This window comes from Mesoplodon bidens (assembly GCF_964165515.1).
Source record: "Mesoplodon bidens genome assembly, chromosome: 4".
NCBI classification, from domain to species: Eukaryota; Metazoa; Chordata; class Mammalia; order Artiodactyla; family Ziphiidae; genus Mesoplodon; species Mesoplodon bidens.
In genome coordinates this window covers 102,716,865-102,837,111 of record NC_138160.1, presented here as the reverse complement: position 1 = coordinate 102,837,111, position 120,247 = coordinate 102,716,865, and the positions used below count along the sequence as shown (strand labels likewise).

Sequence of the window (120,247 nt, the reverse complement as noted above, 5' to 3'; positions counted from 1 at the left end):
CACTGCAGTGACAGCACCGAGTCCTAACCACTGGACCGCCAGGTAATTCCTGAAAAAGTTACTTTTTAAGAAAAATACAAAATTGAGTTTAGGTGAAAATCTAAATAGATAAATTAATACAGAAAAAATAGAAAAATACACCAGGCAGAAATGGTTTTTTTAGAATTATTCCACTAAATCTTTAAAGGACAAAAGAGAAAAATCACATAGTAATTTTCAAAAATGCTTAAAAGGCATGTGTTAAAACTCAACATCCATTCTTGATTTTAAAGAAGTATGTTTTAATAAGAGGAATAGATCATAACTTCATAAAACATATCTTTCTAAATCTAAAAGTCAACTTCATGCTTAAGTGAAAGCACTAAAAGCATTTTCATTAATGTCAGGAATAGACAAAGAGGTCCACTTTCAGTGTTATTATTTTATGTTGTATTGGAGGTACTAGCCATTCTACTTAGGTAAGAGAAATAGAGTTACAAAAATTAGGAGCAAGTAAAATGATCATTATCTGAAGAAGGTATAATTCTGAACCTGGGAAGATGGAGGAAAAACAGTGGAGTAACTATTAAAAAAACAGTGAGAGTTTTGTAAGGTAGCTGAGAAAGTTTTAGCCTTCATATATACCAACAATAACCAGTTAGGAAGTTAAAAATTAGATATCATTTATAACATGAACAAAATCAAATACCTTATTTGGAAAAAAAATCAAAGTCAAAAGACAAATGACAAAATGGAAATTCTTTGCAAATCATGGTAGGCACAGGGCTTACTTCACTAACATATGAAGAACTCCTACAAACCAGTAGCAAAAAGACTAAGAACTCCAAATAAATATGGTCAAAAAATAGGTCATAGAAAATGAAAATACAAATAGCTGTGCTAATTGTTCTCATTTTAAATTAATTACAGTAAACTTCAAATGAGCTTCTAATGCTGCCTAGTAATCATACTGTTTCTTATTTCAATTATTCTCATACTTTTTCTCCAGCATTAATTCATACTTTCTCCTCTATAATCAAACATTACCTTCTCTCCCATTCTCATTCTCCACTGCTACCATCCAAGTCCAAGCCATTCTCTCTTACCTGGATTATTCTAATAGCCTCCTAACTGGCAGCTTCAGGTATTCAACTATATGAGTCATAGATATGCTGAAAAAACTTGTATATATCCATGATTAGTTACTCAATAATAATATGTATTCAAATGTTTATAGAATATGTATTTTAAAAGTAAATATTTAACTGAGCACTACCATGCACTTCTATGAATGTCACAGAAGAAAAACCAAGCAAAGAGGAAGGAATAATCAGTAGGTTTCTAAGGGAAATCAGACAAGCTCTCCCTAATAAGCTGACATTTGAACAGAGACCTGCAAAACTGAGGGAGGGAGATTTGCAGATATCAAAGTGGAGATTATAAATTCAAGCACTAAAGTAAGAAAATTCTAAGCATTAGTAATGCAATTATAGAACTCACTAAAGTATGAAAATTCTAAGCATTGATAAGGCAATTATAGCATTACAGGCCTTAAAAATTTGATAGGGCTTGCAAACCTCTCCTTTATCACAGGTGGTACCTATGATTAAAAAAAAACCACAAAAACAAAATCAGACCTAGTTCACACCTTTTTTAGACCTGAGTTAAACTGGCTGTTGTTGGTATATGTGAAGACTATGAACTCCAGTCCATAATAGAGAGAGCTAAGCTAAACACTGAATATTCATACCATGTTTAGTTTAAAAATAAACACAAATAATCCTCCTCCATTCATTGACCCTCTTAGTTTTGGTTGTCTTTACTGAAAAACATCCTTTCAATTATATTCTGAAAACAGCATGGAGAATGACTTTCTTTCAAAACAAGTTTCCCCTTGAGGAGAAACACATGTTCAAAGTACAAACAACATTCCAGTATTCAACTTAAGGCTACTTAATTTCTGCACAATGATGTCATACTTAGAATACTGAACTTGCTCCTGTTCATATCATTTCTTCTACAGTTCTATATTTTAGGCCCATCCATGGAAGCAGACCCATCATTTTATACAACTAGAGAACAATAATAAGAACATGTTTGAAACACAAATACCTCCCAGGTTACAAAAAAATTCTAAGAGTAATCAAAATTAATATCCCAAGACAATTTTTTAAAATAAAACTTAGATACTGATTTTAAAACTTGTTTCTAAAAAAAGACAAAAGACTTGCCAAGAAAATTCTGAGCAAAACAATTATGAGTAAACAGGGCTACTGGGTATCTAAGGAAAATACAAAGCTATAATAATTTAAAATGTAATTATCTGATCAGAGAAACAGATGAGCAGAAAAGAGAGAAATCCTAGGAACAATGCTGTGCTTATATGGTGACATTTCAAATCAGTAGAGAAGGGATGATCCAACTACTCAAAAACAGCATGAAAACCATATTCATTTCAGAAAAACTAGAAGTTAGATCCCAACAACATATCATATACTTATTAGAATAATTCTTAGCTGCAGTAACAGATAACACCCTAAATCTCAGTGACATGACCAAATACTTATTTCTTACTCATGTGAAGTTCAATAGGTGGCTGGGTAGGGTTGTGGGGATCTGTTCCATGCCACCATGCAGGAACCCTGGCTGATAGGAATTTCACCATCTTCAAAATCTATCTTGCAAGGTTGCCCAAGATGTTAACATCTAGCTGGAAAACAAAGAAAGAAATGTGGATATTGCCTGGAAAGTTCTATGGGGCATGTGAAAATCATGTAATCATTTTTACCCATATTCGGTTACCTAAGTAAAAGAAGAAATAGATTAAGCGAACACTTTTTAGCCAATTTCTAACATAGTATGTCCTTCTGGTTACCAGGTGCCCTACCACATAGAGCACGTTCCCTCCTTCCCTAAGTGAGACAAGCCAAAATTCCATCCAGTTATTGCAAACAGCTCAATGTCCAGGATCTCTGAATAATGCATGGTTCTTTCCACCAGTTCTGGATATGGCCACTTGAGGTTCCAGTGACACTTGCACCAGCAACAGATGTTATAGAAATCTCTCTACTGCCAGCAGGCCCAATTTATCGTGGTGAAGCATGGATAGGACATTTGTAATAAAAACTGCCATCTGGTAAAGGGAACATGGGAGACACACAGAAGGCGATGGTCTACGGTAGTTATGACATCCTCTGGCAGGTGTTTTGAGGTCCCTCTTATCTGGCAGTGAGACATTTTCCTGATTTCAGTTTTTCTATCTGGAAGGAACTACTTATTCAATGTTCTTGGGAGACACACAGAAGGCAATGGTCTAGAGTAGTTACGACATCCTTCTGGCAGGTGTTTTGAGGTCCCTCTTATCTGGCAGTGGGACATTTTCCTGATTTCAGTTCTTCTATCTGGAAGGAACTACTTATTCAATGTTCTTCAAAGCTCTGGATCTACCTTTTTGGAAGTTTTTTGGTCCATTATTACATTTGATACAAATGATGGGGATCTTGCCCTCACTGGGGGCCTTCACAGGTTTTGCAACCCATCTCTTTCCTGAGCAAGTTTGGGAGCCCCAAAATACTAGTAATGATAGAACATTTGAAGGCTATTGAAATCCAGTCTTGCAATTTCTTCGGCATTACAAAAAAGCAGATTATTGTTTTTGAGGGAAAGGAATCTATTCAGTCACATATGCTGATAGCACCCCCAAAGTTCTTTCCTAAATATAATTCTCAAGCCTGCCTTATTTTTTCCCACATTTGCCAACATGGCTTAAAGTCATTATGTTTAGGAGGAAATGCCACATCCTTACTTAGAACTGTGTGGAGCCAAAAGTCTTAGTGGGCATTTGTCCATAATCTCTTATTATTTGGGGCTAGAAGCCATGGCTTTTCCATCCTTTTAACTTTTTTTTTTCCTGCTTTCAAACTAACAAGTTTTTGCTACATCCCATTTCTTATTTTTTGTATCACCTTGATAAATGCAGATAGTAACAATCAACATTCACTACCAACATTCCATTCTCCAGCCTCTCTCCGTACTACGATGTCAGTAAGCATGTGGTCCACCTTCAAAGTAACTGTAAATGACCATTTAAAAAATTGTTTTGTTACTGCATGCAGAAATCTCCAGTTTTATAGCTCTGGATATTAGTTTCCATCTTGACTCTATGGTGGACCAATGCCAAGAATTTTGGATTTTTGTTACAGTAGCATCCTTCTTCTAGCAACAATTTCTGCATCAGAGTAATACCTTGTACTATCAAAAAACAAACAAACAAAAAGCCCAAATTCTCAGTGGTTTTACACAATAGATGCTTGTTTGATGATAACAAGTCCAGTTGGCTTAAGTGGAGGAAAAGGTGGATAACTATGGTTTTCACAGTTACTGATGTTCCCACATTGATGGTTCTTTCTTCATCTTGAAAACGGGGTCCTCTACTGTCTCCCTGGGAATTGACACCCAGCTGAGGGACAAAAGAAGGGTGGAGAGAAGAGGATTTCATGGGCCAGACCTGGAAGTGGTTTACATAATTTTCACCCATATTCCAATAAGTAATTCTTGTCACATGACCCCAACCTAACTTCAGGAGAGGCTGAGAAATGCAGATTCATTATAATTAACTGGTTTGATTAAGCAGTTTGCCAACTGGGGTAAATTCCAGAAAGATTAAGGCCTAAAGGTAAACATAAACCTATACAAGTACTAGAGGAAAATATAGTAGAATTATTTAGGGATGTCAAGTACTCAAAAGGGTATGGGAGTTCCATGGGCCTACACTGGGCACTCAGGAGAAAGATGGGGGACAGAGCAAAGATAAGAGAAAACTTTCCTTGATGGTGCAGGCCTGAAAGAGGAGAGGTTACTGTTACAGGAAGGACACAAATACCCACCGGGATCCTTCTTTCCTATTAAGAAAAAAGCCTTAAGCCAGGGTAAGGTCATCAAACAATTAGCCAGGACACAGGTATAAAGACTCACTGTGGCTTGGAAGTGTAAAAAGGAAAACAAAAAACAAAAACAACTCTGTATCCCTGGGAAAGGTCAAGAAGCTATCCTTCACCAAGATCTCCTAACTTGGGAAGGAGCAAGAAACTCTCTCAAACAAGATTCACCACGGATGCAATGAAAGTTTAGCTGCCACAAGGAAGAGGGGCAGGATCTTTGTTCAGAAAGCCACAATACCAAGATCCAGTCGTAGTGTTTAAGTATGAAAACCACAGAAAAAATTTTAAAGTATGAAAACTACAGAAAAAATATTTAAATATCAAGAGCTCAAATAATTCCTTCCATGAGTCCTTTTTTGAGGAATGTACTAGAAAATAAACTTCATCCAAACAAAGCTGGGAAAACTTCAGCAATTTAGCTTTAATATACTTAACTGCAAATCTAAGGCTAAAACTAAGGTGGGGATAAGAGTAGAATAATATGTTATATGATAATGTTCAATGTTACATGTTGTATGTTCCAATGAAGTTAAATTAATGCAATTAAAAATTGGAAGGGAATGCAGATGGAAGGAGGAAAGTAGAATAAACCCATTAGCTGTGATTTAGGCAACAAGTGATACTTAAGGGATGTCATTAAAAATGGACAATACAGGGCTTCCCTGGTGGCGCAGTGGTTGAGAGTCTGCCTGCCGATGCAGGGGACACGGGTTCGTGCCCCGGTCCGGGAAGATCCCACGTGCCGCGGAGCGGCTGGGCCCGTGAGCCACGGCTGCGGAGCCTGTGCTCCGCAACGGGAGAGGCCGCAGCAGTGAGAAGCCCAGGTACCGCAAAAAAAAAAAAAAAAAAAAAAAAAAGGACAATACAGATTGTGAATAAAAGAATAAGGGACTAAAGGCATTAAATAAAGGTATAAGCACAAAGATAACCACCAGAACAGAAATACTAACCTTCCTAAGTGCCAAATTTAGGAATTTCTTTTTTAAAAAGAGAACACAGCAAACATGATGATGAGGAACAAAATAAATATAATAGTTACAGTATAAGATAATCTGACAGAATTGAAAGCAATCATAATCATCTTATCAACAAATGTGAAAAGGTTTATTATAAGGAAAGATTTTCAACCTGGCTCATAAAGACCCAACAAAATGCTCTATTCAAGAGACATATCTGAAACAGAAGGATTTAGAAAGACTAAAAATGAAAGGATAGTCAAAGGTATTCCAGACAAATGGAAACACAAAGAAAGCAGGGACAGTAATATTTGTATCCAAGTAGAAAACAAATAGTAGGGTAAGATTTTCTAACTATGATCCCAAATCTATATGCAAAAATGAAATAATAGGAAATAAAAAGAGAAACAAGTACATCTGATTACATATAATAAGTGGCAGACAAACAACATGATAGAAATGTAAATGACATAAATAAAATCAAAAGACAACTGACAATGGATGGACCTAGAGATTATCATACTAAGTGAAGTAAATCAGAGAGAAAAAGACAAATATCATATGATATCACTTATATGTGGAATCTAAAAAAATGATACAAATGAATTTATTTACAAAACAGAAACAAACTCACAGACTTTGAAAACAAACTTATGGTTACCAAGGGAGAAAAGGGGTGAGAGAGGGATAAATTAAAAGTTTGGGATTAGCAGATACAAACTTCTATATATAAAATAAATAACCAACAAGGGCCTACTGCTTAGCACAGGGAACTCTACTCGATATTCTGTAATAACCTAAATGGGAAAAGAATTTGAAAAAGAAGAGATATATGTATATGTATAGCTGAATCACTTAGCTGTACACCTGAAACTAACACAACATTGTAAATCAACTATACTCCAATATAAAATTTTAAAAAATCAATTAGAAAAAGGCAGACAAAATAAAAATAGCTTATAAGCAAATAAAAAGACAGTTGATAAAACAGGAAAAAATATTTGCAATATACATATAGCAGATAAAGGGCTAGTACCCCTAAAACATAAATAAATCTTAAAAATTGGGGGAAAAGGACAAAAAGAAAAACCAACTCCTCACCAATGGAAAAATGGGCAAGACAGAAAAAATTCACAAAAATTCATAAAAAATTGTCCCCCCAAATTTAAAAAAAGTACTCAACTATGCCCATAATCAGAGAAATGTACAGGAAAACTACACTGAAGTGACATTTTTCACCTATCCAATTGGCAAAATTAAAAATGTAAAACACCATACTCTACTGTAGAGGTGTTGGAAACGGAAGTCTGTCTTATATGCTGCTGGTGAAAATACAAATTGTTACAACCCTCATGGAAAAAAAATCTGGCAAGTTTAAACTACATATACATTTACCTTCTGACATAACAGTGTTACCTCTAGGAACTTAGCCCAAAGGCATACCTCCGACAATATGAAAATACACACTGCTGGTTCATATTTTGTTTGAAACACTGTTTGTAGCTGTAAAATACGAAAAATAATCTATAGGCTCTTACATAGATGAGTGGTTGAATAAATTGATAGACCTACCCAATGAAGTGCAATGTCATTTTTTATTTGTATTCTGTAATGGCTTAAGCAACAAAAATTTATTATCTAATAGTTCTGTAGTTTAGACCCATGTAGTTCTGACACGGGTCTCACTGGGTTAAAATCGGGGTGTCAGCAGGGCTGTGTTCCTCTCTAGAGGCTCTCAGGGAGGATCCTTTTTGTGGGTCTTTCAGGGTGTTGGCAGAATTCATTTTCTTGAAGGGGTAGGCCTGAGATACCCATTTTCTTACTGGATGTAAACTGAAGGCTTCTAAAGGCCACCTGCATTCCTTGGCTTGTGATCCTTTTTCTCTATCTTCAAAGCCAGCAATAGCGGGTGCAGTCCCTCTCACACATTTTTTTTTTTTTTAATTTAAGCATAGTTGACTTACAACATTAGTTTCAGGTGTACAACATAGTGAATTGGTATTTTTATAGATTATACTCCATATAAAGTTATAAAATTGGCTATATTCCTTGTGTTGTATATTACATCCTTATAACTTTTTTATACTAGTAGGTTGTACCTCTTAATTCCCTCCCCCCAAGCCTCTCCCTTCTGGTAACTACTAGTTTGTTCTCTGTATCTGTGTCTACTTCTGTTTTGTTATATTCATTCGTTTGTTTTATTTTAAACAAGAAAGATCTCTATTGACAGATTTGTAGTGATTTCCAGAATACATTTTTAAATGAAGAAAGCAAAGATCATAAAAGTATCTAGGAAATGTCAATTTTTATGTAAGAAAGAAGGGGAAATAAGAATATATACATGTTTGTTAATCTGTGCAAGTAGAAACACAGGAAGAATACACCAAGGGCCAACGAGATTGACTATCTACATGGGGTGGGTGGGATTAGGGTGGAAAGGAAAGAAACAATTGGAAGGGCAGAGTTGCCACTTCTCTGAGTATACTGTTTTGTGCAGCTCTACCATATGGAACAATGTCACATACATAAAGAAAAAAATAAATAAAATTACCAAGGATGGAGAAAAAATACTTCAAATTAAATACCATCATAAATATATGAACTAAAAGGCATTTCAACTGAAGTACTATATGGAAGGAAGGAGAGGGGAAAAAAAAGAAACACTAACCCAGGTAACTTTTTATTATTATTATTTAAAAAACTGAGATACAATTCACATACAATAATGTGCATCCTTATAAAGTGCACAATTCAGTGGATTTTTGTATTCACAAAGTTGTGCAACCAAACTACAATCCAATTCCAGAACACATTCAATCCTAAAAGAAATGCCACACCCATTAGCAGTCATTCACTATTCCTCCTTCTCCCAGCCCTTAGCAATCACTAATCTACTTTTGATCTCAATGGATTTACGTATTCTAGACATTTCACATAAATGGAACCCTGTTTTGTGTTTGGCTTCTTTCTTAGCATGTTTTCAAAGTTCATCCATATCACAATATGTATCAATACTTCATTCCTTTTTATGGCTGAATAATATTCCATTGCATGTACATACCACTTTTATTTATCTAGTCATCAGTTGATGGATATTTGGGTTCTTTCTTCTTTTTACCTATTATGAATAATGCTCCTATGAAATTCATATTCAGGTTTTTTTTTAACAAGCTTTCAATTCTCTTGCAGGTATACAGCTATGATTGGAAATGTGGGGGTCATATGAGACTCCCATTATGCCTATGTTGGTACATTTGATGGTATCCCCACAAGTCTTTGAAATTTTCGTTATTTTTTTTCCCTCTAACTGGATAATCTCAATTGATCATTTGTTAGGTTTACCCAATCGTTCTTCTGTCTGCTCAAATGTACTGTTGAACCCATCTGTTGAAAGTTTTGGTTCACAGTAATGTACTTTTCAACTCCTAAACTTTTTTCTTTCTTCTTTATAATTTTTATTTCATTACTGATGTTCTTTATTTGATGAGACATTGTTCTCAAACTTTCTCTTAGTTTTTTAGATATGGCTTCCTTCTGTTCTTTGAACACATTTAAAATAGCTTATTTAAAGTTTTTGTTAAATATATAAAAAGTTTGGACCTGCTTGGGGCAGTTTCTATTGATTGCTTCCCCACCCTGTATATGAGCCACAATTTATTTCTGTGCATGTCTTACAACATTGTTGAAAACTAGACATTTTAAAATAATATAATGTTGCAACTCCAAAATCAGATATTCTCTTCTCCTCAGGGCTTGTTGTTGTTGCTATTTTTTGTTGTTTGTCTAGTGACTTTTTTGAACTATTTTTGTGATGTCTGTATTCTTTGTTGTATATGGCTACTAAAGTCTCTGCTTCATTAACTTAGTGGTATACTAATAACTGGATAAAGATTTCCTTAATGCTTGCAATTGATATTTCTCTCATTTTGCTGAGAGTCTATATGTATGTTGGGGTACACCTTCAACACTTGGCCAGGAAGTTGACAATTCCACATCAGCCTTCACTTCCTGCTTATGCAGAGCTCCCAAAGTCAACCAGAAGTGAGGGTTTAGGGCCTTCTTGGCACTTTCCTGAACATGCACATAGCCCTGTCATTCATGTGACTTTCCCTTAATTCCAGGAAATTTGTCAAAACTTATCAAATTCCCTAAAGATACTGAATTTTCCAGATTTCCTTTTAATTTGATTAACTTCTTGTTTTCCCCAACTGTTATTCACTGCCTCAGGCAGCTGTGATGTTAACAATTGCCTCTAATTGATTTCAAAAAGTGATCTCAGGAAAAACGCTTTTCACACTGGGAAAGCTCTTAGTCAAGTTAGATAAAGACAGAATTGCCATGGGGTCTTCCAGTGAACTACCATACTGGCCAAATAATGATAATTCTTAGGGAATGTGTCTTTGAATAAGCTCCAACCCTGTTCTGGCCCCTCCAGTGTCTGCCAGGCTGCAGGTTTTCATCATGACTGTGGGTTGCTGATTTTCAAGACACCATGGATTTGGGGAGTGGGTGATGAAAATAGGGCAAGTTAGCAAGTGACAAAGATACTGTTCTTACCAAGATTCAGCCATTTTTAATAAATAGCATTCCCTGGGTTGCTGTAGGCGTTTGGTTAATTCCAGAGTTTGGAAAACACTGATTCTCACAATATGGACAGTTTTCTCATTGTTTTTAATGGAGAAAAAGAATTTCTGGATGTCCTTACTCAGCCATTTTTGCTGACATTATCCCAGGTAACTTGCAAACTTAGTTTTGAGACCGTATGCCCTCAGGCTAAAGAAAAAAGAACTCTAAACATAAATTAAAGTTTGGTTAGTGGACTTGTATTTTGCAAAGGTATCAGTCAGCATTCTGAAGTTAACTTCTGCATACTCTGGGGTTGAGAAAATAAGTAAATATATTGTGGAAAATAAGAAACCACTTTCCACTATTACAGAAAGGATTTACATGCCTAAAGGACAGAGGAGACAGCTTGAGGGGGCTTCCACTAACCAAATTAAGGATAATTTGAGCATCAAAATAAAGAACTTCTATTTCCCAGCACTATGAAATAACAGGGATTAGATTTGCTCTTCTATATTAAACAACTAGAAAACTGGACAAAGTGGATGAAACAAAGGTTTCAGACAATGGACAAAAAGCAGTACAGGATATTAATACCTGTGAGAAAGAACTCAAATGAGTTGAGTGGTATAAGTACACCAGCTCACTGTTTGAAGAGTTTCCAAACTACAGTGCAAGGGGAAGGAAATCCAAAATAGCCCAATGGCCTTTCTGAAGAGACAGTTCAAAGTTTAGATAGGTTAATGTGACTAGAATTTGTGAGGTAAAAAAATAGAGAGGAAGGAGATGCACAGAAGAGGTAAAAGTACTCTGGAGATCTGTACAATGGTCCCCTCAAGTCAACTGTATTATACTGACCTGTGCAATGTATATAAAGAATCTAACAAGGTCAGGGGGAAAAAGTCACTAGAAAAGAGTTAGTGGAAACATCCTAGGAGCTAACACAGGTCCAGGTATAGTTTGTGTTCTCACCAGACACCACAGAAAAATTTCCTAACAAAGAATTAGGCAGAATTCTTAGAATTGTAATGCCTCAGCAGTGGTGCAAAATGAGTCCTTGACCAAGATTTCATAACCTTAGTACTACTGAAATTCTGGGCACAATAATTCTTTGTTGTATATATTGTAGAATATTGAGCAGCATCTCTGGCCTATATCCACTAGATGCAACATCCTTCTCCCCAGCTGTGACACCGAAAATATCTCTAGACATTGACAAATATACCTGTGGGTAAAAACTGTCCCAAGTTGGGAATTGCTCCAGACAAGATCATTAAAACAGCTATGAATGTTCTGTATGTTCCAGGAAGCAGAGAAAAACATGGACATGATACAAAGACAAGTGGAATATTACAGCAAAATTAATAACAATGTACTGTACGGTTAAATGTAGAAGCAAAAAGTATATAAACAATAGTACAAAAGCTGGGGGAAAAACTGAAGTGTACTGTAGTAAGGTACTTGGACCATATATAAAGTGGTATAAATACTACCTGAGGTTAAGCTGTGATAAATTAAAGATGTATACTACAGTAAACCTCATAAGCCAATAATAGATAAAATGAATAAAAAATACCTTATAAATAAAAAATAGAAAAGTAGAAAAAAGGGGTCCCCATGAGATAATACTGAAATACATTTAAAAACTCAATAAACAGGAGGGCTTCCCTGGTGGCGCAGTGGTTGAGAGTCCGCCTGCCAATGCAGGGGACATGGGTTCGTGCCCCGGTCCGGGAAGATCCCACATGCTGCAGAGCGGCTAGGCCCGTGAGCCATGGCCGCTGAGCCTGCGCGTCCGGAGCCTGTGCTCTGCAATGGGAGAGGCCACAACACTGAGAGGCCCATGTACTGCAAAAAAAAAAACAAAAAAACCTCAAAAAACCCAACAATAAACAGGAGAAAATGGAAGACTCTTCCTTATTCTAAACAGCCATCTAAAAGTGTAGAAAAAAAATGAAATTAAAAAAAATCATTTACAGTTACTATAGCAATAGTTGTTTCAGGTAAGAATTATGAATGAATGTTAAAACTAGTGCATGCAAGTTTCAGGACAGAATTAAACATAGTCTCAAAGTATCTCCTCACAAGATATTAATTGTAAAGAGAAAAACAGTAACTTTGCAGTGGAGGAACCTTATAGATACCACTTGAAACAAGTAAGCAAAGTTAATACTACCAGTAATGGGCCAGCCATATCAACATCGTCACCTAACTCCAGATATGATGCACTAGGACAAATACAACATTCCTTCTCTAACATTCCTGCCAAAACTGCAGAGCTTGAATTTGATAATGGGAATATTAGACAAACCCAAATAAAGGGACACTGCAAAATAGATCTGTACTTTTGAAAAATGTCAATGTCATGAAATCCTCAGACTGAGGTACTGTTCTCAACCAGAGAGATGACAAGTGAATGTAAGGTGACAACTGTATGTAAGGCATGATGCTGCACTTTCTGTTGCTGTAAAAAGACACTGGGAAATTGGCAAAATCTGAATATTTGATAACTGGAGTGTGGTAATACAAAAGAATAGAGAATGACTTTGTTTTTAAAGAGAGAATATAAAGGGGAGAGAGAACAAAGATGAAAATGATAAAAGGGTGAGAGGTAGAGAGTTGTTTTTAAAGAGAGAATATAAAGGGGAGAGAGAAAAAGATGGAAATGATAAAAGGGTGAGAGGTAGAGAGTAGGGAGAGAGGGATGAAGTGAAGAAAAGAGAGAAGAGAGAAAGGGAGAAAGATAAGAAAGGGGAAAAGGAAGGAAAAAAGGAGAGAAGAGAAGGGAGGATGACAGCCAAGGATAAAGTAAATACAGGAAAATGTTAATATTTGGGAAATTTGGGTGAAGGATATTGTGTAGTAAAGGACCTGGCCTTGCCCAAATAAAGAAAGTGCCTTTGGCTTCAGCTTCGTGGATGCACTCTATGTCATACCTGATAGGAGTGTCTTTGTTTAGGGCAGGAGCTGGCTGCACTTAAAAAGACCTACCATGTAATTTAGGATGGGGACTTCGGTATTCTTAATCCATCTGCAACAATCATGCTGGCCATCAACTGATCACGTCTTCATACTGAAGCCACAATAAAAATTCAGGACACTAAAGCTCAAGTGAGTTTCTCTGATTGGCAATACTCTGTGCATATTGATGCCACGATGGTAATGCAACCTGAGGACAACAGAAACTTTGCTTTTAGAACCCTCACAGACTTTGCCCTAAGCATCCCCTTCCTTTGGCTGGTTATAATCTGTACCCTTTCCCTGTAATAAACTGTAATTGCGAATATAATAAGTTTCAGTGAGTTCTGCAAGCAAATTTTTGAACCTGAGTGTATTTGGCGAACCCTCCCCTGCAATCTCCGAACCTGCAGTTGGTGTCAGAAGTGAGCGTGGTCTTGTATGGGCTCTTTCCACTAACTTTGTAGGCAAACCCTAATTCCTCGAAGTTGGGGTTAGATGTCTTGGGCCAACAGACAGTGCTCTCAACCTCCCAGTTTGGCTAAATCTGGGTAGGGATAGAGACATTATTTTTTAACTTTTCCTGTAGTAATTCTTCATAATTAAAATTTCAATTTAAATTAATTTCAATTTGACATAATTGGAATTATGTAAAAATAAAAATTTAAAAAAGGAGAAAAAACCAAATTTTGCATTTAATACAGCAAAAATAATTTTCTTTCTGTATGATCTCTTGAATTCTATTGCTCTAGTTATCTAAATTCTTAAGCTCTTGAAAAAGATAAAAATGACTTTCCAGAGCTTCTGAATTCCTGTTAGCCAGAAGTTTTTTTCTGTCATTAACAGCACCAATGCATAGAAAACAGAGAATTTAGTTAGTGTTACTTAGTTAACCGAGAACCTTAATTTCTCAGAGCAACAAAAAGTGAAACATTTGAAGGGATTTTTAAAATCCTGTTTTCCTTTTAAATAACAGTACTATGAAGTATAAAACAGTACCTTCTTCAGTGAGTTATCTCATAACCTCTGCTCAGCTATCAGTACAAATGCTCCTTCAATCACATCTCCTTCAGAATTTGTTCTTATAAATTCCAATCTATGACTCCTCAAAAACTGTTTCTATAAGAACACATGGGAGAGAGCAAGCAAGGGAACCTGTTGTTGGTTCTCACTGCCCCCTGCTGCAGCAGGGACCCCAATAAAGCCCTGCCTGAAAAAAAAATAAGAATACATGGTCAAGATATTACACATTCTTGATTTGACAGAAATTTTATATGCAGTAAAATACAAAACACATTTTTGTTTGTGTTGCTACATTTAAACATGAATGTTGTCCAACTAAGTGAAGCATAATTCAGAAATCCAAAATTTTCCTGGGAACCTATTTTAAAACAGTTAAAAACTAAAAAATTACAAAAAATTAAAACTATAACAAAAGTTAATATTTACTTATATAATTTATTATCTGTATACCCATAATAAAAGTTACCATCTTAATTTTGCTAAGAATAATTTTCAGCAAAAATGATCTATTTTAGATAGCTACAATTTCCTCATATTTTTCCATTATTATTTTAAATATACCTCAACATTTATTTTCAAAGTAAAGAAACACAGAGCTAAACTAGTGAAATATACTTCATGATTAGCACAAATGAGAAAATCTGGGACAGCCAGTATCTCAATATTCTTTTATAGAGGGAATAGTCTTGACATATTTAAAATTAATTTAAGTATGCACTTTATTTGTGGAAGCTTAAATATAACTTGAACACACTTAAAAAAAAAAAGACAAAACCAAACATTTCTATAACCCGTTCAAAGAGACTTATTCAAATACGTATTTAAATACTGGGCTGGTTAAGAAAAAAAGAAAGGTTAAAAACAGAAAAATAAATTTTAGATAGAGAAGTTCACAAAAAAATAGTACTAATCAATCATCAAAGGTAATTTTTTTCCCCTGAAACACAGCAATTTTGGATTGCTGTTCTTTTCGCCTCCGGCTTGCTTCCCATGAAGGATGAAGAGGCAGCTGTGATTTCTGTTTTGTATTTTCAGGTCCTCTTCGTGCACTCTTATTAAACTGATTATTGATCTGAGGTTCAATTTGCTGAAAATCTGGAGGAGAAAGCAAAATTAATGAAAACTAAGTCTATACATAAATAGCATAGAAAACAAATATATTTTATCTTCTCATATCAGTGTTTAAGGAAGAAATTTAGTTTTACTTAAATGGAATACCTCACAGTGTAAAATCTAAGTCCTACAGGGAAGTTTGAAGTTGAAATACACATATGAGCAGTCAATTTTGGGAGACATGCTTTCTAATTGTTGTAAATAGATGTCTGTTGCATGCCTCCTAGTATATGCTGTGCTGTCTTATTTACACTGACATTAAGAAACACAGTCCAGACAACATATAAGGCAAAAAAATTTTAAAAGGAGGGGCATTTTGTATTTATAAAGGAATATGATTCATTATCATATGACACCTGTGTGCGGAGCAATGTAGCCAGAAAATTCACGTTTTAACTAAAATATTGAATCCAACAGTGTTGATGGGTGAGCTGTTTAAAGGGCTGTTAATTGATTCCACTCCCTTATGTTATTGAACAAAAAGTTGTGATTGCAAGGTAAACTGCTGTATCTGCTCAAATTTAAGACTAAGTTCTTTTTTAACCATAAAGTTATCCACCAGATATGAGGGTGGCTACTTGTATTCTAGTCCTTACAACCTCTTTTATTATGAGAAACTTCAATTATATTATTTTGAACAAAGTACTGGGAGACATGCTAGCCTGAAAAGACTGAATCAATGCATATTTATAGAATCATAAAGAAAAAGAGAGGCAAAAAATTTAATACAGATTTATTAATCAGTCCTAGGGATGTATAATTTCTCCACTGCAAGTTAGCCATCATTGTCAGAAGCCTTTTAAAGATCTTAAAAAGCAAATGTCATAATGTTATACAAGCAAGTGTACAGTTGGGATAACATTTCCAAAACATCACTGCACACAGATTCAAAACGTCCCATATCTTGTACAAATCACATGTGCTCTAGAAATCTATAATACTCAAAGAATGCCTCTAGTGATAGAGTGATGAATTTAAATGTTAAATGAAATTGTTTCATGTAAACTGAAATTTGAATAAGGCAATATTTCTAAACTGATATATAGTTTACATAATTATGTAAAGCATATTTGCATGAGCAAACAAATGGACAAATTAAGTATCATAAATTTATAAACTAAAAACAAAAACATGTTTTACTTGGGTTTCCTCATCGGGAAAATGTGGGAGTGTCTTAAATTTATAGTTATTCTGTATTTGTGAATATAAGGCCATGTATTTGCCAAACCTAGTATTTTAATACAGCCATTAAAATAACATAAAAATTTGGCACGGGCTTTGCAGTTCAGTGGTAGGTAGTAAGGAAATGGATACCTGAGGCTGAAAAGTGAGCATCCTATGTATATGTTAAGGAAAAGATAAAACTGTTGCCAGTGAAAACTTGGCAAGTAGGCTACATGCCTATGGAATTGCAGCACAAGGGTAAGTGGCTGGAAAGAATAAAAAGATTAGTGTATTGATGGCTCTTTGGCAAAGTATTACAAAAAAAAAAAGAGAAGAGTTCAGGAAAGAACCGGCCAGCTCACAAGCAGAATCAAAAGGGAAGAGAGGGTTCAGATATTTGGGACCTTAAGGTTTAGAAAAGCCTTTGGACTCCTAACGGTAAGAGGTAAGACTAAGAAAGATTTTAAGCAGTAAAGGTCCGAAGAGATTTAGCTCTGGAGCAGAGATAAGAGTAAAGGTATGGCCATCTCAAACAAACCTGAGAATCTGAATGCAACAGACACTAAATGATTGGGACAGTGGTGGAGGGCAGGGACAGGGAATGACCCACTAACATAAATAAGGCAAGTTTGAAAAATAGCTCTAGGAAAGAATTTTTGGTGTGGTGACTAGCTTATTGATGGACTGATTGGAAATAAAGAGATCAGAAATCCAGTAAGTTTTGGAGGGAATTTTTATTGTGAAAGAAATCACAAACCTAGGCTAGAAAAAACCTGACTGTTAAGACTTTAAACCATCTTCACGATCATATATTTTTACTAATCACTCGGGGCAACTCCCAAGAAGATCATACTAACTGTCTACTTCAGCTGTGGCCATGGAACAAAGACCCTCCCAAGAACACAGTCAGAGACCATGGAGAACAGTGGATAAGAAAATTCCTCATAGATTCTTCACAATCTTTGCTCAGGTAGTAGACATGTTGCACACCTCCCATGTTTCCCTTAACTGATTGAGAGTTTTTATTGTGGTTACCTTGTTCCTGCTCTGCCACTAAATATCTGGTCTGAGTTGTGGGCAGGCAGTGTGTCTTTTTAGTGCACAGGTCACCAAATTTTGAGCAGTCACATCATGAGATCTGATTGAAAGCACTGCACCATCACTCAGGGATTCTAGGCTTTGAACTGGATACAATGACTGGGTGGGACTTTGGGTTGGCTTCCTCAGGAAGGAAGCACACAGTGTGCTCTGTGTGTTGAGAAATTACCAGAGAAAATTACCAGTGAAATTACCATCTGATGATCAAAAGGATGGTCAGCAGCAGACAGACAGTTATGTGTTCAAGAAATTCCACTTTCTTTTTCCACCCAGCCGCATAGTTAGACTGCATTTCTTAGCTCCCTTTTGGCTAGGATGGGGTCATGTAACTAAATTCTGGCTAATAAAATGTGAGCAGAACTGATCCCTAACACTTTCAGGCTTGGCCCATGAAAACTTCTTACAAAATTCTCCATGTACTCTATTCCCTTTTGTTGGCCAAATGGAGAATACTTGGGAACAGGAGTAGAAAGGAGCCAAAAGATGGAAGGAGCCTGATCCTTGAATGACTATGTGAAACACAGCCCCTGTGCTGATTCATAATAGACTGTAATGTGAGAAATAAATTTTTATTATTTTAAATCAGTGAGAGTTTGGGATTATGTAGAGAAGTCAGACCACCCAAATATATTAAATTGATTTGTTATGAATTAATCTGAAAATCTGGTTTCACTCTTAACCCTGGAAGTAACATACTTATTACTGAATGTTTAATGGCATGGCATTGACTAAGATGGAACTTACATAGCAATTTACTTAAAGAATATGTTGATTAGTTCAAGATAAATTAAATAGACCTAATATTTCCTTGTAACATTTTTTTTTTTTTTTGGTACACGGGCCTCTCACTGTTGTGGCCTCTCCCATTGCGGAGCACAGGCTCCGGACGCGCAGGCTCAGCGGCCATGTCTCACAGGCCCAGCCGCTCCACGGCATGTGGGATCTTCCCGGACCGGAGAATGAACCCGTATCCCCTGCATTGGCAGGCGGACTCTCAACCACTGCGCCACCAGGGAAGCCCTCCTGATAACTTTTATCTAATATATTTCCTACTGGCAGGACATAGAGGGTAAAAAAAAACAATTAAAATTTAAAAATTATTCTGATAATTATAAGATGCTCTATTTCCATTTCTGTGGGTACATAATTGATTCAGGCTACTAAGCAACCAGAATTTTTCATCTTTCCTCTTTGGCAAAGCATTGCTCAACTGCATATGGAAGTCAGGCAGTCATTAATACATACCTGGGGTTTTGCTTCTTGGAGCCTGTTCTCTGTAATTTCTAAAAGAAGAAAAACACCATTAGGACATTTAAAAGATAAACAAATCCTCTGACTTTAAGAAGATAACATAATAAAAATGTTGATAAAACTCATTAAAAAAAACTATCATACTCCTTTACCCCCCCAGAAACGGATTAAAAAATTATGAAAAGCCCATGTTTTAGCTACATCAAAGGTTTGTTAGACCCCAATATTAGTATAGAAACATGTAGGAATTTTCCTCTCACCACCTGTACAGGGATTTCTGGCCATAAAATATCCTGTCTTGGTTACCTTGTACCTTTGAGAACCATCTAGACAAAGAATTTCAAAAATCTTACAGGGGGAATGAGCCACATATAACAAAAATTAAGATTAACATTTTTTTGGGAGAGGGAAGGGATAGTGGTGTTTAATTTTCAAGTGAGGGAAAAACTGTAGCTTTTTTAGGCACCGTTAGGAGATATATGAAATAATGTAATAATTTTCAAGGCACCAAAGATGGTTTGTGTGTCTTTTCCATACTCTGACTCTTTTGGAAAATTTCAACATCACATTTTTCTATTCTACTAAAAATTATGCCTGACCTATAAATTATAGAAAAAGTTTACTGAAGAAAATAGCTAACCATGATTTTTATTCTAAAACGTGAAGATATCCCCTACCTGATTAGAATTACAAATGAAATTAAACTTATTGATTTATAACAAAACAGCTGTGAAAAGTAGTGATTAACAGAAGGGGTAAGGATGACAGTATCACCAAATATAAAGCAGTCTGGAGAAACTCAGTGTTAGGGCAAGCAGCCTTATCTACTGAAACAGAAATACATAATAAAACAATTGAGTTTTACAATAATGCCCTGGGTCAACAAGAGAAAAACAAAAACAAACAAAAAAAATCACCACATTCTTTTCAGAAAGTTCTGTTTAAAAAGTGAGATATGTGAGAAATTTTCAGAAGTTTTCACCAAAAGCTAACTCAAAGTTTCAAAATTTTGATAATCAAAGGAATAAACTTAAATTAGCTAGACAATTAAATTAGACAAATTTATCTATATTGTCTCATTTTCTGATGAGGTTGGAAAAATGTGGCATTATCATACGTGTATTTGTATATATTATCCAATATAAAGTTGGAGAGGGCCAAGTCTAAACATAGGATGTATTGTACAAACTAGAATTATGTATGAGAGATAGTATCTCAATGTTAGGATGTGTGGTTATTTCATATCTTTCGAAAAATTAAGAACTAATAATTCTTTCAGGATGAAAAAATACCCTTACCTTCCAGAGCTTTTAGATCCAGATAAAGAATGGAAAAACACTGATTCAAACTTCCTTGCTTCTGTACGTGGCTTGTTTTTATCACTTCTCATATCCTGATGGGTTTCAAGTATATCTTCTTCAGGCAACAATTTTTTTGGGGGGGTTTGTTCCTTAACTGAAAAATGACACCTACTTTCCTTCTTCCGTGTCCGTTTGACTTTCCCAATGAAGAAGTCATCACCACTATCACTATCCTCAGACATGGAAGACTGTTTGTAAAACCTTTCTTCTGTGCTATCATCAAAATATTCCTTCTCTTCTTCATGTAATTCTTCTCCATCACTGTTAACACCAAGTGAGCTATTGGACTCTTTCTCTTTTTTGATTTGACTAAATGTTTTCATTTTGGGGTCAGTAGGTGTCTTCTGGGGTTCAGAGGGTACTGCAGAATCTTTTTCAGAAGGCTTTGATAGAGAATTTGGAATGTCCACTGTTTTGGATCCATGCTCCATCTTGGCTATTTTTTCTTTTGAATTATTTATTGGTTTCTTTGCCAATATTTTGGCTTCTTTCTCTTTTTGCTCACTGATAATAGTTCCTTCATGCTGTAACTTACTGGCATCGTCATTTGAACACAAAGTGTCCTTGGAATGATTTTCTCCTGAAGCATTCTTTGATGACTTAACTTCAACAACATTTTGTCTTGCATCTTTAAAGGCTTTGACAGCAGCTGCAAGAGAAACAGCATATGACTTGTTTCAGCATTGAAACAAATAATACAAAACATTACTGTTTTAGTAGAGTATTTCTTAAATTATTTGGAAATACTTAAGAGAATGATTGGAATTTATATTACATATATATAATGGGTATGAATTTACAAAGAAATCTATTGACTTTTACAAAACCAAACATATACAAAATGCTCAGAGGTATCCATTTTAAATCTCTAAAATTAAAAGAAAATTTATTCCTTCATGTATGGATGTTAAGAAGAACAGTAAAAACTTCACAACATACAAATAAATAGACTAAAATGGCAACTTTAATTTCTGTAATAATAATGTATTAATACAATTGTAAATACCGTAAATTGTGCTTTCAGACATAAAAATAAGTATCTTCTAATCTGTGCAGAAGCATTTAATTCTTTCAATACATTTTAAAATGTACATACATAAATAGAAATTATGTGACTAAGTGGCAACATCATAAGTAATAATATGAATTATACCAATATTTAGAAAATCAATTATATTCAATATTATCATGAATATATATTTTAGAAATTTAGGAAATAGGAATTTAGAAAAAATACAAAATTTTTTCAGACATCAGGTAACTTCCATATTTTCAGGTAGCTTTCCACATTTGGAAATATTTGAAAGAGACATTTATAATATAAAAGATCCTCAAAAGGAGAAAAGCACCCTAAAAGTAAATAAATGAATGGCCGTTTATTCAAATCATGTACCATAAATGGCTTAAAAGTCATTTAATTCATACCTTTTAGCACATCTATTTTTTTCTTCAGAAGAGGGTGCACTGCTAGTCTGGCAACTGCTCTTTCAGTTGCAGTAGAATCAGGCTGCAAATTGAAACAACAAGCACATGCAAATAAAAACTATGTAACACTACTAAGAAGTGAATAAAATGCAATCCATTATAATTTTTAAAAGTTAAGAGTTAGGGAACAGGAATCTGTTAATATTCTAATTAGACAACTCACCTGTAATCCATGCTAAAGATAACACAGTGACAAAAATACTACTGTTCTTAACAGTTAAAATTATCATGTAATCAATGAATAAATATTCTTTGGGTACTTAGTATCTTTCCAGAATTGTGGTAGGCACTGTGTGTGATACTAAAAAAAAAAAAGTAATATAGCTCCTGTATTCAAAGAGTTTAAAAGATCTAGTTAAGAAGACTAAAATAATATGAAAGAATCAAGTAACACATTAGTACTAAGCTGGGTGATATAACCCATGACTACTATAATGCTTGAAGTTCCATTTACTAGAGACCTAGAAATTATCAAATGCTATATATTTTTATTTTGAATGACTAGTACCATTACTGTATTCTCACAACCTTTCACCAGTGCCTGGCTTATAGCCAACACTTTATAGATGTTTGATGATGACTGAATGGGACTATATACATATATATATATATATATATATATATACATATATATATACACACATACATACATTAGTATTTATACATTTAGAAAATTCATAATTCAGACTGCTTTAAATATCACCTGTAGGCTGAAAACTTCCAAATTTCTACCTCAAGCTCTAAGTTGAGTTCCAGACTCACATATCCAACCACCTACCTGACATGTTAAAAGAGAATGCTGTGACTTTCTTCTTAAACCTACTTCTGCTATAGTCTTTCCCATCTTATTGTAGGTAATTTTAATTTTTCTGGTTGCTCAGGCCTAAAACTCAAATGATTCTTCCATTACATTTCTCCTTTCTTCACAGCTCACAATAAATCCTTCAGCAAATCCTGTGGTTTCATCTGCAAAATCTATCCAGAACCAGTCACTTACACCATTTCTACTTACTACCTTTGACCAAATCACCAATACCTCTCACCTGGACCAATGTAATAAGCTCACACCTGGTCATTCTCCATTGTGTCTTGTTCCCTCACAGTCAATTTCCATATAGCAGTCACAGCAAGCTTTTAAACAAAACCAGATCATGCTATTTCCCTATCTGTTCTTTTTAAAGCTTTACTGCCTTCTGATGCTTAGGCTCTTCGTTTGCAAGCTCTTCTCTACTTGGAATACTCCCAAATACACACGGGCTGATCATCTCATTATATTCAGGTCTCTGCTCAAAAGTTATCTGAACTAAAACACTTTCCATCACTATTTACTTCACATCACTCAACACAGCACACCAGTGCAGATATTTTCATATCTGTGAGGCAGGGACTTTTGTATTCCACATTCCTGTAGACCTAGTGCCTAGGACAATAACTGATAATAGTTGGCATTCAATAAATATTCCATGAAGCAAGTAAAAATTTCACTAGTGTGTGAAAGTAGAGCTATCAGCTTTACACATCTTTACTTTAAATTTACCCTTCATTGTTAACAGCCCAATAAGGCCTTTTCCTTTCCCGTAATAAACACTTATGCGTACCTAAGTAAAAGCAAGATGATAACAGTTTGAAATCTATTCTGTTGGAGAACTTATCTAGGTAGAGTCCCTCAGAGAATAACTCCTTTAAATTAGACCTGGTGCAAATCCTGTGCCAGGATGACTTGCTGCCTAATTACCTTCTGTCCTAGGTCAAATGGTATCCTCCCCGAATTTTATATCCAACTAGAAACTGAGAATGTGATCCTACTTGGAAACAAGGTCATTGCAGATATAATTAATTAAGAGGAGAGTATACTGGTTTAGGGTGGGCCCTAAATCTAATATGACTGGTGTCTCTATAAGGAGGACACTTGGATACAGAGGCACAGGGAGACAGAAAGGGAATAACAATGAGGCAAAGGCTGGAATTACCCCGCCACAAGCCAAGTTGGAAGAAGCAAGGAAGGGGTCTTCCCTAGAACCTTTTGAGGAAGTACAGCCCTACTGATGCCTTGATTTCAGATTTCTAGTCTCCTGAAACACAAGAAAATATTCTAAATTTCTGTTGTCATATAACATTTAACTTTTGGTATTTTGCTATAAATTTCTGTTGTTACATACCATCTAGTTTTTGGTACTTTGTTACAGCAGCCTTAGGGAAACTAATACACCTTGATTCTGACTCTTAGACACTGTCTCTGTTCAGCCTTCTCCAAGAAATATAGTCCATTTGGAGACTATTCATTAAGTACAGTGTTAAGCCAATCCTGTTTCTTCAACTGCTTGCTGGGTTTCCTTTTTTTTTTTTTCCCTCTTTGCTAACGATAAGTTTGTTTTCTATGTCTGTGAGTCTGTTTGTAAATAAGTTCATTTGTATCATTTTTTTAGATTCCACATATAAGTGATATCATTTGATATTTATCCTTCTCTGTCTGACTACTTTACTTAATACAATAATCTCTAGGTCCATCCATGTTACTGAAAATGTCATTATTTCATTCTCTTTATGGCTGAGTAATATTCCATTGTGTGTGTGTGTGTGTGTGTGTGTGTGTGTGTGTATCACATCTTCTTTACCCATTCATCTGTCAATGGACATTTAGGATGCTTCCATGTCTTGGCTATTGTAAATAGTGCTGTTAGGAACACTGGGGTGCATGTATCTTTTCAGATTAGAATTTTCCTTGGATATATGCCAAGGAGTGGGATTGCAGGCTCATATGATAACTCTGTTTCCAGTTTTTTTGTTTTGTTTGTTTTTTTACTTTGAAGAAACCTTTACTGCTTATTTAAATGATAAATAACAACTCAGTACTTTAAGTTGTCCAAGCAGTTTATTCCTCTATAAGATAATGAATGAGCAAAAAAGAGAATATTCAGAATGATATGCTCATTTCCCTAGAATGTTCAGTAAGCAACATACTGTGTTCTTTCAGCTTAAAAGGTTATAACTATATTGTATTCCACACAGCATAGGTCACCTATGCTGTGTGTTTTTAGTTTTTTAAGGAAGCTCTACACATTCTCCATAGTGGCTACAACAATTTACATTCCTACCAACAGTGTAGGAGGGTTCCTTTATCTCCACACCTCCCCAGCATTTATTATTTGTTGACTTTTTGATGATGGCCATTCTGACTGGTGTGAGGTGATACCCCACTGTAGTTTTGATTTCCATTTCTCTAATAATTAGCGATACTGAGCATCTTTTCATGTACTTGTTGGCGACCTGCCTGTCTTCTTTGGAGAAATGTCTACTTAGGTCTTCTGCCCATTTTTTAATTGGGTTATTTGGGTTTTTTTGACATTAAGCTGTAAGACCTATTTGTATATTTTGGAAATTAACCCCTTGTTAGTTAATTAACCACACTGTTTGCAAATATTTTCTCCCAGTCAGTAGGTTGTCTTTTAATTTTGTTTATGATTTCCTTTGCTGTGTAAAACCTTTTAAGTTTAATTAGGTCCCATTTGTTTATTTTCATTACTCTAGGAGGCAGATCCAAAAAAATTATTACTGTGATTTACATCAAAGAGTGTTCTGCCTATGTTTTCCTCTAGGAGTTTTATAGTATCTGGTCTTACATTTAGGTCTTTAATCCATTTTGAGTTTATTTTTGTATAGAGTGTTAGAGAATGATCTAATTTCAGTCTTTTACATGAGGCTGTCCAGTTTTCCCAACACCACTTACTGAAAGAGACTGTCTTTTCTCCATTGTATATTCCTGCCTCCTTTGTCACAGATTAATTGACCATAAGTGCATGGGTTTATTTCTGGGCTTTCTATACTGTTCCATTGATCTATATGTCTGTTTTGGTACCGGTACTACACTGTTTTGATTACTGTTGCTTTGTAGTATAGTCTGAAGTCAGGGAGCGTGATTCTTCCAGCTCCATTCTTCTTTCTCAAGATTGTTTTGGCTATTCAGGGTCTCTTGTGTTTCCAAACAAATTAAAAATTTTTTTGTTCTAGTTCTGTGAAAAAATGCCATTAGTAATTTGATAGGGATTGCACTGAATCTATAGATTGCCTTGGGTAGTACAGTCATTTTGACAATATTGATTATTCCAATCCAAAAACATGGTGTATCTCTGCTTCTTCAACTCCTTGCTGGGTTTCCTGAAGTAATACAGGGCTTCCTACTCATGTTATCTACCTAGGAGGGACATGAGAGAATCTGGCAAGAAAGCCTATTGCTGGTATCCTGTGTTACTCAGTGACCAGCTGGGCTGCTGAAAGTATGGGTCAAACACACTGGCTTGAGTTTTGTAAAAAAGCTATTAACACAGAAACCTCAATGAAGAACATGCTTTTTCAGGCTGAAAAGGCTCAACACAATATATGAAAATAGAATCACATGACAATGCTGGGGTCTACAACTTTCAGAAAGAAAAAATAAAACCACACACACAAAATTCAAGAATCAGAATTAGAGGTCAGGACAATAAATTTGTAGGAAAATGATTTCCAAACTAGAGAAGAATAAAAATACTTTCAGACATGAAAGTTTTTAAAAGTTTACATTCTTTGAACCTTTCTCCCTAGAAGCCAGTGGCTCCACTAAAATGAGGAAGGAAACAAAAAATGAGGTAGGCATGGGATAAAAGAAACAGGAGATCCAGGCAAAAGGAATGCCCAGTATGGTAGCAGGAGATTTAGATTTACATTTACAATACCTAGTGTTATTAACTATCTTGAGAGGAGATTTCAATAACTGATGAGGAGTTTGGTGTTACATAGAGAGTACACAGAAAACAACAAAATAAACATAATAATTACAAACTATAAGTAGAAATATACAGAAAAAGAAAAGTAATAATCACTCACTACATGACTCACAGCCAAAATAACATAATCACTAAATGTTCATCTCATCTAAATCTAACTCAAGTATATTAGGAAGATGGGGGGATAAGGAGGGTACATATACGACACAGGGGCTGAAGGAGGAAAGAGATCTAAATCCTTATAAACCACAGCAGGAAGTCGCTAATGCTTCAAATGTACAAATATAAACATACTTATGTGGGGGTAAATCCTGTCAGAATCAACTGAACTTGAAAGTGGGGAAAGACCAATAGAGAGAACTGTCATTTTCACAAAAAAATCTTGTAGAACTATTTGATTTTCAAACTGGCCCATGGGCCAGCTTCTCACCTGCTGTCTGTTTTTAAAAATAAAGCTTTATGGGAATACAGCCAAATTCATTCATTCACATACTATCTATGGCTGCACTATGTCACAATGGCATTGTTGAGTAGTTGTGACAAAGACTGTAAGGCCTAGAAAGCCTAAAATATTTACAATACTGTCCTTTACAGAAGGAGTGTAATGTTGCTCTACATCACATGCAAGTAGAATCCTCAGTGAAGGTAAACTAAAAACTGAGGAAATCAGAAAACAAATTTTTTTAGCAGGCTCATCATGTTTAAAAGTTGAATTTAAAACAAAAACACTGCCATGACAGACTTTTGTTGCCAAATCGAGGCAACAGGTTATAGCACTAAATGCAGTAAATGTGCTTCCTGAACGCTGACATAATAAGAGATTCCAGCTTAGTAGAAACAATTTGGTATTCAGTGCAGAAGCAGTATGTCTTAATCCTCAGGACTAATTCTAGAACATTTATATGCAAAAACAATAACAGTGACAACAAAAACAACTAGTCCTGACAAACGTTATACACACCCCAGGAATCTTTCCTCAGGTTACAAGGGAAAAAGACATTCCAATAGCATCTGTTTTTTCTTTAACTGTTTCTTTCAGTATATTTCCTGAGTAGCTACTAAAAATTCAATTCACTTCAAAGAAAATTCCTGATGTATGAACAACTGTATCTGTAAAGCAGATAAACTAGAAAGTAATTATTTTTATCAGGTGAGTTAATTTCACGTTTTAGATAAGAAGTTCTGGGAATACGAAATAGATTTTGACTAAATGTATTCATGTATAATTGTTCAAAACCATATTTACTACTGTTACCAAATCCCTGCTTTGACAACTTCCTAAAAGCTTTAATGAACTGGGTATTTTTCTTTCCAGAGCTAGTTATATCTTTCCATCTTAGTTATAAAGTTTTAGAAGAACAGTGGTAATACTTGGGTGTTGTGTCTAGTGTTGACTCAAAGTAATACTGCTTCGATAGGAATCATTTTTTCTTTGAATTTACTTAGCAATGCTGTTTCTCTGCCCTGGAAGATATCCCAGAGTTAACTGTGACTTAGTGATCTAATTTCAGTAAATTCTCTTAAAAAAAAAAGGTGGGGGGGGGCTCTAGAATAAGATTTAAAATTGTACAATTATGTATTAGGCTAATAAACGAAGATGTTATTCTTATATGTCATCCTCTATAACTGTGGCGAACTTATTTGGGGAGAATACAGGTTAATAAGAAGTGAGATTGGTTAAAAAAATAGCCATTGTGTTGCATAATCCCAGGGTTGACATTCACACTGTAGTTGTCACAACTGGAGTTGTACAGTATATTGCTTATGCACCCGTATGTATCAGCAGTGAGTTCAAAGAAGAACATGAAGGCTTGAGTCTACAAGCTATATAGCACTATAAAATTAAGTAGTTACTAATCAGGTATGATTATATAACAATTTAATAAGCAGAATTATGTATACCACAGCTTTAGGTTCCGTGATTGTACGTAATTTGTGTTTTTAAAGAAAACACTTAATGGTATCAGCAAATAGAAGTATTATTCTCTTGAAAGTACTTTGTTGATAAAAGTAGGTACTTTAACATAAGATATAAAACATATTCTCATTCTTTATGCTTCTCAGTTTGACAGCTAGTATGTGATGACAATGTGGCTTACTTAGGAAATCTAAGAGGTGTGGGCATTTAACTTCCTGTAATCACTCCATACCAGAGAACAATTTTGTATCTCTGGGTAAGTTTTGAATAGCTATAAATATAAAATCTAGTTTATACTATGAGGCAGTGTCCATGTCCTTAACAGTGGCTAGGATAAACACTACTCCATTGGTAGGAATACAATTGTTTAAAAGAACATAAGAAGAAGAATGGGTTGAAAATAAACGGCTTCTCTAATTAATGCCAATCCTTTTCAAACTCTTCCCAAAAAAAACGTAGAAGGGGGGAACATTACTAAACTCATTTTATGAGCCAGCATTGCCCTGACATCAAAGCCATATAAGGACACTACAGGAAAAGAAAACTACAGGCCAATGCCCCTGATAAATAAAGATGCAAAATTCTAGACAAAATTCTAGCAAATCAAATTCAACAGCACATTAAAAAGATAATACACCATAATCAAGTGGGATTTAACCATGGGATGCAAAGATGGTTCAATATCCACAAATTAATATACATGATGTACCACATTAATAGAATGAAGGCTGAAATATCACATGATCCTCTCAATAGATGGACAAAAAGACAAAATTCAACATCCTTTCATGATAAAAGCTCTCCACAAATTGGGTATAAAAGGAACATACCTCAGTTTAACAAAGATTATGTATAACAAACACAGAGCTAACATCATTCTCAACAATGAAAAGCTGAAATCTTTTCCTCTAAAGTCAGGAACAAGACAAGGGTGCCTACTCTCACCACTTTTATTCAACATGGTACTGGAAGTCTTAGCCAGAGCAGTTAGGAAAGAAAAAGAAATAAAAGGCATCCAAATTGGAAAGGAAGAAGTAAAATGGTCTCTGAATACAGACGACATGATCTTATACACAGCAAACCCTAAATACTCCACTAGAAAATTGTTAGAAATAATAAACAAATTCAGTGAAGTTACAAGATACAAAACCAACATACACAAATCAGTTGCACTTCTACACAGTAACAACAAAATATCTGAAAGAAAAATAAAGAAAACAATTCTATTTATACTACCATCAAAAACAGCAAAATACAAGGAGGTAAATGATCTGTACACTGAAAACTATAAGACTTTGATTAAAGAAATTGAGGAAGACACAAATAAATGCAAAGATACCCCATGTTCATGGAATGGAAGAATTAATATGGTTAAAATGTCTCTACTATCAAAAGCCATCTAGAGATTCAACTCAATCCCTATCAAAATTCCTCCAGAGTGCCAATTGAGGGATGAATGGATAAAGAAGGTATAGTATATATACAACGGAATATTATTCAGCCATGAGAAAGAAGAAAATCCTTCCATTTGTGACAACATGGATGGATCTGGCATTATGCTAAGTGAAATAAGTCAGATACAGAAAGACAAATCCAGCACAGTATCACTTATATGTGGAATCTACAAAAAGCCAAAATGACAGAAGCAGAGAGCAGAATAGTGGTTGTCAGGGACTGGGAGAAGTTAGTCAAAGGTACGAACTTTTAGTTACAAGATGATTAAGTTATGGGGATCTAATATTCAGCATGGTGACTATAGATAACAATACTTTATCAAATAGTTGAAAGTTGCTAAGAGTCAATCTTAAATGTTCTCACCACACACACACACAAATTACGTAAGGTGCTGGATGTATTAACTAACTTTATTATGGTAATCATTTCATACTATATATTTATATCAAACCATCACGTTGTTTACCTTAAACTTATACAATGTTATGTCAATTTATATCTCAATAAAGCTAGAAACAAAAACCAAAACTTTTATCAAAATATTTAAATATATTAGCATCTTTAGAATAAAAGAAAAAAGAAAAAGAAAAAGAAAAAAGAAATGGTTTCTCAAGTTTCACTTAGCTGGAATCTATTTAACAAAAATGTTGTCTTGTAGGTATGTGTCATACCCAATTTGTACCACAATGGTATTTGTGTATGAACATTTCAATATGTCCCTACTGCTTCTAATTTTTATAAACTGGAATTTTGATACAGCTAGGTATACAACATCACTGCTAAATATCTTAGGGAATGAACTATTCTTGTTATAATGAAATATGACAATGTCAGAGTTGTTTAAGAATATTAAAAAAATAATAATAATACAGTGCAGAAATACCATAAAAATCTTGCTGAGATTGTGTGAGGGGTACAAAATATTTATTTTATTTTTTTTTTGGCAAAACAAAACCATACATAGAGAGGACAGCCCTGTCATTTTCATATCTGATGAAGTAAGAATTTTGAAGGGGGACTGAAATGCATTACCAGAATGTTTGATCTGGAAGAGCTGCTTATTAGAGAAATGAGAAAAAAACAAAAGCCAGAGATGGTAAATGACCTGCCTGAAGTCATGCAGTTAGAGGCAGGCAATGATAGTTAGAATGCAAAAACGCCTAAAAATTTAAGCCTCTTCCCTTTGTAAAGGAATCTTTGCAAACAGAAGCATCGTAGACAAAAAATTCCTTTTATTTATTTGCTAGCTGTATTTAATTAATTCATATCTGTTCCTGATGGTCTGTTACTGATTTGCAAATCTGAGTAGCTCATGATTTGGGGAGTAGAAAAAATATTCTAATGGGGAAAAAACTGTGCAAATGGAAAAACTGTTGATGACATACACATTAGTAATATGCTTTATAAATACTCAGGGTTTAAGTTTTCATTCTTATAAGACGAATAAAAGATGTTATACATGTACATGCATACCTTGTTTTATTGCACTTCACAGATATTATGGTTTTTTTTACAAATTGAACGTTTGTAGCAACCCTGTGTCTATCAAGTCTATTGGCACCATTCTTCCAACAGCATTTGCTCACTTTGTGTCTCTGCATCACATTTTGGTAATTCCTGCAATATTTCAACTTTTTCATTATTATTATATTTGTTATGGCCATCTGTGACCACTGATCTTTGATGTTACTATTGTAACTGTTTGGGGTGCCAAAAACCATGCTCATATAAGAAAACAAACAACTGATGTTCTGACTGCTCCACTGAACACTGAGATGTTCCCCCGTCTCTCTCTCTGGTCCTCCCTATTCCCTGAGACAAAACAATACTGAAATTAGGCCAATTAATAACCCTACAATGGCCTGTAAGTATTCAAGTGAATGGAAGAGTCACGTCTCTAACTTTAAATCAAAAGCTAGAAAGGACTAAGCTTAGTGGGGAAGGTATGCTGAAAGCCAAGATAGGTTGAATGCTAGGCCTTTTGCCCCAGACAGTTAGCCAAGATGTAAATGCAAAGGAAAAGTTCTTGAAGGAAACTAAAAGGGCTACTCCAGTGAACACACAAATGATTAGAAAGCAAAACAGCCTCACTGCTGATAACACAGAAAGCTTTACTGGTCTAGATAGAAGATTAAACCAAAAGCCACAACATTTCCTTAAACCAAAGCCTAATCCAGAGCAAGATCCTAACTCTCTTCGGCTCTTTGAAGGCTGAGAGAGGTGAGGAAGCTGAAGAAGGAAAGCTAGGAGAGTTTGGTTCATGAGGTTTAAGGACAGAAGCTATCTCCACAACATCAAAGTGCAAGGTAAAGCAGCAAGTGCTGATGTAGAAGCTGTAGCATATTATCCAGAAGATTTGACTAAGATAAACAATGCAGGTGGCTACACTAAACAACAGACTTTCAACGTAGAAACAGCCTTTTTGGGAAGAAGATGCCTTTTATAGCTAGAAAGGAGAAGTTAATGCCTGGCTTCAAAGGACAGGCTGACAACTCTTGTTAGAAGCTAACGCAGCTGGTGACTGAAGCTGAAACCAGTGTTCATTTACCACTCCGAAAATCCTAGGGCCCTTGAGAATTATGCTAAATCTACTCTGCCCGGGCTCTCTAAATGGAATAGTAAAGTCTGGAGACAGCACATCTGTTTATAACAGGGCTTAATGAACTGAATATTTTAAGCGCACTGTTGAGACTTACTGCTCAGAGAATAAGATTCCTTTCAAAATATTACTGGTCATTGACAATGCACCTGGTCATCAGGGCTCTGATGGAGGGGTACAACGAGATTCATGTTGTTCTCATGCCTCCTAACACAACACACATTCTGCAACCCCATGGATTGATGAGTCATTTCAACTTTCAAGTCTTCTTTAAGAAATACACTTCATAAGGCTGTAGTTGCCATAGCTAGTGATTCCTCCGATGGAACTAGGCAAAGTAAGTTGAAAACCTTCTGGAAAGGATTCACCATTCTACATGCCATTAAAAACATTCATGATTCATGGGAAAAGGTCAAAATAGTAGCAGTAACAGGAGTTTGGAAGAAGTTGATTCTAACCCTCATGAATGACTTTGAGAGGTTCAAGACTTCAGTGAAGGAAGTAACTGCAGATGTGGTGAAACCAGCAAGAGAACTAGAATTGGAAGTGAAGATGTGACTGAATTGTTGCAATCTCATGATAAAAGTTGAATATATGGGGATTGCTTCTTATGGATGAGCAAAGAAAGTCATTTCCTGAGATGGAATCTACTCCTGGTGCAGATGCTGTGAAGATTGCTGAAATGACCACAAAGGACTTAGAATATAATATAAACTTAGTTGATAAAACAGCAGCAGTGTTTGAGAGGACTGACACCAATTTTGAAAGAAGTTCTATTGTGGGTAAAATGCTATCAAACAACACTGCCTGCTACAGAGAAATTGTTTCTGAAATGAAGAGGCAATCGATGCAGCACACTTCACTGTTGTCTTATGTTAGGAAATCACCACAGCCACCCAAACTTCAGCAACCAACCACCCTGATCAGTCAGCAGCCATCAACTTCAAGGCAAAACCCTCCACCAGCAAGAAGAATACAACTTGCTGAAGACTCATGACCGTTAGCACTTTTTGGCAATGAAGTATTTTTAAATTAAGGTACGTACATTGTTTTAGACATAATGCACACTTAATAGTCTACAGTACAGTGTAAACATAACTTTTATATGCATTGAGAAACCAAAAATTTGTCACTTGCTTTATTGCGGTTATTTGCTTTACTGAGGTGGTCTGAAATTGAGCCCCCATATCTCTGAGGTATGCCTGTAGTTCTTAAAATGTTTGGTTTGGAAAAAGTCTTAGTTAAAAATACCAAATTTTATAAATTACAGCAATCATTTAAATAAATGTTTAAATTTCTCTAATAAAAATTTGTCAAATTTAACACTTTATTTATTTATTTATTTTTTTTGCGGTACGCGGGCCTCTCACTGCTGTGGCCTCTCCCGTTGAGGAGCACAGGCCCCGGACGCGCAGGCTCAGCGGCCATGGCTCACGGGCCCAGCCGCTCCCCGGCATGTGGGATCTTCCCGGGCAGGGGCACGAACCCGTGTCCCCTGCATCGGCAGGCGGACTCTCAACCACTGCCCCACCAGGGAAGCCCCAAATTTAACACTTTAAACCTTTCTTTAATTTTATTCTTAAGAAAGCAATTAGAAATCATTCATTTAATTTTTTAAGTTCAAATTTTAACAAGGGGTTAAAGAGGTAAAGGGAATATAGACCAAAGATTTTATCTAACAATTAGCCTAACAGTATTGACTTGATTTCAAGACCACTTAGCCAGTTAGGAACAAGCTAGAATTCAAAGTCAGGTTTCTGAATTCAGTCTAGTATTCTCAAAAAGTTTTCTTCTAAACTATTCGAGATAACTTTCCCTCATTTTGTGACCCAACTCCAATCCTCCCTCAAATCTTTTTGTAAAGAAATTAAATATAAACATAAGAAAAGAGGCTTGTTAATCAAGAGGGCTCAGGTTCATACCTTTGGCAGTGTTTTGGGTCTCTGCTGCAATGTGAGATGTCTACATTTTGCTTAAGGCACTGAGCTTAAGTGTAGGAACTCACAAGAGTCAGTACAACAGTCCCTGTTATGAGGGACTTCATATTCTTTATCCCTCCTTACTTCTTTCCTGTCCATCCTCCTTCCTCACTTAGTTTCTCCCTCTTTATATTTACAGATATTTATATTTACATAAATATGCCTTATTATGTGAAGGCACAGTCTGACACATAAGGACACAAACACCATCTTTTGAGGTTCATGATCTTGCACTAATTTAAAAGGTTACAACAAATGCACAAATAACTAACCCAAGGTGGAATGTGATAAACTTCATAGGAGAGACTGAAAATGTGGAGGTTTATAAAAGAATTCAAATACTGCCATACTTCTTAAATTTAAATGAAATTATTTTGAAGCTTAAAAGGCTAAGTAATCGCTATTAACAAATAGTTTTTACACATGCATGAAACAATCTTCACAATATTGGGGGATATGAAGGAAACCACAGCTTTCATTACTTGAAGTTGACACAGTGTTTGCCTTGGAAAATTCTCAGGAAACTGTGGTTTTCATACACCTCCAGTTTCTTCCATTTCAAATAAATTAAATTAAAAAAGGAAAACACCTCACTTTTTAAAGGACACATTTTATTTTGGCATATGGGTATTTACTGTGAACACAAAGCATTTGGTGTTCAATTTTGAAAAGAATTTTGAGAACGTACACGTAAATATAAAGAGTCTAAAAATGAAAAAGCTCTCTTACACACCATGTTCATTCCTTGTTCATTTGTTTTAATGTTGCCTTAAAACAAACTGACGCTAAATGAACTAGTACAGGTAGAATGCTAGTAGCATACTTTTTAACATTAACTGGACTTAAATTCAATTCCAGGTTTTACCTAATGATATAAACCAACACATTCATATTTGTATTTATTAAAAACATTTAGAGATATAATAAGAAACAGTCTATTCAGCTGGATCAGAAGAACTGTGGCAAACAAAGCAAAATACAGTTTAGAGTCCACATTTAAAAGAATGGGAGACTTTTCTGTATTCAATGAACTCTTAAAATCCCTACAACACCATGATTTCCAAAATGCAGTCTTACATATGTGGGACTTATTCCATCCTTTTGTCCTAAACTTTCATTTTGTAGGCAGAGACCAGGGTTTAGAACTTGGATCTGACATTTCCTACTGGCTACCTATGACCATAGGTATATTTTACCTTTCTGGGCCCATTGTCTCATCTGTTAAATAAGATTATCGTCATCTTCCCTGAGAAAGCTAACGTATATAAAGCATCTAACGAATCAGGCAACTGGTAGATATTAACAAATATTAATTTGCTTCCTCTCATCCTGTAGCTGTTTAATATAACTGTGTTCTATTTCCTTCCTTTTTTCCATAGTGCTTAGCTGATTGCTCTGCATATAACAGATGTTTTGAATTGAGAAGCCCTTGAAATTCTGGCAATAATTGTCTGGAAATGTCACAGTTCTAGTCCCCAAACTCTCTAGCTTTAAAACTCTCGTACAAATATTAACTGGCTACTTAATCTTTCTAACCCCTTTCTGAATTTGGAAAATGAAGACACTACTAGTATTACTACACACATGCATGTGCACACATGAATGTTTTCCATATGAGATCATTGTTGTAAGATCAACTGAGGTAATAATGTATATGGAAGAATTGTGCAAGCTCTAAGAAGTTACACAAATTAGTTTGTTCTGCTCTATTCTGATGGTCAGACAGCTTCAAATGTACAGAGTTCTATGTAATAGCCTTATTTCCTCTTTGGTCACCTTTCACTAACCTCCCTTCCTATGGCAAACTAATCAGTCTTCTCTCCATGACACTGCTACTTGCCTCATTTTTATTCCAGAGGTTTAATTTATTAACATATTTTGATACAGAACATGAATCCAATCAAAGAATATCACAAATGACATAAAACAGTAGCAAAATAGTTGAAATCAAATAGCTTGGGAGGAATCTGAAATCATTTTAAACAAGGCAATTTCCCTTGGCTCTAAATCCTCAAGGGTTTCCATCAAGAACTCTGATGAAACAGAACTGTTTTCCTTTTCTCCTTCTCCACCTCCCTTTCCTTCCTTCTGTTTGGAGGAAGGGCAGAAATGCAATCAGGTTTTGCTTGACAATATTTCAGTTAGAAACTAAACTTTCTATGTGAATATTATAAGTCTCATGACTACAAATATAGTAATACGCAAATGAATTTACTATTACAAAATAAAAATGGATAAGCGAATATAGACACATTTCCCCATTTTTAGGATGACATTTCACACAATGGAAGCTTTAACAAAGGGCTGTAAGTGAAAGAAGATACCCTAAAAAAACCTGATACTACAAATATTACACATGCATCAACTAATAGTAACCTTCCAAAGTGAAAAAAATCTGCTGAAAAGTTAAAAAAAAAAAAGACAAAGGATATTTTATTTTGAATATTTCAAGTTAAAATTAAATAATATTGTCAAGTTTTAGTGTTGAAATTTAAATGGAAACATAGTATTAGCCAACTAAAAATAAATTGCTTTTTATTCTCATCACAAATTAAATATTATTGAAATACTTTTAGAATGCAGCAACCAGAAAATTCAAAAAATTTTTTCTGGTAAAAACCTTAAATTATTATTTTTTTAAACTCTCAAGAGAAAACAAATATGTTCTACCATATTTTTATACAATTACCACTATTCTTTTTAACATGTCATTATTTTGTCAGAAATATAGATAGACCAAGACACAAGTTAAAAACTATAACAGAACTAAATTTTTTTCCTCTCTATGAATGAATGCTATGAAATAAGAATATTTACTATAAAATCATGTTAGTATAAAATAAGGAAGCTGTTAGTAAAATTATGCTCATGACTTTGGGGTTGCCTTCATGACAAGGACTGTGACAACAACAAATCTTCCCTCCCCTCAAACATACAAAAACTTTCATGTTCTGGCCTTCTTAAAATAAAATGCTTTAAAATTTAACATGGCTAGAATCAGTGAATTGCAGAGAGGTGAGTGCTAGTGTACATAAATGTAGAATCAGAGTATTTTTTTCCTTAAGGCTGGAATAGGAAAATTGACATTTACAGTTGGAGATTCCAAAACACGTCTCTTAGTCAACAATAAAACAAGTAGGTAGAAAGTCAGTAAAGATGTAAATCACCTGAACAACACCATCAATCAGTTTGACCTAAATGACATTTATAGGACACTGATCTCAATATAATAATATTGTTTTCAGGTGCACATGAAATATTCACCAAGATAAGCCATACTCTGGACAAATAACACAAATAATAAAGTTAAAAGAATAAAAATCATAAAGAGTATGCACATGGATCATAAAGAAAACTAACGAAAAGATACCTGGAAACCCCCGACTGTTCAGAAATTAAACAATGTACTTCTAATTAAACCATAGGTTAAAGGTGAAATTTCAAGAGAAATTTAAAACATTTTAAACTCAAAGAAAATAAAATATAACATACCATATTTATAAGATGTAGCTAAAGCAATGCTTAGAGGGATATTTATAGCATTAAAATGCTTATATTAGGAAAAAAGAAAGGTCTAAATCAGTAATTTAAGCTTCCACGTTAAGAAACTAGAGAAAGAGCACAGTAAGCACAAATTCAAGAGGAAGAAATAATACAGATTAGAGCAAGTGTGAAGAAAAGTGAAAAAAGAAATGTAATAGAGTTATAAAAATCAATTAATCCAAAAATCTGTTCTCTGGTGAACTGTCACGTAGCCTTTAGCAAAGTGGATAGAAATGAAAAAGAGGAAATACAAAGGATGAAGCAAGTGACGCAAATGCAAGGAGCAGAAGATCTGGGTAAAAGTCCTAACTGTGCACCTAACAGTGGCATACCCTTAATTAGCTCACTTCATTCTTTCTGAGCTTCAGTTTCCTTACTTACAAAAAGGGGGTAAAAATAATTTTCATAGGGTAAATACAGGGATTAAATAAAATATTCATAAAAACTATTTGGAAAGAATAAAAATAAAGAGTCTTTATTCTAATTTGTAAGATTAACAGACCAACTGCTATCTAACACACAAATGCCACATTAACTTCAACATACCTTTAAGGTCCTTGAGGGTGTGGTATCACAGCAAAGCAAAATTCATAAATTACCATAAAAATATTTTTTGGTGGCAGCAGTAGAGCTCAAATGGGGAAAAATCACTGTACACTAATAGTAACTGGTTTTTTAAAAAAATAATCATACCAGGTGATTGACTGACTGACTGATTGATTTTTTAGTAACTGGCTTTTGGTAAGTTTTCTCTTCAAGGAAAAAAGTGAAAGGAAAAAAGTAGGTCAACAATACAAATAAGGAACTTTTCCTAAAAGAAATACAACCCCTTGCAGAAGTACCTTTTTGCAGGTTTTTTCAAAGTTGATATCATCACCAAGAGCAGATTTAGTTACTATATCAGGTTTCAACTCCTGTAAAAGAATAAAACAAACTAATTTTAGTTATGAGCCTTATTTTAAACTGTCATTATTATATGAGAAATTCCTTCCCATGTTTTGCTTTTAAGAAATCCATTATTTAAAGAAACTACTACTTATTTTAATGACATTTCAGGACATTGGCAATTCTATCAATTTATAAAGAAATGTAGAGATTTACAGAGAAACACTTAATTTTAATTCTTACTTTTAAATATTTATCTATCTATCTATCTATCTATTTATTTATGGCTGCATGTGGGCTTTCTCTAGTTGTGACGAGTGGGGGCCACTCTCCGTTGCAGTGTGTGGGCTTCTCGTTGTGGTGGCTTCTCTTGTTGCAGAGCATGGGCTCTAGGCACGCGGGCCTCAGCAGTTGTGGCACGTGGGCTCAGTAGTTGTGGCTTGCAGGCTCCAGAGCGCAGGCTCAGTAGTTGTGGCACACGGGCTTAGTTGCTCCGCGGCCTGTGGGATCTTCCCAGACCAGGGCTTGAACCCATGTTCCCTGCATTGGCAGGCGGACTCCTAACCACTGCGCCACCAGGGAAGTCCCTTAATTCTTGATTAAAAAAAAAAAAATCTAACCCACAAAACACTTTTCTATTATGGAAGGAATTAATCCAGATTTATTTTAGAAAATTAAAAAACACAGAAAAACAGAAAGAAAAATAAGTAAAATTACCAGCAATGTTTACATGGTTATAATTTTATTATACACCCTTCTACAAGCTTCTTTAAAAGAATTTAAGTTTGATATGCATTCCACTAAGGGAATGAAGGATGACTTTAGATCATATGAAAATGCAATTTTTCTACATTAATAGTTATCAAGTTATTGTAATATGCATAAAAAAATGAACATTTTTTAAATTATTGTCTAGAAGAAAGCTAAATAGAAAAATCAGTTGATTTTAAAACAACACTGAGTGACAGTGAGGTGGATAGTGATGTGACAAAAACTGTGCAAACATTAAGTGAAAATGATATTTAAATTATACTTTAAACAAAAACAGCACCATAGTATTTTGTAAACTAGCTTGATTTAATAACAGGGCAAATGTCTACTTTTGGTTTTTTTGCTCTTATTTATTTAACCAAATTCTTACTACTGGACATTAACACATTTTCTGATTTTTGATCTTTTTATAAATAGGAATGTGATGACTATCCTTGTACATACTGGTTTGTGTAACTCCTGAAAAATTACCACAAATTCTATATTAAAGAGCTATATTAGAGTTTTGGAAGAAGAGTAGAATGGAAAAAAAATATCAAATATTGATAATGATGATCTAATGTCAAAAAGATCAGAAAGCACTGTTTCTGAGAGTAAAAACTCAATTTCATTTTGTGTACACTAATATAAATGTGAAAAATGTGTACGTAAAACAAACCCATATAAAAAGTACATAAATAATGGACTCATTTTTAAATTGTATGTGTGTGTATATATAAAAAAATTCATTATGTGACATATTTTGGCTGAAAATGCCTTTAAGTTTGATGAGCTAATTTAGGAGATGGCCTCCCTTAAGCAGTTTCAAGTTAATAAAGCTATTTAAATTATAGCTAAAAATCCAGATTTTAAGACTTGCCCCACATTTGTCAATGGCTGGCTACAAGCACCTTTTTTTACTCTAAGACAAAAATCAGCCTAAAGAGTGAATTGGTTAAATTTTATTGCTAAAATGAACTTAAGTAAGTGCAGAAGGTAATGATACTACCTAACTCTCAACCCACCCACATATTCCCTCCAAAACAATAAATTCAACAAGTACAAATAAAACCAAACATGAACCGTGCCCTCAGCATTATTAGTAGATAAATACCTATAAGCAGAGAAACTAACACCAAATTCATCAGCTCTCACTGCTGCTATAAGCTTATGAATATACAGAGCCAGAGAATCAAAGACTAAGATACTAGGAGGAAAAGAAGAGAGTGGAGTGAAGGACATGCATAAATGACAGACAAAAAGCACCACAAGAAAGCAAAAAGTACTACAAAACCTCAAAGTATTGAACACAAGTCTCAGACTTGGTAATTCACAGCACTACAGAGAAGGAGGGGCTTGAAAGTGAGTGATTTTGAAGGCAACAGCCTCAAGAAGCACTGCTTTGAGGAGAATTAGATAAATAGGGGTTGTGCACTTCCCTTTAGTGATAACAGTGTAGGTAAAGGAAAGAAAGAGAAATTAAGGACCCTACAGAGACGAAAGAAAATACATGTAAACCAAGTCCTCCTTCTCATTATCCACTAAAAAAATGTCACTTTGCCATACTGACATAAGGTGGGCCCTGTATAAGAAACGTCTACAGTTCAGAAAAGAAAAAAAGTCAAATTCATATAAAATTAATTTAAGAAGAAAAAAGAAAATGTAAATCAAAACATTTTATCTGATTCTCTCCTAAAAACTAAACATCAAAAAGACAACTGGGGCTTCCCTGGTGGCGCAGTGGTTGGGAGTCCGCCTGCCGATGCAGGGGGCGTGGGTTCGTGCCCCGGTCCGGGAGGATCCCGCGTGCCGCGGAGCGGCTGGGCCTGTGCGCAGGGGCCGCTAGGCCTGCACGTCCGGAGCCTGTGCTCCGCGGCGGGAGAGGCCACAGCAGTGAGAGGCCCGAGTACTGCAAAAACAAACAAACAAACAAAAAAAGACAACTGTAACATAATCTTGCAAACTACATTAGGGAGCCTCAAACAAGTAGTTGGGGCCTATACTAAAAAATTTGCAAAATGAGAAATTAAAACACTGAAGAAGAGAAATAGGTAAAACACAGAAGTGCATCAAAGCTTAGGAAATAAAATGCAAGAAAAGAAAAACTATCTCAGAAAGAGAGAACAGATTTAAAGAAAAATTCAATAAGGAACAAAGTCAAGAAAACACTGAAGAAAGTCAAGAAAATGAAAAAAAGATAAAGAAAAAGGGACAGAAAGAAAGTGGCAAAGGATGATCCCACATACATGTAATCGGAGTCTCTGAAGAAGAAAAACAATAGACAAAAGCCAGTACTTAAAACTATAGTTCTAAAACAACTTTCTGCAAAAAAAAAACCAAATAATTTAACAAAAGGTTTACTATGTACTAGCTTAAAGAGACCTGGAACAATCAATAATGAAACCTATTCTGGTAAAACTATTAGACTTTATAAAGACAAAGGAAAAAAATCTTCAGAGCTTGTGGCCAAAAAGATCAATTTAGTTATAAGGGTGAAAAAACTGAGCTGGTATCAGATATCAAGAACGAAATAAAAATAAGTATGGAGCAGCATTTTCAATATAAGCAAGTGTAAGCCAAGAATTTTACAGTCAAATAGCTCTAAAGAATCAGGTCTAGAAAAAAGTTTTGAACTTGCAAGAATTCAGGAAATACAGTACACAGGTGTTTGTCCAGAGGAATCTTCTAGAGGAGGAGTTCAGCCAGCAAGAGATAATTTTGGTAAAAGAACTGATGATAAGTATGTATCTGCAGAGCTAGAGTTAAAAGAAATGTGGGGGCACAGGAGAAAGAATAACACATAAACTTTGTCCTCATGCTCAGAGCCTGTGAATAAGTTACCTTACATGGCCAAAGAGACTTTATTATGTATTTAAGTTAAGGATCCTAAAATGGGGATCCTGGATTACCCAGAGTGGGCCTAATGTAACCACAAGGCTCCTCCTAAGAGGGAAGCAGAAGGGTATGAGTTAGAGAAAGAGGAGAAAAAGGGAGAGATACTGAGGTACTGAGAACTAAAGATGCTGTGCTGTTGGCCTTGAAGACGGAGGAAGGGGCCATGAGTCAACGAACACAGGTGACCTCTAAAACTGAAAGAGTCTCCACAAGGGATACAATTCTGTCGACAACTTGGTTTAAAACTTCTGACTTCCAGAACTGTAAGATAATAAATCTGTGTTGCTTTTAGCCACTAAATTTGTGTTAACTTGTTACAACAGCACTAGAAAACGAATATACATACGTTTTATCTCCCACTAATCTTCATATTATAAAATAATTCATTACACCATATTATTTGGACAAGCACCATATACCATAAATAATGCCCAGAATTAAATACTTACCTTAAAACTATAAAAGTAAAATCTAGATGCATTTGGACGGCTTAAACTTTCCTTATCACCCTACTCATACTTCAGTATTTTGGGTCAATTCATTTTTACCTTAATTTTAAATATAAACATGTGTGTCATTAAAAGGGAATGCTATCTCCTATGACATAGTTCATATAAAATTTTTAAATGGTGCTTAAATAACAAAACTGTATGGACAGGAATGCTGTGCCATAACTAGAATTTTGGTTCAGAACTATCCTAATTAGACACTGAGGAATTTAATAAATCAAGCAGTTTACCAGACAATGCAAAAATTGCAAAAAAATATATATTATGAAGTTATTCTTCCCTCCCTACACTTTTATTCAGAAGAGATGAACTGCCTTTCAGAATAAGACTCTTTGATGTGTTATTCCAAATGGATAGACAGCACCTCAAATGTTAGTATTCCCTTCAGCATGTAAGACAAAATTTAATCCACAGCCTTTCTCAATCCTTCTAAGTCTGCTATGCAGTCTACTTGACAAGTTCATGGTAAATTGCGAGGACTTTCAAATCATCTCTTAATTGCTCCAAATTCTAAATTTATATACATTCTGACTCAGAATATCTAATACACGTTTAAATGAAGAAGTCTTAAACAACTATTTTCATTATTCTTGGATTGGATTTAGTAGTTCTAATGATAGGTTATAATTTAGCCACAAAATTTAATTTACTCATATTTTAAGAATAAATTACCCTTCAAACTGATTATGAAAGCCGGTTGCTACAGCAAAATTCACTAGGGTCTAATAGATCAGTAATATAAACTGCAGGGGATAGTGGGAATTCATTTTTTTTTTTTTTTTTGCGGTACGCGGGCCTCTCACTGCTGTGGCCTCTCCCGTTGCAGAGCACAGGCTCCGGACGCACAGGCCCAGCAGCCATGGCCCACGGGCCCAGCCGCTCCGCGGCATGTGGGATCTTCCCGGACCGGGGCACGAACCCGTGTCCCCTGCATCGGCAGGCGACTCCCAACCACTGCACCACCAGGGAAGCCCCTCATTTTTTTTTTTAAAGATCTGAAGGAATTCACAGTTTTCAAAGAATGCCTTGGATGATGGATGTTTTACTGGATTTGCGGCTGCGGTACCTTACCTGACAATACATCTACTCTCTTCATTATAAATGAATGGCTTCCCACAAGAGTTTGAAAAGCACATAAGATTGCAAGCTTTGTGGATAAAACTCCAAAAAGCCCTCATTTAGGTAAAATGTAGAGAACTCTAAAAGACAAATGGTATTTAGAGGCTTGGACATGAAAGAGTTGCAACAATGCCAGGTTTCTGGCTAACTACTCAGAAGAGGAAGTAGTTGGAACCAGCTTGTTGGGAACACTTCTGCTTAAGCTAGCTTGAACATGGTTAGGTAGTAAGCCATCTGGTCAAAAGGTCTGAGGAACTACATAAAACAGTCAGGGAATAATTTATGCTTATACTAAGCTTAATCTTTCATTTTCTTTATGGGAAAATGGAATGAAGAGCCCAGAGTGTAAGTTCTTCAAGGGTGAGAATGGTCTCTTATCCACCTTTGACTATTTGATCCTAGTATAATGATATCAATACATTTGTTCACCAGAAATGGAGCAGAGTGAAAAAATTTTAAATGCCTATTTCTTAGTGAGAGGTTAGTAAAGTCTCTTACCAATAGACAAGTCAAATTCAGAATTTCCAAAGAATTTTTAGTTGCCAATGTGGGTTTTTCCTTTAGAAAAGCAAAAATGAAGAGATAAAATACTAGAAAAAATAGCTAGGACTACTAGAGTGTTGCAAAACAGAAGACTTACTGCTCAAAAGTATTCTACATTACCATAATTTTTATTCATAGTGGGAGAAGGCCAAATACTACTTAAGAACTCACTGAAACGTAGATATTATATTGTGAATGGCTGGGAAACCACATTAGCTAATAAGCCAGGCAGGTGCCATAAAAGACAAGACTGCTCTTTCTGAGAAAAGATTTCATTACCAACTGGAAAACTAAGATCCATTTCTAGACCCAGCAAAAGACATTTTTACATAGCAGTTCTGTTCCTATTCTGAAGACATTAAACATACTCAATGCAGAAAGGTAGACTTAAACATGGTTAAGAAAATACCAATAAAAATGTGAAAGAAAAGATACCAGTTCAGTGCTTATATGATAATTTTACACTATGCCATTCCTAATATATGGGGTTAATTCTAAGTAAAATGACTAAGACAGGAACACTTGGCTTTCTTTTATACGAAACTAATTCCAATGCCTTTTTTCAGATAAAATATTTCTCTTAAATTTTAGAGTTTTCTGTACTTTAAATTGAATTTAACCATTTCAAATAATTCTGCAATTTCAAATGGAGAATAAGATGCATTATTCCATATGGTAATTTGCAAATTTTATACCAAAGTCATATGTTATGGACTTTGGAAAAAGATACCTACCTAGATTTCAACTTAAAAAAGAAAAGTTTAAACACTTTTAAAGTTTAACAGAAAGTAAAATGACAAAAGTAAAAACACAAAACCATTCTCAATTAGAAAACCATGGATCAAGAAAAAACAATGGGAAAATGAAGATACCTGAGTTATGTAACAAATGCTAATTATGGAATACTGCACTAAACAACTTTAAAATGAGTGTAAGAGAGACACATTAAACTGGACAAGTAAAACCTGAGCTATTTTACAAAAATGCTGCAAAGATTTTTCATAAAAAAAGATGTTTAGGGTTTCCCTGGTGGCGCAGTGGTTGAGAGTCCGCTTGCCGATGCAGCGGACACAGGTTCGTGCCCCTGTCCGGGAAGATCCCACATGCCACGGAGCGGCTGGGCCCGTGAGCCATGGCCGCTGAGCTTGCGCACCTGGAGCCTGTGCTCCGCAGCGGGAGAGGCCACAACAGTGAGAGGCCCGCGTACCGCAAAAAAAAAAAAAAAGTTTAAATTTATCATCAAAGGGAAATTAAAAATAACAGTAATTTGCCACCAATCAAATGCTAACTGAACTTAGTTTCTGAAGCTGAGCTTAAGTATTTTCCCTTAGATTTCCTTAAAATAACTCAAGTCTGAAAATCTTCATCTTCCCACTTACAAGTTTACTCATCAGTGAGCAGGGCTCCGTGTTGACTTGTATAAGACATACATTCTTTTATTTTAGACATTCAATCCAGCTTTATTTCTAGCATCAGTATAACTCGTTTCTTTTATTTAAGGTTTCAAATTTGTAACTATCCAATCCATCTTAAAGATGAAATAAAGCATTAACTTCTTTACAATATATATGCTAGGAGTTACTAATCCATTCATAAAACATCAGAATTATAAGGGACTTCAGCTCTCACATAATTCTACACCTGTGTAGGAAAGGGTTAACTCAGCAGGCCTGGGCTGCTCAAACTCTGCACATTCCTGAGAAGGCCTATCTTCAGGAGTGGCCTTTGGCCAGTTCCTAGGAAATAAGTTCTGAGCCCTTGGGCCACAGGCTTACCAATTTGATGAGGCAGTTTACCCTAACAATGTGATTTATGGTGATCATGTCTCTGCTCTGGGGAGCTGGAGTCTGAGTAGTTAAGGTGAGTCATGTAGATGATTCATGGCTATGTGACTGGCTCCCGATAAAACCTGACACCAAGGCTCAACTGAGCTTCCCTGGTAGGCAACACTCTGCAAGTGTTGTCACACATCACTGCTAGGAGTGTGTTCATGCGACTATACTGGGAGAGGGCATCTACAAGCTTATGCTTGATTTCTCCTGGACTTCCCTCCATGTGCCTTTTCCTTTTGCCGATTTTAATCTGCATCCTTGAACAGAAATAAACTGTTGCTCTGAGTATAAAAGCTTTTTTTTTCCCCTTGGGCCCTGTGAATCCTTCTAGTAAATCACTTAACCTTGGGGACCCTCAACCACTCAACTTTATAGAAGAGAAAATGATAACCTAATAAAGTTTAAGAGACTCATTCAAGGTTTTACAACAGGGCTCAAACTAGAATCCCCACATTTTGCTTTTTGCCATAACCTGTTGTCAGTGGTAATAAAGTAGAAATTTCTTCTTCATCACGTTAAATTAACATTGCTCACGTTTCCTGCATTAAAGATAGCCATTCACTAATAAACAGATCCATCAGAATATTTCAGTTCCTTTTTTTTTTTTTTTTTTTTTTTTTTTTTTTTGCGGTACGCGGGCTTCTCACTGTTGTGGCCTCTCCCGTTGCGGAGCACAGGCTCCGGACGCGCAGGCTCAGCGACCATGGCTCACGGGCCCAGCCGCTCCACGGCATGTGGGATCTTCCCAGACCAGGGCACGAACCCGTGTCCCCTGCATCAGCAGGCGGACTCTCAACCACTGCGCCACCAGGGAAGCCCTTCAGTTCCTTTATTTCACACTGTGCCAGATACTATTGCTTTGCTTATATTCAAAAGGGCAAATTTAATTGAAATTAGTTAATCCCAATTTTGATTATTTGGCTGTCTCCTTCTCTCCAGAGGCTTTCATTTGAACAAATGAATATACTGACTCATAACTATATAACCAGTGTAATGTTGTCTCTGGCTCAGTGGGGAAAGTATGTTTGCAACCAAACTACTCGATATCAGGCAGTGGGGAGGGACACTGGGTAAAGACAAAAAGTAACTTGGAGGCAGTAATCAAGCTGACATTAATTCCAATTGGCTCTAAGATTGGGCTTTTAATGCAGTAAAATATAAAACATGTTTGTAGTTTCCAAAATGTGATTAAAATTGGAACATGATATTTAGATTATGAGGGGTTAATCCCAATACCAGGGAATTACAAGGTGCCAAGAAAAGTCTGGATTCTTGGAGGTTTTTCTTGTCTATTTGGAAATGAGGCAAGAAATGCACTTCTCTAAAATAAAGAAACTGAAATAACTCATGAGAGACCTATTGACATCCAAATTCATGCGTTTCCACAGATGGGAATCTCATTATGGTTACCCTTCAGTGACAACAAAAACCTTATTTCCTAAATATTGTTCTACTGTCTCCTAAATACAGTACCAGATGGAACTTCAATAAGGTTATACTCTGTCATCATATTGCCAAGGGATTTTTCCAAATAAAATATCTTTGTCTCCCTCCTTCACCTATTCCTGTGTTATCTATGGTAATTAATGGCATCTCCAGCCTCTGTTACTCAGGTTAGACAGCTCAGAGTCATCTGACACTGTGAGCCTCTTCGTCATGCTTCTGCTATGCTCTCATCCCCCTTTCCACTTTCTCTGCTGTAGTGTCTGTTGAATTTAGTTCCCTCCTTTGGATCACCATTATCCTACCCACAGGCTCAGAACTTCATTATAGATTGTGTGGATTATAATAGCATAACTGGGTTTCCTGCTTCCAGAACCAGTTAACTCCAAGGCCCATTGTGTCACTGTCTTGAATACAGAATGAAGCCAAAGAACTTAAGTCTGGTCTTTCATTACCTGGTCTCAATGCCTCTTTCTAATATTACATAATACACTTTTTCTAGGAGTCTCATATGCCATTCATTCAGTTTTACACAGAATTCCCTGAGTAAATTTCCAGTTCTCCCACCTCAGCATCTTTGGCTGGCCGTCTGCTTTTAAAATTCTTATCGTGAAATGCCTTTCTGTAACTGGTCACCTACCTTTCTCACTCCCTTTCTCCCCAATCAAGATCTATTCAATTCTTGGTTTCTGAATGTCACTAAAATGAAACAAGCCTTCTTAGAGAAATGGCTGATTATGGATCTGAGGCAGAAAAAGTATAATCCCTGCAAAATTTTGTTATGCCAGAAAAGGAAGAACTAATTGAGTTCTCTCAAAAAGTCATAAAAGCTGGCTTAGAAAGGATACTACTGGTCAAATTTGGGTGTCCAACAGAGTAATGACAGCAAATTATAACCACACTGACCATATCATTTGTTGTTCAAACCAGGACCCATTTGAGAGTGAAATGAGGCTCTATTAAAAATAATGCTGGGACAAGTGATGATTACCAGAACACCAGGGAAATCTAGCCATATGGTCACCCTAATTATAACACTTGACAATTCTTGCTACCTCCAGATTCTCTTTATTTTCTCTTAAAGCCACTTCAAGCAGGCTTTTACCCCACCAATGCTATTCTTGTTAAACTGACCAATCTTCACGTTGCTAAATCTAATGAGCAGATATCTCAGTGCTCCTCTTACTCGACATATCCACAGCATTTGACTCTTACCTTCCTTGGCCTATTACCAACTTTCAGTAAGTTAATTGCTCCTTTTTCCTTGATATACTTTCTTTATTTGACTTACAGGACCTATGCTATTGGCTGTTCTTCCTTAGCTTTCTTTGCTAGTTCCTCCTCTAACTAAATACCTTAACAGTAGACCAAGATTCTGTCGTTGGTATCCTTCTCTTAACTATTATCTATGATTTAGTGATTTCATCCAGTTTCATGACTTTAAAGATCACATACATGTCAACAACTCCCAGAAGTCTCTTTCCAGCCGAAACCTCTCTTCTGCACTCCAGACTTATATATCAAACTACTTCATATCATCTCTCCTAATCCTTCATACCCTGCTCTATTTTTTCCACAGTATATCATCCACTAACATAATACATAATTAACCTATTTATAATGTCATCTTCCCCAATCCCCCAGAAAAATAAATTACAAAAGACCAGGAAATTCTATTTTTCCCCCCTCAGGTGTATCATAAGTGCCTAAAAAGAACATGTCATTTGGTAAATGTTCAAAAATACTTGTTAACAGAATAGATACTGAAGTTATTTTTACTTGTTAGACATTATAAATTGTTAAACTGAGTATCTCAGTTATCTCAGTATTGGGTATAGCATAAATCAGACCTGCCAGTAAACACTGCTCCTGTTCAGCAGCTGAATGAACTACAAGAGAGTACATTTAATAACTATGTCTTTCATCCAAGTTTATTATTTGACCAGGTTGATATGTGAATCTAAATTGCTATCACACCTAACACATAACTTCATTTAGGTAAACTAGTAAAATAATCTAAAAACTTTGTATCTCTTGATCCTGCAAGTATTTCCTTTACAAAACAAACACGATAAAGCGATATAAATTTAAGTCTCCATTCTTACCTTGTGAAGTTACAGTCAGTCACTTTTTAAGACTCAGCTTCATGCTATAGGAAGCTTTCCTTGAATCCTCAAAGCAGTACTAAGAGGTGCTCCTCCAATACATCTATCAGTGTTCTATACACTGTAGTGAAACTGTTTACATGTCCATGTCTCTCATTAGACTATAAGCTTCTCAAGGGCAAACGCCATATTAATTTCTATATATCTATAAACTAGCACAGTATTTGGCATACAAAGTACAGACCTAGTATATTTTTGTTGAGCTGAAATAAAGTACTTTGGTCATGAGGATGGTTCTGAAATGACGTTATAAAAATGTGCAAACTTTTCTGGCAAAGTACAGAACTAAACAATATCAGGTAAAACCTTCATTTTTTGGATCCTACAGTACAAACTAAAATAATAAGAATGATTTCAACACTGGTCTAAATTCACAATGCAACACGGACAATGATGATGGACTGCGTGGTATAGTACATCTCCAAAAGATCTCTGTTCAAGAACTCTGTCATTGAATAGTTTTGGCCTACCTTAAAAAAAATGGTATTGAAGGCAATGGCTATCTTGAATAATATTTCATCTATGCTATTTATATGAATGATGATGGACTGCGTGGTATAGTACATCTCCAAAAGATCTCTGTTCAAGAACTCTGTCATTGAATAGTTTTGGCCTACCTTAAAAAAAATGGTATTGAAGGCAATGGCTATCTTGAATAATATTTCATCTATGCTATTTATATGGAGTGAAAGACTACAGAGATTCAAAATCTTAAAAAGTTTATTAAAAGAGTACTACACTAGGAACACTGATATTGCATATTTTATTTAATCCCCACAGCAAAGAAGTCAGACAGGAATTATTTCCAGTTTTAAAATGAAGAAACAGACTCAACGACACACAATTAGTTAATGGTACAAAAACAATATCAACCCAACTTGTTAAAAATTTCAGGAAATAACACAAATGGCTTTATTCTTCTTTGCTGTTGTAATTATACCCTTCCTCATCTTAAAAGTTATCAACATACTGTTGATTTTAGTTCAAAAAACTCACTATTTGAAACTCAAATTCTTAAACCTGAAATTAAAAATGAACTAATAATAAAGTCTCTAGCATTAGTATTAGATGGAGTATAAGAAAAAGAAACAAAAAAATTACCAAACAACTTTGATAGAGATTTATCTTCATTTTGATTAGAAAAATTTAATGGTACTTTGCTATAACCTCTTTAAATATCTATTTGTAATAGATGTGCACATTAATATTTGAAATATGTTACTGAGAGTCTTCTATTGTGCAGAATATCAGGCATTGTTTAAAAATACAAATAACCAGAAAGAGTAGAGTTTAATTTTCAAAATAACATGCAAATGACCTGACATAACACAAAGGAGCAAGCACTGCAATAGACTGTTAAAAACTGATCACCCAAGTACTATACATATGAAGATGAAGTAGCAGGGCAATTTCTCCTCAGTGCTGTAGCTCTCAATGGCGGGAAAAATAAAACGACACCCAGAATCACTGCGGGACCTTTCTCAAATCGCACAAACATCCCATTCATTATGATGTATGTCCCCAGGCATGAATCTTCACGCATTTATCCTCTGCCTCCCCCAACAAAATCACTGTTTTAGAGGATGGTGAAGGATGTGAAAATGATTCACTCTGGTTTTGTTAAGAGCATGTACGAGGTGGTGAATTCTGCCTTGTTATCAGATAAAGCTACAGAAACTTAACAACAGGAATGCACAAAGTATGTGGAGGGGATATAATATTGATTGTAACATGTAGACAGAAATGGCCAGGAAGAGAGAGGCCAACTGATAAAAAAGCTTTTAATACCCACAAGGAATCAGAACTGGTCTGGTAGACAACAGGAAAAGCTAACTTAGGTTGCTGATTATGAAGATGATATAATAAAACAAAGTAGGTTTACTATTAGGAAATTTTACCAGTGTCAGGTTTTTGCTGGCAGCCAGTTAAAAGAATTATTAAATATCAACAAATAGTACAGTAGTCTCCCCTTATCTGCAGTTTTGCTTTCTGTGGTTTTAGTTACCCATGGTAAATGGCAGATCGAAAATAAAAAATTCCAGAAATAAACAATTCATAAGTTTTAAATTGTGCACCACCATTCTGGGTAGTGCGATGAAATCTTGTGCCATTTTGACCTGTCCTGCCTGGTACATCAATCATCCCTTTGTCCAGGTTTCTTGCCCGTTAGTCACTCAGAAGCCATCTCCTACCAAACTGACTGTTGAGGTATCACAGAGCCTTGGAGTCGTGACACTGGCAATTCGAATATGCCAAAAAGAAGGGATAAAGTGCTTTCTTTAAGTGAAAAGGTGGAAGTTCTCGACTTAGTACGAAAAAAAATCCTAAGCTGAGGGTGCTAAGATCCACAGTAAGAACAAATCTTCAATCCATGAAATGGTGAAGAAGAAAAAGAAATTCAGGCTAGTTTTGCTGCTGCACCTCAAACTGCAAAAATCACGGATAAGTGCTCAGTTAAAATGGAAAAGGCATTAAATCTGTGGATGGAAGACATGAACACAAAACGTGTTCCAACTGACAGCCATGTGCTGCACCAGAAAGCTCTGAGCCTATAGGAAGACTGCAGCCAGGGATCCACTGAAACAAGTGACACTAGCTTTACTGCAAGTAAGGGATGACTACACAGATTCAGTAATAGGTTTGGACTGAAAAATATAAAAATTACTGGAAAAGCTGCATTTGCCAATGATGAAGCCTCTGCCACATTTTTGGCAGAGTTAAAGGGGTTGATTAAACAGAGAGACCACATTCACATAACTTTTATTACAGTATATTGTTAAAATTGTTCTATTTTATTATTAATCTCTTATTGTGCCTAATTTATAAATTAAACTTTATCACAGGTATTTACGTTTAGGATAAAACATAGTACTTATAGGATTGAGTACTATCTGCCGTTTTATGCATCCACTGAGGGTCTTGGCATGCCTGCAGATAAGGGACTACTATACAGTCTCATTTTACTTCCAACTTGACTTTCATGTTTAAAGTTGAATGTTCATATTCTAAAAACTAAACAGAATTCATCTTTTAACTATAAATTATTTTCATCAAGATATGAAAATAATTACTGACACAAAAATAATTACAATTTCAGTGTGCTAAAAACAACTTGCATAATTCAATAGTCCAAAGATTTGCATTTTACTTAAAAAGAGATATTAACTAAGCATAAACGTCGTCAAATAATTTGGTCAAATGAAGCTCCAAAACCACCTTGTCACGATATACTCCTATCTCTCACAATAGAAATACTTTTTAGAAAACAGAACTTTTTTTTTTTTTTTTTTGCGGTACGCGGGCCTCTCACTGTTGTGGCCTCTCCTATTGCGGAGCACAGGCTCCGGACGCGCAGGCTCAGCGGCCATGGCTCACGGGCCCAGCCGCTTCGCGGCATGTGGGATCTTCCCGGACTGGGGCACGAACCCGTGTCCCCTGCATCGGCAAGCGGACTCTCAACCACTGCGCCACCAGGGAAGCCCGAACAAAACATTTTAATCCTCCCCTCCCCTGATCTTAAACTGTTCTTGACACATAAAATGACCCACTTCTGTCATGTTCAAAGAGGCAGGCAGAGAAAATGAGACAGAGCAATTATATCAAACCAAAGATTCTACACAGAACACTTCTGCACTCTAAGGAATAAGTCAGCGTGGACAGATTCTTTCATCATTCTAGAGATTCTCTTCTAACAAAATGGCTGACTTTGGGGATAAAAGTTAACCATTTCGAAGTGGAATCCAAACATTTGTTTAAAAGGGCATTATTTCGTGGCAAATTTATAAGGAGTAAATAAAATACTTAAAATCACTTTATTTAGAATAAAATGTTAAGAATAAGAATAATTAGAAAAGGTGAGATATATATAGGTATTCTTTTTTATTATTTAGTATATCAAATAAAAAAATGACAAAATTACAGCTTGGTATGAATATATTATATTCACTTTTTCACTCCTGAATTTTTAAAATCTACATACCCATGCAAGTTTAGGTTTCCTTAGCCAACCACAAAGAGTTATGGAAACAAAAAAAAAGAAACAAAATCTCAAATTTAATGAACAATTACATAAACTCATAGCACATTTTTCCCCCAAGAGTGTAGCACCTAGGAAACGCATCGAAAGGCCTTAGGAAAATTGTATTAGGTGACTGAGGCAGATTTTCCCTATAATTTTAGAATTATGACTAAGATATAGGGAGGTACTCTAAAGGGTATAGGTATGTGTTAAAAGAGAGCAGTCTTTAACTGAAAGGATAAGGAACAATCTTTCAAAGTCTCAAGAAAGTCAAACTATTTGTTATTATAAGTTCTAATTCCTTCAAAGTATTTTCTCTAGAACCTTCAAGTTTTCAGTAATCTTTTTCAAGGGTATATATGATAATAAAATACATACTTATTTCTTAAGTATATTTCTATGTGTTAATAATTTGAAGAACGTGCATCAAGTAATTCTAGAATGTTACATTCAAATGTTTTTAAAATATAGTGCCAAACTGAGTAAGGAACAAAAATGTTTTGAAATATAATCAGTTACCAATTCACAGTCCCAAGGGAATTGATTATTTTGGTATTTAGCTTCCAGATGTTATTTCTAAATGTTAAATGCACACACAAAATCCTTTATGGATAACAAGACACTCTGTATCTTTAGGGAGGCCCAACTATTCTAATTATATCAAATTAATAATAAATCCTATTTTTTTCCAAAACGGGCAATGATGATATATTATTTCACTATTATTTTCACTTTTCAATTAATAGTGATCATTAAAAGTACAATGCAAAAGCACATTGATCATACCTAATTATTCTTGCTAAAATTGTGCACTTAATTCTTAAGAGGGGTTAGGTTAGTAGAGTGTTAAGAACATGGGTTATTGATTCAGATAGATTTGGACTGAATCCTAGTTTTGCCACGCTCTAGTAGTGTAACTCTGAGCAAGGCAATTAACGCTTAAATCCCCAGTTTCCACTTCAGTAAAACGGGCCTAATTAGGAACTGTGAAGAGCTACTATGAAGATTAGAGATCATATATGCAGGCTGTAGCAAAGAACATGACATAGAGTAGGTGCTCAATAAAAACTAAAATTATTATTAAGTTATTTATGAGCAGTGTTCTTATATCTGAAATTGAGCTTCTTAGTGCTATAAATAATATTTAAGTCTGGGAAGTAAAGTTGTTACATGACACAGTATCCTTGCTATATAAATGGGATTCAATTAAATATTATCAAGGAAATCATATCAATTTGATAAATCAGTAACATTAAAATTTTTTATTAAACTTTTCCAAGAAACCTTCCCTAATTACTAGCTAGAAGCAACCTTTTGCTCTTTTAAGATTTTCAAAGACCCTATCATAACTTACCCAGTTTTTAAAACTGTGCATACTAGCTCCTTTCTCTGATAGTGTACTATTTTTGCAGAGCAGGATCAATGAATCACATAGCATATTAGCTTCCATAAAGATAACCTTCATAAATGTCTCCTTAATGAATGAAAAAATTAACCCAGTAATTGCTTTCTAATCAGGGATCTCACCTCCAATGTTGTTTCCTTTTAATCAATCTTCCACTCTCCTCCAAATTTCTCTTTCTAGAAAACACATATGATTATTCAAAAACCTCTGATTACCCATATTTCCCAAAAGGCTTTCAGTTGTAATCACATCTTCCATCTAGCCACTATCTTCAGCTATTTGTTCTTTCTCTCAATCTATATTCCAGCCACAAGATTAATTCATTAATGAAATACTTGCTGAATGTCTGTTTTATGTCAATTAGTGCACTAAGCACTGGAGACAGAAATATTCTATCTGTAAAAAAGGAGTCATATAAAGAAATAATTACAATGCAATGTGCTAAATGAACACTATAATAGCAAGAGTCCTAAGCAGCCCTTCCAAATCACACAATGTACTTGCAGACCTATATGCTTTGTTCTTGTGCTCTATTTACCTAGACTACCTTTTCTAAAACAGAATCATACTTATTCTTCAAGTTCCAACTCAGTGCCACACATTCTGTAAGATCTTCCCTAAATCCTGTAAGTAATGAAATAAATTGATCCCTTCTCTAGGTTCCTACAAATCTTTAATTGTAACATGGTATGGTATATATCATACAGAGACTCATACGCTTGTTTCCCACAGAACAGTATGTTTGTTCTCTGACAGCAGAAACCTATTAATCTACATACATAATAGGTTCTAATTTAAAATGTATTTAACTAACCTGAGTATATGATATGAATTTATAATAGCTGTACTGTAAATTCTTAATCATTTTTTTATTTGTACATTTTTCATTTCTGGTTGCAAATTTTATGGGTCTCAGAAGATATATGATCATTAATAAACTAGGAGGCTATCTTAGATTGTGATGAACAGAAGAATAACTGTAGTTATTGATTCACTACCACCAAAACTCATAAGTTCTACTTTAATATACTGAGTTTCAACAAAAATCAAGAATTAAAAAAGTGAGAATTTCTCTCCCTACCTCACCCATACATAAAATTAATATGCCTTGTAAAGAGTTTAGTTTTTATAGAAGGGGAGAATAAAAGAACTACACATTTTCAATGTAAATTGCTAAAAAAGCACTTTTAATTGGAGCAATCACTACTCTTGGGATTATTTTTATTTCTTAGAAGACTACATAGTTTATATAATTTAGTGGCAGGCAGAGAAAAAAATAAAATTCTTCACAGCCAAGAAAACAACAGAACATTTACTGAGTTTTTCTCGTCACAAAATACTAATTGAGTAGCAAAATACTAACATGAGTTACTCTAACATATAGGGGAAAAAAACATAAAGAATACAGAGTTTCCATTACAACACAAATCTAACAACATAAAACATATGTTCAAGTTAAGGAGTGTAAATGTTTAAAAATAATCTATCTCCATTTAACCCAAAATTCAGGTGATATTGCAGTTGAATAAAAAGAAAATCCCATTTAAAAAAAAGTTATTTACTGTTCTTATTGCTGCTTTTCTTTGGGGCCCTTTGTCTCCCACTGTGTTTTTCCAACAAAATATGTTGTAATATTTGCCCCTTTTCTTAATCACCACATTATTCCATATTGGAATTAGGATAGTAGTATTAGTTGTCCAAATTTTTTAAAATTAAAAGTTGAAAAGGGCTTTGGATACTTTCACAGTTAGTAGGAATGTCCTGCCAAGGTTGTAAGTTCAAATTTCCAAAATTACAAAACTCAAAAAATCAAATCAAAACAAAACAGAAAGCAATAAAAAAAATTTTTTTTTGAAAAAAGGCTCATGTGATACTCCTTCCTTCCTACCCCTAAATCCTGTTTACACACTCAGTAGCCTTTGAACTAGGTTTACCTGGACTGAAGCAATTCCAAAGTCAGTTTTTTATTTTAAAATTAAATGTATATAATGACTCAGTAAATGGTAATAGCACTTCATCACTTTTACCATCAAGGACCTGTACCTTTTCCTTTGTTTTCAAATAGAAGCAATAAGGTTAAAAAGCAAAGAATGGATACCACTTTTATTTGCTACCACTGCTCTTATTTAAAAGACAAAAATATTTTAAGGCCACCATAGACTTGATATAACATCTTTATATCAACACAGCTTACAGTGAAAATCATGACCCCTACACATTAAAAATGCAACACTGCTAAGGATTTTAGGATTATGAGCTATTCAAAATACTGGCTTAAAGCTGCAGAAACCACATGCCAGGAAAGCAAACTAGAATTCCAATGTGATGATCTGTTTCTAAACACTGTTGCGTGAGTGTGAAGAGAGCGGTATATACTGACCCCTTGCCCTTTTAAAACACCACTATGACTTCCTGTTTATCATTTCAAATGTCACAAGTTGAGTACAGAAGGATATTAAATCAGGGCATCTTGCTTTGCCTTCAGAGGCAATAAAAGTTCTCCCTTAAAGAAAATTGAATTAGAAGTTAACTGCTCTTAGAGCACCAGCTAAGCTAGCTATAAAATGGAGAGCCTATTCATTCTTCTGTTTCTGGTAATTAACATTAAAACCAGCAAACAAAACATATTACCCTAAGTTGAAAATTTTTATTGAGGGCCTTTAAAGTTACCTAAAGGTTTAAAGAAATTCTTTATTACTTGATTTCTATAATGCATTAGAGAAAAATAATCTAAATTAAAAGTGCAGATTTATAAAAGAGAATTATAGGTTATAGTGCTGATCTTGTAGCTACAAAAGACCATAATGTGGGTATGCTCAATGAGTATGGGGAAGCAAACAAGAAAGAGAAACATTATGCCTCTTCCATACTTGGAACAGTGTTTGCAGCTTTTAGGTTTCAGACGTAAAGAAAGAAAATATGAATGTGGAAACAATTTCAGACTTTTGAGATTTAAATATACTTTAACAGAAAGAAATAGGACAGGGAAGGGGAAGAAGGAGAGAAGGCATGCTTAGGATCACATGAGCAAGAACAAAACCCTTTCAAATTCTATCAGCACAGTTCTGCAAAGTATTCTAGACCACAGAAGCACGACAACTTGAAAAATTCATCAATAATTATGATCTAATAAATGAGTTTACACTTTAAAAATAATATTGCTAATTTTGAAAACAAGAACAACAATATCAACTTAAACACCTAGTTCATCATTCCGTTCTCTTGAAACAGTCTCTTCACTTGGTTTCCTAGATACCTTACTCTCTTGGTTCTCTTTGTCTGCCTACACTTTCTCAGTCTCTTTTACTTATTCCATCTCTCTAAGACCTAAATTTACAGTGTCAGTGTCATGGGTGCTCAGTCCTCTTTTTCAGCTATTTACAATTACTTTTAACTTTCGCTACTTCCATTTCAGGGTATAACAGACTAAGGTACTAACAGATAATATGATTAACCCTTCCTCCAAAAAACAAAATAAAGCAAAACATGAAACCTGGACACACTACAAAAAAACCTACCTGAAGGTAAAGCAGAGTAAATGAAAGAAGACAGACTCTGATGTAGAGTCTAAACAAACTAGGAGTAAAGATGGGAAGCTATACAAGTAAGACATCATCTCTTCAGAGTGCAACCTAAGACTAACTGCAGTCTGCATGGTTCCGGAGCAGTGGCTGAGGAACATATGGAACAGTGAAGCCTGGGTACATTATCCACTTGGAGAGAGGGGAAACCCAGAAGGGAAAGAACCACACAAGGAATCCCTAAACTTAAATAACTCATCCAAGGAACAGATTCAAAGCATCTCACTAAAAGGCAAAAGATCTGAACTCAGGCTAGAGGTGCTGTCTAAGAAACACTGTTTGAAATTAAAGCCTATTCCAAAAGTTAACTGATAAAGCCACCACTCACTGGAGAAAAATAACCAAACACAGAATCTCTGCTTAATCTTCATAATGTCCAGAGCACAATTCAAAATTACCCAGCATATGGGAATTCCCTGGCAGTCCAGTGGTTAGGATTCCGTGTTTCCACTGCAGGGGGCACAGGTTCGATCTCTGGTTGAGGAATAATTAAGATCCCGCATGCTGCACGGCATGGCCAAAAACAAAAAAACAAACAAAATTACCCAGCAGATGAAGAACCAAGAAAAAGAAGTATCTTTTCTTCTCCACAAGCACAAATGGCTATTACCACTATCCTCGATGATATTAAAAAAAAAAAAATTCTTCTCAATGGATTAAAATCTTATCAGAGAAATAAAAAATCCCAGCAGAGAAACAGAAACAATAAAAAACTGTTAACTGATTCAGCCAAAGAACATCAGTCACTGGGTGAAAAGACCACAGGATATTCACATAGTCTCAAAGTTATCATCTCACAGATTACTTAACAAATGCAAACAGAAAAAGGTACCTTTAAAAGGGAGGAATCTGGCAGACAACATCTAAACCAAGTGACTGGAACTCACCATTACCAGTAAAGGGACAAACATGTATGTGATACAATGTATTATTACTATACTGTAACATTACAATTTTTCTATAGGTTTGAAATATTTTCCAAAAAGTTAGAGGGAAATACAAACAGAAGGGAAAAATGCCAAAAGGCATACTATTATAAATCAGAGAGGGGAAGAATTAAAACAGCTGTCTTGGGATCTATTCACGTCCCTTACCAGGAAGAAACTCGGAAAAGTAGGTGATGGAGTTTAATCTACTTGTTAATATGCTGATAACTGGTTCTCCTGGTAAATATGCTAATGATTTTTGTTAGGAGGAAAGTCCTTATCTAATGAATGATCTCAGTGGGATGTCCTGTTGTTAAGGATGCTTACAGTAAACTAACCCAGAATCTATGAATTTATGAGGGATGGCACATTGGAGAATATCATGTAAGCTACACAACCTTGGGGTACAGAATGCATAAGTTTCAAAATCTAAATGCTTGTTGCTATTAGGTAATACCTAAACTTCCTCATTTAAAGATCTCATCTACTCTGTGCCAGAAAGTACATGTCTGATGCAGAAAGGAAGGACCGGGCTTCCCTGGTGGCGCAGTGGTTGAGAGTCCGCCTGCCGATGCAGGGACGCGGGTTTGTGCCCCGGTCCGGGAGGATCCCACATGCCGCGGAGCGACTGGGCCCGTGAGCCGTGGCCGCTGAGCCTGCGCATCCGGAGCCTGTGCTCCGCAACGGGAGAGGCCACGACAGTGAGAGGCCCGCGTACTGCAAAAAAAAAAAAAAAGAAAAAAAAAAAGAAAGGAAGGACCTATGGAATCATGGAGAGTCCTAAATCTCTCCTATGTTCACCTATGCCTTTTGATTGTATCTATCTTTGAAACTATTAGTAAAGCTGGATTCTAGGTAAGATCTCTAATATATGAGTCTGACTTGATGATATGATTCTTTGGATTGGCTTACAAATAAAAGATGAAACTATCAAAAATAATTACAATCTTAGAATAACAATAGTATTAATACTATTACTTTAGTAGAATAAGTGAATTAAATGTTAATTTGACACAAATAATTAACACAGTATACTTTCAGGACAAAAAAAGGCATCTTTTACCCTATGGCAAATTTCTTTTTAAGCATTCATAATGGAAAAAACTTAACAAAATCATAGTATGTGAAATTACAGAGAAAAATCTCAAAAAATTTTTAAAAAGCATATATAACCTGAAATGCCATAAAATTCTAATTAATATATGACTATATATGACAAACATGCAACCAAGGGGTGTGTGCAGTCTAGAACACGTCTAAATATGTCCTTTAAATTAAGATTTTGCCCACTTTAGAGTTGTTAAGTTCAAATGATATGATATATAGTCGACCCTTGAACAACATGGGTTTGAACTGCATGGGTCCACATACACGAGGATTTTTTTCCAAGAGTAAATATTATAGTACTATACAATCCAAGGTTGGTTGAATCTGCAGATGCAGAACCACAGATACTGAGGTCCCACACTAAGTTATACCCAACTATTACCCAGATTTTCAACTGTACAGAGGGTCAGAGCCCCAAACCCCATGTGTTCAAGGGTCAACTGTAGTTATTATATTATTTTGATAATGTATTACTTTACTTTATTTTATATAATGCTTCTAAAGATCAAATCTATACCATTTTCCTATCTGTGATCCACTAATGACAACCACTTAGAAACAGGTCATGATGGAGCATGAGACAAGGCAATCCTAACAGCTGATAAAGCTCAAAGGATGCTTTTAATAATAGAGAGTAGAACATGTAAAAATAGAAAAAAAAAATGCAACAAAAGGTGAAAGAGGTTTAAAATAGAGAAGTAAAAGGTAGCAGGCAGAGCAAGATCTCACATGATATACAAATTTTCACTGCATAGGAATATTCAGCATAAGGAAAATTAATGGCCTCAGAGAGGAGAAAGTAAAAAAAACAAAAAAGAGGTAACTGGGTATATTTAGCTGTGAGGAATTAAAGAATCTGAAAACTTGTTCAACATCTTTGGGCCTTTTTTTCCTAGAGGGCAAGTTTCACACTTATTATATTACTTCATCCAATCTTTAGGAGAGTAGAGACTAGATATATTTCAGAAGTTCTCATCTTAATGAAGCAGTACAGTGAAATGGCTAACAGTATCAGCTTTATAATTAGTTACAGTTAGTTCACCACCTAACAACTATTTGACTTTGAACAAGCTGCTGAACTTCTCTAAGCCTGTTTCCTATTCTGTAAGGTAGGGATAATAATATCTATTTCATGAGATAGTGAATATAAAACATACAATATAGTGCCTGGCACGTAGTAAATAATAAAAGCTAGTTATATTACCTTTATTGTTAAGAAAAAGATTTCTTGGACATTTTGATTAATTTCACTGTACACTTTAATTTTACCATCTCCTTCTCTAGCTAAATAACTTAGGGATCTGTAAAAGTCAATAAGCTACTTTAATATCCTTCAAAAGCCAGTGTATATACTAGTATCAAAGTTAAAAGTGTGAATACTATTAGAAAAGGTAACAAAGATTTCTTTCCTATTTATACATTACAATCTATAAAACTGGAATCTATCATTTTATAGTATCATAAAGATCAGGCCATTTTTTTTTCCCTTGGCCAGAAAAAACAAACTCCCATTTCTAAAAATATATCCGGTTTTCTTCTTAAGGAAGTCTTCTTGCAACAAAATACCCTATTATCATATAAAGCAAGTATAGGACAGTATGTCATGAACAAGACTAAAAATGTAATGGTATATGAGCCAAGGAAAAAATTCATTTGGAAAAATGAGTAAGAAAATGAGTAAGAAAAATGAGTAAGAAGTCTCAAATTTAATTGAGACTGTGAGCTGTTTTGTGACTATTTCTCTGATACTCCCATGTACATGATAAACACTCCCTTAAGAAATTACAAATGACCTTTCAATTTAAAAAAATGCTTTATGTATTTGCTTCTTTTAGAAAAGTAGACCAATTTTGTAAAAGAACCACAGATGAAGAATGAAATTTGACATGTAAGGAAAGCAAACATATAGACTTACTCTTTTTCTGGTTTTTATACTTAGATTTAATCCAGTTTTTAAATACCATTACAAAAGGAGTTGAAGGCAGAGTATCCAAACTAAACCACGCTAACCACTGACATTAACTCAAGGAATATATATACTATTAATTTTATGAATTCAAGGACTATACCAGGCTAGGAATTTTAGCTTTCTATGAGGCAACAATTCCATAGTGGTCTTTTATAAACACAAGGAAAAACAGAAACAAAACAAACAAAAACTATGATCATGATATAGTAATCTTGTAAACCTATGAACTTTATCAATGAGTCTGATTTTCTATTGCTAATGAGGTTTAAGAATTACAGAAAATAAGTTTCACATATAGATAAAATAGGACAACTTTTCTTTCTAATTAACTAAATTAAATTCATTATTGACAGTTATGGAAGGGAAGTATTTTAAAGATTAATGAATACCTTTTCTTCCCAAACTCCTGACATACTGTACATAGGCTTATTATACATAAGCCATCCTTTCCATGGTAAAATAAAATCAGCAATTATATAGTAGCTCAAAGCCTCTGAATAATTTAGGACTATAAAAATGACTATTCAGAAGAAATTACAGGGAAAAATTTAGGTAAGGAATATAATTTAGTAAGGAGCTTGGTTAAGAGAAAGTGAAAGACAACCGCATAAATCATAACTTCCTACCTTAGTGTTATCCTCAAAAACAAAAATCTCTAAAGATTTTATTTCTCACAGGAATTTTATGGAAAAAAAAGAAAAAGTCTAAATGATGTGTAATACAAAGTGATACAAATAATAATTAAGAGTCAAATACAGAGTATTTTGAATGAATGACTGGACAACAAGGGTATTAAAACTTATGAGATATCAAATGGATTCCATGAATTTTACAGTCCTGTGAAAATAAAACAAACTTTAAAAACCCCCACAAAAACCATACCTCACACCAAAGAATCATGTCCTACATCGGTTTCTATTCAGATTAACTATGATAACTTTGTCTTATAGAACACTTTATCATCCTTCAAAAGGAAAAAATTGTGAGAAGCTTTGATAATCTAACTCAATTAAAATATTGTTAGAGATTTCTCTTGCTCTTTTATCTACCTCAAAACTTAGAAGTTCTACCAAAATGTAATAGTCAAACATACATGCAAAATGACCCTGCAATTAAGGTAATTGCTAGTACCAAATGTTGTTTTTCAGTACTGCAATAAAAGAGTCTCCCAGACATTTAATAGTATGTCATTTGGTAAATGAAAGTTTCCACAAAGTAAGAACAGAGAGAAGACCTAAAAATTATGCTAGTGAAGAGTCTGGCTGAAAAAAACAAAAATACGGATCATTTTGGTCCAATACTAATTCTATTTCAAGTTACTACAGAGCTGAATAAAATGCTGACACCACCACACAAAAATTTATTGAGTTGGCAATAGGCAAAGCATGATGTCAGCCACCAACATCACCATCCACATTACTAAACAGCATGAACTTAACTTAGACTTGATCTTAACTTAGACTTCATGCCTAAAGTTAAAGTAAAAATAAAAATCTTAGGTATGAAGCATTATTAAACATAGATGAGTTTAGTTTGGCATAGTTTTGACTCAAATTAGTCTAGTACTTTAACAACTTCAGTAAAAAACATAGAATAATGCAAACAAACATATTACAATTTTCTAAACGTGCTACACTCTTCACCAAACAGACCCACACAAATAAGTCTTGGTCAACTCACAATTATATTCAAATAAGTAACACCAAACACACACAGAATGCAGGCTGACAGGAGACATGGAAACACACATATATACACATCCACACAATTTCTTACCTTCATGGCATGAATTTCTTCGAGCAATCGTTGTGCTCGTCTTTGGTTTTTCAAAAGTGCATCTTTGGTACCCCTACAAAAGACACATTACAATATGTAGCCAGAAAAACCATTTATTTTAGACTAGAATCATAATGAAAAGTCTCTCCATTTCTTTTAGAAGAGCTTAATAACTCTCTAAGTAACAAACATTCTGTTATCCTGCACTGCCCTCTCCCCCATCCAACACATACCCCAATTCCATTAACAAACCCAAGCTTTTGGCAAAAATAAGCACTGTCCAGGTATTATATCAATGACTATTACCACTGATAGACAGTTTGCCTTCTAATTCCTTAATAGGAAAGACAAATAATACTTTCTAATCAATTGATTAATAGCACATTGTATTTCATGTAAGTTTTATAAGCTACAGTTAAGTTTCATAAGCTACAAGGTTGGATATAATTTTATTAAATGACAACTGTTCTCTGGAATTAAATGAATACATAAAGATGTTAAATACATGATTATATCAGAGAGAAGGGCTATCTTATGAAACATTTACAAAAGGAAAAACAAGAAATTAATCAGAAACAAAACACATTTGAAGACTTTGTAAGTATTCATGCTTAAAGCATAAGAACTATAAATAACATACTTTTTCTGTAATACTAGTGATACCAAAAATACAAAACATTATTTTTTCAAAAAAATTAAATGGAACACAATGTTTTGATAAACACTTCCAAAAGGTACTAAAGATTTCAAATTAATTATCAATTCAAGGAATAAGGTGATATGAAATCTTTATAACTGATTCAAGGTATCTTGATTTGTTAAACTATATCAACATCTTAAAAAAATAACTTCTAATAACATAAAATACATAAATAACCCCAAAGGATTTTCACTTTGAAAAAGCCACAAGAAGACTTTTGAGAAAACAGAATTTATCATATATCTTAATTGAATATGGTCCAAACTATGTAAGGACACGCTGACAGAGCACATTTTATCTCACTCAGATCCTATCTGAGTGATAGGATCAAAGTGCTGTATGAGTAAGACATTTAATTACTCCTCTAGGTCCTACCCTCAAATTCTGTAAATACTGAATAAAGACAACTTTTGACATTTTATTAGTCATAGGACCATGACTTTAGATGACTAACTTTTTTGACTTCAGTCTGCCAACACTCCTGACAAGTTTTCGGATAACCAAAACTCGGATTCTCTTCACTTCTTTTCTCATCTTCACAACCTTCAAGGAATAAAGCCAAAATTAGAGAGATTCTTAATTCAAGAAGAAACATACCTTATTTTGAGTATTAATAAGTATTAATTTGAGTATTAATAATTAATAGAATAAGTCTACCACTTTAATCAAAGCTTTATTTAACTATATTCATAGTTTGATGAAATCAAACTTCTTCCATAAACAGTGAAGGAATAAGAAATCAACATTCTAAATATGCGCCTGAGGACTTAGGAGAAACAACTTATTAAAAAAAAGAAAAAATCACAGCATTCCCAGTGGCTAGTATTTTAAATTACACTTATATCTTGTTGGGCTTGGAACATAATAAATTGTGAGCTCCCTGACATCAGAGACCACCACATTTATCTTTGAATCCTTGTGGTTTAAAACAAAGCTTCACCCATAATCGCAGGAATTTAATTTACTGAATGGGCATTTGTATTAACAAAAGCAAATGCATGAAAGTGATTTTATTTTACTTGTTTTTAGCACACCCCTTTTATTTTTATTCAGTAATAAATTATTTCAAGCATAACTCAAAAAACACAAGGGCACACACACAGGTGGGCACACACACACACACACACATGCACTTTAAATCGCCCCATTACAGAACAATGCTGAGGTCTAAGAACAAAAAACTAGAATTATTGGCCAAGAGATAGAAATATTCCAATGATAAAGAACCACATGTTATAATAGTACTTAGTGCAATGGGATGCTATTGAGTTTGTGTTTTCTATCATTGTTAAGAGGCATACATCTTATAATTCCTCCTGTAATATCCTTCACCCCTCCTCCACTTCAGGAACTACATGAAATTCAGTTCAGAGATAATCGCTCCAGTGAAATCTTCAATGACTTCTTCAGCTAGATAACCATTCCATCCTTGGAGTTCCCACTATACCTGTAGGTAGCACCTACCACTGTACTGTCACTAACTGCTCATGTGGCTGTCTTTTTCTATTGTCTATAATCTCCTGAAGGGCAGGGGCCTTGCAATATTTACATGTTTTCTGTGCCTTGCAAGAGTGCTTGGCACACATAATCCTCAAATTCTTCTTGCCAAAATAACAGTATCAACATCATTCTGTTTTTACAAGGCTCTTGCATTTAGCTGTTACCTCTTACCCTTCATTAATATCTTTCACCCCCTTATCATTGACAATATTGGCAACCAACTTACAATTTCTCTCCAGCCTAAGTTTTGCCATTATTCTGGGTGATGTAGGTGTCTACTTGAATAACCCACCCCAATATTATATCCTCACTTCTTGACTTCCTCCTTTCTAATGACCTAATCTATTCTATCATAGCCACCCACTTCCATGGTCACACGTAGTTCTAGTCATTGCTCATACTATTCCATTTCTAAAACCATCAATTCAAATACTCTGCACTGAGATTACAACTTCTTTCAGCTTGCTTGTTTAACCCCACCCACCATAATGGTCTTCGACTTCACTGGAACCACTAGTTCACTGACCCCTATACATTCTCTCAAATGATTAGTCCCTTTCTTTTTAATTTTCCTTCTCTTATCCAGTTTAGGTACATAATCAACACTTGCCAATACCTTAAACTCATCCCTCTGGTTAGCAATCCCTCTAGTGAATCCTGGATAAAAACAACATTCTGAGTTCTTTTATCACAGTACCCCAAGAGCCAGGAAATATTTGAGGCATTCTATCTACTAGATATTCATCATAACTAACCTCAAATGGGTCCTTACACTTCCTAGCAATCCTATTATACATATATATTTTGGCCAATTCACTTTATAATGACTATTTTAAATCTGTGTCTGCTTTCCTAAAACATCTAACTTTTCTCTTCTTTTTCAATTTCATGGAGAAAATAAACATCAGATGGGAAACATCCTCTTTCTACCACCATGAATGTAAATTTACTTGCATCACCCATCCTCCTCTGTTGATAAAGTTACAATATAAGAAATATCCCTGAACTTTTCTGAGGTTAATCTTTTAACTGTATTTTGGATCCCATCCTCTTCTGCCTTCCTATAACCCTTACTACAAACTATCCATTTACTCTAGCATTGTCAATCTCTTAAATGGATGTTTTCCACTAATCTTCAATCATGTTTGAGTCATTTTCATTACAGAAAAGACAAACAAAACATCTCAGTACAAAGTTCACTCGGAGCACCCTCTCTCAACTGCCCCAGAGTCAAGCTTTTAGAGATGTTCAAACTCACCATCTCCTTATCTGCATGCCACAAAATTCCAGTTTAATTTCCATTCCCATTAGTCTACTAAAAGCTGTCACAATGATTTCTAGAAGTCACCAATGATGTCTAAAAGTCCCTGAATCCAACAAGAATTTTTCAGACTTCATTTTGCTTGAAGTCTCAGCAGCATTTGATACTGCTGAACACTTTCTCCTTCTTGAAATACTCTCCTTTTGGTTTCCATAACAGAATACTATCCTGGTTTTCCTGCTTTCTCTCTAGCTACTTTACTTTGGTCTTCTGTGAAGGCACATCCACCTCTAATCAGTCTTGAACTGATTAGCCCAGCTCTTCTTTTCAAGATATACTTTTTAGCCCTAAGTGATCTTATGTGTGTATACAGTTTTAATTTGCCACCTAAACAAAGATGACTCGAAAACTCCTACCTTCACATGAGATCTCCACTTTAGCTCCAGACCTAAATGTGTAACTGCCTACTTGACATTTCAAGTATGCTTAAAATCACCTCCAACTCACACCTGAACCCATGTTCTTCACTCCCAACTGGATCCCTTTTTTGGTGTTTCATATTTAAGGGAACAGAGCAATCCTTTCAGTTATAAACCTAGGCTCATTATAGGTAGCTTTCTTTTCTAAATCCCTCACAATGAATCTATTATCAAGTCCTGATAATTTTATCTCCTAATTACCTCTCAAATTGTACCATTTTTCTTCTATCTTGACTTCTTGGCTCTCTTGGCTGAGTTACTGGCAACTGTTTTCTCAATATCCATTCCTGCCCTTCTCCAATCAGTTACCCACAACTCAATCAGAATACATTTTTTAACACTTAGATCTGATGTAACACCTTTACTTAACTCTCTTCACTGGTTTCCAACTGCTCTTAGAATGGCCACATGGGCCATCTTTTACTCCATCCTCACCATGCTTACAACTACCACCAAATCTTTACACCTGCTGTTTTCTCTGATAGGACTGCTTTCTCTCCATGTTAGCTTAACATCTTATCTTTCTGATTTTGGCCCAACTGTCATTTCTCAATAAAGTGTCTCCTGGCCTCCCTCAGGGGTCAAAAAGTGCTTCTAGAATTATCATGACACTTATTTTAAGTTTAATATTTTACTTTTAATCTGATTATGCTTAATGTGTCTTTCTCCCACTAGGTTATAAATTCCACAAAGGTCAAATATCTGGTTTTATTCAACATTGCATCTTAACACCCAGCACAGTGTAGATGGCATACAATAAGTGTTCAATAAATATTTGTTAAGTAAATGACCAGAAAGGGAGCAGTACTCACTTGTTCATTCACTGTTTCAAAAGAGCAACATATAACAGAATGTAGAGTAATCAGATTTCCACTACATATGTTAACCTCTTTGAAATTTGTTTCAAAGTTAGATCTATTTAGAAAAAAAATCATACTTGCATAAACAAAAGCCATTTAGACAAGGTTTAAGTGGAAAAATGAATTGCTACATTTCATAAGCAGCATAATAGGGGGTTATGATACATTTTTTGCAAGTTAAGTCATTCATAAAATAAATAGCAAGTAATAAATTATGCATTAAAATACAGTAACAAATATTTCTAATTGCTGTACCCTGTAGGTGTATGAGATGATTATATATTATTTGCTAACTGCTCTTAACCAAACTTAATTAATAAATTGCAGTGGGAAGAACTGGTCCTCAGTTACATTTCAATCTTGGGAAAGCTAGACTCCAATTTTAAAATTCCAATTTAAGAAGTACTATGTTTGTCATTACTGCATAAGGGAATTCTGAAAAGCAAAGGGAATGCTTCATGTACTTAGTTTCATGCCAATGCCAAAAAATGCTTTTCTAGCTTATTAACTTTTCCAGTATTTGTTAAGTTTAATATACTAAAAAAATAAGTATATTCACTTCATGTAAAAATGGAACTATTACTTTTATTTTCCTCACACTGCCTGCCCCAAACACCTAGCTTTCTCCAAGCATTTAAATTTATTTTTGTAAAACTGACAAACAGCTACCAGTAGCCTTTTAGTTAGGATTTAAAAGGTTGCCAATTCATTTGTTACCCAGGAATTATGAAGCTGGTTGACAGATAACCGAGATGTCAACAAATAGGCCTAAAACACTCAGTATTGTCAGAAAGCTAATGTACTGCTTAAGGGCAACATGCTTTGGTGAATTCTTCAACCAAAAGCAAATAGAACTGTCATTGTTAGAAATGTGAAAAGAGTATAATATTGTTCAGGAGGAAAAGAAGGAAAGAGAAATAAAGTAAGCAAGGACAAAACAGGCAGAATAATGAAATGTGCTGAAAGAGAAGAGACAAAATGAAAAGGAAGTGGAAGGGGAGAGTTTGAAGTCAAAATGAAAAAGAAGTGGAAGGGAAGAGTTTGAAGTCAAAAATTGAAGGACAAAACTCTGTAGGTCATCATTACCAAGACTGATAAGCCCAAGCTGAGTGCTTCCAAGCTGCAAAAGAATGCATTTAATAATCTATAAGAGCACAAGAAAAAGAGCTAAAACACACACATCCACACCCACACAAAATACACGCACTGAAAATGAGGTGTCGCCTAGAACCTAGGCATAGAGATGCCCTCAGTTAACCTGGCGAAATCTGAACACAGTAACGTAACCTGGATCAACTCTTAGGTAGACAGTACAAAAATACAATCATAAATAAATAAAAAGCTGATATACCTGACTGGGAAAAGACCATGTGAACATATGGGCAAGAGTCAACTTAAAACACAGGAAAGGGAACCACAAAGAGCAAAAGCTGGCAGTGTCTGAATCAAGAAGATTCCAAAGAAAGGTTCCCCAGCTCAAAGACCTGGGAACTCCAATTTGTACTGGAATAACTCAATTATGGGGACAGATGTATCACAGCCCAACGCTGAACCATGCACCTGAAACCCTTTTTGTGGTTCTGTATTTCAAGTAGCTCATGTGGATCAGTAGACAGGAAAATAATGTGTCTTACAATGTGAGCATTAGTATCCACATTAGATATATTTCTCAATAAACTAGCTTTGTTATTTATATGGTCTCTTATAAGTTTATGGTTGATATGAATTTGCTTTTGAGAGAATACTTTTTTGAGAATACTTTTGGGGTGACAACAATAGCAAGTTTCTGATCTACAAAGCTGAGAGCAAACTTTGGTTCACAGACAAAAGTAAACATAAATGTTACCTTGAAATGACTCATAGTTGGCTATCTGCTAGCCAGTCAATTAGCCAACCTCTTTTGGTAATGTACTAACTTTGCTACATATACAAATCAACTTATAACACAAACCCATGGTTATTAGAAAACAATTATTCTAAGAGCTAGCTGCTCTAGAGAAGCCTGCAGTGCTAAGAAAAATCTGAGCATATCTCTGTTTCTTAGAATATATTAAAACTTCTGCTTATTCATTACCCACCTGTCAGACTGGCAAATACAAAAAAATATGACAACACATTCTGTTTGTGAGACTGTGAGGAAACAGGCACTCTCATACATTGCTGGTAGGAATGCAAATTGGTATACTCCTTCTGGAGGAAACTCTGGCAACACCTAACAAAAATTCTACTTCTAGGAATCCGTCCAGAAGACATACCTCCAGCTATAGCAAAAGGCTATACACAAGACTATTCAATGCAGCATTTTTACAAAATGTTGCATAAGAGATAAAATATTGTATATAAATAAAGCATAAGCAATGTACCATTTTAGATCAATGCAGGAAATCTGCATGTATTATGGATAAACCCTGAAAATACTGTTTGGTGAAAAAAGTAACTTTTAGAATGATACGTATGATACTGCATTTATCCAGGATGATACCACACATGCAAAGTGTAAAAATATACAACACAATACTATACACTGGGTATGAATATGGGTATATGTTATAAAAATTATTTAAAAAATACATAGGAGAAAACACGCTGAATGAGTAATACATCTAAGGTGGAAAAGAAGATGGGTGGAATTAAGCATTACAATATGGCAAAATATTGACACTTGCTAAATACAGAAAACAGATTATAAGGACATTTGTTATATCATTTTCCATATGTTTGAACTATTTCATAGTTAACAATATTAATTACAGCTTTATACAGAGGACTTCTAATTTGGCCATTTGGATGATAATTTAGTACTGAATTATACTTTTTATTTCTGATGAGCAACAATTTTAAAATTCTACAGTGCATGGTGATTATCTACAACTTGAGCATATGCTGCCACCTAGCAAAACTTCCCAGAATTGTTTAACAACCAAACAGAAAATGGTTCTCTTCTTAAGGATGGACCCTAGTCTACTACTTCAGTAAAGAATTATTAAAAAGTATCACATATTTAATTATAAAACTGGAGCTTTGCAACTTCAGAAGCACATACAAACACAATTCTTGACATTCTTATCTTTTACAAATAAGTAAAGGCAAATCATTTTGTTCTCTGGCATTTTAGTTTCTACCTTTACTATCTTGCAGGACACAGAAAGCAATTTTCTAATGAGCTTCTTAATAATCTGCTATCAAGAATAAAATAACGTCAGTTTCATACAGAAGCCTTTGGCCCTACTGTGGAATTAGAGTACCAGATCAGAATGTTTCACCTCCTAATTCTGATTTTATATATCACTGCTGCCTAAAGAAACAAATGACTGAAGGAAACCCAGCTCTAGTTTTCCCAATTCTTTACTCACTAAACGCTTACTGTCGTTTTCAATTGTACATCCCTTTTCTGGTTTTAATGGAAAGGGAGAAAAAAGTCTTCATTTAGCAGATTTCTCCCCCTCATCTGAACATTAGGTGATTCAAGTTGAGTTAGCCATACTTTTATCTGCCCAGCAAGTATATGGTACTTATTATACACAAGGTACTATGTTAAAGATTAGGGAAGCTGCTATAATATATCAATTAAATATTCTCTCTTCAAAGTCCACATGAGCACTTGTGAAGATAAAATATGCAATAAATAATCATAAGATAAAGTAAAAAGTAATACTTTATTTTTTAAAAAAGGTAGAATTTTACATTATTTCAGAAGAATACATGTATTTTAAGAACCTAGAGCCAGGAAGTGTGTTATAAATGTCAGCCTTTAGCCCTGGAAAATTATTGAAAAAATTAGAATTAGAGCTGAAGACATTGAAAGTGAGCATAATATAATAGTTGTGTCTGCAAGCTGGCTTTTATTTTCACAAAAGACATTTTGGGAAATTAAATATACTGTAAGTTAGCTGGCCACATAACTTTTTTTTTTTTTTTTTTTTGGCAAAACGCAGGCCTCTCACTGTTGTGGCCTCTCCCGCTGCAGAGCACAGGCTCCGGACGCGCAGGCTCAGTGGCCATGGCTCACGGGCCCAGCCAGTCCGTGGCATATGGGATCTTCCCTGACCGGGGCACGAACCCGTGTCCCCTGCATCGGCGGCGGACTCTCAACCACTGCGCCACCAGGGAAGCCCAACACATAACTTTTTAAAAGAAAAGACTATAATTAAAAATTATGGAAAAAGGATTCCAATCAAATTAATCACAGATATGAGTACCAATATTCCAAAGATAATACCAGATATTTACAAATTTTTGCAAATGTGATAAAACCTATGAAATATTTCCCCCTCCCCCAGAGACAGGCTAAATACAACAAATTACACATAATTTCAGGCAGTTATATGATCCCTGAAATTCATTCCTGAATCTCAGTTAAGGAGACCTAATTTAAGTTATTAAGGATCATAAAAATGATGCCTCAAGTTACTCATTTAACAGACAGGCACTGAGGATATGATGGTGAGCGAAAATTTAGTCAGGTTGAGGGCATAAGAAATCTCTCTCTCTCACATTCACATGCCCCACACATTAAGCAATTCTTACACAGGCTAAAAAGAAGTAAATAGTGCTACAAGAGCTTACAAAAGGAGTAAATGAAAGTCAAGAAGCATTTCCCTGAGAAAGTGACTAAATAGAAGTATAAAATGTACTGAGAGGAAAAGGAGCTGTGGGTAAAAGGAACAGCAAGTGCAAAAGATCTGGAGAAGGCTATGCTAGACAGTGGAGGAAAGCCAGTGTGGCTGAAGTACACAGCCTGAGGGCGGTGAGGGTAGTGGTATAACAGTGGAGACTGGCTTTGTGTAGATCGGTCTTGACCAAAAGCAACAGGAAGCCACCAGATCAGTTCTAAGCAAGGAAACACATGATTAGATTTGTTTTGAAGAGAGCACTCCAGCTATACTAGAGAGACGAGATGAGAAAACAAGTCAAAGTAGCTGGGAGGCTAGGATAGTAGCTCTGCTGGGAGATACAACTTGGACTAAGATAGGGGTGATGATGGAAAAGTAATGGAAAGATAGGAAAGATAACAGTGAATTTAAACTCTTTTTCATATATATTTCTTCCATGAAGAAGTTTTAATTCATTTCTTTTACCAATTTTCTATGAGATGACTTTTCTTAAGTTCCATGAGCTATTTTATAGTAATGACATTAGCCATTTATCTGTCATATCTGCTGTATTTTTTTTCTAATTGGTTGTCCCATTTTTCCCCCATTGTTTTTCAATTTTTATGTAAACAACTGTTTTTCCCTTAGTAGTGTTTCTCCCAATAATTTTAAATTATAACACTTTTCTTCCACCATCTCCACTTTCTTCTGTCCTTTTTTTCCTACCTTCATATTAGAACATGTAAGGTTTACTTCAGTGTGGGATGTATAAACTTCCTAATTGGATAAGTTCATTCAATCATCCAGCACAGTTACAGACCACATATGTTGCAGGTGACAGACATACACACCAAAAGAGAGAAACAGGTAAACAAGTGTTTTCAGAGTAGAAAGCATCCTGGCTGCATAAAGAATAGACACCTAGCCCAGACTGAGGTGAATTACTGAAGACTTCCTAAAGGTCAAATTTTAACTGTTTTGAAGAGGCCTGGAAACTAAGTGGAAAAAGAAAGAGCCTTAAGTGAAGAGCGGGGTAAATGACTGTCACCACTCCTTTCACAGTAATTTCGAAATTGAACAGGAAGTTCACTAGTATTTCCAGTGAATTTCCAAGGACATCACTCCGATTAAGATCTTTTATACCTCCTAGGGAATTTAATGGGAAAAAAAGACCACCAAATGCTTTCTGTAACTAGCACGAGCTTGACATATGTTTATCAATATAAACACCTTCAAGAGTTCTCCTCTTCAGTATACCCTGTTCTCCACTGTCAAGTGAAACCCAGACTTACTAACCTGGTAGTAAGGCAATAATACATTTCAGCTTTATTTCCTACTTTATCCAACAAGTTCTCATCAGTAGAGAGTTATCTACTACTATACAATCCAAGGGGTTTCCCACTCCCATTCTTTCCTCGCTTATACTGGTCCCTCTGGTTGGAACACCTTCTTTCTCCATCATTGAATTCCTGAATGCAATCCTGTGTAGGACCCTTAAAGACCAAGAACAAGTATCACTCATTTCATTTTGCCCTCTTTGGAAATTTTTCTGCACTACGTAACTTTTTTCTGTGAGCATTATCCTGTATCACTGATGGATGTTGCTTACCCTTTCCTACCTGAGAACAGGTTGCTTACAGAACTGTGTAATATGAACAGTGGCTTGCTCACAGCAGACTCATATATCCACTGAATAAAAACGGCGAATAATTTCCTTTGCTGTAGCTGTGAGGTCCTCATTTGATCCCCACTTTTCCAGCTTACTTTAAGTCTTTGATGACTATGACTTCCTTGAATAGAAGCAGAAACTAGAAAAGGGATAATGACAGAAATGGTAACCTGGTGACATGTAACGGTGGGGGTGATGAGGGCAAACGTCTGATGAGACTGGATTTAAGAGAGAAGGAGAGATGAAAACTGTGGACAGCAAGTATTAAAGTTTTGCTGTAAATGGAAGCAGAGAAATAGGACAGTAGCTGAAAGAAGAAATGAGGTACTGGGCGAGCGTACATCCTTATAAATGATACGGTCTCATTCAAGATGAACAATTTCTTAGGAAAAGCTACAGCTCTCAACCTCTCCCTTTCATTTTCTGCAGTCAACAAAAGGCAGGAAATACATACTGAGAGTTTACTATCAGGCACTGTGCAAACACTACATACTCCAGTTAATTCTCACTCCAGCCTTGTTGGGGAAGGTACTATCATGAGCTTCGTTTTACGGAACACTGAATAAAAAGATTAAATGATCTTCCCAAAGTACCACAAATAAAAACTCACGAGGACTGAGGGCCAGAGACGCTTCACCTAGAAACCAGGGGGTAGGAGGGTGGGGGTGGGGAGTTACGGTTGTCAGTCTCTGAGTTCCGGAAAACTCGCCTGACTCCCGCCTCGCCCAGGCCCTTCAAAAAGACGCAGCAGAGCTGTTCTGAGGGCCCTAAAGGTCAGTCCCACAAGTTTCTAGACCTCGGTGCTCACCTCGTTATTGAGGTTCAAAGTCCCCGGCTGGGCCATGGTAGCTCTAAGAGGATCCCCTGCTGCCCGCACGTGAACTGCATCGGCCAGAACGCAGGCGCGTTGCCACGCCCCTCCAACGGCGGCCTCGTTGGCCCAAAATTCATCCGCCGACTGCTTCAGCCGAGGCGCGAGTTAAAAGGTACACCGACTCTGAGGTGAAGGACGGAAGTGACGGAGAACAACTTCCTGCGTGGAGTGCTCCCAGTCTGATTTGCGCGTTCCTATGGAAACCAGGCAGGGGCCGGTGGTAAAGAGGGCGCTCCAGAAGCCGTTGCCTTGTTTAGAAGTTTTTCAAGATGCTAATTTTCTTATATTCGTTCGCAGAATGGGTCCAGCTGTGTAAGGACCTTGTTTTTCGTGTCTCAATGGGGGTGAAAGCCTGTATGAAATGATCACTTGAGCGACCAATTTTGCTCCGAATTTTTATCTAGCGTTTGTGAAGATTTTTGCGCTTCTAACAAACACATCTGTTAGATTCAGCTTTTTTACCAGCCTCACTTTATAACCCAAGCATGGACATATTTTTCTGCACACTGTAAGAAGGTCTAAGGAACTTATAAAGCAAAACCAGGATGCACATTTTATGCTGCCTGTGAGATTGGCTGTTTTGAAGTATTAGGCTGCGTGTAGAGGACACATGAGGGACTGAGTCGGAGTTAAATAACATATTAATAGTTAACAGCTGGTAGTATAGAGCTTTAAAATGGGTCAAGTGCTGGGACAAACCCTTTGCGTGAATTATCTCCAAAATAGTCAAATCCAACGAGATAGGAAATATTATTCTTATTTTACAGGTTTGGAAACTAACTTTCGAGGAACCAAGTGTCTTGTCAAGAGTTGCCCAGCTGGAGCCGACCACTGCTACAGGATTCCAGGGCTGGTTACATAATCTAAGGGGCCCAGTGCAAAATGAAAATGCAGGACACCCCCTCCCCATTCAAAAAGTAGGAAAAAGTTTCTTCTTTTCTTCCGTGGTGTCTTTTGACCTGTCATGTGCTTTCTATTTGGTATTTAATGTGATGCTCCCTCAAGCACAGGGATGCCATGGGGCGAGTGCACATCTTCGCAGGTGCCTGGGACCCATGCTTGAGGACTCAGGGAGGAGTACCTGTACTGGACCAAGATGGCAGTAGTTGCTGGGCAGAGACAGGGAAGTAGGAAGCCAGAGAACCCAAATGGAAGTATGTGGCAGGTAAGACCACACTTGACCTGAGACTAAGCCGTTGACATATGTTTCATTGTCCCACTGGATTTCACTTACAGAACTCAAATTCACAGATAAACTTATTAAGTATTTCACGACTGTGTTGAAGGTAAATTTAAGCCAGGCCCACTTCTGAGCTTCTGTCCAGGAAGACAGTCCTGTGCAGGGCCAATGCTCTTGACTCCTGATTCTGTACTCAATTTACAATAACTCAGTCTTGTGTTTGGATTGGTATTCTTCAGTGTGTGATTTGGACACAATCGGATTAATGCGTGACTTCCTTTTTGACTAGCGTTGCATAAAGGTAGTTTTTGCATTCATAAATCATACGCTGAATTTTAATTGTCTCCTTATTCAGCTACTTCTCCTCATTAAAACTGATCTCCTGGAGTGCAGGGGTTTTTCACCCCAGGTGGCTAGTATGCACTTCATACATAAATACCCAGGAAAGGTTGTTTTAAAGATAAATGTAGAGCTTTATGGAAAATGTGTCTTCTAATTTAGGAGAAAGGTGTTAGTATGATTCCATAATGCTTCAAAAAATGTATTAATATGAAATTTGTCTGTAGCTCTTAAAGTCTCTGTAGTGTTTTCACTTGACCACTCCTCTTGTTCTCCAACATCTCATTTCTCTAGCCAGCACAGTGTCTTCAGGCTCAGCATTTGTTTTCTACCTTTTCTTAGCAGAAGCTCTCTCCTTTGCTTATGATGCTCCCTCTGCCAGATCGGCTTTCTCAAGTGCTACTTTTCAAGACAGGTTCACATTCTGTACATCCTTTTATAAGAGTTGTCTTCAGAGCCCCCAACAGAAGTTAATTTTTCTCATCAGCAGTTCATTCTTATATTATTTACAATATTCTACTTTAATTTGAAATTTCTTATGTACTGTCTACTCTTTTACATGATAAGCTCTCAGCAACCTTAGATATTCATTTTTAAAGTGACTCGTAGTTTTTCATTGTACCTGATGTATCACTTAAATATCAATCCATCTCTGTCTTTTGATGTGACAACCTCAAAAATCATTTTGATTCTTTACAGAGGCGATTCTACTAACTAATCTGCTTTCATTAAGCTATACACATGTCCTCTAGTAATAATAATGCATTTGCGTTCATCAGGCTACAAGTTTCTCTAGAAAGCAACACCTGCCCCTTTTATTCCTGAAGGGCTGGTCCTGGATCATTTAAATGCTGTCAGAGATATGAAAAAAACAAAACTATTATCATTAAAAGCAACTGGTATAAGATCTTTTTCCTCTTTATTGCAGTGTTACATTTAGTGGAAGTAAGGATTCGCAAGCATATACAATGGGGACTCAAGTTTTCCAAATTCAAACTTCTTAAGACTTTCTCAAATCCCACTGTATTTGTCTACTCAGGCTACAACAAAATACCACAGAATGGGTGGCTTAAACAACAGAAATTTATTTTCATACAATTCTGGAGGCTAGAAATCCAAGATCAAGGTGCTATCATGGTTGTTTCTCCTGAGAGTTCTCTTCCTGGCTTGCAGAAACAGCCTTCTTGCTGTGTCCTCACATGGCCTTTCCAATGTGCATACCCGGAAGAGCCTTCTCTGATGTCTTTCCCTCTTCTTATAAGGATGTCAATCCTATTGTATTAGGGCTCCACCCTTATGACCTCATTTCACCTTAACTGACTCCCTAAAGACTTTATCTCCAAACATCATTATATTGGGGATTAGAGTTTCAATATATGGAGACACAATTCAGTCTATAACACCCACGTTCTCTGAAAAAAGGAAATTACCTCAAAAGTAATATTCTCCTTATCTAACATGCCTGGTGACTGACATTTCTATCATTTTGCACTTTCAAAAATTGTAATCATACATTTCTAGATTACAACTAAACTTATGGATGTTGAGCATTCAGAATAGAGTTGAGGAATAGACCCATGCGTATATGGACAACTGACTTTCAACAAAGTTGTAAAGATAATTCAGTGGAGGAAAGGTAGCCTTTTCAAAAATTGTGCTGAAACAATTGGATACTCATGTAAAAAATTAACTTTGACCCACATCTCACACCAAATACAAAAAAAAAACTTAAAATGTATTACACACCTAAATGTAAAGCACAAAACTGTAAAACTTCTAGAATAAAAGATAGGACAAAGACATTGTGACCTAGGGTTAGGCAAAGATTTCTTGGATATCAGAACAAATGCAGAATCCATATAAAAATGCACTGATAAACTGGACTGAATCAACATTAAAACTTCTCTTCAAAATGCACTGTTAAGATAGTAAAAAGATAAGCTCTACATGGAGAGGAAAATTTTGCAACTAACATATTTTATAAAGGACTTTTATCTAGAATATGTAAAGAACTCTCCAAACTCAATAAGGATAAAAAGAACCCAATAAAATAAGTGGCTAAAAGATCTGGACAGAAAATACACTTAAAAAGATATGTGGGACTTCCCTGGTGGTGCAGTGGTTAAGAATCTGCCTGCCAATGCAGGGGACAAGGGTTCGAGCCCTGGTCCAGGAAGATCCCACATACTGCGGAGCAACTAAGTCTGTGCACCACAACAACTGAGCCTGCACTCTAGAGCCTGTGAGCCACAACTACTGAGCCTGCATGCCACAACTACTGAAGCCCGCACGCCTAGAGCCTGTGCTCCACAACAAGAGGAGCCACTGCAATGAGAAGCCCACGCACCACAACAAAGAGTAGCCCCTGCTCACCGCAAGTAGAGATAGCCTGCATGCAGCAATGAAGACCCAAATGCAGCCAAATATAAATAAATAAATAAATGTTTAAAATGGCTAAAATGGTATATTTAAAAAAAAGATATGTAGATAGCAAATAAGCACATGAAAGTATGTTCAACATCATCAGGGAAAAGCAAGTTAAAACTGCAATATGATACAATTACACACCTATTAGAATAGTTAAAAAGTGAGCATAACAAGTGCTAGTGAGGATGTGGAACAACTGGAACTCTCAAGCATCATTTGTGGGAATATAGAATGGTAGGATCACCTGGTAACTGAGCCCACTGCAGCATTATTCACAGTATCCAAGACATTGAAGCAATCTAAATGTTCATCTGTGGATGACTGGATAAAGAAAATGTGTTATACACAAACAATAGATTGTTATCCAACTTTTAAAAAGAAGGAAATTCTGCCATTTGTAACTACATGAATGAACCTGAAGGACATTATGCTAAGTGAAATAAGCCAGACACAGACAGACAAATACTACATGATACCACTTGTATCAGGAATCAAAAGCTGTCAAACTCATAGAAGCAAAGAACAGAATGGTGGTTGTCAGAGGCCCGAGGGAGGGGAAAATGGGAAAGTATTAGTCAAAAGGCACAAAGTTTTAGTTATACAAAATAATTAAGTGCTGTGGATTTACTGTACAGCATAGTTCTCATAGTTAACAATATTGTATACTTAAAAATTTGCTAAGAGGACAAATCTTAAAAGCATTTAAGTGTTTTTATCATCACACAAATAATGATAGAGGGGGCAGGAAGAAACTTTTGGAGGTGATGGATATGCTAATGGCACAGATTGTGGTGATGGTTTCACAGTGTATGCTTATCTCCAAAGTCATCAAGTTGAAAATATTAATTATTTACAGCTTTTTGTATGTCAATTATACCACAATAAAATGTATTTTTTAAAAAGCTATGGGGTTTAAGAAAACAAATGTTATGCCTTTCTCTTACTTGAATAAGTGGTAAAGAGAAATTATTATTGGCGAACCTGTCATTTTTTTCAGCATGTCATTTACAATCTTTAGTACTTGAGCTATTATTAGTTATTCACCTCACAACACATTCCAACACAACTATTTCAATCCCAGCTTAGAACCACTGCATTAAGTTTCTCGGTTTTTCTGGCTCTGCATTTTCTTTTTAATTATATATATACTTTTTTGAATTTTATTTTATTTATTTTTTTATACAGCAGGTTCTTATTAGTTATCCATTTTATACATATTAGTGTATATATGTCAGTCCCAATCTCCCAATTCATCACTCCCTGCCGTCCCCCCCACCCCCCACCCCCCACCCCCCCTTTCCCTTCTTGGTGTCCATACATTGGCTCTGCATTTTCAATCCTCTATCCCCTGGATGGCAGTGTTCTCCACATTTCACATTACAGTTGAAACTTGGCATCTTAAATAAATCAATCTGAATGAATGGCTTATGATAGCATTTTTGAATTAGAAGGAAAATAGATGGGTCTATCAGACTTTATATATATATTTTTTTATTCAAACAGAAAGTCACAAAAATTATAATCATCCTCATCAGTTCACTCAGTCCCATGTAATTATTTTTTTCATCTTTTATTAGCACTTTTATGAATTCATCACTTTTCCATTAGAGTTCTGAAAATGCTTATTCATTCAGTTCAGCAGTATAGTCAGTTACCAGAAACCTGTACTTGTCAGAGTCTTTTCCATGAATTCCTTGAAAATGAAACCCTTTTATAGGAACATTTTTGCAAAAGCATCAGAGTACACCCAGAACTGTCTGTAAATGACAAAAGACTTGAAAATGACCACGGTTAAAGATTTGATGAAAGTTCATAATAATGCAATTGACAAGGAAATTTAGTTATTTCTGAGATATACATTTTAAAGTAATAACTAGAATTATGACTTATTACACCAGAACCTATAAGATTTTTAGGAATTTCATGTAATGTCTGAAACATTTATATTAACATATTTCTATACAAATAACCCAAAGAAAGTTAAGTATTATTTTTTTTTTATTTTTGAATTTTATCTTTTTTTTATACAGCAGGTTCTTATTAGTCATCAGTTTTATACACATCAGTGTACAGACTTTATATTTTTAATGTCTAAGATTAACTCCTCTGGTTTCAATTTTTGACTTGAAGTGAATTCCTAGACAATAATAAACCCTCTAATTGAGCTACTAATGGATTTATGTAAGATTCAATGTTTTATATATATAACATACCGAAGAGTGTAACTAGTTACTGTATAGGAGACAAGTAGTTGGCAAGTTACTAGGCTAATATGTTTCCTAAATCAATCTTCTAACAGATTATTTTTTGCCTAAATTTCATGTCAATGTTTATGGAGTGTTTTGGTTAGATTTGTTACTTTATATCTCTAGGAAATTTAAAGAAAAGTTTCTCTTGTAGGAATTTTAGATCTTAAAAAATTTTGAAATAGCTAGTTAATATTACATAGTCAAGTTTTATAAAATCTGAAGGGATGGAGCTGACACTTAGCAATTTAGCATTTTGGCCTAGAGCTTTGGCTGTGGAATCAGATGGATATCAAATTCTAATTCTATCTTTTAATAAATATGTGCCCTTGGGCAAATTATATTAACTCTCTGTGACAAGGCTTCCTTTTTTTATAAAAATGGGAGTGGTAATCACCCTGATAGGATTGTTGTGATGATTAAATGAAAACACAATGTAGAGTTCTTGAATGTTTACCTCTCAATAATTTAATCTGGTATTTTCCATTATCTAATTTGATCTTGACAGTAACTTTGGGAGATAGGCATGGTACATATGAAGGATGCATGTCTTACGAACAACAAATACGCCTGAGGTCACAGAGGTAATAAGAGGGCAATCCAAGTATCTTGACATAAAATCACTGGTGGCAGTTTTACAACAACTCTATGATATGGATGTTTAAATTACATTAATAATTTATGACCACTATTCTTTCCCATTCACCTAATTATTTATTGATTGTTCAGCAATTAATGAGCTAAGGCACTTTATAAACTATAAATCTTAACATATATATGATTTATTTTTTTAATTATTTGCCAGTTAGCCCAAGATAGGCTCAAGATTATGCAACAAAGCCTATAATATTTTAAAGCTAAGTTCAGAAAACATTATTAAAGCCCAATTTGGATTCATTTTCAATAAAGTGATTGGCTTTGATTCACTTAAATCAACATTTTTGACCATCTGTTTTGCAAAGCATGGTGCTAGGTTCAGTAGGAGATTTTGAAAAATGATTAAGGCATTGTCCTTGTCCACGTTCACCATAGACTTACAGAGTAATAACTTTAATAATCCTAACACCAAGGCCAACTCAATATATTAAGTGCCAGAGAAAGAATATTACAGGGAAGTGAGAGCAATTTGATTAGAAGGTTCCCTAGAGGAGGTGGGTTTTGAGTTCTATTTTGAAAGAAGGGTGGGACTTCAATAGGCAGATATAGAATAGGGAGAAAATTCCTCAGCAGAGGAAATTAGTTAAATAAAAGCAAGGTAATAAAAGACACTCTATTTCATAAATAATGTAAAGCATCTAAAAGTTTTTTTATATACTCTTATTTAAAGTTTCCAAAAACATTGTTAGACAGACATAGAAATTAAAACCTTTTAAATTTCTTAAATATATCTCCCCTACACATACCTCTGAAAAAGAAAGCTCTCTTAAATTATTGAAATTTTTAAAAAGTGAAGCAAAATCTTTTGAGGCAAAAACCAAACTTCATGAATCATAATAGACTGGAAGAGGTGGGTTTTAAAATACCTGGGAATTTTCAGATTTGTAAATGAGTAATATTTAAAGGGAATTTTGCTGCAGTTATATTTAAACATAAAGATGGAAATTCGAGATAGAATGAAGTGAATGGTGTAAAAGCCGGTTCAGAGAAAACGTTTTTAATTGAACGTACCATCAAGAGCAAGGAATTTATAGCAAATGTTTCTGGTTGCATGTCCATCAAGACCAAGAGAGAGATAAAATATGTAGCTTGGGAGTTAAATTTAGCAGGTCATATAGCTTCTCCTTGAAGGAATTCAATGCCTTTTCTCTGGCAAGGATTAAGATTAAAGAAAGAAATTCCATTATTTTCCCCAACTCATACTCAAGATTCTTGAAAGTGCTGTCTCTGCTTCTTCACTTTTTAGCTGTTGCATAGTTTTGGAATCCCCTTTTAAAACCCCACTGAAGCTCTGCTGGTCAGAGTCACCAGTAACCTCCCAGGTACTCAACTAACCTTGGGGTACAAGATATCACCTCTTTTCTTTGCCAGCATTGACTCACCTGAATGTGTTGGCTGAGCCAGTGACTCCTTTCCTCTTTCATCTCCCCACATATATCATTGTCCAAGCTAGAAATCTTGCCAGATAGATTTACCTATATAGTGGCACTTCATACCAGACTTTTTTATACCTGACCCTAGCTATATGAACACTATTGATTCAACAAAGAATTACCCAGCCCAAATGTCACTAGTGCTGAGATTGAGAGCTGCTAATCTATGTTCATGTCTGTAACAATCCATTTTATAGTGCAGTGAATTACCAAGGGCCAGGCTGTGGGAGAGGTCAGGTCTGGGCACAAGAAATGAGGGAGGGTGCAGGGATTAGTCTGTATAGAATTTTTTTTTGATGTGGACCATTTTAAAAGTCTTTACTGAATTTGGTACAATATTGCTTCTGGTTTATGTTTTTTTGGTTTTTTGGCCATGAGGCATGTGGGATCTTAGCTCCCTGACCAGGGATCAAACCCACATCCCCTGCATTGGAAGGTGAAGTCTTAACCACTGAACCGCCAGGGAAGTCCCTGTGTAGAATTTTAAACCAGCTATAATCCTGACTAAAAGTCAATCTGGTTTTATTATCACCATGCATTAGAAATTCTAAAAAAAATTCAGTGATAAAAATTCTCCTCCCTGAACAAATATTTTATCAGTCTAAGTATAAATAGCTAGTTCAGTTTTACTGTTAAGTTTTAAAATTATATATGTAGGCTTCGAAATTAGTAAAGTTTTATTAACTTTAATAAACATTGTATTCTATATGAAAGTAAGTTTGGAGAACTGCCAGTTATGCAGTAGGCCCCTGACACATGTAGACCTAGGGACACCTATTCAGTAATAAGTTTGTAATTGTTTGGAATCAACTGAGCTCACTTTTTGACACAGTTCATTTGCAATCTCTGTGATAGGACAAATTCCTGCATTTAACAGTGATTCAAAATAAACAATGATAGCTGTGTGTGATTTTTTTGGAGTTATCTTGTTTTTTCTAGTGTGAGGTTTTAGATGGGGTTAATCTGACCAAAAAAAAAAAAAAATCACAAACAGCTGGAATTATCCTGGAGCACTGTACAGTGAAACACCAAGCTTTAAAATCATTTCTTAAAGAGAGGCATACAGAAAATTGTGGGAAAGGATATTAACTATTTAACAACAATGACCAACAAAGTAAGAAAATTGACATTCATATAGAAAAAAGAGTCAAATTTCAGAGAAGAATGCCAGGAGAAACAACAGAAGATGCTAGTATTACATTGCCATTAAAAATAGCAACATGTATGGGCTTCCCTGGTGGCGCAGTGGTTGAGAGTCCGCCTGCCGATGCAGGGGATACGGGTTCGTGCCCCGGTCCGGGAAGATCCCACATGCCGCGGAGCGGCTGGGCCCGTGAGCCATGGCCACTGAGCCTGTGCGTCCGGAGCCTGTGCTCCGCAACGGGAGAGGCCACAGCGGTGAGAGGCCCGCATACCGCAAAAAAAAAAAAAAAAAAAATAGCAACATGTGAATGCCTTAATTGTTTCCATGAAGAATGGACACTTGTTCTAAAGCAATGGATCAAATAATGTCCATGTTTGTTATCATTCGGCCATTTTCTTTCACTTTTGCAAAAGAAGAAAAAATTTGTAGTTATAACCAGTGTTATAGAAATTTATGATGCATTTTATGGTGAAAATATTGTAGTGGAAGTATTTTTGACTGAAGAGCCATTCAAAACCACCAGCATACATTCTGAAGAAACAAAGACATGGATAGCATAACAATCTTTGCAATTTATTGTGAATCAGATTATTATAAAGTTTAAGGTTTTTTTCACTAGTTGCATATATGTTGCTTTGTGTGAAAGAAACATAAATGTTAAAATTAGTTTAAAGTGCTCTTCAATTCTAAGTGAAGAGAAGTTGACAAATCTGGCTATACTATCTTGTAAATATGAATATGTGAAGAAGATCAATTTTCGATGAAGTTTTTGACAAATATGCAGAAGTTTGGGCTTGAAAACAAAAACAATTATGTTATTATTGAATGCTGTGACAGACCAATATGTAGGAATAAATTTTACCCTTTTAACACATTATTGACTGGGGGATTTTTGCAGAAACTAATGCCTGTAATGCATCTCTGGTCAAAAATGTGTTAAAATATAATTTAAAAACATTAGTATCTTTTCTTTTATATTCTTATATTCCAGCATTTAATTAATATTTTCAGTTTTAATATTTTTTACTACATGATTTTATATACAAAATTCCATAAAAAGTAATTTCACTGTGTGCTTTCTCTTCTGGCCATAATTCGTTGTTTCTTTTTACAACTTTTTCTGAAAATAATTTTTTTGTATAGAGAATGGTAATATTAAAAATGATTTGTTCTGGATGTACAATAGGTTATGCCATTGATGTTCTAATATCTGAGAGGTACTTGAAGTTGATATGTCTGAAACTATTGATAAATTCACTACTTACCCTTCATGAAGTTATGTTTAAAAAGCAAACAATAAGAACTCCTAATTCCAGTAAAGGGCATTATCATTCACACCATCATCCTTGACTTCTTCCTTCATTCAGTCCTCACTCCCACATAAATAGTCAATAATAACATTGTTTAGCTTCTTCTTTCATCTCTCTCCTGAATCTCTTCATTTCTATCCACACAGCTGCTGATTTCAGTTAGGCCCTACCCTTTTCTCTCGTAGATTTTGTAGTAGTTTCCCAAGTTGTCTCCCTACCTTCACGTTTACCACTATCTATCCTTTCCTCACATTGCCAGGGATGTCTTCTAGATAACTAATCACATCATTCCTTCCATAAAATTTTCACTGGGTTTTCATTGCTTTTACAATAAAAACCAAACTTCTTGGTATGGTATATCAGATTCTTTATGATTTGGTCCATGATGACATCTACAGGTATATTCCCTGCTAAAACTTTATAGTTATAAAATATACCCCCAAATTTGCATTTCTTTTAACATTTTGTGTTGGATATGTCATTGTAGATATGGATTATTGGCCCAAAACACTTAACATTTCACTTCTCACGCTTGCCCAGGGGTCCATTTATCTACTTCTATGTTTATCAGTCTGGATTACTTAACTCTGATGCCATTTTCCCACCAGAAACTGTTGTAATCTCAGGTTAGGTTTAGTCATATTTCTCAGTTCGTATACATTTTCATCATCGGTCAGGACAATATTCCTTTCTTATTTTAGTTACGTATTTCCTTTATCCACTCCTATTTCCACCCTCCACCCTGGTAACTATTCTATTGTATTTAATATGTATCTTTTTGGAGGGGTCAGGTGTCTTTACAAAATGTGTATTACCTAATTCTGTTTTAAAATCTTCACATTCCACCATACAGATCAAACAGTCAGAAGCTCAAAAACATAGATAATAGTATGATGTTTGGACTTCCCTGGTGGTGCACTAGTTAAGACTCTGCCTGCCAATGCAGGGGACACAGCTTCAATCCCTGGTCCAGGAAGATCCCACATGCTGCGGAGCAGCTTAGACCTTGCACCACAACTACTGAGCCTGCGCTCTAGAGCCCGTGAGCTACAACTACTGAGCCTGCATGCCACAACAACTGAAGCCCGCATGCCTAGAGCCCATGCTCCACAACCAGAGAAGCCATCACAGTGAGAAGCCCGTGCACTGCAACGAAGATTAGCCCCCGCTTGCTGCAACCAGAGAAAACCTGTGCAGAGCAACGAAGACCCAACATAGACAAATATAAATTAATTAATTAATTAATTTTTTTTAAAAGTATGATGTAGTAAAAAAAATTAGGAAGAGATGAGTTTTGAGTATCTATTACCTTTGTTTCTAATGTAGTTTAATTATAAATTTAGATAAATTTTAATAATGTTTTTTTTTAAATTTACTTATTTTTGGCTGCGTTGGGTCTTCATTGCCGCACATGGGCTTTCTCTAGTTGCGGTACGTGAGCTTCTCACTGCAGTGGCTTCTTTTGTTGCAGAGCACCAGCTCTAGGTGCACGGGCTCAGTAGTCATGGCTTGCAGGCTCTAGAGCGCATGGGCTTAGTTGCTATGTGGCATGTGGGATCTTCCTGGACCAGGGATTGAACCCATGTCCCCTTCATTGGCTGGCAGATTCTTAACCACTGCGCCAGCGGGTAAGTTCCAATAATGGTTATGTTTTGCAACAGATTATATTCTTGGTTTTTTTTCCTCTTTTGGTGTATGTTTACTCTTTGAGGAATCTCATTTACCCCTAATGTTTCACCTTTCTTTTGAAACATTTCCCAAGTAATGTTCTATGCAATATCTCACGGCATTAGGTCTAGCTAGAAAAATAGTTCTATATTCAAATACATTTAGAATTTTCTGTGTGATTCATGATGTAAAGTAACATTCATAATGTAAACTAAATCCTATGATAATTCTGAAGTAATGAACCTTCTCAACCATTTTTAAACTAATCCTTTCCAATACCATTGGAGTATAGATCACGTCATGGTGCATTTATCAAATCTACTGAAACTGTGTATACTAGTTTGGGAAATATTGGCATAAAAGTTGATGACTTTCCAATATATGTATCCAGTCCCTCCTGTTATCTGGACTCCAAGACTGAATTTCCAACTGTCTCTTACATACCCAGAGGTACTTCAAGATTATATAGTCCAATATTAGGCCTGTTGCTGTATCAATTACCTGAAGCCAAAGACCACCAACATACACTTATAGTTAGACAAGTTGAATTTATTACTGGTTACAGTGAGGGAAAATGTACAACATAGCAAAATTTAGGGTGTCTCACAAAGAGGATGTTAGAAAGGACTTACTGTAAGCTTTTAGTTTAGTTTGAGTAATTTTGGAGAGGATCTAAGAAAGCAGGGACTAGCTCTAGATTGGGTGCTATCAGAAACAGAGAGCAAATCTATTATTGAATATCTCAATAAATTTTATGTGTAGGAGGGCTGGCCAGAGTGAGAATAAAGTTGTAATTGGTAAAGAAGTAACAGTCATTTATTTTAGCTGAGGGAGGGGAATATTTGGTATTTTGTGAATTTCCCAATTCATCTTTTTGTCTTATTTAGTCATGGTTACTGAGTTATTGTGTTTGATATTCATGTTTGGTGAGGTTGTTTATGTCCAAGAGCAGAACAATATGGCTTAACTTTTAGCATCAGAAGGACTTGTACTAACATTGAGAATAGGTGTGTATTAGAACAGGTCTCCAATATCAAGAGCTGTTTTGTCCTTCCTTAGATCCATTACAGTACTTGTTCTTTGTTTTGTATTATTTACTGGCATAACCTTAGTCATCCAAATAAGAAGCATATGGTTAACATTCATCTCTCATCTCTTGTACTCCTGACATTTTAGAGGATTACTAATCACGAATTTTACTCCTAATTATCCATGAAATGCCTTTCAAAGTTATTCCTGCACCTCTTATCTCAATATCTAGATTCAGACCCTTATTATCTCTTACCTGAAGAGTTGCAATTGCTAGCAAACAGATGTTCCTGATTCTAGTTTTATAGCTAATCATGCTATCCTCTCACTATTATCAAAGGTTTCTTCCCGAAACATAAATAAGATCATGTCCTTCCTCCATTTTACAACCTTAAATGGCTCACTTTGTCTATACATTTTCTTATGCATGGTATAAGTACCTATGCTGCTATTTAAGGCCCTTGACAATTTGGTATATCTTAGCTTTAGATCTCACTTCACATCTAGTCCTAACTGTCATCATATATGGTCTGTGCCCTAAAATTCATTCAGTAAATATTTATTGAAATTATTTATTACTAATTCTATAATAACTGTGACAGAGATTAAGAGTTTCTTCTATTACTTCTTTTCCTCATCTGATATTGTAAAAGAATCATTGATTTTTTTAAAGCTGGGACAACTAAAAATATATTCAGCCACCCAGAGTATAGATTCTGTGTTAGCCTCCTTTACAGATAAGCTAGCCACCTTATCAATTTCGGACCAAAGGGTTATAAATGAAAGTTGTTGGTAGCTTATGTTAAAGTGAATGTGCCTCTTGCTGTGCCTCCTTACCACTGGCTGGAATGTTGACGTAATGGTAAGAGCTCCAGCAATATTTAAGAACATACAGATGAAGGCTACATAAAATAATGATGAAGTAAAAATTTGGAAGGAGTTTGGGTCCCTGATTACTTAATTGAACTGTCATACCAAGACTGGGCTATTCCTTGGGTGAAAAGAAATATAAAACAAAACTTGTGTGCTTGAGCCACTTAAATTTGGATGTTTTGTAACATTGGGGTGAACTTAATTTTCTCTGATATAATAATAATGGTAACTGTATTTTTAAAAATTTCGTTTGATTTAGCTACCCATTTGTCACTTTCCTTCCCATACAATTATCTATCTATTCAAAAGAACTCAATGCAGTGTGGTGGGATAATATTATAAAACATCAAAATTACATAATATAAAAAAAAGAATATCTGCCTCCTTTCCCCGTCTCCCATAATACTTTCATCTGAACCCTGAAAGCTTCTTCCCTTCCCAGTCAAAAGGACAAAAATTACCCAGAGCAAAGCATAAAGACTACAGAAATTATTAAGAAAACAAACAAACAAACAGAAGAATTAAAAAAAACAGCCACTGGCCAAAGCAGAATTTAGAAATCTTAGAATATGCACACTCCATGTTAATTTTCTTGCTTAGATAAACTGAGCAGAGTGCATGGGCAGAGGAGGGAAAAAGTTGAGAGAACCATGGGGTAAAAGAGAATGTGCTGGAGAAACTAAGAACCTCTGCCAAAGTTTCAGAAAACTGTATTTCTTGATTACCAAAAGCTAGTTTTTGCCTATGGAATATTAGGTTTCAATTAAAACTTTACTGTGCCAGTGTCACACCTCCATCCAATACATCCTTTAAAGGCAGCCCTCTTTCTGACGGCTCAGGACGATTGAAAGCCTCTACAAATGTATATGAGAGACCTGGACTCTGAGGTTTGATTTTTAATGTGAAAAGAAACCTTCCTCTATGCAGGAAAATAAGATGGAAGCAGAACAAGGGTTAATATACAAAAGGGATGCCACAAGCTCCTATATATTTTTTAGGGATGAGCCATGAGTTAAAATCTAAAATTATACTGCTAATATACAGGGAGAAATAAAGTAATTTTGATGCTTTAAAAGTCCATAACATAACATATTTCTGGTTGTTTAGAAGGATAATTAACACTGATACTAAGATCACAGAGAACCAACCTCAACTATATCCTCCTCCCTGAAGCCATCATGTCAATGAAGACATTGTGAAAATGTTTATAGTCAACACTGTCACTTTTCCTGTTGTTTACTATTTATCTGTCCTTAAAAGAATGCTTATATTTTGTGTTCTACAACTGAAGGGCATCCAAAGTTTTGATTCACCAAAGTGTTGTTTCAAAATATTGAAGATCAAGTTAAAAAAAAAAAAAGTGGAGGGCAGGATGGTTCATCTCCCAACCTTGAGAGACTAACAGGATCTGGGATTACTTTCTGCTGTAAACAACTAGAAAACTGTATGAAATGTATGGAACTGTATGTAATTGGACAATAGGCAGCACAGGCCTGTAATCACTGAAAGAAAGCAAACAAATGAATATAGACCTATTTAAGATGTTCTTCTAAAATGGAATATTACTCAGCCATAAAAAGGAATGAAATTGGGTCATTTGTAGAGACGTGGGTGAATCCAGAGAGTGTCATAAAGAGTGAAGTAAGTCAGAAAGAGAAAAACAAATATCATATATTAACGCATATATGTGGAACCTAGAAAAATGGTACAGATGAACCAGTTTGCAGGGCAGAAATTGAGACACAGATGTAGAGAACAAACGTATGGACACCAAGGGGGGAAAGTGGTGGTGGGGGGGTGGTGTGATGAATTGGGAGATTGGGATTGACATGTATACACAAATATGTATAAAATGGATAACTAAAAGAACCTGCTGTATAAAAAAATAAATAAAATAAAATTCAAAAATTCAAAAAAGAAAAGATATTCTTCTATGCTCTCAGTCAGTATTAATTATACTTCTAAACAACAAGATATATTTTATGTTATGAATATTTTGAGTTTTAAAATTATTTTATTGTTTTTTTAAGTACTAAACCCACCTCTAAATACCATAGAATCATTTAATCTGTCCCCTAACCCCTATATTTTTTGTGATTTAGTACTTAGATCTGGAGGCTAAATAGGATTTTGATTTTTTAAAAAACTTAAAGACACTTCATTTGTAATAATGTGTACCTCCATGAGAAGGCATAGATATTTGACTCCTGTGACATAATGTAGCTATTGTCATCATTGTTTAGCTCAATTCATTTCTTAATGGCTCCAAAATGGTGATATTTTAATTCCATCGTTTGTTTATTTAGGAGTTTTCTTACTTCTATAAAGAGAAACTTTCCTTTTCAAGTATTTGATTATCTTAAAGAGCAATAGTATAAATAGTGTTCTTTCAGTGGAGACAGGTCAGCAAGTTTGAACAGGTAGAACAAAATGAGATAATTAAGAATCATGCAAAGGTTTTAAAATAAATTTTATTTTATGTGAGAATGCTAAATGTGTCTGCTGCTAGTAGTAGGTCAAATCTAAGTACTGACAGAAGTAGTTTAAAACATGTCAATTTTGATTAGAATTTTGACAATTTTCTAGCCTTAAATGATTTTATGTCCATCCAGCATAGAATACTGTATCTAAACAGAAATGGGAAAAATGGACTCATGAACTTGGCAGAATGATGAATCATTCATCTGTAATATTTTTGTGTCAAAAAAGAAGCCCAAAGCTATAGTTATAGATTTTGATTTTACCTTGTAGTTAAGATTTTTGCAAGATAGGTTCCATAACAAAGTAAAGAAATGACATTTCCCTTTAGGAGAGATGTGACTTTTCTTTTTCAGTTTTCAAGAAGTGAACTTTAAATTTTCATTTTTCATATTTAAAACAAGAAAACCTCATAATATTAATATTTTTAAATGTAGGAATCAATTGCAGTGTTGTATGATTTTATATTCTTAACGAAAAGTTATCTCTACATGGGTCCACTGATCAGAGAAATTTTATACCCTAAATGTATTGGAACATGATACCCAAAATAAAAACGCATTTATGAAATGGTTCTTAATTTTTTATTTGAGCAACAGTTTCCTATGGTCAGGCATATTTAGTATATTTACTAGGGCTTAAGCCCATTCTTCATTGGCTTTGCATTCAGATTTTCAGGATAGCACCCCTCTGATGCCATAGCCAAAAATTTGGGTCATTACTGCTTGTAGAGTAAAGGAGCCATGTGAGTACCTAGGTTAATGCAAACAAAGGTATTGGAATAACATTAAGTTTTGTTCAGTTCAACTCTGCAGCTATTCTAAGAAAGTGAAGACTTTGCTTCCAGTTTTGTTGACTCCATAATATATCAGGGTACATAATAGTAATAGGCTCATAATTACAATGTTATGGCTCTTAAAATTATCAAAAATATTGAGATAATACATCAGAACACTCTTTTCTAGCTATTTGCATATTTTAACTTATTATTGAATACTACATTTTTTTTCAAGTGAGTGTCTTATAATGTATTAATCTTGTATATCTCTCTTGATTTCCATGCTTCCCTCCTGGTAATTTGCATTCTTTGATTTTAATGTTTGGGCTAGCAGTAGACAGGCAGGGAATGATCAGATTTTAGTTCAATATTTAAAAGCTACTTAGCAATCCACACATATTCCCTGATTCTAAAATCCAAATTGTCACCATACAAGTTTACATTTGTATTCAGCCTCATGTTACAAAAGCAATCCATTATATTTCCCTTATTCCAAGCCATCTCAACTTCCATTAAATCCTCAACTTTCATTACTTCCTGAATAGTGACTGGCTCCAGGATCATCCCAGAAACCTGAAACTGTTGTGAATTTTTCTATTTATCTTGCTTTTTGCATCAGTTGCTGCAGCCTGTTGGTCCTTTTTCTTAAACACATCTCATTTCTCTCCATGCTTCTCCACCCCTACTGCCACATTTCTAGCTCAGGCATTAATCATCTGTCACCTGCCCTTGAAACAATCCTCTTAGCTGGCCTTTCTGTTTCTGGAATAATGCCATCCAATCCAAAGCTCTATCCTGCATCCAGAGTAATCTTTGTAGCGAGGATATGTTATCATATCACTTCCCTCTGTACAATTTTTCAGTGGTTCCCCACTGCTTACAGAATAAATTTTAAACCCTTTCCACATAGCATATAACATCTTGCCTTTCTTTGCAGCTTTAACTTTTCGGACTCCCACCTTTGCACTTGTAATATACCACAAATGCTCAACTAATTGTAATCCCTGGAACCTGGAACATCTGAGACTCACAAAGCTCTGAGTCTTTGCTCAGGCTGTTCCCACTGCTTGGAAATCCCTTCCTCCCCTGTCTACCTAATAAATATCTACTCTTTCTACATGCTTTTTGGCAATATACCTACAATTCCTTCTCTCTTTCCATCATTCAGAACTTTATCAGCTCAGTTAGTCTTTGAGACCACCAAGACTATTCCCACCGCAACTTTGATTTTTGTGTATTCCAATCTCCACTGGAAGCCCCAGACTCTCATAACCACTACAATATTTTTCATGTATGTTTTTCAGGTACTGGTTATTTTTCTTCTCCTATGGCCCTTGTGACTCTGAGCCTGAAATTGAAATAAATGGCCTTTTTGTTTCTCTCTGTTGTATTCAGAACACTGTCTTTCCCTCTTTCCAAAAAGCCTCCAGCATTGAAGCTTCTGCCATCAGACTGTGTCACTCATTGTTATTTCTGTTAGCTACACACAGGCCAGTCTCTCCCATTTCTTGAATACTTATGTACTGGTTCACTGTCACACTCCAGTACAACAAACACAAAATTTGATGATTTCAGTATACACATAGATTCAAGTAGATGGACCTTCCACTTCCTTGTCCTGGTTTCTCAATTCTTTGACTTTCCTTTATTAACCATATTTTTCATCTTAAAACAGGCAACTCTCATGTTCTTACTCTAAACTAGTCATAACCAACAATTGTACTTCTTCCTCTATCATTTCATGTTTAAGTATAGTGCTTTCTTTTCCTTTCCAGCGTTTTATTATAAAAATTTTTCAAACATACAGAAAAGTTGAAAGAATTTTTACAGTAAATATCTGTATACCCACCACCTAGATTCTATCATTAATATTTTACTGTATTTGCTTTACAACATTATCTATTTATCTATCTATCTATCCATCCCTCTCTCCATCATTATTTCATCTTATTTTAAGTGCATTTCAAAGTAAATTGCAGACATGAGTAAAACTACTTTAGTACCTTAAAATAAATATCATTAACTATAGTTTAATATTTGTTTACAATAATAGTGATTCACACACACATGTAATTATTTGCATCCTGCTCCTGCTTTACCACTGAACTGTGATCTCCCTGAGGGCGTGCACAATGATCCACTTATATTTGTATTGGCTAGCCCAGGAAAATTTAGTAGGTGGTAAATAAATTCTAGTTGAATGAATGAAGGTCTCTCCTCACAGTAATACCAATCTAGTCAGTTAAGATAATAGGATAAATCCCACTGGATCACTCAAATCCAGAATTAGATTATCTTGACAAATCAGGCAGGGAACATTGCCAAGATATCAGGACACTTAAGACTGAGTTCATAGACAAGTTGGGCTCTTTCTTGAACCGCTTTTCTTACATTTCATTACATCCTAAAGAAGTGACAAAATTGAAATTTATTGCATGAACAAAAGGCATAATGCTTAATTGCTTTCTTCAGAAAGCCATGCTTATCACTGTTGTCACATTTACTTTCTATTATGGCTAAGTAGAGACTAATGTTTTTATTATTAGATTAGTATATCTAGAATAACTATGGTTATAGCCTCTTAATATAGAATTACTTCCAGACTGCTTTTTACCTTTGAGCTGGGTTAAGCAAGACTATATCATATATAGCAGAAAAACATCATTAACGAATAAAATTTTCACATCAAATCTTCTTAGGTTACATGGATCAGGCATTTAATAAACAGGTTGCAATCTGACTTGGCTTTATACATCTTGTTGATTTTCCGTGGTTGCCTATAGTGTAAGTTATACTGATGTCATCATGTTAATCAGAAAATTAAGACTGTGTAATATACCATACTTTCAACAATGTAATGGATGATTTATCCCTCCTGCTAAGGGAATCAGTAAGCATACTTACAGAACAGATGCAAAGAAATAGAAATGTGTGAGATGCTCTGACAGGATGACACTGTCCACAATACTAAACAAGAAGCATGTGTCATAAATGTGAACCTTATATAATAGAATAACACCTTTCAAAACACAAGTGTGATCGTAAAACCATCTGCTTCGTAATCAGCTTCTCAAGTACATCTGGTATTGCTATATTGCTCACTAAATTGTTCCTAAATGCATTTTAAAAACATAAAATGAATACAGATAGTCTGTGGGATGAGGGACTAAATGTCCAAATGGCTTCCTTTAGTACATTTACTAATTTCATCATTGTATTTCTTAATTAAGCTCTCTCAGTAAGCATGTAACTGTTACAATTAAAAGCACACATTGATTAAATGAGTGTTTGAAAGACTCAGGTAAGTGGTGGTTTCAATTTAGCTGTGTAAGTTGAGTACAATTTTATTTCTACTCAATTACTTCTTTCTATTAAAATAAAAGAAAATACAATATCACTAGAGTCCTTATTTCAATCATACTATCATATACAGTATGACTGTATTGTTAGAAGTAGCCAAGCTTAAAATGATAAATTAATGTAGAGCAGAAAAGGGGTTCTGGCTTTAAACATTTTTAAAAGAACAGTTAAAAACTTAGTCTAAACCTTTTTAAGAATAACGTTTGAGTCAGAAATAATTATTTCCTGGTTGATCAGTATTTCACAGGCAAAGGTCTTCTTTATACTAGCTGAAGAAAAACTGCAAAGAATCTATGCCTGTTAGGAGGTTATTTTAATAATCATGTGGACTATTGTTTTTTTCATATCTTTTCTGTGAGAGTTTGAACTCTTTCCTGGATTAAGATTCTAGGATTTACTTTTGCATGTGTGTGTCTCTCCCGTCAATATTGTTGTTTTCAGTACAATCGTTTATTTTTTCTCCTGTCCTGGGAAGAAAGGCGGAAGTGTTTCTGCTAGAATGTTTTAACCATTTTAAAAATAAACATTTAGAAATATTTAATGTTTTATCTGGTGTCAATGATGGTCATATAGGAAGACCCGCAACTCACTTCTTCTTATGGACACACCTAATCTACACCTACATATAAAGCAATTCCTCATAAAGAATAAATGAAGCCTGATTGAACAGCTTCTGAACAAATGATAGAGGGACCACATAGAGACAGATAGAAGAGATGGAAACATGGAATTGATGGGAACCCCCGCTCCTGATGTAGTGACCTGGAGTAAGAGGAGGTAATAGTAAGGGGCCTACCTGCAGACTTGCCTGTTCTGGGGCACAGTGAAAAAAACAGTGGTTTAAAAGGCACCAAACTACACGTGAAGGGAATCTATTAACTGACCCTAGAGAGTCTTCCAAATGAGCCAGGAACTATTGGAACTCTCTCCAGGGTCTGAGGCACCAAGAGTGCCATTTTTTGCACTCCCCATCCACCTTGATAGTGCAGCTAGGAACATGGTCCATGCACTCTAGCCAGCCTGCTAGAACTGCCCCATCACATCCCAGGCCCCCTGCTTACACCAGCTCCAGCCACATCCCCACAACCCAAGGCCACCCCAGCCCATGCCTGCTCCAACCCCAGTCATCCTGAGGTGGCCTTCGTGCGGAGCACCCTGGGACACCCTCAGCCTGTGCCTGCTCCAGCTCCAGCCATCCCACCAGGGTGGCCTTGGAGCACAAGGCTGCAGGACCTCCTGGCACACACCTGCTACAGTTCAAGCTGTCCCACTGGGTTGGCTCTGGTGCCGCATGCCCTGGGACACCCTTGGCCCACACTTGCTCCAGCCCCAGCTGGCCTGCCAAAGCCTCTTGGTACATGCAGTCTACATATGGGATGCTCTTACTCTAAGCCCCATCTTTAAGACCAGGTAAGGTATCTGTTTTGCTTAAGTCATAGAAACAAACACAGAAAGTGAAACAAAATAGACATAATAGATACATTCAAAATAGAATACATTCAAAACAAAAGAACAAGATACGATCACAGAAAAAACACTGATGAAATGGAGATAAGTAATTTATCTGATTGAGAGTTCAAGGTAATGATCATAAAGAAGCTTATCAAACACAGGAGAAGAATGGAGGAACACAGTGAGAATGTCAACAAAGCATTAGAAAATATGAGAAAGAACTAATCAGAGATGAAGACTATAACTGCAATGAAAAATACACGAGAAGGAATCAACAGCAGATTAGATGATAAGAACAGATAAGTGATCTAGAAGACAGAATAATGGAAATCACCCAATCATAACAGCAAAAAGAAAAAAGAATTTTAAAAATGAGGATAGTTTAAGGGAGCTCTGGGATAACATGAAACATATCAACATTTGCATTATAGGGGTCCCAGAAGAAGAGAGAGAGAGAAAGGGGCAGAAAAATTATTTAAATAAATAATGGCTGAAAGCTTCCCTAATCTGGGGAAGGAAACAGATATCTAGGTGTAGGAAGAACAGAAAGTCCCAAACAAGATGAATCCAAAGAGATCCACATCAAGATATGCCATAATTAAAATGGCAAATGTTAAGAGCATAAGAGTGGGGAGAAGGGTGCTAGGTGCCAAGAAATTCAGGCAGCCTCTAGAAACTGGGAAGATGGAATGTTCTGGAGGAGATTAAGATGGCAGAGTAGGAGGATGTAAAACTCACCTCACTCCAGGAACACATGAAAAGTACATCTATATGTGGAACAATTCTCACTGAAAACTAACAGGAGACTTGCAGAAAGACTCCTGTACAACAAAGGCTGTAAGAAAGATCCATGTGGATTTGGGTAGGAAGAGAAGAGAAGCAATCATGTCGGGACCTTTGCCCCTGTGAGGGGACTCAGAGGAAAAGGGAGATTACACAGGTGGAGATCCTCCCTGGGGAGTGGGTGGTTCAAGCCACATATTGGGTGTCCAATCTCTGGGGCCCAACACAGGGAATACAAGCCCCCTTCGTTGTTTGGAAGGCTGATGAGACTAACAGGAGGGCTGTGGGATGCCTGAACTCTGCTCATAAGGAGGACACATTTTCTTGCTCCCAAAACAGGTCAGAGAGGTTGGATTGAAAACTGCACCAGTGGCTGGAAAATTACCTATGATTGCCCTAGTGTGTGCCACAGCCTGAGCCAAGCAAATGGTCCAGCCTGAAGCTTCATGAAACAACTCCACACTGGGGCAAGGGCTTGGTTGTGAGACACAGAGGCAGCTCAGAGCCAAAGCTGCATCTCAGCAGGGTGGGGCAGCCATTACTGGCACTTACACAAGAAGTGCATCAGAAGTAGTCCAGATCTAGACCCAGTCTGGACTGCTGCAGCCTGTGCCTGGACACACACCAAATGATCACACCACACACTTTTGCTCCAGCACTGTTCTCCTTCTGGGTGAGGATGCAGGTGCTAGGAGTGGGGAGAGCACACACCTAAAGAGAATGGAGCCAGCTTGGACATGACCCTCAGGGCTTCTACTCATGCAAGTTGGGACCTGCCTCTGCCCCTGATAAGGTGGTGACAGCCATGGATCCGATGGGTAACCCCAGCTCATAGCTGGCTCCAGTGCTAGTCCCTCCATTTCCAGCCCCACCTCTCACCAAGTGATAGCTGGCAGCACACCCAGAGGAAAGATGTGACTTGTGTTCACATCAATTCCAGTTCTCCCACCAAAGCACTGGGCATATGCAGACTATACAGGGATGCTGCCACATGAGGAAGCCCATTCAAGACCACCAGAGATATCTGTTTAACTTAATTTCATAGATACAGAAAAAGTTAAGCAAAATGACAAGACAAAGGAATTTCTTTCAATAGGTAGGAAGGTTTCTTTCAATAGAAAGAACAAGAGAAAACCCCTGAAAAAACAGCTAATGAAACAGAAAGAAATAATTTACCAGATAAAGAATTCAAAGCATTAGTAATAAGAATGCTAACTGAATTAGGAAAAAATAGATGAAAATAATGAAAATTTTAATAAGAAACTAGAAAATATTTAAAAAGCAGTCAAAACTGAAGAGTAAAATTACTGAAATGAAAAAACACACTAGGAGGAATTAATAGCAGACTAGGTAATACGTAAGAACACATAAATGATCTGGAATATAGAATAATGGAAATCACCCAATCAGAACAGAAAAAAGAAAAAATAATAATAAAAAGAGTTTAAGGGTTCTCTGGGATAACTTCAAGCATACCAACATTCCCATTATAAGGGTACCAGAAAAAGAAGAGGGAGAGGAGAGGGTTGAAAATGTATTTGATAAAATTATGACTAAAATCTTCCCAAACCTGAAGAAGGAAACAGATATCCAGGTACAAGAAGCAGAGGGTCCCAGACAAGATGAACACAGACCCACATCAAGATATATCATAATTAGACAAAAGTTAAGGGTAAAGAGAATTCTAAAGGCAGCAAGAAGAAAACAAAGAATCATATGCAAGGGACTCCCTATAAGGCCACCAGCTAATTTCTCTGCAGAAACTTTGCAGGTCAGAAGGGAATGGTATAATATATTCAAACTTCTGAAAGAGAAAAACCTGCAACATAGGATACTCTACCCAGGATTATATTTAGAATTGAAGGAGAGATAAGGAACTCCTTAGTCAAGTAAAAACTAAAAGAGTTCATCAATACTAAACCAAAAAGAAATGATAATGGATCTTCTTGAAGTGGAAAAAAAGAAGGCAATAAAAAGAGGTAAGAAACTAGAGGAAAGGAAAAATCCCACTAGTAAAGGTAAATATATAGTAAATGCTGAGGATAAACCACTTAAATAAGCTAGTATGAAGATTAAAAGACAAAAAATTGTAAAAGCAACCATGACTACAATAAACAGTTAAGGAATAAACATGAAGATTTAAAATATGACATCAAAAACCAAAATGTGGGGGAGAGGAATGAAAATGTAGAACTTTTAGAATGAATTTGAACTTAAAGGAAAACCTACTTAAAATAAGTAGATATAGTTATAGGTCAACATTTAAGAACCCCATGTTAACCACAAATCACAAACCTATCATACAATAGATGGGCAAAAACTAGAGAGAAAGGAATGCAAGCATAGGACTAGAGAAAATTATAAAACCACAAGGGAAGAAACAAAAATGAGATGAAGAGAACTTTAAAAACAGCTGGAAAATAAGTACTAAAATGGCAATAAGTACATACTTATCAATAATTACTTTAAATGTCAATAGACTAAATCCTCTAATCAAAAAAAATCATAGGGTGGCTGACTGGATAAAAAACAAAACAAAAACAACTCATCTATATGCTACTTAAAAGAGACTCACTTTACAAAGAAACACACACAGACTGAAAGTAAAGAGATGGAGAAAGACAGTAATGTGAATGAAAATGACAAGAAAGGGAAGATAGCAATACTCATATCAGACAAAATTATAAAAAAGACAAAGAAGGGCATTAAATAGTGATAAAGGGATCAATAAAAGAAGAGAATATAACACTCATTAACATATATGCACTCAATAAAGGAACACCTAAATATATAAAGCAAATACTATCAGACATAAAGGGGAAAATTGACAGTAATACAATAATGGTAAGGGACTTTAACACCCCTCTTATATCAATGGACAGATCATCCAGACAGAAAATCAAAAAGTTAACAGTGGTCTAAAATAAAACAATAGATCAATTGGACTTAATAGATATCTACAGGACATTTCATCCAAAAAAAAAGCAGAATATACATTTTTTGAAGTGTACATGGAACATTGTCCATAATAGCTCACATGTTAGGCCATAAATCAAGTCTCAGTAAATTTAAGAAGATGGAGAGCATATCAAGTATCTTTTCTAATCACAACAGTATGAAACTAGAAATCTATTACAAGTAGAAAACTGGAGAAAAATCACAAATATGTGGAGACTGAACAACATGCTACTAAATAGGCATGGGTCAATGAAGAAATCAAAAAAGAAATCAAAAACTACCTTGAGACAAATGAAAATGGACAAACAACTTTCCAAAATTTATGGGATGTAGCAAAAGCAGTTCTAAGAAGTTCATAGCAATGCAGGCCTCCTTCAAAAAATAAGAAAAATCTCAAACAATCTAACTTTACACCTACAGAAACTAGAAAAAGATTTTTAAAAAGCCTATAATTAGTAGAAGGAAGGACATAATAAAGATCACAGTAGAATTAAATAAGATAGAGACAAAAAAATCAATGAAAGTAAGAGATAGTTCTTTGAAAAGATAAAGAAAATTTACAGACCTTTAGCCAGATTCATTAAGAAAAAAAGGGCTCAAATAAAGAAAATCAGAAATGAAAGAAGAGAAGTTACAACCAATACCACAGAAATAAAAACATTATGAGATTACCATGACCAATTATGCACCAACAAATTGGACACCCTAGAAGAAAAGGATAAATTTGTAGGAACATACAATCTTCCAAGACTGAATCAGGAAGAAATAGAAAACTTAACAGACCAACAACTAGTAATGAAACTGAATCAGTAATCAAAAAACTTTCAACCAACAAAAGCCCAGGATCAGAGGGTTTCACAGGCCAATTCTGCCAAAATTCAACATCCATTTATGATAAAAACTCTCATATGTGGGTATAGAGGGATGATATCTCAACATAATAAAGTCTGTTTATGATCATCCGACAGCTAATTTCATACCCAATGGTGCAAGGCTGAAATTATTGCCTCCAAGATCAGGAACAAGAAAAGAATGTCCACTCTCACCACTTCTATTCAAAATAATATTGGAAGTCCTAGCCACAGAAATCAGAGAAGAAAGAGAAATAAAAGGAATCCAAATTGAGAAGAAAATAGTAAAATTGTTGCTGTTTACAGATGACATGATATTATACATAGAAAATCCTAAAGATGCCACCAAAAAAATACTGAAGCTCAACAAAGAATTTGGTAAATTTGCAGGATACAAAATTAATACACAGAAAAGTGTTACTTTTCTATACGCTAATAATGAACAATCCAAATGAGAAATTAAGAGAATAATCCCATTTACAATTGCATCAAAAAGAAGTAAATACCTAGTAATAAGTCTAGCTAAGTAGGTAAAAGACCTGTACTCAGAAAACTATAAAACACTGATGAAAGAAATTGAAGGTGACACAAACAGATGGAAAGATATACTGAATTCATGGATTGGAAGAGTTAAAGTGTAAAATTACCATACTACAAAAGTCAATCTACAGATTCAATACAATCCCTATCAAAATACCAATATCATTTTTCATAGAACTAGAATAAATAATTCTAAAATTTGTATGGAAACACAAAGGATGTCAAATAGTCAAAACAATTTTGAGAAAGAACAGAGCTGGAAGTATCATGCTCTGTAACCTCAGACTATACTACCAAACTACAGTAATCATAACAGCATGGTACTGGCACAAAAACAGACTCATAGATCAATGGAACAGGATAGAGAGCCCAGAAATAAACCCATACACTTATGGTCAATTGATCTATGACAAGGGAAGCAAGAATATACACTGAAGAAAAGACAGCCTCTTCAATAAATGGTGCTGGGAAAACTGGACAGCCTCATGTAAAAGGATGAGTTTAGAACATTAGCTCATACCTTATACAAAAAATAAACTCAAAATTGATTAAAGACCTAAATGTAAAACCTGAAACCATAAAATTCCTAGAAGAGAACATAGGCAAAACACTGACATAAATTGTAACAACATATTTTTTTGGTTGTGCTTCCTAAAGCAAAAGAAACAAACACAAGAATAAACTAATGTGCTGCTGGATTCTGTTTGCTAGTATTTTATTGAGGATTTTTGCATCTTTGTTCATCAGTGATACTGGCATGTAGTATTCTTTTTTTCATGACATCTTAGTCTGGTTTTGGTATCAGGGTGATGGTGGCCTCATAAAATGAGTTTGGGAGTGTTCTTCCCTCTGCTATATTTTGGAAGATTTTGAGAAGGATAGGTGTTAACTCTTCTCTAAATGTTTGATAGAATTCACCTATGAAGCCGTCTGGTCCAGGGCTTTTGTTTGTTGGAAGATTTTCAATCACAGTTTCAGTTTCAGTGCTTTTGATTGGTCTGTTCATATTTTCTATTTCTTCCTGGTTCAGTCTCGGAAGGTTGTACTTTTCTAAGAATTTGTCCATTTCTTCCAGGTTGTCCATTTTATTGGCATAGAGTTGCTTGTAGGAATCTCTCATGATCCTTTGTATTTCTGCAGTGTCAGTTGTTACTTCTCCTTTTTCATTTCTAATTCTATTGATTAGAGTCTTCTCTCATTTTTTTCTTGATGAGTCTGGCTAACGGTTTATCAATTTTGTTTATCTTCTCAGAGAACCAGCTTTTAGTTTTGTTGATCTTTGCTATTGTTTCCTTCATTTCTTTTTGATCTATTTCTGATCTGATCTTTATGATTTCCTTCCTTCTGCTAACTTTGGGGGTTTTTTGTTCTTCTTTCTCTAATTGCTTTAGGTGTAAGTTTAGGCTGTTAATTTGAAATTTTGCTTGTTTCTTGAGATAAGATTGTATTGCTATAAACTTCACTCTTAAAAGTGCTTTTACTGCATTCCATAGATTTTGGGTCATTGTGTTTTCATTGTCATTTGTTTCTAGGTATTTTTTGATTACCTCTTTGATTTCTTCAGTGATCTATTGGTTATTTAGTAGTATATTGTTTAGCCTCCATGTGTTTGTATTTTTTACAGATTTTTTCCTGTAATTGATACCTAGACTCATTGCATTGTAGTTGGAAAAGATACTAGACATGATTTCAATTTAAAATGACTATACTACCCAAAGCATTCTACAGATTCAATGCAATCCCTATCAAACTACCAATGGCATTTTTCACAGAAAAACAAAAAAATTTCACAGTTTGTATGGAAACACAAAAGACCCCAAATAGCCAAAGCAATCTTGAGAAAGAAAAATGGAGCTGGAGGAATCAGGCTCCTTGACTTCAGACTATACTGCAAAGCTACAGTAATCAAGACAGTATGGTACCGGCACAAAAAAAGAAACAGTGGAACAGGATAGAAAGCTCAGAGATCAACCCATGCACATATGGTTACCTTACCTTTGATAAAGGAGGCAAGAATATACAATGGAGAAAACACAGGCCTCTTCAATAAGTAGTGCTGGGAAAACTGGATAGCTACATGTAAAAGAATGAAATTAGAACACTCCCTAACACCATACACAAAAATAAACTCAAAATGGATTAAAGACCTAAATGTAAGGCCAGGCACTATAAAACTCTTAGAGGAAAACATAGGCAGAACACTCTATGACATAAATCACAGCAAGATCCTTTTTGACCCACCTCCTAGAGAAATGGAAATAAAAACAAAAATAAACAAATGGGACCTAATGGAACTTAAAAGCTTTTGCACAGCAAAGGAAACCATAAACAAGAAGAAAAGACAATGCTCAGAATGGGAGAAAATATTTGCAAATGAAGCAACTGACAAAGGATTAATCTCCAAACTATACAAGCAGTTCATGCAGATCAGTATCAAAAAAACCAAACAATCCTATCCAAAAATGGGCAGAAAACCTAAATAGACATTTCTCCAAAGAAGATATACAGATTGTTGAAGATATCAACAAACACATGAAAGGATGCTCAACATCACTAATCATTAGGGAAATGCAAATCAAAATTACAATGAGGTATCACCTCACACCAGTCAGAATGGCCATCATCAAAAAGTCCAGAAACAATAAATGCTGGAGAGAGTGTGCAGAAAAGGGAACCCTCTTGCACTGTTGGTGGGAATGTAAATGAATACAGCCACTATGGAGAACAGTATGGAGGTTCCTTAAAAAACTAAAAATCTAACTATCATATGACCAAACATTCCCACTACTGGGCATATACCCTGAGAAAACCATAACTCAAAAAGAGACATGTACCACAGTGTTTATTGCAGCACTATTTACAATAGCCAGGACATGGAAGCAACCTAAGTGTCTATCGACAGATGAATGGATGAAGAAGAAGTGGCACATATATACAATGGAATATTAATCATAAAGAGAAATGGAATTGAGTTATTTGTAGTGAAGTGGATGGACTTAGGGTCTGTCATACAGAGTGAAGTAAGTCAGAAAGAGAAAAACAAATACCGCATGCTAACACATATATATGGAATCAAAAAAAAAAAAAAAAAGGTTCTCAAGAACCTAGGGGCAGGACAGGAATAAAGACGCAGACATAGAGAATGGACTTGAGGAAACCGGGAGGGCGAATTGTAAGCTGGGACAAAGGGAGGGAGTGGCATTGACATATATACATTACCAAATGTAAAATAGATAGCTAGTGGGAAGCAGCTGCACAGCACAGGGAGAGCAGCTCAGTGCTTTGTGACCACCTAAAGGGGCGGGATAGGGAGGGTGGGCGGGAGGCTCAAGAGGGAGGAGATATGGGGATATATGTATACATATAGCTGATTCACTTTGTTTTACAGCAGAAACTAACACAACATTGTGAAGCAATTATACTCCAATAAACATGTAAAAATAAATAAATAAATAAATAAAACTAATGATACCTAATTAATAACTGAGGTTGTATTCTTTGATAAGTTCTAAGTATATAGTTAGATAGAATTCAGAAGTTCTCAGGAAGATAACTGAAAACGCTTTTGATGTAAAGCAGATTAAAAAAATGTAAATTAGAGAATCAAGGGAAGCCCATGGGAAATATTGTGTATGATTTAAGAAATTTAGGATGTATTAGACATTATCAAGTTTAGAGAATACTATGCAGAACTATGTAATGTTTGAAATGTGTTTTTGCTGAGATTTGATCTTATGAGATTGAGATTCTCTCTTCTGCTCTAAATAATGTATTGGTGTCTGTAATTTAGAAATGAATGTTTAGTAATTATTATGCATGTGTATTTTAATAAGGCATCTATTTCTATGGAATAAGCTGAGTTGGACTGAAAAACTTGCTCTGACCTGTGGTACACGATGTTTATGAATCTGGTATAATTGCTAACTGTAATACTCTGAAAAGATCAAGATTTAACAGCAGTTTTGCTCCGTCTTCTTTATGCATTTCAGAATTTCATTTTACTGTTTATAGTCTAACTTAAAATAAAATCCTGTTTATAGTCTAACTTAAAATAAAACGAACATTTTATGAATAACAAATGACTAAAGTGAGACTTTGAATGGTACGATCATGTTCTCTCTTCAAGCAGTTGAGTTTGTGACTAAGAGCGTAAGTTCAGAAATCAGACAGATCTGGGACGGGCTCAGTTTCTGCCGCTAACCAGATCAAGAAATCCTTTCTAAGCCTGAGTTATCTCATCTTTAAAATCAAGTTAATAAGAGCACCTGTTTGATCTGTTTTTTGTAGAGATTAAATGAGATAATCTGCAAAAAATTCTTGGTATAGTCCTAGGGACAGAGTAAGCACTCCACAAAAAGCTACTATTTTAAATAATAATATAAGAATAAATAGTTAAAATGAAGTAAACTAAAACTGATGACATGATTCAAGAAAACATAAAATTTGTATGTAAGTAATTAAAGAGCGATTTCTAGTTAATATTATTATTACCATATTGAAAAAGACTTCATTAACAATCTGTCTAAAACATTCAATTATCATGTAAACAAACTCTCCTTGTGGGGAGCCAAAAGGATAACTATCAGAGCTGTGAAAGCCAAATGGTGACAATGTAATATTTGTAACTTATCAATATCCTTTGAAGATTGTTGAGAAGAGGTAAAAATTTTTATTTTTAAATCAATGACCATGAATTTCTTTAGGTAAGAACCCAGTGTCGTTTTGAACTGCAATTGTCAATTAAATTCTGTATAAAGTAGTGACTCATTGTACTCTTACTTGTTCATTCATGACATTTTCTTTTTGTATAATCTGTACAATCAGATTTGCTGCCTTCACACCTCTCCTCAAACTTACAGTTGCCCCGAGCTGTCCCAAGTGTTAGAGAAAAATATATGTAATCCCTAAATCAACTCATTTGCTGATATATTTTAAGAAACAAATATGAAAATCGAAAATAAACACAAATATGAACAATATACAAGGCCAAAGAATAAATTGTTATTGAAAACTTCTTTACGTTGACTGCCTTTTAGAGGTTTTCCAAAAGCATCTATATCATTACTCAGCTTTTCCAGAAAAACTGTAATGACTGTAAGAAATAAGCTTTTTGGTTGTGTATCTTCTCCCTTATTATCTGCTTTTGCATTGCTCTTTTGGAAATTTATAAAATCTACTGAAATTTTAGGACAGTGGTCATCACGTTTGCTGCTTTGATAAGGAAGAAAAATTTTTGATTCTCAAATTTTCAGCTATCCTTTTTCTTCTATTTATAATCATTGTCAAAAATAAAATAGCATCTTGTCAACACACACCAGATGCGTAAGTTTTTGAGATATTGGAAACAATGCAATGCAGGCTTAGACCATGAAGCATATTTTCTTCCAATAGTAAAATATAGAGGAATGATAAAAAACAAACATCAATGTGAATGGTATGCCTTATTTGTTATGGTAAAATTCCAACGAATAACAAATATTTGAAACTTTAGTAAGTGATTTCTTTTTAGGCTTCAAATAAGATATACTTGATTTTACTACATTTATACTAAAGAAAACTTGAAATGGAATTCTATTAAAATATGTTCCAAAACTAGAATGTTAGTGATATTGTTAACATTGGCATTTTTCTGTTATGTGACATTAAGCACTGTTTTTATCGATAAAACAATGAAAAAATATGAAACAATATGCCTCCTAAATGGCTCTTAAATTTTACTGTTGTACACTGCTAATTTATTATTCAAAACTCCTTATAAAAATTGCTGTGATGGTGATGATATTCATTTTTTCTGTTAACTTCTGCATTCATCAAAAGAAAGTATTTATAGTGAATTGACTGCAGATAGCATAATCGTGTTTATGTAAATACCTCCATTATAATTAAGCTGATCTAAGGACCACAGAAACAATAGATCCTGCGTGTAGTCCTCTTTTGTCAGGAAGGGATGCAACTGGATTTCTTTCCTTCACTTACATTTTGTATTGTAATGAGACCAAGCATTATTCCAGAGGTTTTTATATCTGTAGAATAATATTTATCAAATATGCCATTTGGTCATTAAAAAGCCACCAGTATTAGAACAATCTGTTATTTTATTCATCCATCCATCCATCCATCTATCCATTCATTAATTCACATATTGAGCATCTAATATGTACAGGCACTGTGTAAATTAATAAGAATAGCATTAGGAATAAGACACAGTCCAGACACTCAAAGAGCTCTTAATCCAAAAGAAGAGATGGATAGATCAACAAGAGCACTGATGATGTAGTATGATAAGAGTTGTGAGAGAGACACGTCCAGGATGCTGTGCAAGCATGGGAAGGGGAACTAGGGCAGTCTGGGAGGCTTCTAGGATGAGTGTTGATTGAATGTGGGCTAATTAAATAAAAAGTTAGCCAGGCAATCATCAGGAGGCAAGAACATTTTCAACATGTACAGAAGTATGAAGGCCAGAGAAAGCATGATATGGCCAAAGAAAGTTTCTTCTTAAAGTGTAAAAATGGATAGGTGGATAGGCATGGCAGCTGAAATTCAGAGATATTAAATAACTTGATCAAGGTCATAAATAGAGTTAATGGCAAAGAAAGAACTAGAACAAAGTTTTTTTGTTTGTCTTGATAATCAGATGCCTCAGGGTAAGGAGTCTTTAATTTCTTTTTTTTTTAACAGAAACTGTTTATTTTATTTTTAAATTTATTTTATTATTATTTTTTTGGCTGCGTTGGGTCTTCATTGCTGCGTGCGGGCTTTCTCTAGTTGTGGTAAAGCGGGGGCTACTCTTTGTTGTGGTGCACAGGCTTCTCATTGCGGTGGCTTCTCTTGTTGCGGAGCATGGGCTCTAGGCCCTCGGGCTTCAGTAGCTGTGGCATGCAGGATCAGTAGTTGTGGTGTACGGTTGCTCCATGGCATGTGGGATCTTCCTGGACAAGGGCTCGAACCCATGTCCCCTGCATTGGCAGGCAGATTCTTAACCACTGCACCACCAGGGAAGCCCCATGGAGTCTTTAATTTCTACTTTGAATTACAAATCCCACAGCTCCAAGGAGTAGAGTGACTTCATTAAGTTCAGAAGTACAGTATACTTGCCACATCTTTGTTCAGTTTTGGGGACCACTTCCGTTAGAACTTTCTCACCAACATCCATTTTCTAAATGACAGTTTTATTGAGATATAATTAACATATATAGAATTCACCTATTTCATATGTACAATTTGATGGTTTTTAATGTAGTCACACATATGTGCAACTGTCTCTACAGTCAATTTTAAAACATTTTCATTACCTCAAATAGAAACCACACCCCTTTTAGCTATCACTCCCCTATCCCTCCCATTCCCCTCAGGCCTAAGCAAACACTAATCAACCTTCTTTCTTTTTCTTTTTTTTGTTATTACTACTAACTACTTTTTAATTTTTTTTCTTCTTTTTTTAATAAAAGTGTAGTTGATTTACAATGGTGTGTTAGTTTCAGGTGTACAACAAAGTGATTCAGTTATATATATATATATATATATTCTTTTCCAGATTATTTTCCCTTATAATTATTATAAGATGTAGAGTTTCCTATGCTATACAGTAGGTCCTTGTTGGTTATCTACTTTATATATAGTAGTGTGTATATGTTAACCCAAACTCCTAATTTATCCCTCTACCCTCTTCCCTTTTGGTAACCATAAGTTTATTTTCTATGTGTGTCTATTTCTGTTTTGTAAATAAGTCCATTTGTATCATTTTTTTAGATTCCACATATAAGAGATGTTATATGATATTTGTTTTTCTCTGTCTGGCTTACTTCACTCAGTATGATAATCTCTAGGTCCATCCATGTGGCTACAAATGCCATTATTTCATTTTTTTATGGCTGAGTAATATTCCATTGTATATATGTACCACATCTTCTTTATCCATTCCTCTGTCAGTGGACACTTAGGTTGCTTCCACGTCTTGGCTATTGTAAATAGTGCTACAATGTACATTGGGGTGCATGTATCTTTTCAAATTATAGTTTTCTCCAGATATATGCCCAGGAGTGGGATTGCTGGGTCATATGGTAACTTTATTTTTAGTTTTTTAAACAACCTCCATATTGTTCTCCATAGTGGCTATACCAATTTACATTCCCACCAACAGTGTAGGAGTGTTCCCTTTTCTTCACACCCTCTCCAGCATTTATTATTTGTAAACTTTTTGATGATGGTCATTCTGCTTGGTTTGAGGTGATACCTCATTGTAGTTTTGATTTGCATTTCTTTAATAATTAGTGATACCAACATCCATTTTTAACTGAAACATAATATACATAAGACCATGCCTCAACTCTGCTGAGCGTCTCATGAAAGTGATCCATTTGGATCAGGATGGTGAGATAGGGATGGAGTAGAGGTGAGTGTAAGGCTACCTGGTTCTTAAAGCTCTGTGACAGAATAACCTAGGTCACAGAAACTTAACATATGTTATAGTGATTTCTGGATCATGTGCTTCAGCAAAAAGGACTGAGAATATCTTAATAAAGCTGTTGATAATGGCAGTACTTCTGACAGAAATCAGTACTACTAATTAATTTAATATTCAATGCTCCATGGTTCTCACCTTAGACCTCAATAGACCTAGTATATTGTTAGAGAATTGGAAGAACTGGTGTTACTGTATGACATACCTGATAGCCTTAAGGAGAAAATTTGGTAAGTAATACAGATAGTTTGGGCAGAACGTTAGGTGTGAACTAGAGTAGGATACAAAGAGTGTCTACAAAATCAACTCACATTAATTTATATCATGAAAATTCTAGGGTGCTGTATCTAGTTTCAATATACATTAATTTACTAAACAAATAGTTATTGAATGACAGCTATGTACCAAACACTTTTAGAGTTCTGGAAATACAAGAATAGAAACGGTTTTCTATTTTTGGAGCTTACTATAAAGGAGCTTACTTAAAGGAGCTTACTATAGAGTGAAGGATGTTCATGATAGCAATAATTACTTTTCTAAAGAACATTCTCCAATAACTGGAAAATTAACCTGTATCTCTCTTTACAACGAACTCAATGAATCTTAAAAGGTCTTTGTTTGTTGACATATTCTTATATCTGTGAATATTTGTCAGTTCAAAACATATTTATTGACTACCTGCTATGTATGCCAAGCATTTTGTGAGAGGCTAGAGATACCATATGACTAAAATTTCATTCTTGCTTTCAAGAAACGTTTAGTCATGTGTGATATATTATAGAGCTGAATACATGCCAATTTTAAAATGTATTAGTAAGTGAATCCAAAGTCAGTCAGAGAAAGGAATAAGATGTTATGCACAGTCTTGTTTTACTCTTTCTATCCTTTTCTCAACTCTTGAGTGATTTTTGGTCTTCTCTTTTGATGTTTGTGTGTTTGGATTTGTTTTGTTTAGGTTAGTGTATCAGTTAGGATTCTTGGCGGTGACCAATAGAAACTGACTTTGATTAACTTAAGCAAAAAAGAAAAAAAGAATTTAAAGGAAGCATAATGTATTACTCATAATACAAAATGGTAGGTTCAACAACATAGGCTTCAGGAAAGAACAGAAATCCACTGTTGCTCCAGGGATCTCAGTAGTGAGGACCCATAATCATTTTCCTTGGACATAACTCAGTTCTATCTGTCTTCTACTTTTTATATGGCTCCATCCAATAGTCACATTCCTAAGAGAGAGAATTTTGATTGTTCTAATGTGAGTTATGTGTCCATACCTTGGATAAGGGAAAAAGTAGCAGCATGATTTATAGTTCTACTAGAACCACATGTAATAGAGGAATAGTTTTCCAAGGGAAGAGTGGGATGCTATTACTAAAGGTAGGATAAAAGATGCTGGGTATCTAAGGACAGTGTTTCTCAAAGCTGAGACATGCATGGCCTCTTTTAGATGAAAAAGAAATGATCACAGCCCTCCTCAGTGTAGTTTAAAATTATTTTTATTCATCACTATTTTCAATATTTTAAAAAGTTCAAGCATTTTGTGCTTATTAAGAAATATACTACCTTCTTTTATAAGTTTGTTGAATGGGGAAGAATAAAAACATGATCACTATTTTTTGTTTCTTGGTTTAAAACAACATGGGAAATTACATGTAATAGTACAGTAATACTGTGTTTCTGGTTTTCTACCCAATGGGGCTGTCAACTGGTAGCCGAGGGTGGAGAGTAATTCCCCACAATCTCCATACAACTCTTCCACATAATCTTCAAAATAATCTTACCAATCAAATGCAAACAGAACTAAAAGAGAACATAAAATTTTATTTTAAAACATTGCTTTACTATGACAGATGATGTTTTTTGCTGAAACAGAATCATTGCTCAAAATATAAATATGAAACCAGCTGCTACACAGGCAGGTTCTATTAAACTTGACCTGCCTATATCACCATATGCTCAGGGATACCTCAAAATTTCTTTCACTTTTCTTCATTGAAACACCTTCATAACCATTGTTTTGAGAGTGTTTAGTGATATCCATCTAACCTTCATTTGGCATGAAAATATTATTTGTATATTAAGTCCATGTCTGTGCTTTTGTCATTAGCTTCAACAAATAAAGCAAACTGTTTAGTTTCATTTTGATAGTACAGAAAATTCAACAGGTGCTGAAATGATATGGCTGCACTCAAGTATAAGGCAGATATCCAGAGTATGCTTATGTATAAAATTTTAGCTTATTGGCAGAATAAACATATCAAATTAAAAAATTAACTTGAATAGAACTCACATACCCTAATTGGGAAACACTTCTTTGGGCAATTGGTTGTGAAGGATGGAAGGACTGGAAAGATAATCACTAGGGGCGCAACACACCCTACATTTCTGCACAGCTCTCTTCTCTTTCTTTTATTTAAATTTGGTTCAGTAGTCGTTAGTGAATGGAAACAGCACTGATTTAGTTTCCTTTTTCTTTTACAAAGGATTTTATTAGGTGGATAAGAATGAGAGAAACCATGCATTTTATAAGGTGATTTCCTATATATTATTTGTTGATGCAGATCAGGAAAGCACTGCCTCTCCAAATAAAAGAAGTAGACTTTCATTTATTTATAAGAGAAGACAGTTATCATGAAATTATACCTGCAATAGATCCCGTTTCACACTTGGATAGTTCTCAAACAGTTGTTGTTAATAAAAATTATTTTAAATTTGAACTTTGTGTAAGCAGTTTGACCCAAGGTGTAATAGAGCAACCAATTCCTTATTAGTAAATATACTACCCCATTTACAAGAATGAAGAATGATTGCCTTTGAAGGAAATGAAATCAGTATCTTTAAGAAATATCTGCACATGCATGTTCATTGCAGCACTATTCACAGTAGTCAGTATATGGATACAACCTAAATGTCCTTCGACAGATGAATGGGTAAAAAAAATGTGATGTATATGTATATATATATATAATGGAATATTAGCAAGCCATTATAAAGAAGAAAATTCTGCCATCATTTTTGATAATATGGATGAACTTGGAGGGCATTATGCTAATTGAAATAAGACAGAGACAATACTGTATGGTATCACTTATATGTGTAATCTTAAAAAAAAAAAAAGCTAGCTTCATAGAAACAGAGAATAGAATGGTAGCTGCCAGAAGCTGGGAGGAGGGTGAAAAGGGGAGATGTAGTCAAAGCGTACAAACTTCCAATTATAAGAATAAGTTCTGAGGATCTAATGTATAGCATGGTGACTATAGTTAACAATATGGTATTGTATACTTGAGAGTTGCTGAGAGTAGATCTTAAGCATTCTCACCACACACACACACACACACACACACAGACACACAGACACACACACACAAGTTGATTATGTGAAGTGCTAAATGTGTTAATTATCTCAATATGGGTAGTCATTTCACAATGTATATCAAATCACCACGCTGTCTACTTTAAATATGTACAATTATATCTGTGAATTATTCCTGAATAAAGTTGGGGAAGAATGATTGCCTAATTTTTGCTTCTAAAGCAATGTGAAAAAATTGTCCCTAAGTGTAGTAATACTAGGTCTTTCTTGACCTGACTGGCGGCGCCATCAGTTGTTGAAGTGAGAGTATGTTCCCCACAATCTACATCAGCTTCCATCCAAGCCACTCCAAATGGACATAGAGTTTAAATAAAAATAACACACTTATTATGAAATCATACCTTTAAGACAAGTCCTGTAGCTATATTCAACCATGTTGTTATACTTCCATATAGAAGTTTGTGAGCTTCTGTGGAAATTCTAGAGCTGCTGGCACATTGTCAGCCCTCAAGAAAAGCTGGACTGATTTGACACGAGGAGACCCACATATCTAGCAAATATTTCATGTTGCTGAAAAAAAATTGGCCTTTTAGCAAACTGACATATTTCTGTGTGAAGAAGTCTAGTATATTTACATGCGAAAAAGTTTAACAGACTTTGAAAGGAACTTGAACTATACAAACGTGAAATAAACTCTATTTGCAGGGTAAACACAATAAAATCAAAATGAATTTATTTAGAAATGATTAAGTTAGGGTTTAAGACCTTCACTTTAATGAAATGGCAGAAAATGTAAACTTCATTTATTCTCACTTAGACAAGAATTTATACTGATTATCTGAAGTCAGAGCTAATAATCCCAACCTTCCAAAGGTCAATTCCTACATGTGGGTTTTACAGTGTGAAAAAAGCATTCATTTAATGATTTTTCCACTCAACTAGATTGAACAAAGATTAACTGAACACTAGCTGCACAGATTTGTGCAAGGTGCTGTCAGGGAGACAAAGGTGAACAGAACAAGAAGGCTGCAGATAAGATGCATACACACATCATCATTTCATATTACTGCAGTGCACATTCTGTTTGAGAACTCCTCTAGAAACTTTGCACCTAGGAGGTAAGAAGGGGGAATGATTGCTACAGGTTCTGGTAATACAGAGAAGAAATAGATACCAGTCTTTGCCTTTATGGAGCTCACTGTCTTGTAGCAGAAACAGAAGTAGACAAGTAATTATGCAAATATTTAATCATACATACTATGAACACTACAAAGGAGAAACACAATGTCAGGAGAGTATGAAACAGAAGACCTAACCTACTCTAGGTTTTTAACAAAGTCTTTCCTGGGGAGATGAACCTGAGCAGAGGCCTAAAGGAGGATAAGTGGAAGTGGCAAGGGATTAGTTTATGGTATTGTTGAGGAGGCCAACCATAGGAAAAGAATCTTGGGCAGTGTATACAGTGGACTCAGCAAGAGAAGGAGAGGTTTGCAGGACAGATCCAAGAAAGCATTTAATTGTTGGGATCATAACATGATTTGAAGGAAGCAGTGGGAAAAAAGTATGGGAGAAGTTAGGGTCAGATCTGAGTGTGGACTTGAATGCCTTCACTGAATACTTACCAAGGTACTTGGACTTTATTTTGTAGGTGTTCAGGAATTGTTGAAGTCATTTGAGCAGGGGGTATAACCAGAAGCAGGACATGAAAAGGTTACTCTCTCATGAATGTGCACGATGCATTTATGAGAATCAGAGTTGCAGTTGGAGGTGTTACTGGACCTGAGAGCCAGAGTGCTCTCAGGTGAATGAGAGTAACTCCAGTGGAAAAGGAAGGAAGGTTGAGGTTAGATGTAAGTGTGAATGGAATGGCAAAAAATGTGACTTCCAGGTTTTGAATTTAGATGGTTGTTTAATGCCAGAATCAGAATTATGGGGCACACAAAAAAGGATAAATTTTTGCTGAGACATGAATGGAGTTTGTGAACTTCAGCTAGTAAATGCTTTTTTTTTTAAAAGGAAACAGTAACATCTAACACGTAGATACAATGAGTAAATTTATGTGACAAATTTCAATCAATAACAAATGTAAGGGGGGAAAGTCTAGTTTTTTCTGCAAATCTGCTTATATGAATGGAATATAAATTATCTTTGTTTAGAAATCACATTAATTTTTTAATTTTTTCCCTTTTTTTCTTGTTTCCCAAAACTATTAGCACTCTCAGGTTGTTAAAGAGACAGGGAAGAAATATGTAGAAAAGGTTGTTTATATTGTAATTCCTGCCACTTAGCCAGCAGCCTAATGGCTATCCTCTAGGGAGAGACTGGCAGATGGTTCAATAGTATGAGTCAAAGGGCTAGGGTAGAGCCAGATAGCTTGGCTGTCCCTTTAATGAGGGACATCTTCACACACATTTATAGTGGCTTATTTACTCTCTTTCCAGAAGTTTAATTTGTAAACCCAACAATTAATAAGGGTTTATTTAATTCATTTAAAAAGAAACATCAACTAATTCCAATTTTGTGTGGAATAACCAGCCAGGTTGAACCAATTCCAGTCCTCTTTAAAAAATTTTTATTTTGCACTTATACAATTTAAGAAGAATGTCTTGCTAGTCCACAATTGCTTTTTATTTGTTCATTCTTGGAACTCTTATTCTGCTTACCCTGCAGTGTGGAGAAAGTCAACATTTTCACTCAATCTGCATTCACATTTTATCTTCAAATGTGGAAGCAGCTTAGTGAATTGACTCTAGGCTATTAGATGGGAAAATGCTCTGCTGATCAGTTTTAGGAATAGTCCTAACACTGATCCAGAAAATACACTTTTTTCTTTATCCAAAATATCTGTGTGTCTGTCCCATACAAAATTAAATTATTTTAGTTTTAGCTTGGAGCAGCTTCTGGAGCTCACTTGGGGTGGACATGGGGGGCCAAATAATCATTGATGCTCTCTCAGTATTTAGGAGTGAATCTTCTGAATCTTTCAAAGAAAAAGTACAACTGCTATAATTAATTGGAGTTTTGGAGTCAGTTTTATATTCATAATAAACCTCCCTTTGAATTGAGATTTCCATACTGTCGCTTGTTGACAGCAGTAGAAAGACTTAACCAGCTAAATAAGACAAAGCATGTGTTTTTGTCTTTGCTATTTTTCCATTTTGAGGATGACAGAGATGAAATCATGTATAATTTGAAGAGAATAGGACAAGGTTAAAAAGAAAGGTTGTTCAATCCATACTGTGCATGAACTTGAACTTGTGTCTCTCCTCTTTCCCCTGCGGCACTTTTTTACCTTCTCTGTGAACTGAGTGTAGTAATCATGCTGCTTCACTTGATTGAGGACACAACCTTATGAAAATTTGCTTTAAAGGCAACATTTGGTAGACAGAGTTTTCCTTCCATTAAAATCCTTCAAACACTCCTGATGATACAATTTAAAAAGGATAGGCTCAAAATATGAAACTTCAAGAATTTCCATGGACTAGAAATCTGCTGAAAGATCATTTGGCAAGAAGCATTGTACCGTTAAGCAATTTTCAGAGATTGCGAGTTGAATTGGGACTTGGATAACAATAAAATGATGTATTCAGTTAACTAGGGGTAAAGAGGTAAATTTAAATTCCATATATCTCCAAGTATTGGATTTTGGCTTATTTTGCTCTCTGTATTGCAGTGTGGGAGGAAATTTTATTTTACTATTGGATATTCCACAGGAAAATGGGTTTCTCTAAAATATAGACAGATTTTGGTGCAAGAATATGCTCAAGTTATAAGGATGATGTGAAGCTCTGCAGTTTTGACAATGTGTTCTCACATCTTATCAAAATACACTTTCTCTCCAGTGCTCTAAACTCTTAAACACTTTAAAAGTATGTAATCCAGGATGAAAGCCTGGAAAAATTTGTTAGATTCTTTTGTTTGCATTATAAATTCCTGGGGGAGATTGCACAGAGAAATGTGT

The 120,247-nt window shown here is 35.3% G+C and overlaps 1 protein-coding gene across 1 annotated transcript; it reads right to left on the bottom strand.

Moving 5' to 3' along the window:
- Positions 1-14,183: 14,183 nt before the first annotated feature.
- On the bottom strand, positions 14,184-77,081 carry SRFBP1 (serum response factor binding protein 1). Its single transcript, XM_081232440.1, has 8 exons — positions 76,941-77,081; positions 66,226-66,314; positions 65,072-65,144; positions 38,991-39,062; positions 21,832-21,913; positions 20,344-21,055; positions 19,040-19,077; positions 14,184-15,514 (listed from the first exon to the last, which is right to left on the bottom strand). Exons 1-8 carry the CDS (start codon positions 76,974-76,976, stop codon positions 15,330-15,332), a joined length of 1,287 nt encoding a protein of 428 aa, XP_081088566.1. The 5' UTR covers positions 76,977-77,081; the 3' UTR covers positions 14,184-15,329.
- Positions 77,082-120,247: the final 43,166 nt, after the last annotated feature.

What these genes read in the sequence shown, in the direction of transcription:
- SRFBP1 (XM_081232440.1), bottom strand. Translation starts at nt 76,976, where the DNA reads ATGGCCCAGCCGGGGACTTTGAACCTCAATAACGAG. An exon ending in CTTTGAACCTCAATAACGAG is followed by an intron (nt 66,315 to 76,940) that starts GTGAGCACCGAG and finishes TATTCCTTGAAG; the next exon opens with GTTGTGAAGATGAGAAAAGA. An exon ending in TCCAAGAAGCAAAACCCCAG is followed by an intron (nt 15,515 to 19,039) that starts GTATGTATTAAT and finishes TTTCTCCTCCAG; the next exon opens with ATTTTCAGCAAATTGAACCT.